Genomic DNA, 113,689 nt, shown 5'->3' with positions numbered 1-113,689 from the left:
ACTACTACTAATAGTGTCTTGTAAATGAATTAGGAATAAATTAGCACACAGGTAATCCCACATACAAAAACATATCATTTGACAGGGATAAAACATTGTCGAATCATAAGTCCTTCATGGCTTCAATGAATATTACATTGAATAGCAAATCTGAGGACTTACCTTGTTTGTATTGGATGCCTAAGCTTCACAAATTTCCGTACACACAACGGCACATTAGAAAAACATATAAAAACACTAATGATTCTAAGCAAAGGTAAACCATAGGAATATATAGCACTAACAGTTTTTCGCAAAGGTAAACCATTGTTGTATATAATAACTAACAATTTTAAGCAAAGGCAACCCATTGGAATATTGTATGTTATTGTGGATCTTCTAAGGGAATATGGGTTCATATTCCCTGTCAGAGTTTCATATCTCTAGAGCCGCCAGCAAAGGGGATATAGGGCACTGACAGGGAATATAACCCCATATCCCCCGTGGAGTCCGAATAACAATCAAATTTTACTAGAGTGCCCTGATTTCAACACTAATTACTATGTTATCTTTATTTTCCTTTACATGGGATATGGGTTCTTTGTTTTCCTTTACATGGGATATGGGTTCATATCCCCTGTCTAAGTAACCAATCAAATTACAGGTTTAACCGGGATATTTCACTTCAGTACAATATATAATAAAACTAAGGCTTTTGAGCATAGGTAAACAATGGGCGTATATATAATAACACCAACAATTTTAAGCAAAAGTAAACTATGTTTATTGTAACTATTTACATGCATCTCCTGTCCGCCAATACATAGAATCACTTGACGTAGAAAGTGTCTTTGCATTTTTCTATAATATTCTATTCAATTTCCATAGATGTAAAAATATATTTATCCAAATATGTGTGCTTCACATTTGATGGTATGATCTCTGGCAGATACAAACTCAAAAGCACATTTTTCTCCTTTTAAAATCGCACATCCATCTGGCGGAACAATCACTCCTGCGTATATACCAATCCTAAATAAGATCATATTTTTTACATTTAGTTTTATCTAAATATCTTATCGTGTTGTTAAAAAACAATATGGTCAATACTATGATAAAAACCAATTAAACATGAAGCAACAGTACATTCGTGTTTTGTATGTAAAATACGAATTCTGTAGATAATTAGAAGTGTGTACGGATTTAGCCAGGCCTATAAGGAACATTTCTTTAATGTTTTATTGGTACAATAATGTATACGCATTGTTATTTTTGTAAGTTTCGTTTGCTAGTTGAGTATTAGATTAAGTCATTTATCAAACTAAGTTGTCTTTAAGATAAACTATTCAGGTTATAAAAAGACGTAGTCCTTATTGTAACTTTGAGATGAAATTACAGCAATAATTTTTTTTTTTTCAAATGTGCGAATCTTCTTTTTTTCGTTTATCAAAAAAGAAGATGATTATATATATAACACATGTACCAAGATGCTTAGCTCACAATGTTGTCCATTGACAACAGGACACTATGTCGGTGTCGATATGAATGCAACAAAAAAAAAAATATAATAACTTAGCTTTCTCGTGCACCTATTTAAAGAGTGTTCGCACGATATCACGATATCATAATTATCTAAAATTTCTTGAAAGACTCTTTTTTTTATAAAGAAAAATACATAACAACCATATATTTTTGGAAACATGTTGACCCAAGCTTTTAATATATGGAACAATTGGATTTCATTGGTTGTGATTTAAATGTTGTTTAATTTTCGTGAAGTCTGTCAGAACAATAATTTGGGAAAGCACTTAGCAACCATAATTTGTTTGAAATAATTGAATTTCAAAAGAGTTTGATTCGAATATTCTCTGGAAGTCTCTCATAATGGTTTGGAAAAGTATCTAGAAACCATATGCATTTTCAGAATCGTTGTAGTCTCATTAAAAAAAATAATATGCACCTGAATCCCTATATTTTCTCATTTCATACTTATAACAAGACGGATTGATCGGTGACTGTTTGGGATATACATATTTTCAGCAGAATTTTTGGACTGAGGCTCCCCAGATCAGCTGCTTGTTCGGGAAACACTTAAAAAAGATTTTCAGAGGGGATATAATGGGACTCCAAAGAATGATGTATACCCTTATGTATGTTTGTCAACTTTCAACAATATTATTGAGCACATGCCCCGTGAACTGTTGGTAAAGTGTCCTTCAAATAGTAAATATATATGCTAATTAAATAAACGGATTATAGGGGTCTAATAGAACTTCGTTTGGGAGACTTTGTACCAGCCTCCTGTTACAATTAATACTTGTAATCATTACAAGTAGCATTAGTTCTATTAATGTGGCGGTCGTAGCTATGATTAAAACATATACTTGCAACATACCCACAAACAGACATACTTCCATCCGAACCACAGCTGTGCTCTACACAATGGGTATAATCGATGTATGAGTGACCTAAAGGTAAGGTGACATTTTTATATACGCACTGCATTGTGCCTGAAAGAATAAGACATTGCATTTATAAAGCTAATTCAAAATAAAGATGCTTCAAATTAGACAATGATTATATCTAAAGAATTTCAACCATCACGTATGTAAGTTTATTCTGAATGCTTGTCTTAACAATTTCTAAATCATAATCTTATGTCCAGTTCGTCTACCGACGTCACTTTGAATTTGTTTCAATGAAAATTGCATAATTATTATTTTTCCAGTTTTGTCCTCTTTTTATCGGTTTAAAATATTTTTGTTGGTGTGTTTTATTTCCTTTTTCCAACACACTTACCTTGCTCTTTGTCTGATAGTAATGTTTTTGGTATAGTTTCAAATAAAAGATTTGAAAAGCATATAGTGAAAATATGAAATACATTTAAAAAAAATTTACCCGGTTTCGGCATTGTCATCATGCAAGACGAATTTGAGAACTGAATTAAGTTACACAGAAACAACAAAGTCCAAACTATTCGTTCTGCCATTTTCATTGTCACTATTATACTGTGACGGGAATAAGAAAGATAAGATTACAATTTGAAAGTGGAAATTCTAGTACTAACATATATCAGTATATACTGCAAAATTGAAAGATATCAATTAAAACTTAGAAAATAGGGAACTTCGTTTGTCTTTATTTGGAAACCACAGCATATTATAAAAGAATCAAGAATTTGAGAAATCACAAGAAATTCTACAAACGTGCATTTTAATATTTGTTTGATCGTTTGTATGTTTTGTGTTTTGTGGTGTGTTGTTTTTTTTTTTTTATTTTTCTCATATATTTTTTTTTATAGATAAAAGGGATATGTGGAATAAGTATATGAGACAGCAAACCTATGACGCAAAACAAAAACACAAAAGACATTTATTATCCTCAAAATTAGTGAGGTGCCTATACAATATATATCAAGATCTATAGATGTATATCGAAATGAATCTAAAATGACTTCCTATTAAAAACTGGATTACTACAGTCGGGGTCAATAGTAATGTAATAATTGACTGTATTTTCGCATCCTTTAGTTTTTAAAACAACTGAACATCTTCAAAGTATATCAATGACGTGAAATTATTCCATTTAAAAATTTACAATTTCTCTAAAATGAAATAAGAATATGAATAGAACGAAGTGTAGTGTAAACAACAATGGATCCATGAGACTACAACCCAAGGACAAAAAAAATTTAAAAAAGCAGTATCGAAATACATCAAGCTCTCAATCGTCAATGGTCTGAATACATTTAACAGTCTATCAAACTAGTTCTAACCAGGGACTTTCTATACTAACTTGAACATATAGTTATGAAGAACACTTCGTAAATGTGAAATGATTTGCTATGAAGTCACGTGATATCAGCGACAGCACAGTTCTGTCTGCAAATTTGTATAGCCATTGTTTTAAGTGACCAGCCCCGTTAGTATAAACTGTCCCCGTTCTAACGTCATATTAAAACATTTGCCAATATATAGTTCTGATTTTTTTTCTTGCGTAGAAAATTAAAAATAAATATACAAGACATGCATCTAAAAAATGATGTGAAGAATTAATATAACTGTCTAAAACAAAACTGAAAACCCAAATAATGAAGAAAAAAAAAACAAATACTTAATCATACTTACCATGCCTGTGTTTTTGATCTCCAAATCTTTTATCATAATCTTAACTTCTGCAGTGTAGAAGTCTCAGTTAATATATAGTTATAAAATCTATATAGATATTCGAAATTGGATATTTAAACAACTACTGTGAGTCTTAAATGATTAGTCATTCTTGTCATAAAAGAAGACTGACTTTATCTTTTCTAATGTCTGTTCATTTCTATTGTTCACATTTTTTGGATATGACCATTTACATACTATACGGATGCAGATGTGATTGAATACTACTTTTAACCAAGTACCAAGTCAGGAAAATGGCCATTGTTATATTATAGTTCGTTTCTGTGTGTGTTACATTTTAATGTTGTGTTTCTGTTGTGTCGTAGTTCTCCTCTTATATTTGATGTGTTTCACTCAGTTTTAGTTTGTAACCCGGATTTGTTTTTTCTCAATCGATTTATGAATGTCGAACAGCGGTATACTACTGTTGCCTTTATTTAACAACTGGGGATACAGAAAAAAATATAATGTAACTATTTGACAACGGTGGACCAAAATAGACGCCTCCGGGTGCGGGAATTTCTCGCTGCATTGAAGACCTGTTGGTGGCCTTCTGCTGTTGTCTGTTCTGTGGTCGGGTTGTTGTCTCTTTGACACATTCCCCATTTCCATTCTCAATTTTATTAATAATCTTATAATATAAACATTTATTTTCGAAAGATTTTAATGTTATAGAATTCTCATATTTTTGTAATTGGCCATTAAATAAGAAAAATTGTTATTATTGCTGGACCATCGGCTAGCGCTTCGGGCTCATATGGGAGTCTTAGGATGATAACCTGACCGTGGCAATATGGAAAAGGTCATATCAGTTTGTATATCTCTTTTTAACAACACATAGTTTCATTTAAGTAGTATGAGAATGTATCCAGAAGAGTCCTTAAGCCAATTTCTCATGAAAAGTATATTATACCAGAACTGATATCCACTTCTTTCACTTCGGAGTTGAGTTCTCAGACCTAATAGTAACCTACCGTTATTAAGTCGTCTTCATCTTCTTCTTCTTCCGACGCCTTTTCAAATGAACTTGTCCGCATCAGTTCTCCAAATTTACCTAAGGCTCCAAAATAAGTTTGACTAACATGTCTAGTGGTGCAATCAGGGTTTTTTTGTGCATTGGGGTCTATAAAGAGGTACTTTGAGGGGCCAAAAGAAGTGAGGGGTTTACTATAGAACCCTAGCTATGGGATTTTTATTTTTTTAATTTTCTAATGATTACAACTTAACAGTTAGTGTTAGACACCTATGGCCTACCTAAGGTCAAAAGGTCAATGGTCAGTTTGACCTTTGACCTTGAACATTTTTTTTTTCAATTACTGAAAATTATTTTAAAAAATTGGAAATTCTATTGAATTGAATGAATGATAGGGACAGTCCTTATGGGTTTATACTTATGGGGACTTTTTTTGGGAGACTTCGTCACAGCATCCTGTTACAATCATGTCTTGTAAAACTTGGCATACAAATTTCCACATTACTGATGACCTTCATTTTAACTGTTTCATATGGAATTATCTATCATTTACTTGGTCCAGTGCTTTCGAAACAAATCGACTTTTAAATTTTTTTTCGTATGCGGCAGACTCCGAAAAGGCGTTTCTTGCGAATAATAGAACAAAAGCAGCGAAAGAGATTACTTCAATTGGCACATTTCAAAGTATCAATATTTCAGCAGTACCTCCATTCAATATACAGTAACACCTAGTCAGTGATGCGACATACAAATGCTTTCTTTTCCTATCTAGATTCCTTTGATAGAGGTCGAATCTATTGAGTCAACTGCGTACTTGTTGATGGGTTAGGTTGAAACTATTTCTTTGAATGTTTTGCGGGCGCTAATATGATTTGATTGACAGCTATGGCATATCTTTGTCATTTGGATATGTTTCATCTGTCTTAGTTAAAAATCTGATATCGCTTCATCTTTGATGATATCCGTGAATGCGGAATAGAATCAAGCCGTGGTCTTAACTTCTTGGAGTTGTTATAATCAAACAACTTAAACATGTTATGTATCAAGTGATAACAAGTGTTGTTACATCTTTAGACGGTTTTTATGTTTGGTGTTTAGTTAATTGTTGTCATAATTACAATTACAGCTCGATGATTTTTTACCTTATATATGCCCAAGGCTCGATGCATTATTAACTTTAACTTCCATTCCAGCAATTTGAATACTGATTGAATTGATAATAAAATTGCATATAAACGGGGGCTCCTCTTTCATATTCTATTCCAAATTCTAAAGTAATTGCAACATAAACTTAATGATATCTTTGGATATGCAATTGTACATTTTGAGGTTTAGGGAATATCAATTTCAGAATTTTGGACCGAAACGATTCTTATTTAGGAAATAGAGTCTTAAATATCAGATTTACATAGCAGCTCAATTGTTTCACACAGTTTTATCATTTATTTTTAATGGCTTTATTTTATTTGAAAAAAGGCTTGTAACATTAAGTTCTCTATTATGTTAAGTTTTCATTCAGTCAGAGACCTACAAACACGTTTTGCATTGGTATGACTTTAAATTACTTTGTGATTTTGATATCTATTATTATACTACACTTTAAAAGTTACTCTTTGAAAATACAAGCAAATAGTATGTTTCACAATGCCCAAATTGAATATCACGGTACTCCACTTTCCTTTTTGAAATTCTTGTAACGCAATCTTTTGTAAAAGTATTATTTTTTATCATCGGACGATTTTTATACTTTCGCATTATTAAAAGTTTCGATACAAGATGCTCCTATAAGAACGTTATCTCTATTGGATAAGGGTTTTAACTTCAGTTTGCGGCTTATTTTTGGACAGCTGCATCAGCTTGTTTATTTGTTAACTAGGTTAATAAGTAGAGCAAAATTAAAAACAAGAAAAGAATCTCGATCTAGATATATTTATTAAATAATATCTTTAATTTAAACAATTTCAAAATTTTCTCCTTCTTTCTCATGTCAGTTGACTTATCATTGTTTGAAGAACATAATATTCTTCAGATGGAAAAAAAATCATAAATTAATAAATAAATAAACTTGTTTAATCCCGTTTCTTGAGAAGTAAATTAAATTAAGATAATCATTTGTTTGTTATCACCCGATTAACGATATTTCACCTGTAATACCGCTGCCTGTACATGATTACCTATAATTTGTACGATCAGTAATCACATGACTTGCATGTTACTTCGGGTCACCAGGCATGCGTATTATTCTGTTGCGAGAGCCTTGAACGAAAAGCGTCGAAAATGGCGGAGTCTCTGAGACGGTTGGTTAACATCGGTACATTTACTGTACTACAGGATAAGTTAGAAAGATGGCTCGGCAATTATCACGTAAGTGAATAAAATGCAGTTTCTTATTTTGCAAATGCACAAGTCATAACCCCCTGTTATTTCCTAAAATCAGCACAAGTTCCATTTTTATACGGTGTGATTTATGAAAAAACGGTTGCTAAGATAAAACCAGGTGTGTTTTGTGGAACGTGAATGTACTAGTAGTGCATATTACAGCTTTCGGATCAAATATCTATAGTATGTCAGCATTTTGCATTAATTTGGGGTTAATAAGATTATTTTTGTCGATTTTTAACCTTGCCGCCATGCAGACGAACTAGTTTGGACTCGGTAGGGTACGGAATTTGATACCGGATATGTTACAAAATTTACAAACATACTGTTTGTCATTTTCTAAACAATTAAAACATGCGACAATTAAAATGGAAAACGTTTAACACTTATTCGATAATTAGTATTTAAGAGGTATCTATGTTATACTGTGTTAAAAAACTTATAACCTGTCAGAAATTATTCTTTCCTTAGTTTCACTTTCTGATCACACTCTTACAGATACAATGACTCAATGAGTTGCATGCTCTAGCTGGTTCAAAAGTACAGTAACTCAGAAATTTCTGTGACCTATATGCTATTGATTAATTATCAGTTTGATGTAGCAATCAGAGATTTAGAATAATGACTGTCATTTTTGGGTTAGAAGTAGAGTAGTTGTCAACATGAAGGCCAATGCAAAGTGAATTTTTTATTAACCACATGCTCTATGAAATGATTTTTAAGAACTCAGATGAATAATTACATCTGGTTCAAGGGATTATTATTGTAAAATTAATGGAAAAGTTAACAGTCGCAAATTATCAAAAATAAAAAATCGTACACACATTTTATTGTAGGTCAGGCATATTTTCTTACCGTCTGTTTATAGATGTTATTTGTCAAAATGTAAGGTGCAATCACTGTGTACTAATTAAAAGAATTGAACATTATCTGTACCTTTCTTGTTTTCTACATGTCTAAAGAAAATTAAGATATGTGAGGAGTATTCAAAAATAAAAATGGTGTGCATTTTTTAGTTGTTCTGGGTTTCGATTAATAAATAGGGGATCTTTTAAAAACATTTTTTTTTATTTCAGTCAAAACATTGTTTTTATACTACACAAAAGTTAAATCATGGTCAAAATTAAAGCAAATAATTAAGTCCATTTTTTATTTAAAGTCTGCTTTGAGAAATGAACATGTTGTAGTCTGTAACACTTTTTCTCAAAATGTTGACTACATGTATGTTTGTGGATTTTTAACCAAAGTCTAAGAGGCCTATGAAATTTCAAGAATCTGACAGCAGTTCGAATATGTCCACTGCTAAGGGAGTCCAAATATAAATGATACCGACCCATACTGTTACCAAGCATACAGAAACTGCTGGATAATTTAAAGCCATTTCTGCAAAACACAGTCTAACTTCATGAACTTGGCACATGTATAATGTGACGAGGGGAGGTAGATAGAAATGCTATTTAGAAAATATTGCCAGTAAAAATGTTATGCTGTACCCTGTATTAAACTGACAGCTAATATTTGTTCTAGAAACAATAAATCATGAGAAGAAGCATATTACACCACTGTGTTATAAACTTCAAAGTTTTTATTGGTTTTACCTATGTACTGGAGTACACTTTTAAGTCATAAACTCTGTCAATACCAATTTATTACAATATATTTGTAGAGAATTTAAATTCATTCACGTGTGAAATGAACAATAAATTAAACCATTTACATCTACTTTGATCTTATGACCTTTATTTATGGAGTGAGGTTTAAAAACATGCACTTCGATCTTGTAACATTTAGTTATGGAGTCAAATCTAAATTTAAGGTAGTTTTGCAGTAAGTAGTTTTAAAAACTTCATTTTTTAAGGCACAGGACTTGTTAAAGATAATCGAAAAACAATATAAAGGATATACATATACATTATATATATATATATGCATACAATTTAAATACTTTTTTACAGCTATGTTTTTTTATGAATGTGAATTATACCAGTTTGTGTGGCCTTATCGTTGTGTATATAATACTTTCATTTGCATCATTTCGACCCCCTCCCAACAGTAATGTATAATGTTATATTTTGTGCATACATGAAAATATTTTCTGCACAGTTGATATCTTTTTATAAATTCATTTCATTTATGCGGTATTCAAATGACCCAATAAAGATATATTTTGCTTACATCAGTAAAATTTGTAGGGATTAACTATTAGAGCATTGAACTGTTTGTAATGGATGTTTATTGAATGTCCTCTTTTGTACTGAAGTTAAATAGCTTAGGTTGCCCAGGTTGTTTAGAATTTGTGATTTATTTTGAGACAGGGTGCACATTAAGATGTAAGATTTTCATAACTTAAGATGGCTCTCTAAAGCAAGCCTTCTGTTGCTTTCATTAAAGATTGGTTTCAATTGAGACAACTCTAGCATAATTTAAGTGAGAGAAATATAAAAACTTTTTTTAGTTTTGTTTTGGAAAAAAAGATGCAGTATGCCTATTGCCTGCTGATACATACTGAGTAAATCATTAATTAGTTTTAATATTTATTTGAATCAATTGTGAAATGGTTAGAGGGGATTGTAAATATATATATATATCAAATAAATGAGATGTTTTCTATTTACTACCTGATCCAAGACTCTCTAGAATGGAGAAAAACATCTTAGAATTAATTTTCAGTTTATAACAATTTTGATCAAGAATATCTGTATTGATTATTTCATGACAAATATTAAATTGACAAGTCATTTTTATGTACAATACATTTAATTGATTATTATCTTGCTCCTGAAGGTTAACTAGGTTTAAATTAGTAAAATAGTCATTCATAAAGTTATAGAAAAAAATAATGATTCAGTTTGATCAATTCTTTGGGGATTATCAAAAAGACTATTGTTCATTTTTTTTTAAACACCCAACAAACAAAATCAAGCAAATGTTAGAAAGAAAGTACACAATGCATCATTGATACAAAAGTCATTGTGTTTGTACATGAATTATTAGTAATATTTCACTTGATAAGACTTGAAGGGGAAATGATCTACATTGTGTATATGTACTTATTAAGAATAATAGATGTATAATATGACATTGCATGTTAGGCAATGGTTTGGGAGATCCCAAAGTTATATACTTTTTTATCAAAGTTTTTTTTATTTGTTTCATGAACTATGCTACATACTACATAGGTCCTTTCTCCCTGTTTGATTTGAATAAGATGATTTGAATTTTTGGGATGTCAGGGTTATGGATAATTTGTCCCATCATTTTGCAAGCATACATTGTAAACTAATGAAGGAAAGTGTGTAATAAAAATGTGTTAGTGTACATGTATGTACCTCTGGCATTCCTTAACAATGCTGTCCTATTTTCTATAATTTCTCAACTAGTTTCTTAATGCTCTTGTTTTTTTCCAAATTCAGTTGCATACCTTAAGCTTGTGCATTGAAAAGATTAATTAAGCTAGAGCACTGTTACATTATATTTATTGTAATTCATTCAATTTTAATGTTATAGAATTTTAAAATGTTACAAAGTTGATCCTTTTACATTATATAAATTGCAGAAGTAGTGAAACTCTGTATGTTGATTTAGAGAACATGCTGAAACAAGCAAGATTTTTGTTGCATGATATATCACTCAGTTTAGTACATACACTTGACATTTTATCTCTGAAATTCCAATAGTTCTGTTGAAATTCCATTGACCTGTATATCTGGGTATATACAAACTATTATTAATTTACCAAATTTGTTTACCTGAGAATTTAAAAATAGGTGTTTAAACCTATCATTACACTGATTACAACCTTAAAAGGATAGGTTCAGAAAACGAAAAGTTGGATTTCGTAAATTGTGTAAGAAGCATTGAAAGACCCGATTGTGAATTTGAATCCATGTAGAATTCTCTGACGTGATTGTGGTTAATCTTAAAGGTCATAATCTATAGTATAGTCACATTTACTATATACATATTTCTGTTTAAACAGTTCAAGAAATCTATTGAAGTTTATATTGACAAAATTAAATAGGTAGATATAAAGCTGTAAAATATATTTTCTTTTCTTCGGTAGCAAATATTTGCATAGATTTTGATTTATTGAAAACATTTAACACTTTAAATGTTTTAGATTAATTTGAATGGTTTTGTATATATCATCAAATCTAATATGAATGGTTTTTCTTTACTTTGAATCAGCAATTTATATAAGAATATTAAAAAGCGCTTCAGATGCACAAAGTTTATAAAGAGTTACTTTCATATAAAACTAAGGACTGATAAACACTTCTTTTTTAAATAGATTTTTTTTATTACTGTGTTAGAAAATTTTAGTGATATTAAATATATTTGATATACAGGTATGAATATATGTGCTTGTTTATGCCTTTTTTTTTAGAATAATGATACCATATTATTTTTTAAGCAAAAGATAAAAAATAAAAAAATATTTTGCAGTTTTCTATTAGACAGGCATATTCTGTTCTAACCGCCTGTAAGAAACACTATGTTATTCTTTGAAAACTATTTTTTTTGATAAATCTTTTGCATGTATAGAACAGTGGATTCAGTATTATTTGGGAACTATTAATTATTATTGGATTCAGGCGGTGTGTGCATCCCCTTAAAACAGGTACAATAACAGCCAATTTGATTACCCAAATTTAAATGGCCATATCTCAAAAAGTAGTTTAGTTGCATACATCATTTTTATATACAGATCTAAGTGTCCTAGTTGCCAGCAAAAAATCCATGATATTGCCCATTTATGTATCTATTATCTAGATATATAAAGATATAACTAACCAATATAAAATCAATATAGTTGCAGGTATTAACAGTGACCCTGGTTGTTGACCGATTAATTGATTATGACCTTTAATTTTGTGGACAGATTAATATTTGCTGACTTTCAACATTTAATCACACACTATTGATTGATATTTTAATTAATTTTGGTTTCATGCCATTCTCTTAATTTTTTTCGTCAATGTGAAAATGTAAATAATTAATATGTCAAACAATAATTTGATATGAAACATCTCATGTTGATGTCACCGATAATTGTTTATATTGATTACCTTTACATTACACATTATGAATTCATGAATGATTTAAGTATGTGTTTGGATAATCATAACCTTAAACATCTAATTGATTCTATGGGTTCATGTTTTAAGATGTCATATATAAATTTCTTACTATAAAAATACCTGCTCCAAATTAAAAAGATCATTTAAAATATATAAGCTTTGCTTTTTGCTAAGTGAATCTGAATGATTTGTGTACCTTTAGTAAAGTTGCATAAATTTTGTAAATGGTTTTATGTTAATTGGGCAGTAACCCAACTTCAAAGGTAAAAAAATAAAGCATTGCAACCATAGGTTAACTTTCTTTATCAGCAGTATCTTGTACATGTATCACCACTTCAGTCATAATGCTACACTTATAACATTAAGTAGTGGGTCACATTTAAATGCTTATTACACATTATATAAGAATGCTGGATTTTGATTGGTTGTTATCCAGTTTATTTTTTCGCATATTCTAACATTTTTTCCTCATTTCAAACGGGTTTGCCTGTTTTTTCACCACTGCCGGTGAATTTGCCTCAAATTCCCCTCTCTGCCGTGGTATTTGCCATTTTGGATATTCCTTTTTTACCCTCGCGAGCCTGTTCCCGCAAAAATTATTCAGAACCTTTCTCACTTTATCCTGACAACATGGTTAAGCACTATTGGTTGAGTTAAACCGAAAACTGTCAGAAATATACATATAAAGAGGGGACAAAATGTCTATACAAATGAACGATTTAATGATGGAATAACAATGACGTTACAAAAAACAGCACTAACGCAATAAGTACATGTATAATTCCCGCGGTACAACGATTTCCCTTCACATGTACAGACAGTTTCAATCAAAATCTATTCGGTGTAATTAAACAGATATATCATGTTATGGAGGGGTATTTGCGAAAAATACCAGTCTTGGGAACAAATTTCCCTCGCCTAGCGGCTTGGGAAATTTCACCATCCCTTGACTGGTATTTTTTGCAAATACCCCTCCATAACATGATATATCTGTTAAAAACTTCCATTAATGATATCGATTGTTCAGTTTATTATTTATTTGAAACAGTTGCAGCTATTTCTTTGGCTTTTGTTATCAAATTTAAGAGCTTCGACCACCAATAAAAACTTTCCACCATCATTGCCAAGAGTTCTGAAAGTGGCATTAAACGCCAGCAAACAATCAATCAAACTTTAGAATAGTCTCTGTGGTTCATGTTTTGGTTTCCTTCAGACTTTACTTTTAAACAAGGATGCAAAGCATCGGACATTGCTCATGTACAATTAATGAAGCTTTTTTGTATTGTATGAAACTAACATGTCATTGTCCAAAATACGCATGTAATATTTGCCACTAAAAATCAATCAATTTAATTTATTTAAGATAATAGTAGCCCAGCCAAGCTAAATAGAAATTAATAATTGACAAACTTATGTTTATTTCTTGTTTTTCCAGATCAACACATGTGACCAGAATGTTGCTCGGTGCTGTGAAATTATTGAACTCAATGCCAAAGTTCAAGGGCAGCTATTTAAATTACTCAGTGTTACTGCCGAATCAGGTAAGTACTACACAGACCTTTGTTATTGTCCCTGATTTTCTTGAGCTGGTCAAATTATTTGATCTTCTTGTGAACAATAATGGCAAGATCAAGCTGACGTCTTTCAAGTCTTTACTGTGAATATGAGGTTAAGATGATGGCAGATTTACTTTTAATTTTGATAAAAATTATAAATGGCAGACTAATATATGGACCTTATTTGACCTTTTTTTTTAGCCATAATTTGAACTAAGATACCACCAGTAGTTTACATACTTTTTTGTCGAGCCTGCGACTTTTGTCGCAAAAGCGAGACATGGCGATCCTACATTCTGTCAGGCGGCGTCGGCGTCCACAAATATTTTTCTGTGGTTAAAGTTTTTGAAATTTTAACTTTCTTAAACTATCCTGGATTTGTACCAAACTTGGACAGAAGCTTGTTTATGATCATAAGATAGTATCAAGAAGTAAATTTTGTAAAAACAAAAATCTTGTTTATCCGTATATTACTCATAAATGGACTTAGTTTTTCTGCCAGTTAACATTACATTCACTCTGTGGTTAAAAGTTTTTCAAATTTTAATAACTTTCTTAAACTATCCTGGATTTGTACCAACTTGGACAGAAGCTTGTTTGTGATAATAAGATAGTATTCAAAAGTAAATTTTGTTAAAAAAAAATCCTGTTTATCCGTATTTTACTTATAAATGGACTTAGTTTTTCTGCCAGTTAACATTACATTCACTCTGTGGTTAAAAGTTTTTCAAATTTAATAACTTTCTTAAACTATCCTGGATTTGTACCACACTTGGACAGAAGCTTGTTTATGATCAAAAGCTAGTATCTAGAAGGAAATTTTGTAAAAATTTATTTCCTGTTTTTCCGTATATTACTTTTTTAGTTTTATTCCAGTTAACATTACGTTACAGTCTGCAGTTAAAGTTTTTAAAACATTTATTAGACTCATAAACCTTCTTGGATTTTTACCAAACTTGAACAGAACTTCTTATAATCAAAAGATAGTATCTAGAGGAAAATTTTTAATAATTTTTTCCCCATTTTTGTTGAGCCTGCGACTAACACATTTTGTAACAGCAAAAGTAGGTGAGACACTGGGTTCTGTGGAACCCTTACAAATTTTTTTTAATGTTGTATTACAAAATGAAAAACAAGTAGATTAGTATTCATCATGTTACAATAATGCATTCATAGTTTTCATGAATAAGCCACTTCTACACCTTTTTTTATGAACAATACATTGTTTTTGGACAATCTCAAATGTTTTTTGGACTTGCAAATAAAGATTGTATGTGAGTTCAAATTAAATGATGTACCATGTGAATATTTTTCTCCATATTCATTTGGTACTTGCATGAGATTGATATTTTCCATTCATAAATTTGTTTCAAAATTATCCATTTTTGTTATTTTTTGTAGAAAAAAAAATTATAATATCTTTCAATCGTAAATTCTCGTAATACATGGAAGACCTTACATTTTTAACTCCGTACATAACTATCAATTATTTTTACACAAAAACAGCATGATTTTGAAATACTTTACAATTTTTCAGACCAAAAAGGGCCTTTAGGGCACCTGCAGCTTCTTGAAGTGTTTTTCCCTAACTACTAAGAATACTGTTCAGCACTATTTATTTAAATACACCTGTGTATCAGTAAGCTTAGATTTAAATGTCTTAAATTTTTTGCATTCATTACTTAAGTAAGTTGAAATTTTGATACTTTTAAAATGTCTACGACTGTAATAGTAACATAGTTGTAATAGTACTCTACAGGAATTTGATATTTAAACAAAAGCCAATACACAAAATACAGGTGCTCTATTAACAGGGAGTTTAATTTCAAAGACATTTACCAGAGTGTGAAAAAATTTGTACATTTAAAATCGGCCATTTGGCACAAATAAACTTAAGATATTTCCTGTTGATAAGAAGATTTACTAAATGTGCTTGCTTAAGCATTTTATTGATTGGTTATGGCTTTAAAAGGACAATTATGATGAAATATTATCTAATAAACTGCATTGTTGAATTGCTATATACATACATGAATGTAATACTATTAAACATTGAGTGTTTATGACACGATAAAAAACAGTTCATTTAGTTATTTGTTCTGACATAAAGAAAGTTTCAAATATTGATTGAGCCTTTGAAATGTAATTTATAAAAATTAAATTTGAAAATTAATATGGCAGTAAATTAATATTATAAATAAGAATACGCTGTTATATTATCCTTTCCTTAGTTTGTTGAAATATAGTACTGTTGTAAAAGCGGGCCACTGGTTTTGTATATAAAAAAAAGCTTTATGAACTTAAAATACCAGATTATTATTTATTTAGAAATGAATACAGTCTTATTACATGTACATTTTGGTTTTGTTGAAAGTTTCTAAGTTAAAAAATAGGATTAAAATGTTTTTCATTTCCTGATATTTATCTACTTTGATAGAACAAAACTTTCAGTATTCTTTTGCAAACAGGTTTTTTGTTGTTGTGTATAAATGAATACAGGATATTAATCAGTGCAAACTTAGACGACCTCACCACATATGTTAATATGCATCAAAATTCACCTTGTAATTAATTGGTAGACAGTCATTAAAAGAACGGTTGTCAAATAAATCACTATCACTATATAAAATATTGAAAATTCAGACATTTTTGTGTGCATTTATTATTGGGATTCGTAAACAATGGACAAATATGTGAGATTAAATTCATTAATATTACGATTTCCAGGAAATGCTAAATAAATATATTGCTACCTTTAATTTTGCAAAACCTATCAGATAGCAATTTTTCGCAATAATGAAAACATCACAAATAATCTTGAATTTATTGTAAGAGGCCATAAAAAGGTTAACAGGAATTACAGGAAATATTGGACAATACAACAGACCACACAAACACCCAACAAAATAGACATACAAACAACAACGAATAAAACATGGTTCATTGTGCAGTTTACTTCTGGACAAAATATATTTTCTATTTATTTTTTGTCATTTGCAAGTTTATATACATGTAACTTATTATGTTTGTTTATATTTTCAGGTGGAATGTATGGAGGTGCCAGTATTATCAAATCTCGTTTACTTCCATTTTTGGGACAGAATTTCTTTACCTCAGGGGGATCTGTTACTGCAGACACTAGCCTTAGTATCTTAGCAGAATCTGCAGCAAAAAATAGGGAACTAGATGACTTACAAGACCAGTATGAAGTCAGTTTACAAGACCTAGAAGCTGATCTTAAAGCTAGAGAAAATGAAGTACAAGACCTTCGTGATGAGTAAGCATTCTCTTAAATTAACTAACTTCTCATATACCATGTATACCGTTAGGTGCCTGGCTTGCCGAGTTATCTAAATAGATCATGTTCTGTATTACTAGCCTGTTGGCTGTTAACACTGAGATTGTGAGTTTGAACCTTGCACATTGCAGTTGCATTTGACTCCAATCTAAATTGACAAGGATTGTTAGTTTACGCTGGAGATCAGTGGTTCTCTTAGGGCACTCTGGCTTCCTATTCCAATAAAATTTGGGCAGCCACGAAAAAGCTAATAGTGCTGAAAGTGGAGTTACAAAATGTATACACCAAAAATCAACCTTTCAAGTTTAAATTTGACTTTTCATGTTGTTATAAAAATAAAAAGATGTAGTATGATTGCCAATGAGACAACTCTCAACAAGAGACCAAATGAAACAGAAATTAACAACTATAGGTCACCGTACACCTTCAACAATGAGTAAAACCCATTACTGCATAGTCATCTATGAAAGGCCCCGAAATGACAAATGTTAAACAATTCAAACGAGAAAACTAAAGGCCTGATTTATGTACAAAATAATGAAAAACAATAAGATATACAGCAACAAACGACAACCACTGAATTACAAGCTCCTGACTTAGTTTTTTTTTTTGGCATTCACTGGGAAACTACAAAAAAGACTGATTCCAAAAAAAAATTAATTCGAAATCTTGCAAAATCATCAAATGATCAAGTTACTTTCTTTAATTTTGACTAAAGAATGACCTTATTTATACATTAAAACTTTGGAAATTAACCCCAGCACTTAAGGTAAAAGTTTCACAAAATTAGAGCAATGCAGCACTGTATAATGGAACAACTTAACTTATTTTTCAAAGAAAAGTATTTGTAGTTTGACACTGCCTGGTGTTGGATTAAAATTAGACACACTACAATGCTTTCTAGATTCCTATTCATTTAAGTCAAAGCAGCAGTACATAGGCCTACATATTTTGAAAAAGGTGAAATATTCGAAAAATTGATACAGAAATGACACAACAATAGACCACTTTCGAGTTCGTTGCATTTCCATCAAAAGCTTTGGTTTTAATGAACATCATTCATGCGTTAAGGGGCATTGTCATTTCCTACCCAGGTTGAGTGAGCGGTTGAAAAAATATAATGCTGTATTGCACAAATTATTCGGCAAATTAAGTTCTTATAATTGATAATCAGCACTGCTGTCATTAGGGAATTGTGATTAAGTACCTACAGAACAAACATTATTTTTAGTTTATCGTGCATAATGACAATCACGAAGATGATTGATGAACTTTAATAATGCAGGGATACAGGTGATCCCCTCTATCTGGTAAATTACGTTATAAAGGTGTGCATAATAGACAAGTTTTCCTTTGAAGGACATAACTCGAAAGTGGTCTATAAGGCTTAAATGAAAAAGGATCAGAAAGCTGTGAGTTCAGAATGTCATTGTACAATATTTGATGATATATATAACTTTATATATTTGCTTGATCAGACTGTTGGACACCAAGGATGAACTATCAAGGAATTTAAGAAATTCAACAACGGACAAAATGTTCTTGGATTCAGAAAATAGAGAGCTGAGAAGAAAGTAAGCTATATTTTCTATTTTTTCATTGTTGTTATAAATTCTTTAATCATGACATGTTTTGCTTTCCATAGACTGATTGAAACAAAAGAGGAGCTTAACAGAAGTTTAAGAACAACAACTAGTGATAAAATGTTAAACGATGTTGAAATACGTGAACTACGACGAAAGTAAGATTGCATTATCTCCCTTGCTTCTGCTGTATTATCTCCCCTGCTGAGTTAGTGTTGTATCTAATTACAGAATGTTTTACTAATTTCATTAGGATTCAGTGTCAAACAGAAAATGAACTGGTTCTGCTTAAAAGTTGATTTCAAGTTTTCCGGAATTCAGTTTCATTTGAAAGAATAGGCCATTTTGTGTTTATGTATCAGCATCTTTTAGAGCTGAGAAGTAAACAGTTTAAATCAAGTTATATGAACTTTAGACATTAATTCACTTTTTCAAGAAATAAAGAAAAAAATATAATTATCATTTGGAATATGAGATCACCAAATCAAAGTTGGTTCATTTGTCGAATGAATAAGGTTTTTTTTAGTTAAAAAGTGTATGTGTTTAAATCAAAAGATTATGTATTCTAACCATTCTCAATTTTAACCTAATACAACTATACTGTTGGGAGATGGTCTGACACTGTTAACTTAGACACTACTTATAGATTCTTATAGTTTTATTTCACTCTGTAGATGGAAGGACAGCACTGCATACATTACATAGTTATATATAGACAGACACACAGTTATTTACTTCACTTTAATATTAAGAATATAGGAAATGTGTAAAGATACTTTTACTTATATTAATTGTATACTTCACAATTCCAAGAAATACTCTTTTTGATGGAATTCAATTTTTTTAATTCAAATTGCTAGATTTTAAATTATTTAATTTTTTTTCTTTTCTTTTACTCATTTAAATTTTTTTTTCTAGATCGGAAAAAAAAATATTTTGAGGAAAAATTACTTCTAAAATGAATTTTTGATAATAAAATAACACTTATTCCATCAGAAATGTTTAGAAATAGATTTTCATTTAGATAAATTTTAGAATTTCTTAGAAATTAGTATGATAGGACATCTTATAAATACTTGGATTATGTCTGTACTTGTTTAGATGTAAAACTTGAAAAAACTGCAACTCAATAGGACAATTTAAAAAAAATTATGTTAAAATTAGTATGTTACAGCTGTCATACTTTCAAAAACATGCAGTGCATTTTGGGCAATAGGTGTTTAAGCAAATGTTTTCTGATTTTGGATTGGTTAACACCTATCTTATAGTTGGTTTGGAGTATTATTATCATAGTTTGAAGTGTAAATATATAATTAAAATGGTGATTGTGTATCATTATAATAAATCTTCATACACACCATACAAGTATATTGTCATCTCATTATAATTTCTACTTAATGCTACAAAGCTGGACAGTTTTTTGACATGTTCATTATCCAGTCAGTCTGTCAGTTAAATTGGTCTCAAATACTTTATATTGGATTGCAACCATACTTGAATATATGGTCACTAATAATGACAGGAAGTACCCAATAGATTTTTAGCAGTTTTCATGCTTGGCCATAGGCCCACAATCCCAGGCTGGTAAAATTTCTATAGGCCCTGTAAGAATTTCTTCTACATTCTAATAGAATCTATACAAAACTTTTCAACAAAAATTGTCTTCAGTCCTGTGGTTACAAAAGTTTTTTGTGTAGACCAGTTAGCCTAAGGTCATGGTCATGGTTACTAAAAATAAACCAAAATAAGTGCAGGAAACTGTTTTCAAGATGCTAAATCAAATGCTGTAAATGGGATTGCAACCTTACTTTGATGTATTACCACATATAATGAGAAGAAGATTCATGTTGATTTCTCTTGATATTGAGATCACCATGTTTAAGGTCAAGGTCAAAGTTACTTATGATAGACGGAAATTTGTGTAGGAATGTTGTTTCTGGATGATAAATCAGATATTTTTTTTAAGTTGTATGGTAACCTCACATGTGGTCATCCAATTGGTTTTGAATGCACAATGCATAAGGTCAAGGTCAAATGTACTAAAAATAGTTTTGTTAGACAATATTATTGTTTGAAATCAGCAGCTCTCCCCATTTATATAGGGTATGTGAGCTTGCTTACATAAGGTTTTTTAATTTCTATAGCAGAAAGCTTACAATTTGGAACAAAATGCAGTTTTTCAAAATAAACAATTTGAAAAAAGAGCTAAAAAATCTCAAATGTTTTTTATATTTTGATAATATGGCAAATTACAGATGACCATATTAGGAATAAGAACTCTTTTATCATTCAGCTTTGTATATTGCACTAAAACTATCATTATTGTGGGTACTGCAGGTTTTTGTAAAAGTTTATACTAATATTAAAATACATGTTTTCTTTCAGGACTCAATATGATATAAATTTGTCAGATTACACAAATAATTGTTATTTACACCATAAACCATACAAGTGTTAACCAATCTTTCTTGCAACTGGTTGGTTCAGTTTGAATTTTATCACATGCTATTAGATCAATTGTTACAGTTATAGGTATTGAAATCAAATATTCTTTAATTTGAATAGATAGATTCAAATGATTTTACCTAAGATTCTGCTGAATTCCACCTGTCAAGTTTTTGTTTCAGTCTCTTGACATTTTTTGTAAGCAGCTGTTGATAATTACAATTTACTAGTAAAACGAGAAAAAATTGGTTAAGACATGTAAGTTTTATGTTGCAATATGTATTTACAGAATCTGCTCAAGTAGACATATGATAAACATTGGATATTGTAATGTAGTTTATTTGTGCTATTGCATTGTTTTGGATGGCATAATTTTTTTTACAGGACTGATGAGTTGTTATATACATATGATGTTTTAAACAAACAATGCTTGGAACATGGAATTAGATTTTCATGTTGAATGGTCATAGACATTGGTGATAGCCATTTTGTGTTTTAATTTCAAGCAGGCTATATGCTGATAGAGATAGCTTCATTTGAACTTTCTGCTCACTTTTTGTCATATCATGATCATTTAAAGAAAAAAAAAAAATTACAAACAATTTGGAAATAGAACATAGTCTGACACTTGTAATACATACACGTAAAAAGAAAAAGATAATAGGAATCCACTGGTTGAGAGAAAAAAAAAAAAAACAGTTTTAAGCCTTTTGCAAAGGTTTTACATTTAAATTCAACCTTTAATGGAAGAAAGCCACTGTTCTTTGCTGCATAAACATTTTGCAGTTTGTCACCTTAGAAATAGAGTAACTTTTCGTCATTTGTTTTGTTCAGACTAGCTTTAGCAGAAGATGAAGTTAGAACTTTAAGATCAAAAGCAGGGCTGTTAACAGATTATGATACTCAAGTTCGCCGTTTACGTGATGACATTGCTCTCCTAACAGCTAGGCGTGACTCACTTTTAAGAACGTCAACAATTAAAGATAAAGATGATTCATTCTTATCTTCAAAAGATGAGTCTAAACGCAATGGTCCAGGGTAAGGCAGTTGTCATGGAGACTAACAATGTCATTGCTTTTGCCAGCTTCCTGCCTTACACCTTATTCTCGCACTTACATTTTTGCTATTAATAGTAACATGTTTTATTGTCATAATCAGAATTAATTCTTTCATCCCTATTTTTGGTGTTGGTGTTATATGCTTTGATGTTGTAATTTTTCATATATCAATTTAGTTTCTCACAAATTCAAGAAATTTATAAAATTTGATTCTTAGGGATGATTGGATTTAAATATTGAAATTTTTAGTGGTATTAATAACATTATGTATGGATGTGGATATTATTTAATTTTAGAATTATATGTAAAGGGAATTTAATCTTTTGTTTGTGAAAGGTAGAAACTTTAATTTATGGTGGCTAATATGAAATGAATTAATTTATCTTTTTTTATAGAACGTACTTACTATTAACATTTTTTTGTTTTTCTTTCTTAATGTTGTCTGAAATTACCCTGTCTTGCTAAGCTATGTGTTTGTTAATTTTTTGTGAAATCATAAGTTTCCTAAAAATTTCATGCTGTATGTAAAACTTTTTGTTTATACACAATAAAGTAAATTTCAACTTTTTTGTCCGTTACAGCGAGAATGATCACTATTTTACAACAACAAAAATGGGGATAATGTTTTTTATTTGCATGCATGAAAATCCATTCAAGTTTTTATTATAAAAATTATTTTGGACTCAAAAATAACTTTCTACAATTCAAATTGGGCATAATTGGAGGTAGAAAAAATAAGTGGAATATCAAAAGATTTCATGAATACAAGTTATTATGAACTTAAGTTTCTGAGAAGGGAATATAAAATCAGAGTTTTGATAGAGAATTCCCTTTTTAAATATCTCTTTATCAGAAGCAAAAAAAATTTTTTTTTTATCATAAAATGGTGGTTGGTTTTGTAACTATCATTTTAATTTATTTTTTATTATAATTTCTAATGTAAAGTTAATGGATTTTTTCTATATTTTCAAATTTCTAATTGCATCTGTGTTTATAAGTTCTTTCAATTTTTGTGAACGCAAGAGACTTTTCTCATAAAAAAAGTATAATCACAAACAAAACATTTCATTCCCTCTGCATGAAGAAGCTCTTGGCCAGAAAATTTCAAAATGTAACTGACCTTGTAAAACATGTGAAATTTGGGCAGAATTACAATAAAATTGAAGTATGCAATTTTCTCCTCTGACAGTATTTTGAAATTGTTTGGCCATAGATTAATCTTAAGCTTGTAAATAAAAAAAAAAAAACTGCTGTTTGACCTGAAGTTATTTTCTTCCTATCGTCCATTTTTATAGGCTCGCTGACGCACAAGACGAGATTGTCAAATTACGTGCAAGATCAGGTCTTATTGATACGTACGAAAGACAAGTAAGGAATCTCAAAGATGAACTCTCATTGTCTTCCACTAAAAAGAGCTATTTGGATGGGTAAGATTATAGCCATCAGCACCTTCATTTCATACTTTAATTGTTTATTCATCATTTTATTCTCTTTTTTTCTTAAAAACCAAATACCAAAACTTAAGGTTGAAGTAATTATTTTTTTCTCGTAATTTGTTTTTTGAAATGCACATTCTGTTTGAATCATGAGTTAGCTCCCTTTATAGCAATGTGTGACGCTGTGCCACTTGTTGACTTGAATTTCAACACTTGTCAGACTTTTATATAGATATCTAACTTCAACCTCACTGCATGGGTATGAAAACATCTAACATTAGTGATATTATATTCTAGAAAAGTAAGAAAAAACGAAGAGTGGAAAAGATAAACTTCAAAAACATTACTTGATTTTAAGTTTTAATTTGACTAATTAGAAAATAATGCTAAATCTGCATATTCTCTCTCTCTCATTTTAATATAGATTTTCTGCTAGAACATAGATCTATTCTTGTAAAAATTATTTGTTATTTTCAATATTTATTATACTGTGTTCACACTTTATAGCATGTTTTCATTTTGGAACTTACTGTGTATCATCACCACCGGATATAAGTACCCTTGGCCTGATTCTCTGTTCATTGTCTAAAAAAAACTACATTACTGTACATATACCAACACATAGGTACTGAGGTAGATATACGCTGGTATTTGTACAGTAATGTTGTTTTTCTTAAGACAATGAACAGAGAACCAGGCCAAGGGTACCTATATCCGGTGGTGAACATACACAGTTTTACTAATTGCATGATGAATGTGCATTGACTTTTCACACCAGTATTTTATTACATACATGTATTTCTAGATTGCAGACATGTTAAGATCTCAATGAGAAAAAATCCTTTTCTGAATTTCATATACATTTTTATGCCCCACCTACGATAGTAGAGGGGCATTATGTTTTTCGGTCTGTCCATTTGTTCATTTGTTCGTCCGTCTGTTCGTCCATCTGTCCCGCTTCAGGTTAAGTTTTTGGTCAAGGTAGTTTTTGATGAAGTTGAAGTCCAATCAACTTTAAACTTAGTACACATGTTCCCTATGATATGATCTTTTTTAATTTTAATGCCAAATTAGAGTTTTTACCCCAATTTCACGGTCCACTGAACATAGAAAATGATAGTGCGAGTGGGGCATCCGTGTACTATGGACATATTCTTGTTTTTCTCTTAATTCTAACCCGATTTATACTTCCATGGTTGATTATTTTTTTTATAATAAACATGGTTTGCTTAATCTCTGAGTTATTCATTGGTCAAAATTCAATTATGACTTCATATTTTCTTGCTTTGCTCTGAATTTGCTATTGTGACCACATGCAAAAAAGCTACCATGTCTGATGATGTCGCATAGAAAGACATAACGTCTTTTTGTAGATCATTGAAAAAGAAAAATGAAGTTTGCCTACACATTGTCAAAAGATCATTAGAGAAACAAATTTCACCACCAAATCTCAGGCAATACAATATTTTTCCACTCTTGACAATTACATTATAGATATTGACTGGAGTGTAGAGATATCATATATATCACACTGGGTGCAGTGGCCTTTTATAAAAAATATTTGTTGTTAATAAGTTTAATATATCTGTTTTTTTTAAAAGGAGGGAGAATGCATGATAAATCTTAAATTATTCTTAATTCTAAATTTCAAAATGTATGTGAACAGTTAATCTAGAATAAATACATGTATGCAATAATAACAGGATGAGAATGTAAGGTGAACACTGTATCATATTTCATTGTTGATGAAAAAAAAAGAGGGTGGATAATATATGATGATATAAAAAGTTTACCTGAGCTTTAGGGTTAAAAAAAAACCCAAAATTTTTGAAATTAAAAAGAATTAATCGCGAAAATTGAATCTTTCAATTAGAAGACAATATATGCAAACTTTAACTTTCTATTAAAGTGTTCAAAAAAATTTGATCCTGATAGCATTATTGTCCTTTTTAAATTATGAATGTGAGCATCACTATTTGCATAATAAAATTATAATCATGACATGCAATATTTGACTATTTTTAAGTAGAGATGTGTACAGCAGTTTGAACTCCTACCGTTATACACCAAGAGTAGGATCACCACTGTCCATCGACGATCCCGTACAGCGTGTCAGACAACAGAATCTCATCTCACGATGGAATGATATGTTCTCACAGGATCGTCTGGATGCCATGGATACTCTCCGTCGCTATTCAGATGATTATGAAAACAATCAAAGAATCATCTTCCTTGCATTACAGGTATGGGATCAAATACTATGCAGTATAAATACTTGTGTCAATCAAAATACATGATCATTTAAATATATAATTATATGTACCGTATGTACTTTTTTTGTGTGTATCATTTTTTTTGTGTGATGATAAATGTTATGCCCAGCATGGGTTCTGTGATCATAATTAAGATTTTTTTTTTTAAATTAGGGTCAAGTAAAATATTGTTTTGTTCAATTAATAAGAATCACTGTGACTTGCTTATAATAAAGACATTATAGTCCTAAAAGAAAGAGAAATCATATAAAATTTTTGATTTCCTGTTTTATGTTTTTTTGTCAGGAAGCATTTAGTGTTGCCAAGTGTGCCTTCCGTCAGTTTAAGATGAAAGTCCGAGCAAACCTGGCAGCTACACACATTGGTCCAGAGACTCTGGAGGAGGCAGTCCAAGACTATGTCAATAGAAATACAGACCTCTATGATCTTCCTGGAATGGTTGCTGTAAGTTTTCTGCACAAAGGGAAATAACTCAAATTTTGCCAAATGTTAAAAAAAGACAATGATAGAAAGAAAAGAAAGAAGCATTGAGAGACAGAAATGCTGATATCTTTTATGATTATGAAACTCGCATATTTAAGATTAAGTATATCACATCATCCTGAGAATTGGCTTTAGAGATCATAATTTGAGATGACATTTTCATACCTCCCTCCGAAGTTGGGGGCATACTGTTTTATCTGTGTCTGTCCATTCCATGAAATCTCTGTCACATTTTTCTCAGGAATTACAAATCATAGTTTTCTGAAATTTATTACCAGGCTTCATGTGGATATGTTTTACAATTTGATGCATTTTCACATACATTGCTCAGTAGCTTCCTGTTTACCATTAACTTGTATATTTTTACACAAAATTACCATTTAAGAAATGTTTGTCACATTTCTCTCAGAATCTACCAATCTATTAACACCTTAAAATTTGGTTAAACATTTATGTTAGTATACCATACCATATGATGGGTTTTCACACCCATTGCTCTTCAACATACTGTTTACTAAAAAACAATAGATCACAGTTCCATTTGTTTAGTACTGCAATATTTACTACTCTTTTGTATCATAATACACTCTAAATATATGAAATTTCTTTAGGATGTATTAAGAGGGTTAAACAGAAGTCCAAAGATCTATCTTCCACCAGACTCTACCTTTGCAGTCGTTCAGCCATTCATCAGAGAAGCCTGTAAACTTGCCTGGCAAATGAGTGCTCTGGCCCACCCACTTGATATTGCAGTGGCCACTGATGCTGAACTCTTTGACAACAACAGGTAACTACATGTTATATCTGGCCTATTTGATATAGTTATTTCTGCACTTATTTTGTTAAAAGATGTAGAAACAGACATCCATTTGAACAGTGTTTTTTTTTTTCTGAAACAAAACTATGCTTAATTGCTTACATCCACTTCATTTGAACTTTGGTGGATAGTTGTCTCATTGGCAATCATAACACATCTCCTTATTTTTATATGGACTTGGGTCAAATTCATATAAAAAACCTATTTCTTAAATTTAATTGAGAACCAAATCTAGCTTTTGAAGTCCTTTTAAATAACTGCTTTTGGTGTGACTTTGTTTTTACAGTATTTCAAATAGAGTTAGCTCTGTAAATACTTTACACAATTAGGTAAACTTTATCAATTCTAATGTATGCAAAACTTCCTACAAACAACTCCTTTTAAGACGAGTAAAACACCTCAAGATATGTTTGCTGATAACTTGACTGATACAAATTTCTTCAGGAAATGTATTTAACACTTCCTCCATTGGTCTTTTACATTTGTAAGCCAGAGATAATTAAATACTTATACAAACTGATTACAGGTATCGTAGAAGTTATGATTCTGAGTACACAGCTCCTTTAGTAAACCATCACATCTGGCCTGCCCTGATGCAGGGATCTAAAGTCCTAATGAAGGGAGAAGCTTGCACTCGTAGAGGAGCATCCCTGGTAAGTCAGATTAAGTTCTTAAAGTAAAGTACATGTTTATTTTTATAGTGAGAGCAAGGAGGGAATATTGAATAAAAAATTAACATTAAACAACTGTTGACATCAAATAAAGGGTGGATCAATTTTCTTGTCGTTGCAGCTGTATTTATTAGGGGGCAGTGGGTCTGAAGTGGGTACAATCTACAGTGCACATATAGTAGAAACTTAATTATTTAAAGTGTTGATGTTTATTAAACAACTATTTATTAAATCAGTGAGACTTAAATTTGATTTGAAATTTGGCCAAAATTTTGGAAGTTATCTGGTATAGAAGTATATTTTTATCTACAAGGGGAAAATCTAAAGATATTACTAACTGTGTAAAAACACTTGCACTTCATATAATCATTGTGGTTGCAGTTTTCATCCCTATGTTTGAAATTGTCTACATTCCTTTAAATATTTTAGGCCAAATAAAAAAATGTGTGTTTCCTGACCATTCTCTTTTGTAACTTTGAAATAAATTGTGATAAATTGCAGAACCAGTAAAGTAAAAGTCCTTGCCTTTATATGTTTATTTTTAAAAATCTGAAAAATGTTGAAAATTTTGTTGACCTAACTTTGATCCAAATGGAAACACGCATATTTTTTAAAGCCTTAATTGTCTTCTCTTCATCACTTCATACATCATCTAAGTATATAGGATAGTCACATGATATTGTCTTTTAGAAAATAAAAGATAGCATATTATATTGTCTAACGTACAACGTAAATATGACAAAAACTAGTTACACTGTAAACACATTTTACAGGAATCTTTTGATGAAATATTCAATTGTTGTTGTTTTTTTTTTGTGTTTTATGACAGCCAGTAGAGTATTACCGTATTGAGGTAAACATTTTTTAAATAAATTTTATTTTTTGTACACTTTTTTGGTGAAAGAATATTAAAAATGTGTCAATATAGTTGAACCTCATTTTCCCTATAATAATGTTATAAAATTGGTTTAACTTGGAGTTTCACTAATGATAAGCATCTATGATTCTTGCATTTAATGAATTATTTTATAATTTCAACTAGTCATCCTTTATTTTTACTATTATTATGTAGATAGCTTATCAGCAGGCATAATAATAGATTTATTTTATAAATATTCTAAATTGTTTTCTTGCTTTTTAACAAGGCTATGAAAAAATGTTTTGATGTAAATAATTGTTCTTTTGACTATTTTTTAAACTCTATATAATCAAAATGTTTACACTTATTGAAATAAACTAGTAAAATTAGTCTAAACCCTATTAAATTTCAATCTTAGACTACTAAGTGCACAAACTTTAAGCTTCCCTTTAAAGGATTTATTGAAAAAATTTGATATGTAGGCAAATGAGATTCATCAGAACTCACATACTGTAATATGGTCATAAAGTAGAGGAAAAGGCTTGTGCTTGCTTTTTGATAGCTTTGTAAACCAAACATTCTAACCTAAATAAGCTTATAGTTCTGAAATACATTTAAAAAAATGTTCATTTAATTCTTGGATTCCGTAAGAAATGAGGTTCAACACTTTACTAATAGTAGATATTTAGCTTTAATTTAATGTTTTTAAACTTTTTTATCACAATTTTTACATATTTGAAGCTTGTCAAGACTTATTCATTTTAATCATTTTATCAATGCTGTTCTTTTTATAAAAAAAATGTTTATGGTAAATCATACTGCTGGTATTCTAAACATAAGGCGGAATTGAGGAGACTTATGCAGTTGAAAATTCCCTTAATTTGGTAGATTGTGAGATTCAATTGATTTGTCAACTTTGAAAAAAACAATATTAATTTCATGCCTTGTTTTTGTTTTCAGGGAGCTAGTAGGAGAAGCAGAAGCAGATCTCGCTCTGTTAGCCCAAGTATACGTACACGATCCCGTTCTCGTTCAATGAGCCCATCTCGTATGGCTCGTAGTCGTTCCCCAAGTCCACGACGAATTGCAAGTCCGTATAGTTCAGGTCGGTTGTAGAAGAGACTTCTTACTTCGTAGACTGTGGCTATCTGTTTAGAATTTCTCCATAGTTGCACTGCAAACTTCATTATCCATCTTGTCTTTGTATATGTAATCCTTTGTATCTTATGCACTTTTGTGTGACGTCCAATTATTTTTTTTAAATTCTTCACTTTGCCTTAACATGTTTCATTTGAGCTGCACAAACTGCACCTTTAATGTCATTTAAAGTTCTTTTATCAGTGAACACCAAAGGAATTTTAAATGATTTTTAAGAATTAGGCAAATTTTGAAAATATGAAGACCCTGGGATTTGAGAATGTCATTTTCTAGCAATTTGTATATAACCTATTTATCTAAATTGCACAGCATTTTTATTGTCTATTTGTAACCTACTTTTTTATGCATGTGTTTATTTCTTTTTCTTTGATATACTTTTATGAATGGATTTAACACTTATTATAATGTCAAATAGTTTGTGAGCATGGTCAGAAAAAATGTTGGTTTTGAAATTTAAATGTGCATTAAAAGATCATCTGCAAATTTACACACAAACTTAGACACAGTCTTTTTGTTTAAAATAATGCAAGCCATTAGTCAGTTTTTAGTAAAAGTTAAAATTCTTTTGATTGTGTGCTTCATACTAGTTTGCACTCTTTACTAATTTCATAACATATAGTTTATTGAAATTCAAATAATATTTGATAAAATTAATGGTAAAGGTTTAACATTTTAAATTTTTGTTGTGAATTTTCATAAGCCATCCTAACACTTAACATTTGTTACAGAGTCACATATGCTCATGTGGTGTGATCTAACATTTGACCTTGACATTTCAGATCCACTATTCTAGATGGAAGTAAACAGATAATCCATGTTATTTAGTTGACAATATACAGATATGTTGATACCATTTGTTAATGTTGTTATTGACATTTATTTATTTGTTTGGTAATGTCATGTGACCTGTTGCAGACATACATGTCTATATTTGGTATTGTCATGTGACTTGTTGCAGACGGTCAAATTTTATCTTGGTACTGTAGCAGGGGATGTTGGTTTTGTGTCTGTTAAATGTGAAAAACTGTATTGTAGCAAGGGTTCTGAAGTAAAGCAAATATAAAAGAAAGATTTTTGTATGTGTGTTTTGATTAAAATCTAAAGTGAATACAATATCAACCAGGAAACAATTAAAAAGTATATAAAAGTATTAATTCTGAAACTATTCTTTCCCATCAAATACAAGCAAGGATTTTAAAAATTATGCATCTACATAGTTTGCAGAGTGTAGAAAATGCTGAAAAACTTTTCTTCTTAAATTTGAATATTTCATATAAGACCAATTTGAATAACAAGAATTTGATATTTAACAACATACACCTAACCATTTGCTGCTTCTTAACATGCGCATCATGAAAATTTCAGACAGCATTAACAAAAAGTCCTTCTAACATTTAGTAATGACATTCACACAACAATGTAACAGTTCACACATATTCAGTTATAAAAATATATTTTAATTTATTTATATTTACTTGTTAGTGCTTTAATATTGTTACCATGGTTACTGAGAAGTAAGATTTTTTGTTGACATTCCTAAAATATTATTACTTTTTAAATGTAGTTTGTTGATTTTTTATTAGGATAATCAAAAATTTGATAAGGGGTAAAATCATGCAAGACATTATAAAACATTCTTAGTCAATCAGTTCAAATAGGGAAATTTAAGAGGACAACCCCTATAGCATTCTGTGAAGGTGCTCTTGGACCAAACTTATACAACTGTGATACTTATTTTATTTTTATACAATTTAAGTAAGATATTATTAGATTTTTACACTTTTTGTGAATTTAGAAGAGGGTTCCGTCCAAAACTCTAGCCATTTCAGTATAATCTTTTTTGTTGAACATTGTTTTCTTGTGATATTTTAATAATTGTTTTTATATTAATCATGTTCTCATTATCGTAGAATATTTTTGTTAGTGTGTAGTTTATACCTCAAGTTTGAGATAGATCTGTTTTGGAATTTTTACAAAAATAACAAAAATATTAATAGGGTTTTTAGATTTATGTTTATGTGTGCATACGAAAGTGAATATATTTTAGAGAACCATGATTTGTTTGTTAATTTCATTGATTTTTCTCACAAAATTTGGAAAATGATGTAAAATTTCATATTCTGTTTAAGCAAGGGGAGGTAAATGCAATCATTTTCTGCACTTCTGATTTCAGGTTTATTTTTTTTCAAACTTTGTTTATTTAAAAACACTAAGAGTATTATAATAAAAAAGGAAGAAACTTTTGATAAATTTTTTTTTTTATAATTTTTTTTATAGTTGAAACAGAATATGATATTTTATTGACCAGGTTCACCAGGGTTGGAAACAGATTGTAGATATATTTTGCAAGATTTTTTTTTCCTATGCAGTTATATTTATATTATTACATTTATTTATGTAGAGTTTTATAGTAATAAAAATAAACAAAACGTGTTTACTTGATATTTTTAATGATGTTATATCAAATTGAAAGGAGAACCAACATGCATGTTTGTCTCATTATGGTTAAAGGCTGTTCTAGAATTGATGGTATGTGGAGTTGGAATGCTCTTCTATTAAATTTGATGGCTGGTGATTATTTAAGAAAGATTCCGTGAACAAAAGGAAAAAATCCTTTAAAATTGTATGCATGGCAAGTTAAAGTAAATAAAAGAAGAATGTGTCTGAGGACACAAATGCCCAAACTCAAGCTTAGCATTTTTGTAAGTTAAAAAGGGGCATAACTCTAGAATGGTGAATGACTCCCAAATTCTAACTCTGTCTACGTTTTGTGGTTCTAAGCATTGTTTATAAGTTTCATAAAATCACTTACATCATTTTACACATGACATCCAAGTTGAAAATTTTCGTCACTTTTTTCTAGGGAACTACATTACAAGGATTTCTGAAATTTGATTTCAGGGATTATATACAATTCAGCTATACTGTGTGATGCGTTTTCAGATTCATCACTCAACAATTTCCTGTTTACCGTCAAGTATTTGGGCGGGGGTATCATCAGTGAGCAGTAGCTCGCAGTGTCACTTGTTTTGTGGGTGTTAATTTTTTTCGTAGATTGAGGAAAAACTATTTTCATGGTTTTTGAAAATAACTTAAAACAAGCCTACAGAAAATTTTACTTAATTTAACATTTAATTCATTGTTTATCTATACCCATGAAATCTAGGAAAATTTGTATCCCACGAATAATAATGAATCCACAGTACTCAACCTATAAATCCCTAACTGCTGCAAAAAATTACAACAAAACTAGAGACAATCACTGACAAAGTTCCTGACTTGGGACCGGCTTAAAAATATGGATTGGTTATATAAGTTGAGCTTAAATTGAACTTGCATAGGACTCAATCTTTCCCGTATAGATTTGAATCAGTGGTTCTTAAGAAGAATAAAACATAAAAAAGATAAGACCATAGTGGACGAAATTCCAAATAATGGTAAAAGCGCATATGGTCTTCAAGGTAGGACAAACAATGGTATATCTATATGCTCCAGCAGGTTTTATGAAAGGAAAGAATAAATAAACTTGTAAGACGTGTCTTGCCTTTATGTAATCTGAGTAGAATGCAGATTTTGATATTAAAATTGTGTTTTTGTTGGATGTTTTTCTGTTTTGTATAGATCTTATGAGTTAAGCCCTTTTCAACTGATTTTTATATTTTGTTCTTATGTTGTGGGTTTTTCTTTTGTTGAAGGCTGTACGGTTGCCTATAATTGCTTACATCCACTTCATTTGAACTCAGTTGTCTCATTGGTAATCATACCACATCTCCTTAGTTTTATAAGGTAATGAACCATAACTGAAGGTACATGGCCAAATTACATCTGTTGAAATAAGAATGGCAATGGTCATATAACTGCATACCAAATATCGTTGACTTATCTTTTGTAGTTCCCTTGAACTTACCTACACAACCTACACAACTTTTAACATGTAAACTATGCAAAAGTCAATGAACCATGATGAAGGGGTGGTACCGCATGATCTCCATGGAAATGAGATGTGCATATTCTAATACAACTCTGATACTTGCAAGTAGTTGTTTATCTTTAATACACTGACTTTATCACAAACTTGAACATGTAAACTATGCAAAAATTTCAAGACCATGACTGAGGGGGCGTGGCTGAATAATCTCCACAGCAATAAGATTTGTCCGCTCTTATACAACTATATACCAAATATTATTGACCTTCAACAAGTGGTTCCCTTTAAACTGACCTTATCACTTCTGGAGGCAAAGTTGACCACATACATATTTGACTTTCCTGTTTAGTTCCCTTCTAGTTTAATGGTCAACAATTTGATTTGGCTTCCTTAACTATTGGTCGCAAGCATAATAAAATGCTCCGCAGGGCGCAGCTTGATACGACCGCAGAGGTCGAACCCTGAACAGTTGGGGCAAGTATGGACACAACATTCAAGCTTGATACAGCTCTGAATTTGGATTGTGATTAAATATTTGACACAGCATAGGTTTCTGACACAGAATGAATGTGGTCTAAGAACTTAAAAATTTTAAATTGGACATTCACCTATTATGGTCCAATATCCAAAATCTAAATACATGGTTAGATTCAGCATATCAAAGAACCCCAAGAATTCAATTTTTGATGAAATCAAACAAAGTTTAATTTTGGACCCTTTTGACCTCAATGTGGACAAAGTTGATAACGGGGCCCAAAAATCAAAAATCTAAATACATGGTTAGATTCAGCATATCAAAGAACCCCATATAATCAATTTTTGTTGAAATCAAACAAAGTTTAATTTTGGACCCCGATTTGGACCAACTTGAAAACTGGGCCCATAATCAAAAATCTAAATACATGTTTAGATTCAGCATATCAAAGAACCCTAAAAATTCAATTTTTGTTAAAATCAAACTAAGTTTAATTTTGGACCCTTTGGACCTTAATGTAGACCAATTTGAAAACGGAACCAAAAATTAAGAATCTAAATACACTGTTAGATTCGGCATATCAAAGAACCCCAATAATTCAATTTTTGATGAAATCAAACAAAGTTAAATTTTGGACCCTTTGGACCTCAATGTGGACCAATTTAAAAACGGGGCCCAAAATCCAAAAACTAAATACACGGTTAGATTCAGCATATTAAAGACCCCAAGAATTCAAGAATAAAACCCCATTGAAATTGATCAAGAAATAAGCAATTTATACGAAGTATCTTCTTTTGCACAATACTGTGCAATTGAATATTTCTTGCTATTGCGCAATACTGTACAATTGACAATTTCTTGCTATTGCGCAATATTGTGCTTTTGAATATTTCTTGCTATTGCGCAATACTGTGCAATTGAAGATTTCTTGCTATTGCGCAATACTGTGCAATTGAAGATTTCTTGCTATTGTGCAATACTGTGCAATTGAAAATTTCTTGCTATTGCACAATACTTATTATATAATAATTTACACATCCTGTTTGGTGTGTATCTCCTACCATATCATTATAATTTGCTTTTAAATATAAATCAGAAATAACCAACTTAAAATGGAAAATTTTAAAAGAAAAAAAAAAGGAAAAAAAGAAAAAAAAAGAAAAAAAAAAAATCCCCCCCTCCAAATTCTTTGAACCCCCTTATGATTCATCACCCTCAAACTCAATCCCAGCCTTCCCTTTGTGGTATGGTACCTTGCAGTACAATTTCAGAGAGATCCATACACTTGAACACAAGTTATTGTCAGGAAACTAGAAAAATGCTTATTTTTGGCCCCTTTTTGGCCCCCAATTCCTAAACGTTTCAGGCAATTACCCCCAAACTCAATTCCAGCTTTCCCTTTGTGATATGGAACCTTGTAGTACAATTTCAGAAATATCCAAACACTTACACACAAGTTATTGTCATGAAACTAGAAAAATGCTTGTTTTTTGCCCCTTTTTTGGCCCCTAATTCCTACAATTTTGAGGCAATTACCCCCAAAATCAATTACAGCCTTCCCTTTGTGATATGGAACCTTGTGGTACAATGTCAGAGAGATCCATACACTTACACACAAGTTATTGTCTGGAAGTTACAAAAATGCTTATTTTTGGCCCCTTTTTGGCCCCTTATTCCTTAACTGTTGGTACCATAACCCCCAAAATCAATCCCAACCTTCCTTTCGTGGTATTGAACCTTATGGTAAAATCTCATTGAGATCCATTCACTTAAACTAAAGTTAGAGTGCGAAAACCAATGTGTCTTCGGACGACGCCGGACGACGCCAGACGACGACGACATCGACGACGACGCCAACGTCATACCAATATACGACCAAAAAAATTTTAATTTTTGCGGTCGTATAAAAATTACTGGTGTTCATGCAGTATGCATAATACAGTAGATATCATCTTGTATGTTTATGTTTCAATCTTATCAAAATAACATCTATGCTGCCCCTCCTACCCTTCTGCAACGTGCTGGTAGAGTAGTGGATAACAAAATTAAATGCCTCTTTCAAAAAGGTTGGTTTATAATTCAAATGTTCTGTTTTAAACTGAATCTTCTGTTATGTGTTAGTTTGTAAGTAACTTGTGAAGGGTTGCATCAGGTTCCCTTCACACTGACCTAATCACAAACTTTCACATGTTAACTATGGTAAAATTTCATGACCATGTCTGAGGGGACGAGGCCAAATTATCTTCATGGAAATGAGATGTGCCAGTTCTTATACAACTGCATACCAAATATCATTGAATTCATGTTATAGTATGAGACCTATTGTCAGCTTCCCAGCCAAATTACTTGGTTTTAAAGTTTATTTTGACTTGTCATGTGACTGGCCTTATCGACCTTCACTTTGTCTTTATCTTCCTACTCAGTCACTCTAGTTCTCACATCACAGCTTTAGAAGGTGCGCAGGCATTATCAGCAAGGTCACAATGTCAGAGTAGAATTGATCAGCAATGTTATAATGTGTGAGGAGATGTTAATAAGCTTGCTTTCGTCAAGTGTAAAACTGTCTGAGAGAGGGGAAAAACACAGTAATAGAACAATAAACAGATTATTGGGTTTTCTATAGATAGTGTAAAATATGTAGGATACCCGAAATTCGGTGAAGAAATCAATGATAAAGTGACCTTGGAAACTAATCCGGACATCTAGAGGTCATCATACAGTTACTGTTAATGTCTCTTTTTCATAATTAAGTACATGTTATGATGATTGAACCATGTTCAGATAAAATAAAGTGGAATAATTAATGCCAGTGCACCTGTATCTCATCCTTCATAAAAGATTGTGCTTCTAGATTATCATATACAATAATATGCAGTAGGAGGTAAAATTTACTGGAAAATTTTATTCTTTGTTGACATACAATTGTTTCTTCCCAATGTTAACAAATAAATACATTTTACCATATATCTAGGAATTTTGGTGGTTCTAATTTTTGCTTGGCAGTAGATCTTTTACTTTGACATTTACCCCACACAAACATTTAACTGTTCATCAAATGCTTTGCAGATTAAGGCCTCTAATAAAGAACATGGCAAAAAGATTTAACTGCCCTATTTAAGACCCAAGTTGCACACAAAACATACAAGAACACAGAGTTCCAATTTCGCCTCAACGTTGCACATATTTTATCTATCCAAGGTACAAGGATAATAACTAAAACTAGACAGTGATGCCCGAACTCTCCACTCTGAAGTAACTGTATTATAACAAAGTCAATGTAGGACTTTCTTTGAGATATTATTGTGTCTGGGAGACACAAATTATGCCCCCCCCCCCCCCCCCCCCCCCCAGATGCAAAGTGTTATTTTAAAATACACAATGTTGAGCATGGGAGCACATAGGTCTATGGTTCACTGTAGGAGGAGTTATCCGGAAATGCTATGCACCTCTTATGCAAGTATATACTCCAAAAATGACAAAGTTCAACTTTTTCCCAAAAGAGCAAATATCGATAAAAATCAAAACCCTAGCCACATTCAAACCTTCAATATATGTACAAACAGCCAGCAAAGTAAAAACTTCCTAGCATTCAAACTGTAGGAGGATTTATCTGTAAACATTATGCACCTCTTATGCAAGTATTTATTTATCTGGAATAACTATATACCCATAATGGGACAGACGGACAGATGGACGGACAGGGGTAAAACAATATGCCCCAACTTTCAGTTGCGGGGAAATAAAAACACATTTTTTGTTCTTTAAAACTTTTCAAAAATATCTTAGAGATATGAAGGCTTCAGAGCAAATGCAATGCGATTTCTGTTATAATTAATATTTCCAAGGGGCATAAATCATTAAAAATATTTGATCAGCACTGATTTTTAAAATTTGACATTGATGATATAAACTAAAAACATTAATTTCATAAAAATCGGGCAAGAATTGTACACATGAGAGCACTAACAATGCAATTTTTCATATAATCAATATTTCCAAGGGGCATAACTCTTTTATAAAAAAAATGATCAACACTGATTTTGGAACTCGTCAAAGACATTGATGATATAAACCTATAATATAAATTTCATAAAGATCTGTAATGAATTGTACACGTTAGAGCACTCACAAGGCAATTTTCGATATAATCAATATTTCCAAGGAACATTACTCTTTTAAAAATAATTGATCAGCACTGATTTTTGAACTCGTCAAAGACATTGCTGATATAAACCTATGATAAAGTTTCATAAAATTCTGGCAAGAATTCTACACATGAGAGCGCTTATAATGTAATTTTCCATATAATTAATGTTTCCAAGGGGCATAACTCTTTTATAAAAAAAATGATCAACACTGATTTTGGAACTCGTCAAAGACATTGATGATATAAACCTATAATATAAATTTCATAAAGATCTGGCATGAATTGTACACATTAGAGCACTCACAAGGTAATTTTCCATATAATCAATATTTCCAAGGAACATTACTCTTTTAAAAATAATTGATCGGCACTGATTTTTGAACTCTTCAAAGACATTGCTGATATAAACCTATGATAAAGTTTCATAAAATTCTGGCAAGAATTCTACACATGAGAGCGCTTATAATGTAATTTTCCATATAATTAATGTTTCCAAGGGGCATAACTCTTTTATAAAAAGAATGATCAACACTGATTTTGGAACTCGTCAAAGACATTGATGATATAAACCTGTAATATAAATTTCATAAAGATCTGGCATGAATTGTACACATTAGAGCACTCACAAGGCAATTTTCCATATAATCAATATTTCCAAGGAACATTACTCTTTTAAAAATAATTGATCGGCACTGATTTTTGAACTCGTCCAAGACATTGCTAATATAAACCTATGATACAAGTTTAATAAAAATCTGGCAAGAATTGTACACATGAGAGCGCTAACGATGCAATTTTCCATATAATTAATGTTTCCAAGGGGCCTAACTCTTTTAATAAACTGCTTCGCCGAGTGCAGCTAGATACAACCGCAGAGGTCCAACCCTGAACAGTTGGGGCAAAAATGGACACAATATTGAAGGTTGATACAGGTTTGAATTTGGATTGTAATTAAATATTTGACACATTATAGGTTTCTGACACAGAATAAATGTAGTCTTTTTTTTCTTTAGAAAATTGACAATTTCTTAAAACTTGAGATAAAAAAATAAACCCCCCCAAAAAAATTTCAATTACCCCCCCCCCCCCCCCCCCCCCCCGCTTTCCTCCAAAAAAAAATATTTGAAGAGAATTTTCTTTTGAGGAAAAAAAAATTGCCCCCTCCCCCAAAATTTTTGTTTACCCCCCCCCCCCCCCCCCTTTTCCAAAAAAAAATAATTTTGAAGAAATTTTCTTTTTGTAAAATGTGGTACAAATTAAGAGACATCCATACACTTAAACACAAGTTATTGTCTGAAAACTAGAAAAATGCTTGTTTTGGACCCTTTTTGGCCCCTAATTCCTGAACGGTTTGGGCAATTGACCCCAAAATGAATCACAACCTTCTACTTGTGGTATTGAACCTTGTGCTCAAATTTCATAGAGATCCATACACTTAAACTTAAGTTATTGTCCGGAAACCAAATGTCTTTGGACCACGCCGACGTGATACCAATATACGATCGCGCGGTCGTATAAAAATAATTGATCAGCACTGATTTTGGAACTCGTCCAAGATATTGCTAATATAAACCTACTGACAAATGGACGGACGCCTGGTATTTCTATGTCCCCTGCAACACGTTGCACAATGGAAAATAACACAAAAATAACCCAATAGTTGGTAGATTATAAAGACCTATTTATGGGAAAGATCTAATAACAATTTCTCAACTCAATTGATATTAAATGAAACAACTCTCTTTTATGTTTAACAAATTTTATTTGTTAAATACCAGTACAAACTGTAGAACAATGTCAACTTTCCCATTCTAATATTTATTAACAGAAAAATCAAGGCAACAACAGCCATTATAGAGCCAAAGAAAAAAACATGCATACAATTCAATAAAATGATTTCAGCAAAAGCTGGGACCATTAGTAAAATACTTTTTGTTTAATGTGACTAACTGATATTTTAGTGTACATTCAGTTACAAGAAAACTACTATTTTTCTTTTTATATGATACCTAGGAAATTTTTCATATATATATAACAGTCAAGGGATCAGCTTGTGTAAGTCTGAATATTTCTTACTTGTTAAAAAAAAGGTTTAAATTACTTATCAAAGTCAGATTTAACCTTTACAAGTAAGATCCAACACACTCATATACATGTATGTAATAATGCTGTTTACATTTATTTTATTTACAGCTATAATACTTTATTGATCACAAATGTACCACATGAAATAACAAAAAAGTGCCATTAAATATGACAAAAAATATCTTGAGATGGTACATCATAAATAAAAAATTGTCTTTTCCAGACTTAAATGCACTGCTTTTGGTGACTTCTGAAACCCTGTTTTTTTATACTAAAGGGTAATTGATGAACAAAATTTCCCTGGTTGGGTTGCTGTTCTCTTTAAAAAAAAAAATGTGGTTTCAGTCTGACAAATGAAAGATGCACACTACAGTTTCAACACTTACTTTTATAAGTTAGACTACTACAGATAATGGTAACATTTAAAAAGGGGGGGGAACTCTAATTAAAAGTGTAGTCTGCATATTTTTACTTGGAGAAGCAAAAAAATGTATCTCAAGTTAATTTTACTCTCATTTGAACAAGTAAGATTCTGACTGACACCAGTGGATCCTCTGACTATATAAATCAAATGCTAAATCTTACTTTAGTAAAACATGTGACCAGAATTAATAGCCGATAGTGAAAATGGGAAGATATCAGCAGAACACATTTGTTAGAACTAAAATTCTATTTCTGGATGATTGAAAGCCCTTCAAAAGAGCAAGGGGAAAAGGTTAATATTGCAAAATTTGTATATTAAACGATATTACAAAAAGTACTTGCATGCATGAAATTTCATTGCATGAGTGTAAATCATATGCATAAAAACATTGAAGACCATGTTTTTACATTTTGTAAAATGGAAACAATTGTTCAGAATTTATTGGTACTTGTTTCAACTGAATGTTCCACACTGCTTTACAATACATACATGAAAAAAAACAAATGAATCAATGACAGAATTGTCAGTTCTTTTCAATACTATTAACAAAGCACAATAAAACAAATGCTGAAAGCTTTATAAGACTATTACATAGAATAAATAAAATGATCCATTTGTTTCAGATCTAAATTAAAAGTATTTTATAGATTCTACCACTGCACTACATGTGATACGATATTTATCCACTCTAGACAGTTAAATTTTCAAATTTAAAACGTGAGGCTTGCCAAGTGTTTTTAAATATTTAAATTTTAACTGTCGAGTGTATAAATATCGTTTTGCACAAGATTTGGTGGTGGAATCTGTTTCTATAATGACTTTTGGGAGATATATAGACAACCTTATTCCTTCTTTTCGAAAGATTTGCAAAAAGATGTGTTCTTTCTATGTGACGTTATCAGGCATGGTCGCCTTTTTTCATGATGTCACAATAGGAAATTCAGAGGAAAGCAAGAAAACTTGGTGTCATAATCCAATTTTGACCAATGAAGAACTGAGATCAAACGAACCACACGTTGATTAAATAAAAATAATCAACAGGTCAGGAAAAGGATAAATCGGGTAAGAATTAGAGAAACTTTTTTCTTAGTAGTAGCACTGTTTTCAAGTAAAAGCACTGACTGTTTTCATTTTCACATCTCAGGCCATGGCTAATCCTTTTTCTGCACCAGTTTTTGACTCTATTTACAGTTTTTCCCCCAAAAAAACAGCATTATAAATGAGAGGCTGATTCCCCTTTCAAAGTTTTGCTTTTTTTAATAATTGAAATAACGATGTGCCAATTTTTTTTACAATAAAACAAAATGTCTATCTTTTGAGTTTTTGTGTTGTTTGGTTGCTTCATTGGCTTTTTCCAAATCTTCTCTATTCATAAAAATTTAAAGGATTTTTCAACATAGAATCAAACAATTATTTTTATATATATCTTGCTTCTAACTAAGGAAAGATAATTCAAAGAAAAAATCTCTTGCTTGTGAAAAAATACTATAGGGTAGATGTTTTGCTTAATTTTGTCCTGTAATTTTCTGTCTTTGGTGGATAGTTGTCTCATTGACAATTCCACATCTCAATATTTTTATAAAGTAAAAGAATTGTGGCCTCAAAAAGGGGCATGAATCAGTACTTGATGCTAAATGAAAACAGTTAAATAAAATGAGTTACTAATCTTCAGCACAGTTTGGTTGAAATAAATAATAATAAAAAGCACCACTTTGCAAAAAAATAACATATTCTAAACATAATAATTAATTTTTAAATGCTATTTTACATTGTAATGTATAACTCAGAAATATCATAAGCTGCATAGAATAACCATAACAATACAATTGCTTTTTAAACAAAATGTAAACAAATCGTAACAAGTCAAAAAGTAACCAGAAAATCGGCTCAACAAAGTGTAAATTATATATACATAAAATATTACATTGCATAATAATGTTCAATAAATATATATCAACTTTCAATAGATTATTGTGTAGAAATTCCAAAAGGGAAATACTTTACAGTTTTGTAGTAAAAATCTGTGGTTGAATATTTGAAACCCTTATATGTAATAAATAGATCATCAATCGTTAAATAGATAAAAACATACATCTACTTACCTTTAAATAAGGGAGATAACTTGTTGAGATTCTGTGTACTGTAAATTCAGAAATTATTGTGAGGTTTTTAGTAATGCGAATAATGCGAGTGGATGAAAATCGCAATAATAAGAACCCGCATTTTGATATCTAATACTTATATCTGTATGCAGATTTTCCTGAAATCGCAATAATTAATCTTGCATTTTAGTCCATTCTTCAAAAATCGCAATAATAAATGCACACAATAATTTCTGAATTTACAGTATCTCATTCAATTCTTAAGTAATTTTTCAAAAGAGTGACAGAGACTACATTTCTAAATTATATAACTTGTGTCCAATCTTTTTGTCATGTATTATTTCAACAATAAAATATGTTATAACTAAGAAAAGATATGTGTGCAGTTGCATTTTAGTTCATAAATTGTAAATACATGTATAACATAAAGGGAGCACAAACTTTCAAAAAAAATAAGCAACAATTTGCATTCGTGTGGTAATGTCATGAACATTTCTTGATGTCATGAACATGTATTTCAAAAAAACAGAAAGCACAAAACAAAATTCACATGCTGGGAAGGAAAAATTATATAATAGTTGGAGTTTGGGTTTACATTGTTAAAAGTACTGTAAAATCTTAACAATACAAACCCACAAAATGCAATAGCTGTTCGCTATGTGAGTGTGCGTTGGTCTAAAACCAAATTTTTCAATCCTGACTTCCGTAGAATTTTACTGATTTTTTTTAGATTTAGAATACATAGAGATTTATCTCTTGAGACTTTTAGACATACAATTAAATAGATTCATTTATTGGTTGAAATGTACTATTGAAGGTACAAATATAATTAATATTGACTCCTTAAGCTCTCTAAGGAAATCAAAAAATTGGCTTGTAGTACATTGATAAATTAATTACTAAAAGAAAAGTTGAAATTTCACTATTTTGTTTTCAATTTTTACTGCAATTATCATTCATGGTTGCCATTTAGTTGTGGTCATATAACCAAAACAATGAATGATTCAGGAATGTCAAAAATGATTATCTATAGTTTTGAAGAAAAAGAAATTAATAGTTTTATTCCGTCTCTACATAATCCAAAAATTTGTAAGGGTTCCGCGGAACCCAGTGTCTCGCCTACTTTTGCTGTTAATCACAGGCTCAACAAAAATGAGGAAAAAAATTAATAAAAATATTCCTCTCTATACTATCTTTTGATTGTAAGTAGCTTCTGTCCAAATTTGGGAAAAATCCAGGATAGTTTATGAATCTAATAAATGTTTTAAAATAAAAACTTAAACTGCCGACTGTTATGTAATGTTAACTGGAAGAAAAACTAAGTCCATTTATAAGTAAAATACGGAAAAATGGAACAAAATTTTAACAAAATTTCCTTTTAGATACTAGCTTTTAATCATAAACAAGCTTCTGTCCAAGTTTGGTACAAATCCAGGATAGTTTAAGAAAGTTGTTAAAATTTTAAAAACTTTAACCACAGAGTGAATGTAATGTTAACTGGCAGAAAAACTAAGTCCATTTATAAGTAAAATACGGAAAAAATGGATTTTTTTTTTTACAAAATTTACTTCTGGAAACTATCTTATGATCACAAACAAGCTTCTTTCCAAGTTTGGTACAAATCCAGGATAGTTTAAGAAAGTTATTAAAATTTCAAAAACTTTAACCACAGAGTAAATGTAATGTTTCCTGGCAGAAAAACTAAGTCCATTTATAAGTAAAATACGGAAAAAATGGAATTTTTTTTTTACAAAATTTACTTTTGAATAATATCTTATGATCATAAACAAGCTTCTGTCCAAGTTTGGTAGAAATCCAGGGTAGTTTAAGAAAGTTATTAAAATTTCAAAAACTTTAACCACAGAGTGAATATTTGTGGACGCCGCCGACGACGACGCCACCGACGGAATGTAGGATCGCTATGTCTCGCTTTTTCGACAAAAGTCGAAGGCTCGACAAAAATAGAAAATGTTCCATTTGTACCAACCATGGCCATTGATTGGTATACAGCTTCTAGATAACATACAATATCTAAATAGAAAAGTTTTTTTAAACTTTAAAAATTCTTCAGACCAGTTTGGAAATGTTTAAAGACAGAAAGGCTGTGTTCCATTTCACTGATGATTATTAGATAAGAGACATACATTATATAGTTTTTCACTAGTATAGCACCTAAGTACTTTACAATTGCAGCAACTCTAAAAACAGATTCTGATAAAAGAAAAAAAAGGACTCTGAAGACCTGATATCAATTAATATAAATTATACAAATTTCGGCTCGTAATAATGATTTTACCCTGCAGTTCTAAGTTTTAGCGGAATGTTGTTACTGTACATGCTGTAACTTACCAACAAATAATAAATATAGTGTTAAAGTTCAACAGTTCTAAAAACAGAAATATCCTAAACAGCTATATCCTAGTATACTTTGAAAATCACAGGTCACTTAATTTTATGTGTTGACAAACAATGCTGAAATTTTTAACGTGGATTTTTGTCTCCAGGAACAAAAATTTTCTCTCCTTTATGGAAAACAATACAGCATAACTGATATATATCATATAATAGCAGAAGAGATCTATGTGGATAACTTAACTGATATATATCATATAATAGCAGATGAGATCTATGTGGATAACTTAACTGATATATATCATATAATAACAGAAGAGATCTATGTGGATAACTTAACTGATATATATCATATAATAGCAGATGAGATCTATGTGGATAACTTAACTGATATATATCATATAATAGCAGAAGAGATCTATGTAGATAACTTAACTGATATATATCATATAATAGCAGAAGAGATCTATGTGGATAACTTAACTGATATATATCATATAATAGCAGAAGAGATCTATATGGAAATATTTTTTTGGGGTTCAGAACTTTGCTCACTGACTAGTTAGCCTCTTCTCAGAATGGAATTACTGATTGATTATTAATTTCATAATGTCCAGTGGCAAATATTTCATGCATATTCAAATAAGAGAACTTACTGAAATTAAATATCAATACAGCAAGCAGTAGACTTATCAAAATGTTTTGGCACAAGAACTAAATATGTAGACCATGAAATGAATATGTTGCAAAAAAGCCCATAATTACACTCACATATTTATATCTAAATATTGCATGCAATCAAAATCTTATCATAATCACAGAACTATTTCAAAATACAATTTCATCTAGATATTTTCTTCTTTGGTCTAACTGTCCTTCTAGGTCCAGAATTTGGAGAAATAGATCTATTCTGTGTTGTTGGAGAAAAATCTCTAGCTGATATAGTTGGCAGATTTGCTGTTCTAAAATTACAATTTGACTGTGTCGGAACATTGGCATTTCCTGTACTGAATCTCCTATCCACACGAACATTTACATTGCTAGAAGGGGGGAAGTTATTGGTATTAGATGGTATGTTAGAATCATCTCGGACACCTCGACAGACTGTTTCCATTGACTTTATAATAGTATCAACTCCTATATCTCCCTCGTCGGACACCATTGCCATGAGTGTCGCAGTATTTACAACAGAATTATTGTTCTTATTACCATATTCTGTCTTAGGTTTCCTAGGAAGACCTCGGTTGGGTAGCACAGTATTTGTCCCTGTGGCAACAGATGATGTCTGAGGGATAAAATCTGCAGTACTTGGGACAGGAAAAGCTTTAGATACATTATCATAAGTCTCTAGCCCTGGAGGCGAGTACCCTGCAGCTTCGGCACCTGACGTTATTTTAGGAACAACAAAACCAACATTAGGTTTTGGTATGTTTATGGAGGTGGTAGTTGTCCTTGGCTGACTATTAGAAAATTTACTATGTGATGCTGGAATAAGCCTTTGAGAAGCTTCCGATGAACAAGGAGGTGCAGTTATCATATTCTGTTCACCATTTGGAGTTGATGGTATGACTGTAGATGAAAACCAAGATGTTGTGGTTGTCATAGGATTTGGTGTAATGACATTTTGTTTATAACTTGAAACCACATTTCCAGGGACAACAGGCTCTGATGCAGCACGAACACCTCTCGGTATAGGCACAAAATTTGAGGCTGAATTTATACTAACAGGAGTAGGAGCTATTCTAAATGAAGCGGATGAAACATTTGAAAATGATGGTTGAGTATATGTGGCTGATGTTGGTTTTGTTGATGTATTGGTTGATACTGGAGGAATATTAGGAACTACAATATTTGGTTGAATATTGTCCTGTTCTGAAACTCTTCTTAGACTGGGATCTAAATTCCTTGGTTTTTGTTTTTTAGTCATAGTTGACCTGGTGACTGTTCCTTCATTATATGTCATAGAACTAGGTGATTGTGCAAAAGATATTGGCGGAGTTTTAGGAAGATCTTCTCTGGATGACTGTCTAGATGACTGTGTCGTATTAGAAAAGCATTCATTTTCTCTGGATGACTGTCTAGATGACTGTGTTGTATTAGAAAAGCATTCATTTTCTCTGGATGACTGTCTAGATGACTGTGTCGTATTAGAAAGGCATTCATTTTCTCTGGATGATTGTCTAGATGACTGCGTCATTTTAGGAAGGCAATCATCTTCTCTAGATGACTGTCTAGATGACTGTGTCGTTTTAGGAAGGCAATCATCTTCTCTAGATGACTGTCTAGATGACTGTGTAGAGGAAGGTCCTGACGAAATTTCATCTGGCATAGTACCTTTAACAGAAATTAGTAATCTCAAATCTGTTACAACATTTAGCCCGGAATATCAAAAATATTATTTTGCACAAAGTTTTCCTTTTTAATTGAGTTTGAAAATAAAGTTACAATATAATTTTTATGCTTTAAGAGCTGCGCCATGAGTGCATATGTCTGTCTTATTTTGAAAACAATAAAATCAAATAATCATATGATATATCCAGAACAACAAATCTGATAAAATTAAGACAGAGGTTGTATTTACAGTTGGCAAGATCGTTATAATATCTCACAGGCTTGGTGAAAAACTGAATTTGCACAGATAAAGAAAAAATTGTTTACATTTTGACAAATAAGTCCCATATTTAACTTTTATGTGATATATCTGAAATTAATTGAAAATGCAGAATAAATTAAATTTCTAATTTATATCAAATATCCTAAAAAGAATAGTTTTTACACAATGTTTGGTTTCATAAAGACAAGCTCCCTTTCCATTTTACAATTTTCAAATTTTTCATTCCAGAGATATTGACACATTGAAGTATGACTAGTGAAAAATCTTCTTCCTTAGAAATTCTTGAAGTTTTTTGACAATGTGATATTAAATAATGACAAGCTGTCTTTTCATTTCAATGAATTTCAGATTAGTTGCTCGAGAGTAATTGTACTTTAATCTGAAACTTGAACATTTTTGGCACACCTTATTTAAAGGTAACTCCACTATACTTAAATGGATATTTGCAAACTTTTAACAAGCTTTTCTCCCATTTTGACAAGCTCCATTTTGATTTTGACAGTATAAGATTTATTTATAGAGTTATGGGACTTGAATCATTAAACCAAATTCATCTCGTGTTAACTCAAATTTGCTTTACTGGATCGTAACCCCTTTTAATTTCTGAAGCAAACTTAATTTCATTGTTCCTTACACATGCTCAAGTATATATTGTATCTTTATCCTTTAGTCTTTGGATGATAGTAGTCTTATTGGCAATCATACCACATCTTCTAATATTCATTTGCTGTCAAAAGTGATATCAGTCAATTACCACCAGACTTTTTCCACTGTAGTTGCTGTATACTTTGTAACACCCCTTCTTTGTCTATCTCCCAAACAGGCATATCAACTGTTGGCATATCCTTTGTACTGAACATTACCATATCGAAACATAATAAACTGTTTAGTTGTCTCTCAGATTCCTTCATTAACTGAAATATGTATTTCAAAGTTAGTTAATGATAGAAAACATCTAAACACTACCATGCATACCAAAAAATAACTGGAGAATAGTGATGGGTATGGGAGCCATCACAGCCAGCCCTGCTGGAGTAATCATAGGAAAGCATCCAAACAAGTAAATTGTGTTGGATTATTCAACACAAGGAAGGCAGAATTAAATTTTCCAATGCATGACTAATTCATCCCCAAACTGCAAGAGGTTTAAAAGTTAGAGACCTGAAACATTTTTTTTACATATTCAAGGGATGTCGAAGTTGAATTAAGTTTTTGATCATGACCTACACTGCGTTTTTTTTTTTTATTCCTTTTAACCATCACACACATTTTAGTATTGGGGAATAATCATGCCATGTTTCAATACCAAACTCCAAGGGACTTGAAACTTAGAGAGCAGAAACAATTTTTGTACATAAGCACAGGGGTGCCTAAGTTAAACTAAGTTTTTGATTATGACCTTCACTGTAGGGTTTTTCCTTGTATCCAAGGCACTTTCTAGAAGTGGCAAAACAATATGGTCAAATTTCAATACCCAACTTCAAGTTGTTTGAAAGTTAGAGAATGGAATTTTTTTTTGTACATATGCAGAAATGGTGACTTGAAGGCTATGTTCACACTGAGGCTTAAACAAGTTTGAAACAAGTTTAATTGAATTTTTGAACATAAATTATAAAGTAATACTGCATTAATTTGTAAACACTTCCAGCTATCATGTGATGATTGAATATTAATCAAACGCATGTCAAACAACTTGATTAGTTTTTAAATTGTGGGCGCAAAGCATGGTTCACATGGGCAGTGTATAAGGGGTCTAGGTGAACTAAATTTTTTACCGTGACCTTCATTGTAGGATTTTCTTCCTTTAAGGTGACACATCTTTTAGTATTGGTGAATAATCTTGTTAAGTTTCATAACCTAAATCTAAGGTGTATATAAGTTATAGCCAAAATTATTTGTGCTGGACAGACATACGGAAACATGGAGGGATGCATTGACAGACAAGCTAATTATTATAGGCCAAATTAATCATCGAGGTACTAATTAACTGTTAAACTGTTTCTTTGATTCCATCATTACATGTAGCTTAAAAATGCATTAGAGAATTACAGGAAAGCATCTAAACATTAACGTACCATTTCTGTTTATCATTTTTATTCATTTGTTATATTTTAGGGTTAAAGAAGAGACTATAAATACTAACAATTGTAGGAACAAGATGTAACAAAATTACAGGGACAAATATTTCGCTCAACAAACGACCTTCAGTGTCGATGTTTTTATCAAATGTAATATTAATGCATTAAGTGTTTAAGTTTATTAATACATCTTGTTTGTACAATGTACATTACTATCTTATAATTACATTAGTATCATTGCACAGATCTTAAGACTTTTATAATTTTTTCTTATCTGTGCGCGTTAAAAATCCGGCTCAGCGTGTCGGTCTATATCTAGTACAATGCAGGGATAATATTCATATTGCGTTATCATGCTTGCTTCCTGAATGTGCAGATTAATTTGCCGCTGGACATTAAGCAGCCATCCATCATCATCATCATCATCATCTTATTTGTGCAGTATTGCCCATCCTATAGAATTGTCAGACATGTTCAGTCAAACCTTGTTATGTCAGACTTAATAGATAAGTCAAGGTATTTTGTCAGTCACAGTAAAATTCCTGTTTGTTAAAAGCATTTCTAATTCTGATGAGTGGATGATTTGAAATCTTGGTTAACTAAAGTATATTGAGAAGTATCTTCGAAGAAAAATGCATCTAACTTAACCCTGATGTGTTGAAGATTGAAGTACAAAAAAATTTACAAGAAAATTTTAAAGCCAATAAAGGAAAATAAAACTTTTTTAAGTTTAAATACTGATTGAAAATATTGAATCTGTCTGTTCTTAGTGTGCACCGAAATGAGATTCTATAATTATTTCTAGGTTTTATTTGTATAACAATCAGAATGACATATAAAACTTATTGTGTATCAACACCTATGTTGTTTGACCAAGCCCAATATTATGTTTGTGACTTTGTGGAACACGTTTTAACTGAGATAATTGCAGAACAAATTAAAAGACCTAAGTCGAGAAATTCAATTAAAGAAGAAAGAATCATTAAAATTATAATTAAACTTATAAAAGTCATGTAAAAAGATAATGCCTCTACCTTTACATATAGTAGCAAGGAAGTGAGTGTTAAAGTTAAACATACTATTTGTTTCCTTCCCCAAGTACTTCCTTATTTTATATTTCCCTATCTTTGTAAACATTCGACCTGTACTGTAAATTCTGTTTCATTTTTTATGAAATAACTATTTGTTTTAATTACTTCATCTACTGTCAATGCATTGATTGAGATATAAAAATTGTCTTCCACCTACATGTATACCAAGTTGACTACACATTACAACATTGAAATGAGGTACACATGATGTAGCTCGCAAACATGAAGTGTCAAATAGTATTGTTGTGTCTCTTTGTCTTCAACTTATCAAGGTTGGACTGTTATATCTATGTATATATTCTTATCAACAAATTTGACTTATTTCTAGGTAGTGTCATTAGTTGATCAGAATTTGATTGCCATTCTTGACCACCTGAGTTCATCTACTTATAGGTGGATGAATATTGTATACACCTGTCTACTGTTAAAGACTGAAAAGACTGTATTTTACCTCTAAATATCTTTCTTTTTTTCGCCTCATTGTGTTGTTGGGTTGTTGTATCATTGTCAGTCATTGATATTTGCTCCATATATTTATAGATTATTGATGGTTTTTCAAATGAGAGGGTGTTTCTCAGCTACAAATTCATCGAAGTGGGAAAGTCCTGAGATGAGATGTGGCCAATAAACATCCTTGAATTTGAAAGACCAGTGATAATCTGTTAATTGCTATTTTGCCTATGACGTCGGTGATGTTTACATTGCACGTGAACCCTTAGTTTATAGCAATAATTTTCTATCTCAAGCGAGTAGCATGATATGAAAATTATCATAAAAAGATCAAGGAAAAATACACAAAATAGCGATAAATACATATATACTGCAGCTGTGCTATTTGTGCAGTCAAATTGACCTTATATTCATTTGTGATATACAGTCACTGACCGTATATCGGCTTGTTTATGATGTTGACAATGCGTTTCCATAGAGTTTTATTTATGACGTCAATAAACAATACAGGTTTCGCGGAAATTTTACATCGTCCGCTTCAAATAACTAGAGGCTCTCAAGAGCCTGTGTCGCTCACCTGACTCTACTTTGGTTTTAGAAATAATGTAAAGATAGATAAAAATCATAACAGATACCCAAATAATGATTGAGGCCAAATTTGGATTAAAATTGGTCCCGTTATTTAATAAAATATCCTGGTGGCCATCTTGAACAGTAAATCGGCAACAAAGTAGCAACACTTGGTCAGCACCTCATAAGGAACATTCATGCCATGTTTGGTTTCATTCCATTCAGTGGTACTCTAAAAGAAGACATTTGTATGTATTTCCCATAGGATCCTATGTTAAACTAAGCCCCCCCCCCCCACCCCCCCCTAGTGGCCATCTTGGATGATGGATCGACTGCAAAGTAACAACACTTGGTCAGCACCTCATAAGGAACATTCATGCCATGTTTGGTTCCATTCCATTCAGTGGTTCTCTAAAAGAAGACATTTGTATGTATTTCCCATAGGGTCCTATGTTAAACTAAGTCCCCCCGGCCATCTTGGATAATGGACCGACTGCAAAGTAACAACACTTGGTCAGCACCTCATAAGGAACATTCATGCCATGTTTGGTTCCATTCCATCCAGTGGTTCTCTAAAAGAAGACATTTTGAATGTATTTCCCGTAGGGTCCTATGTTAAACTGAGTCACCCACTGGCGGCCATCTTGGATGATGGATCGGCTGCAAAGTAACAACACTTGGTCAGCACCTTATAAGGAACATTCATGCCATGTTTGGTTTCATTCCATTCACTGGTTCTCTAAGAGAAGACATTTGTATGTATTTCCCATAGGGTTCTATGTTAAACTAAGTCCCCCGCTGTCAACCATCCTGGATGATGGACTGACTGCAAAGTTACAACACTTGGTCAGCACCTTATAAGGAACATTCATGCCATGTTTTGTTTCATTCCATTCAGTGGTTCTCTAAAAGAAGACATTTGTATGTATTTCCCATAGGGTCCTATGTTAAACTAAGTCCCCCGCTGGCGGCCATCTTGGATGATAGACCGACTGCAAAGTAACAACACTTGTTCAACATCTCATAAGGAACATTCATGCCATGTGTTGTAAATGTGTGTATTGTTATAAGCATTTTGAGTCGAGGACTTGTATATTTTATGTCAGCGTTTGACGTTATGTTTTTCTTCCTACTTAGAATATTTACTTCCGGGAATTTCAAATAAATACCAGTGCAACGTCACGTTCGTCAGTCTTTGCTGTGTTTACATTTGGCTTGCAGCAAGGCTCAGCCCGGGGGTTTCTAGAGGTGAGAAGCAGCGCATTTAGCTGTATGCCTCGCAGTTTATATTACAAGTAAGGGTCGTAGTCTAGAGGTAAGAAGCAGCGCAGATAGCTGTATGCCTTGCATTTATTTACGTTGTCATTGTAGAATTTATTAAGATGATCCCGTTTGGTCCGTACAAAAATACAAGAGAAAGAATGTTATTTTAGTAGCTCCGCCCCGTATGTAAATTATATTATTGTTGCTCGAATATTGTACATGTATGGAAACATATCGGCTGTTCTAGAAGTTTAATAAAAGTATCATTTTCTACTATTGATTATTTATTCACGCTACCAATGATGAGAGAGGACAGACAACAGATTTGACGGCCGTATTTATTTATCCCTTAGTTTAGTCACAAGTTTTGTGAGTTTATTCGTATTTGCTGGCTTTAAAACTATACAAAAACATAGCAAGAAGCAGAAATTACGACAATGGTGGCAGCGGTTTAGTTCTCACGTTTCAAGGAATTTGGCACGTGTATTTTTAGAAATATTAATTTCTATGGAAAAACTAAGTGACAAATATTGTGTATGGAGTGCATTTAGCTCTATACATTATACTGTAATAAATAGAATATTTTGGAAAATACAGGAGTGCATTTAGCTTCTAAAAAATTTTAAAAAAATTATAAAGGAGGTGCATTTTAGCTTCCTAGCAAGAAAAAAAAATATAAAAGGAGGTGCATTTAGCTTCCTAGCAATTATTTAATAGAGAAATAGAGGTGCATTTAGCTTCTACTATCTTTAAATAAGGGAATAAGTATTTCCATTGCCATATTTTGGGGAAATAACTAGGAGGGTACCATGGATCTTAGAAATAGAAAAATCCCAGCTCCAAATTTTGGAAGGGGGGAAAGTATGAAGAATATAATTATTTCACAGAGCGGAACTGTTGAGCCCTGTAATTTAATAGATTTGGGTATACGGAAGATGGTGTTAATTTATCTACCTCCAGTCCCACAGTAAGTCCTATAAACTCACCTGTGCAGAATACAAGGACGATTGAGGAAAGTACATGTTACTCATGCCACCAAGAGGGACATTACAGCAGAGATTGTCCTTTCTCAAGAGGAAAAAGAGGGAAACCAGAAAATATGAATCCTTTCGGAGGGAACCCGCAGTTTGGATTTACAAGTCAGGATAATCAGAAATAGTTGGGCCTATATAGCAGATAAGCCTACTGGCCAAATATCAGAATATTTTTGTGTAGATTCGGATTTTTTATAATGTATATATGAAACTTGTGTGATTTTTTTGTTATTGATAAAATGTAAAAAGTGATTTAATGGTTTATTGAGAAGACTTGTAATATTTGTTTATCCACTGAGTATACAGTACACTAAGCACAAATATGTATAGATTGTTGCACTTTAAGAAATATATTGTGGTATTGAAATTGTTTTTAAGATTTTAGAAAAGAGGTGATTTTTTATCAGAATCTAGAATTTGATGGTCCTATTGGCGTTGTTGTCCTTAATGCAGTAAAGATTGTTTAATACTATTTTGGTGGGAAGCTGCTTTCGGTGGGTGTATATTGACAGTTTGGATACTTATAAGGAGCCAATTTTTGTTTTGGCGGAGATTAAGTTAAGGCTAATCATTAGTCTAGATTGCAATATACATTTTGATTACACCATGGGTATGCTGAGCTATAGTCTACACCATTTTAGATATTTCTCGGGGAATACTGATGACTATTTTTTATTAGTTGTACTTTTGTACCTATTTTTATACTTATGTTTGTATGGTACATCAGTATCGAAGATAGTGTATATATTTATACGCGGGGTACCCTTGTGGTATAGAACTTGATAGGACATTTGTTGGCTTATGGTTAGCCTGGTGTTTAGAAGAAGTTGAGCTTCATGATGTTTATAATTCCAGCGTCTGATAGAATGGAGAATCTTTGATTGAACTTTAAATGGAGTATACGGTATTAGTGCTGTAACTGGATGCAAAAATAGACTTTTATTTTATATTTTCGATAATGACACAATGAAGAAAAATGTATATTTTGCCTTTTAAGTATTAATAGGCGCATTAGTTTGTTAACACAGACATTAGTTTTTATGACATAAACAGGCGCAGTAGTTTGTTGATGTATGGTTAAGTTTAAGTTTTAAGATAGCTTTAATATTTCCTTTTTTTGGCAAATTAGAGATTTTTTATTTGTATAATAGAGTATTACGTACATAGCAATATTGTGAAAAGAATTTTTGAAATGTAATGTCAGAATTGACAAGACCATATTTCGAGGACGAAATGTAATCTGGGGGAGGGGCAGTGTTGTAAATGTGTGTATTGTTATAAGCATTTTGAGTCGAGGACTTGTATATTTTATGTCAGCGTTTGACGTTATGTTTTTCTTCCTACTTAGAATATTTACTTCCGGGAATTTCAAATAAATACCAGTGCAACGTCACGTTCGTCAGTCTTTGCTGTGTTTACATTTGGCTTGCAGCAAGGCTCAGCCCGGGGGTTTCTAGAGGTGAGAAGCAGCGCATTTAGCTGTATGCCTCGCAGTTTATATTACAAGTAAGGGTCGTAGTCTAGAGGTAAGAAGCAGCGCAGATAGCTGTATGCCTTGCATTTATTTACGTTGTCATTGTAGAATTTATTAAGATGATCCCGTTTGGTCCGTACAAAAAAACAAGAGAAAGAATGTTATTTTAGTAGCTCCGCCCCGTATGTAAATTATATTATTGTTGCTCGAATATTGTACATGTATGGAAACATATCGGCTGTTCTAGAAGTTTAATAAAAGTATCATTTTCTACTATTGATTATTTATTCACGCTACCAATGATGAGAGAGAACAGACAACAGATTTGACGGCCGTATTTATTTATCCCTTAGTTTAGTCACAAGTTTTGTGAGTTTATTCGTATTTGCTGGCTTTAAAACTATACAAAAACATAGCAAGAAGCAGAAATTACGACACCATGTTTGGTTCCATTCCATTTATTGGTTCTCTAAAAGAAGACATTTTTATGTATTTCCCATAGGGTCCTATGTTAAACTAAGTCCCCCGCTGGCGGCCATCTTGGATGATTGATCGGCTACAAAGTAACAACACTTGGTCAGCACCTCATAAGGAATATTCATGCCATGTTTGGTTTCATTCCATTCAGTGGTTCTCTACAAGTAGACATTTGTATGTATTTCCCATAGGGTCCTATGTTAAACTAAGCCCCCCGCTGGCGGCCATCTTGGATGATGGATCGGCTACAAAGTAACAACACTTGATCAGCACCTCATAAGGAACATTCATGCCATGTTTGGTTTCATTCCATTCAGTGGTTCTCTAAAAGAAGACACTTGTATGTATTTCCCATAAGGTCCTATGTTAAACTAAGTCCCCCGCTGGCGGCCATCTTGGTTGATGGACTGACTGCAAAGTAACAACACTTGATCAGCATCTCATAAGGAACATTCATGCCATGTTTGGTTCCATTCCATTTATTGGTTCTCTAAAAAGAAGACATTTTTATGTATTTCCCATAGGGTTCTATGTTAAACCAAGTCCCCCATTGGCAGCCATCTTGGATGATGGATCGGCTACAAAGTAACAACACATGGTCAGCACCTCATAAGGAACATTCATGCCATGTTTGGTTTCATTCCATTCAGTTGTTCTCTAAAAGAAGTCATTTGTATGCATTTCCCATAGGGTCCTATGTTAAACTAAGTCCCCGCTGGCGGCCATCTTGGATGATGGATCGGCTACAAAGTAACAACACTTGGTCAGCACCTCATAAGGAACATTCATGCCATGTTTGGTTTCATTCCATTCAGTGGTTCTCTAGAAGAAGTTCAAAATGTAATAAAATGCTCCGCAGGGCGCAGCTTGATACAACAGCAGAGGTCGAACCCTGAACAGTTGGGGCAAGTATGGACACAATATTCAAGCTTGATACAGCTCTGAATTTGGATTGTGATTAAATATTTGACACAGCATAGGTTTCTGACACAGAATGAATGTGGTCTAAGAACTTAAAAATTTTAAATTGGACATTCACCTATTATGGTCCAATATCCAAAATCTAAATACATGGTTAGATTCAGCATATCAAAGAACCCCAAGAATTCAATTTTTGATGAAATCAAACAAAGTTTAATTTTGGACCCTTATGACCTCAATGTGGACAAAGTTGATAACGGGGACCAAAAATCAAAAATCTAAATGCATGGTTAGATTCAGCATATCAAAGAACCCCATATATTCAATTTTTGTTGAAATCAAACAAAGTTTAATTTTGGACCCCGATTTGGACCAACTTGAAAACTGGGCCCATAATCAAAAATCTAAATACATGTTTAGATTCAGCATATCAAAGAACCCTAAAAATTAAATTTTTGTTAAAATCAAACTAAGTTTAATTTTGGACCCTTTGGACCTTAATGTAGACCAATTTGAAAACGGAACCAAAAATTAAGAATCTAAATACACGGTTAGATTCGGCATATCAAAGAACCCCAATAATTCAATTTTTGATGAAATCAAACAAAGTTAAATTTTGGACCCTTTGGACCTCAATGTGGACCAATTTAAAAACGGGGCCCAAAATCCAAAAACTTAATACACGATTAGATTCAGCATATTAAAGAACCCCAAGAATTCAAGAATAACACCCCATTGAAATTGATCAAGAAATAAGCAATTTATACAAAGTATCTTCTTTTGCACAATACTGTGCAATTGAATATTTCTTGCTATTGCGCAATACTGTACAATTGACAATTTCTTGCTATTGCGCAATATTGTGCTATTGGATAATTCTTGCTATTGCACAATACTGTGCAATTGAAGATTTCTTGTTATTGTGCAATACTGTGCAATTGAAGATTTCTTGCTATTGTGCAATACTGTGCAATTGAAAATTTCTTGCTATTGCACAATACTTATTATATAATAATTTACACATCCTGTTTGGTGTGTATCTCCTACCATATCATTATTATTTGCTTTTAAATATTAATCAGAAATAACCAACTTAAAATGGAAAATTTTAAAAGAAAAAAAAAAGGAAAAAAAGAAAAAAAAAGAAAAAAAAAAAATCCCCCTCCCCAAATTTTTTGAACCCCCTTATGATTCATCACCCCAAACTCAATCCCAGCCTTCCCTTTGTGGTATGGTACCTTGCAGTACAATTTCAGAGAGATCCATACACTTGAACACAAGTTATTGTCTGGAAACTAGAAAAATGCTTATTTCTGGCCCCTTTTTGGCCCCCAATTCCTAAACGTTTCGGGCAATTACACCCAAACTCAATTCCAGCTTTCCCTTTGTGATATGGAACCTTGTAGTACAATTTCAGAAATATCCAAACACTTACACACAAGTTATTGTCATGAAACTAGAAAAATGCTTGTTTTTTGCCCCTTTTTTGGCCCCTTATTCCTAAAATTTTGAGGCAATTACCCCCAAAATCAATTACAGCCTTCCCTTTGTGATAAGGAACCTTGTGGTACAATGTCAGAGAGATCCATACACTTACACACAAGTTATTGTCTGGAAGTTACAACAAGAGTGCACACGCTGAAATGTCTCGCCTTCTTTACTAATCATTGATATTATGTTGATAGTCCTAAATATAAAGCTTTATTACAACTGTCACATAAACTTAACATTAACCAAGTAAAATAAACATTGACCAATGAACCTTGAAAATGAGGTCAAGGTCAGATGAACCATGCTAGGCAGGCATGTACAGCTAACAATTCTTCCATACAACAAATATAGTTGACCTATTGCTTATAGTTTAAGAAAAACAGACGAAAACACAAAAACTTAACACTGAGCAATGAACCTTGAAAATGAGGTCAAGGTCAAATAAAACCTGCGTGACTGACATATAGATCATAAAATATTTCCATACACCAAATATAGTTGAACTATTGCATATAGTATTAGAAAAAAAGACCAAAACTCAAAAACTTAACTTTGACCACTGAACCATGAAAATGAGGTCAAGGTAAGATGACACCTGCCATCTAGACATGTACACCTTACAATCATTCCATACACCAAATATAGCTGACCTATTGCATGCAGTATTAGAAAGAAAGACCAAAACTCAAAAACTTAACTATAACCACTGAACCATGAAAATGAGGTCAAGGTCAGATGACACCTGCCAGTTGGACATGTACACCTTACAGTCCTTCCATACACCGAATATACTAGACCTATTGCTTATAGTATCTGAGATATGGACTTGACCACGAAAACTTAACCTTGTTCACTGATCCATGAAATGAGGTCGAGGTCAAGTGAAAACTGTCTGACGGGCATGAGGACCTTGCAAGGTACGCATATACCAAATATAGTTATCCTATTACTTATACCGTTAAATTCGTTAAATAAGCCGCAGGTTTTTTTCTCTGTCATTGTCCCTGCGTGTTATACTCATGTGCGCTTTGTGTATGTATTTTTTTCAGTTTCAGGGCAAGCGTGAAAAAAAAATATGTATCTGGATTTTTTTTTATGGAGACCGTCAGATTGTCAAGTGCTTGCAGTGACTTGATAAATTGTTCATGTGGCATATTTTGTTATGAATAAAAATATATATACTTTATCATTTGTTCTTTATTTCATTGTTGGCTTACGAAGTTGATAACCATGTGTTTATTACATAAACAAAGAAAGATAACCGTGTTTGAAAGAGGTACCATACAGGATATTAATTGTGTATTTACAATAAATATGTAATTGTTTGTTGTTGTAATGTGTTTTTAAATAAAATCTTCTTTAGAAATAATAAAGGTAGTGATTGTGTTTCTTTCCAATATTTCAAGTCTCTTTTAATGACGATGGTGATAACCATGTACTGAAATGAACCCTTTAAAGTGTTTCATAAACAAAGAAAGATAAGCGTGTTTGAAAAGAGGTACCATACAGGATATACTATTGAGGAGTAACTGCTTATTGTTTTATTGTTTCAAAATGAAATATCTTTATGAAATATTGTAGTCACATATTGGTGTAAGAAATAAAAAAAATGAATATTAATTTTCATAATTCAATATGCTAAGACATTTATATATTGCCGTCTTATTTGAATTCCCCTTTCCGTGGCCCATCTCACTTTCAGTTAAAAATAGACAATGACTTGCAGAAACTGAATGGTTTTGTTGTAGTTTTCAACCAAGTTTAAATTGAAAAATGTTTGTTACTTAAAAAACTTAAACTTTTATTTTATAAACAACAATAAAATTCTTTAGATTTAATTTAATAATTTTTTTTCCTGACTTATGGGTGAACAGTTTTCACACGTGGGTACAGGTAATTAAGTAGGTCATAATCAAGGTAAACAACGGCAGTTTTATGGCTTGGGTAACTTTTAATGAATACCTTTTCAAGATTAACAAGAAATGATTGTAACAGGATGCTGTTACGAAGTCTCCCAAACGAAGCTCCCATAATTCGTAATTCCCAGGGTCGCCTGACATTGGGCAAAGTCCAGTGAAAATTGGTTTGGTCCAGTAAAGTTATATGCATAAGTGATGCCTAAGGACTAACCCTGTATATCATTCATATCATCTTGGCATGACAAACCAGAATATGTATGGTTTAGGGGTGGGGATCTCGACCATTTACAAGATATTAGAACTTTCTCAAATGGCAGGGGGTCGGGATGACCCCTGGGGACTAACCCTGTATATCATTCAAACCATCTCAGCATGACAAACCAGAATATATATGGTTTAGGGGTGGGGATCTTGACCACTTACAAGATATTAGAACTTTCTTTAATGGCATGGGGTGGGGTGACCCCTGGGGACTAACCCTGTATTTCATTTCATGTGCTTTATCATGACAAACCAGAATATATATGGTTTAGGGGTGGGGATCTCGACCATTTACAAGATATTAGAACTTTCTCAAATGGCAGGGGTCGGGATGACCCCTGGGGACTAACCCTGTATATCATTCAAACCATCTTAGCATGACAAACCAGAATATATATGGTTTAGGGGTGGGGATCTTGACCACTTACAAGATATTATAACTTTCTTAAATGGCATAGGGTGGGGTGACCCCTGGGGACTAACCCTGTATTTCATTTGATTTGCTTTATCATGACAAACCATAATATATATGGTTTAGGGGTGGGGATCTCGACCATTTATAAGATATTAGAACTTTCTCAAATGGCAGGGTATCAGGATGACCCCTGGGGACTAACCCTGTATATCATTCAAACCATCTTAGCATGACAAACCAGAATATATATGGTTTAGGGGTGGGGATCTTGACCACTTACAAGATATTAGAACTTTCTTAAATGGCATGGGGTGGGGGTGATCCCTGGGGACTAACCCTGTATTTCATTTCATGTGCTTTATCATGACAAACCAGAATATATATGGTTTAGGGGTGGGGATCTCAACCATTTACAAGATATTAGAACTTTCTCAAACCACAGGGGGTCGGGATGACCCCCTGGGGTCTAACTCTGTATATCATTCAAACCATCTTAGCATGACAAACCAGAATATATATGGTTTAGGGGTGGGGATCTCGACCATTTACAAGATATTAGAACTTTCTCAAATGGCAGGGGGTCAGGATGACCCCTGGGGACTAACCCTGTATATCATTCAAACCATCTTAGCATGACAAACCATAATATATATGGTTAAGGGGTGGGGATCTTGACCACTTACAAGGTATTAGAACTTTCTTAAATGGCAGGGGGTGGGGATGACCCCTGGGGACTAACCCTGTATTTCATTTAATGGGTTTTGTCATTTAGAACATTTTCAATTAAAAAGATTGTGTCTATCACAAACGGTTTTCAATTTATAATCATTTGAAAATTTTAAAAAATAAAATCCCATAGGGTTCTATAGTAAAACCCTCTTTTCTTTTTGCCCCTCAAAGTACCCCTTTATAAACCCCATTGCACAAACAAAACACTGATTGCACCACTAGACATGTTAGTCTAACATATTGTGAAACCCTAAGTTAATCTGACAAGCGGTTTTGGAGAACGGGTGCGGACAAGTTCAAATTTAAAAGCGGCGGAAGAGGAAGAGGAAGAAGAATAATAATAATAATAAGAACTGAGCAAAAACAATAAGTCTTCCCAAACTTCGTTTGGGAGACTTAATTAAAATCCTTGATTCCAATTCAAACAATAAATGAGCAATCAACACCGAACTAATTTTAATCAAAACAACAAGGTTCAATGGACACCCAAGCTGTCAACACATGGCCATTGTTGACAAAAAACAACTAATGAATCTGGCATGATTAAAACAATAAGAAAATTATAATAATTTTATTAACATTTATTTATTTTAATATGAAACAAATAAATATATACAATATGTCTTTCAACTTTCTCAACAATCTGAAAATAAAAATGAAACATGTTACGGAGTGAGTTACAAGAAGGAGTGAACATTCATTACGCTAAGGTCAGTAGAATGCATGTACGTTTTCTTCAGGGTGCGCTTTATATGCAGGTGCGTTTTATGTAAGGAAAAAAACAATCCTCACCCCCAAAAACGGCCGTGCGCCTTATTTAGGGGTGCGCTTTTTAATCCGGAAAATACGGTAATAAGAGAGAATTTAACATTACAAAAAATCTGAACTTTTTTTTCAAGTAGTCACTGAACCATGAAAATGAGGTCAAGGACATTGGACATGTGACTGACGGAAACTTCGTAACATGAGGCATCCATATACAAAGTATGAAGCATCCAGGTCTTCCATCTTCTAAAATATAAAGCTTTTAAGAAGTTAGCTAACGCCGCTGCCGCCGCCGCCGCCGCCGGATCGCTATCCCTATGTCGAGCTTTCTGCGACAAAAGTCGCAGGCTCGACAAAAATACTTATTTTTGGCCCCTTTTTGGCCCCTAATTCCTTAACTGTTGGTACCATAACCCCCAAAATCAATCCCAACCTTCCTTTCGTGGTATTGAACCTTATGGTAAAATTTCATGGAGATCCATTCACTTAAACTAAAGTTAGAGTGCGAAAACCAATGTGTCTTCGGATGACGCCGGACGACGCCAGACGACGACGACGACGCCAACGTCATACCAATATACGACCAAAAAATTTTTAATTTTTGCGGTCGTATAAAAAGTTAACGACGACGACGGACAACGCTGGACGGACGCCAAGTGATGAGAAAAGAGGTGAGCTAAAAAATGATTGTTTTTACCCTAAATATTTCATTTGAAACAGTTATCATGGTAGGAGTTGCAGTTTGTAAAGAATAACCATACATCGTTTTCTACCTGTTTCTAAGCTTTGTACAAATAAAATTTATATTTGGAGACAATGTATGGTTATTCTATATACATGATATATATATCCATTTAATATATTTGAATTTGTATTTCTTAATCTGTAGTTGTGTAATTTGTGAAATGCTTTGAGGAACTCTCCTTTTTGTCCATTGTATTGCTCATCTTGCATTGGTCATTTTACCAATCTGAATATGCATGTAATACTTGCCACTGGATATTCAGTAAATTATAATTTATCAATCAATCAATGTTTGTTTTATAATTGCTTCCTTTGTCTGTTCTTAACTGACCTCACATTCAATTATAATGTGTTTATATGTTTGAAATACATGTTATCATGGTTATATTACACTATTAGTACATATACCGGGTATATGTTTTTTTGTACATACATGTTACTATGTACCTTAATTCTAAGTCCAGTATCTTTTGCTGTTTTTATACCGTTCAGTCGTTTCAGATGATCTTCCACAGTTTTACTGAGCTGTTTATGTTTTCTTAACTGTTCATCTATTGGTCTTTTAATTGATTTTATATCATTCTGGAGTTGACGTAATAATTCTTGATGTTGACCTTTTAATGACTGGATTAGTCCAGAAATCTGACCTTCAAGTTGACTTTTAATACTTTCTTCATTGGCCTGAAAACATGGTAAATAAAAACTTTAAATGAAAAAAAGTTACTGTAAATTCAGAAATTACTGTGAGGTTTTTATAGATGCAAATAATGCGACTGTGTGAGTATCAAAATAATAATAATTTGCATTCTGAATTTGATTCAAATATCTATATATATGTAGATTTTCCTGAAATCATAATAATTAATCTCACATTTTTGTCCATTCTTAAAAAATCACAAAAATGAATGCAAGCAATAATTTCCGAATTTACAATGTTCTGACATTTCCAAATGATCTTGAAAAAAGATTGTTAAAAATAAAGTAATTATAAGTCATCAAAATTTCTTTACCGACAAATGACCAAAGAGAAAAAAAACTCTTTTATCTGACCTTTAAAAACATGATATTTTGAAATAGAAAAAGGAGGATAAACAAAAGGCAGCTACCATTTGATTTTTATGGTGGGGCTAGGATGAAAAATTTTGTCCTGCATTTTTTTTTAGTTGTAATCTCTGTCCTGCCTTTTTATTTTTCACTCTATTCGGTCCTGCCTTTTTTTTTATTAGTTTATCCTGACTTTTTTTACATAAATTGTCATTCTGCCTTTTTTTTTTTGCCAAGTTGCTCATCCTGCCTTCTATTTTTACTCAAAACTCCTGTCCTGTCTTTTTTTCAAATTTCATCCTAGCCCCCCCATAAAAATCAAATGGTAGCTCCCTAAAGCAACAAAGCATCTGGTTGTGGACTATTTTAGTACAATATGGGAAATTCCTGCTGAAAGAAGAATGGTTGCCTCAGAGATGTTACAGCTGAGAAAGATTTATAAGAAAGTGACAATGATGGATCTCTTGCACCCAAAGGACATCATATCATGCATATAGTTCATAGCATGATGACATAGTATGTTACATGTATTTATGGTTAACAGTCTGTAAACACAAAGCATTACATGAATTTTAGTGTTGTGTATTATCCTTATTGTAATGTATTAATAAATTGTAAAATTTAATTGGTATACAAAACATATTTCTAAATAAATGCCCTAAGGAGACAAGTCACTCCCACCTGAAGGCAACGAAAAGGCTAATTACAGTAAGCTAAACAAATCTACTTGACATCTTATAATTTGAATATTTACTTATTTCAAATATTGATGTACATGTAAATGTACTAATTAATTTGTACACTTTTCAGTAATGAAAACAAAATTAGTTTATAGATTTTAATTAAAAATCATGCAAATTATTCATTTTTGCTGTTAATATCAGTTACATAAATATAGGTGTAATACCACCAAATCATAGTATGTCACATCCGGTATCATCATGATCATACGAAAAAGGTAGAAAAAAATATTCCCTTGAATTTGACAGTTGTAGGAAATTAATCATACATTTCATTGCAGTCATAAACATATATCTTCAATGGGTGTTTCAAAACACCATTCTTTTTTTATTTGGTGTTTCTATATATAAAATATTTTGGAAACTTGAGGTGACATGGTTACTAAAGCTTGTAAACAAGAAAAAAAAGGGTAAACATTTGATTGGTTAACTTCCAATGATGGTTAATATCTTTTATGCAATGAAATGTTATGTGAAATTTTGTCTGTAGTACTGGACAGGATAAAACTTTACTCATCCAAGTATTTCATTATTTGAAACAAAGATAAATTCTGCACAATTATTGAAAAGTGCCAATTTAACAAAGACTAATAGGGTAAAACAATTGTGGAATTACTCCTATTTAAGGAAGCTGCATATGCACCTTTGACCTTGTATGTACTCTCATTTGTTAAAATTTCATGTTAGTTCAGTAAAATATTGCAAAAATGAAATATTCTGAGTGGATTGAGTCTCGAAAATACATTTAAAGAGAAATTTGCCTTGAAATGTAGGGCTCTACTTACTATGAATATTAGTAGGCAGAGTAAGCCATACTCTGTGTTTTGGGGAGATTTTTCTTACTTTTTCTCCTTATTTCCTATATTTTGCTATAAAAGAAAACCTTTTCCTAAGTAATACTTTAAGAAATATACAGTTATAAGTAAATGAAATTATTTTAGAAGCAGTAACACAAATTTTTCACTAAAAGGGAAGCATTTTTTGCCCCTCTCTGGAGCGCGGCATAAACATAAGTTTTACGTAAGGACTTATTGAAACCTCCATGGAGTCATTAAACTTTTATATAGATAGTTCATTCAGCTTGAACACTTCAATTACTCATTTATTATCATATTTCTTACATAATGTGTGACAGTTATCCCAAAATTTTGAGAATGTGAGAGATATAAATGGACCAAAAGGGACCCTATAATGAAGACAAAGAGGTCCATTAGTGGTATTTATCATCTTAAGAGTCATCTTTTATATCATATTCAACTGTTTGTATGCAGATGAGATGAATATGTGATCATTTATTAGTCCACTCTATATTCTGTCATCTGATCATAGTGCAGCGGGATTTGGATTTTTTGTAGAAATTTGCTCAAATTGCTGTAGATGTCATCTTACATTATACTAAATTTCTCTCAAACTATTGAACTGATTATGACAAAACTTGACAGTAATGCTTGAAACAACCAGTATTACAAAGGAAAAACAATCACATTCAGTTTATTCAACTGAAAAGTCTTCTTTAGGTGTAATACCACCAAATCTGGTACATCACATCAGGTTTTACATGAAATAAAATGCTCCGCAGGGCGCAGCTTGATACGACCGCAGAGGTTGAACCCTGAACAGTTGGGGCAAGTATGGACACATTCAAGCTTGATACAGCTTTGCATTTGGATTGTGATTAAATATTTGACACAGCATAGGTTTCTGACACAGAATGAATGTGGTCTAAGAACTTAAAAATTTTAAATTGGACATTCACCTATTATGGTCTAATATCCAAAATCTAAATAAATGGTTAGATTCAGCATATCAAAGAACCCCAAGAATTCAATTTTTGATGAAATCAAACAAAGTTTAATTTTGGACCCTTTTGACCTCAATGTGGACAAAGTTGATAACGGGGCCCAAAAATCAAAAATCTAAATACATGGTTAGATTCAGCATATCAAAGAACCCCATATATTCAATTTTTGTTGAAATCAAACAAAGTTTAATTTTGGACCCCGATTTGGACCAACTTGAAAACTGGGCCCATAATCAAAAATCTAAATACGTGTTTAGATTCAGCATATCAAAGAACCCTAAGAATTCAATTTTTGTTAAAATCAAACTAAGTTTTATTTTGGACCCTTTGGACCTTAATGTAGACCAATTTGAAAACGGAACCAAAAATTAAGAATCTAAATACACAGTTAGATTCGGCATATCAAAGAACCCAAATAATTCAATTTTTGATAAAATCAAACAAAGTTTAATTTTGGACCCTTTGGACCTCAATGTGGACCAATTTAAAAACGGGGCCCAAAATCCAAAATCTAAATACACGGTTAGATTCAGCATATTAAAGAACCCCAAGAATTCAAGAATAAAACCCCATTAAAATTGGTCAAGAAATAAGCAATTTATACGAAGTATCTTCTTTTGCACAATACTGTGCAATTAAATATTTCTTGCTATTGCGCAATACTGTACAATTGACAATTTCTTGCTATTGCGCAATATTGTGCTATTGGATATTTCTTGCTATTGCGCAATACTGTGCATTTGAAGATTTCTTGCTATTGCGCAATACTGTGCAATTGAAGATTTCTTGCTATTGTGCAATACTGTGCAATTGAAAATTTCTTGCTATTGCACAATACTTATTATATAATAATTTACACATCCTGTTTGGTGTGTATCTCCTACCATATCATTATTATTTGCTTTTAAATATAAATCAGAAATAACCAACTTAAAATGGAAAATTTTAAAAGAAAAAAAAAAAGGAAAAAAAAAAATCCCCCCCCCAATTTTTTGAACCCCCTTATGATTCATCACCCCCAAACTTAATCCTCACCTTCCCTTTGTGGTATGGTACCTTGCAGTACAATTTCAGAGAGATCCATACACTTGAACACAAGTTATTGTCTGGAAACTAGAAAAATGTGTTTTTTGGCCCCTTTTTGGCCCCAAATTCCTAAACGTTTAGGGCAATTACCCCCAAACTCAAACCCAGCTTTCCCTTTGTGATATGGAACCTTGTAGTACAATTTCAGAAAGATCCATACACTTACACACAAGTTATTGTCCTGAAACTAGAAAAATGCTTGTTTTTTGCCCCTTTTTGGCCCCTAATTCCTAAAATATTGAGGTAATTACCCCCATCATCAATCCCAGCCTTCCCTTTGTGGTATGGTACCTTGCAGTACAATTTCAGAGAGATCCATACACTTGAACACAAGTTATTGTCTGGAAACTAGAAAAATGCTTATTTTTGGCCCCTTTTTGGCCCCCAATTCCTAAACGTTTCGGCAATTACCCCCAAATTCAATTCCAGCTTTCCCTTTATGATATGGAACCCTGTAGTACAATTTCAGAAAGATCCATACACTTACACACAAGTTATTGTCATGAAACTAGAAAAATGCTTGTTTTTTGCCCCTTTTTTGGCCCCTTATTCCTAAAATTTTGAGGCAATTACCCCCAAAATCAATCCCAGCATTCCTTTTGTGATATGGAACCTTGTGGTACAATGTCAGAGAGATCCATACACTAACACACAAGTTATGTCTGGAAGTTACAAAAATGCTTATTTTTGGCCCCTTTTTGGCCCCTAATTCCTTTACTGTTGGTACCATAACCCCCAAAATCAATCCCAACCTTCCTTTTGTGGTATTGAACCTTGTGGTAAAATTTCATAGAGATCCATTCACTTAAACTAAAGTTAGAGTGCGAAAACCGATGTGTCTTCGGACGACGACGACGCCAACGTCATACCAATATACGACCACAAAATTTTTTTTGCCGTCGTATAAAAAGGTCGAAACAAAATATTCCCTTGAAATTGACAGTTGTAGGAAATTAATCCAACATTTCATTGCAGTAAAGCATTTCTGTGTCATAAACATATAACTTGGGTGTTTCAAAACACTTCTTTTTTTTATTTGGTGTTTCTATAAAATATTTTGGAAACTTGAGGTTACATGGTTACTAAAGCTTGAAAAAAAGGGGGAAAAAAGGTGAAAATTTGATTGGTTAACTTCCAGTGATGGTTATTATCTCATATGTAATGAAATGTTATGTGAAATTTTGTCTGTAGTATTGGACAGGATAAAACTTTACTCATGCCAAGTCATGGAAGTTTTTTATTAGTTGTTATTGGCTTTGAACTAGCTGTCAGTAACTGGGAGTGCTCTCAGATCTGTACTTAAGTGTCTTTTTAGTTGTTAGGATGAGGGATGGATAAATACCCTGCCACTTCCGATCTGTGTTTTTGTTTGATGTTTTTCTGCTTTGTATCGATCTGATGAGTTAAGCCTTTTTCAACTGAATTTTATAGTTTGTTCTTATGTTGTGCTGTTATAGCACTGTCCCAGGTAAGGGGAGGGTTGAGCTCTCACAAACATGTTTAGCCCTGCTGCATTATTTATGTGCCTGTCCCAAGTCAGGAGCCTGTAGTTCAGAGGTTGTCGTTGGTTCATGACTGTCATATTTGTTTTTTGTAAATTGTTTTGTTATAAATTAGGCCGTTAGTTTTCTCAATTGAATTGTTTCATATTTCATGTCAGGGCCTTTCATAGCCGACTATACATGCTATATGGTATGGGTTTTTCTCATTGTTGAAAAAAAAGGCTGTACGGTTGCCTATAATTGGCTACATCCACTTAATCGGAACTTTGGTGGATAGTTGTCTCATTGGTAATCATACCACATCTTCCTTATTTTTATATTGTTAAGATTCATGTCATAATACTAACAGTTTGACCAAACACAACAGATTTGGCCATTAAATTAACGCCAGCTGAAGGACGCCTCCGGGTGTGGGAATTTCTCACTGCATTGAAGACCTGTTGGTGACCTTCTGCTGTTGTCTGTTCTATGGTCGGGTTGTTGTCTCTTTGACACATTCCCCATTTCCATTCTCAATTTTATAATCTATGTATTACTGGTAAATTATTAAGCCAGGGATTTCGTTACTACAAATTACTTAAAACCTTTACTAAATTCATCCACAGATATAAAGATTTGGTTTAGAAGTTTGGTTGACCTGTAGAAAACTTATTTCAAACAGGATTGCACATCCTCATTTTTACGGTAATATTGTTTACTGTGCCCGGAAATTTTAGAAACGATCCTGGTAAACTTATCGATCCTTTAAATAAACTTATTCTAAAAGGTTACCAATTCAACATTGTAATTATATCATTAAATATTGTTTTTATTGATACTAATATTGATTTTGTTATCAGTAAATTAAAAGCAAACTAAATATTACTGATATATACATATACACATTCATGGATCTACAATCTGTCGATACCTGTATCTTGGCATTGCACAAGGTCATGTTTTTCTCTGACTGTGTATGACTTCTTTACACTAAATCCATTGGATGTTGGATGTGTACGGATTGATAATTTAGTCTTCGATGCATGATTTTTTTTATTAGTTGTTAGTGGCTTTGAACTAGCTGTCAGTAACTGCGAGTACTCTCAGATCTGTACTTAGTGTCTTTTTGTTGTTTGGATGTACAAGTACCCGGCCACGTCCACTTGTATTTGTATTATTTGTATTTTTTCCATCTGATGAGTTAAGCTCTTTCAACTGATTTTTATAGTTCGTTCTTATGTTGTACTGTTACACCACTGTCCCAGGTTAGGGGGAGGGTTGGGATCCCGCTAACATGTTTAACCCCGCCACATTCTGTATGTATGTGCCTGTCCCAAGTCAGGAGCCTGTAATTCAGTGGTTGTCTTTTGTTTAATTTATGTGTTACATATTTGTTTTTCGTTCATTTTTTGTACATAAATTAGACCATTAGTTTTTTCGTTTGAATTGTTTCACATTGTCATTTCGGGGCCTTTTATAGCTGACTGTGCGGTATGGGCTTTGCTCATTGTTGAAGGCCGTACGGTGACCTATAGTTGTTAATTTTTGTGTCATTTGGTCTCTTGTGGAGAGTTGTCTCATTGGTAATCATACCACATCTTCTTTTTTATATTTTAAATCAAAATATTAACATTACTTAGAATTCTTTTATAGCTAGTATCAAAGTAATAATGTATCATATGTATTGCAATAGTATTTTGTAATTGATCATTGAATCCTCTAATTTCTGCTTATCGGTATTTTGTGTGTTTATCCTATAATCTTTATTTGTGATCATATTTCATATCATGCTACTCGCTTAAGATAGAAAATTATAGTCAAAAACAAGGGGCATGTGCCGTTGTCAATGTAAACATCAATGATGTCAAAGGCAAAATAGCAATTAACAGATCACAGTAGTCTTTTCAACTCTAGGATGTTTCTTGGTCATATTTCATCTCAGGGCTGTTGCCCTTCAGTGAGATTGTAGCTGAGGAACACCCTCTCGTTTGAAAAACTATTGATAATCTATAATTCTTGGAATATTTAAGATTCAGGCCTGCGTTTCACAAAATATCTTACGACTACAATTAATCGTAAAATAAGTATACGTAATTTTTCATGACTTACAATCAATTGTATAATTCAAATTTTTTTTTGTGAAACAAGGGCCAGGCCAGTATTTCATATTGCCCAGTATTAGTATTACCCTATCATCATGATCATGCCTATTTAACCCAGTAAAACCACTGGGTTGGTCAAAACTTATAAAACCCAGGTTTGCCAACCCTGTTTACCTTGACTGAAAACAAATATTTAAGCAAAATTACTTCAAATGGTACTTTGTCTTTTCAAATTACTGGGAAAAGTTTTCATAAAAAGTAACCAAAAGCAATCACCTCTCACATGTCTCAGGGGATATAACTGCAGGAAATCTTTAAAAAAAAAAACAGGTTTAGTTTTATTCATTGACACTTTTCATCAGCTATTTAATGCTAATTTCTTGTAATGAGTATCTGATCTACATGATCTATAGACATCTGTATGGATATTTTGAAGTTCTCCAAGAAAATGATGCAATAATTAATTAAGCATGATAAATGTGTCTGAACTGTTGAAAGATAACACAAATTTTCTTCGTAACTTACAATGCACATAGAAATGTGTTGGTAATTCAAAGAGTGGAAAGTTCGAATGAAATATTTTTAGTTTATTGACATGATATTGATGAGAAACTTTGTAACAGAGAAAATTTAAATAAAAAATAAGTCATTTAAGAATATTTGTCAATTTATATAACCTAAATTAGTTATTTAAAAAAAAACATGTTAGCCTCTATAAACTAAAACTAACTGAAATCAGCTAAAATGTATTTAAAAATACATTAACTGTTTTCAGTGAGCAATGCCCTTAACAATGATAACTGATTACAGACTCCAGATAACATGTATTAAAAACATATTGGTCTAAAAAAAATTTAAAGAGAGAGAGAGAGCAAAATAAGGTTACAGAGATTAAAAGTCAGCAAGGAATTTCCTCACATTATACAATTGATTGATTGATTGATTTTTGGTGTTTAACTCCTCTTTCAGCACTATTGGCTATTTCGTGGTCAGTGGTGGCTGTTTTTATTGTTGAATGAAACCTGACTGCCCAGAGAGAACCACTGACCTTCAACAGGAAAACTGATAATCAATGTCACTCAAGATTGGGGTCAAACACACCTGCCATGTGCGAGGTTCCAACTAACAACCTCAGTGTAGACAGACTAGTGATAGAGTTGTTGAACTACTTAGATCATTCGGCCACCAAGGCCCCTACTCACATAACATATCTAGAGAAAGTGCTGGATATCATCCTTATTTACGCATCTGTTTAGGTCTTATATTGGACAATTAAATCTTCGCTTTGTTCATTATTTGCATTTCTTGACCTTGTACAATCCATTTTACAGAACAGATTAAAGTTTGCATCTATAGGGTAAATTTGGCTGTTAAATTATTTCTGCAAAAATGTTCAAAATTAGACATGCGCAGAAATTTCCTGATATTATGTATCTGTCTGCATTGTATATCATTTTACCTTGATTTGTTCCATCATGTCCTGAAGCAGTTGTATTTCATCATGGACTGGGACAACCTTTCTTTTAATTTCAGAAATGGCATTAGATATTTTCATCTGAAAAATAGGAATTAGTTATATCAATTAACAATAACATCAAAAAGTAGCAATTAGAATTTGCAAAGAAAAACTCAAGTACAGTACGTACTGCATATACTTGGAAGTAAGTTACTTCCAATATATATTTTGTACATATACATCTGTTACATGTATATCATGTACATATGCAATCATACCATGTATACAATATATAATATATTAACCATTTGCAAATATACATATTAAATGTAGGAAAACAATGAAAATGCATGTACATTTCTGTACATTATTTTATTTGGTGTTCATTATATAAACAGCTTTTAAAATATAAAAAGAGTTAATTTGAACTTTCTATTATGTCTATAGTCAAATGATAGTGTATATGTGTTTCATGACACAAATCAAAGGATTATAATCTGGTTTCTTACATGTATATACATGTATGTTACATAACAGTTCCAATGTTCTCCTTATTTTTTTTTTCAAATAGCACATTGGAATTTGAAATAGCACCGTTTCTCTAGAATTATATTTTATTAAGTACCACATTCATTTTACATGTTAGTATAAAATCTATTCAGACATGTCAGATAGGCTGATATATATAGCATCATGGTACAAATGTATACTTAAGACTCCAATGAGTCTGTATTGCTCACCTGGCATTTGCATAAAATTGATACAATGCAACAAGAATGGAAACTACAATGTACATGTACATGTATGTCTGCCAATGTCTAAATTCTTGTCTTGCTTTATTTTGACTTATTCACATGTTATAATCTAATTTCTGTTCATTATAATTTCCAAAACAATTTACATGAAAGCAAAATATGAAAAAAATTAAGGGGCAACAACTCCTGTAAAAAGTTAAATTGACAATTCATGCATGCATGCATGTATTGACTAAGTGTACATCATTTGTACATGTAGATCTTGTTGTTGCTCATTTTTGCTATTCAAAACATTAGTCCAACTTTTACAGATTTGTGATATAACAATACATATCCATGATACAGACATACATTTACATGTAGGTCAAAATTCTAAAATCAATAGTGATAGTGTAGCGACAATATTACTCCTTAAAGGAGCTAGAATCAACTGGTGATTTTGTCCATGCGACTTATTTAGCTTTTTGGAGTTTCTCTTTATATTATCTACATTGTAACTATTGTATCATGGTTTCCACAAAAAAAGGAGCAAAACATGGGTAAAAATATCATTCAAGAGCAATAATTCCTATAACATCATAAAAGGAGTAAACTGATATTTTCAGATATGTTGAGTTATTTGAAGATCTTACAAATGCATTTTGCTGATCAATTATATTAGCTGTTTTCTAGTAGTTTTTACAAAAAAAACACAAAATTGGGTAAAAAATCTTCATTTGAGACAATTGAGGCAAATAATTTCTCAGACGATGAAGGTCATTTTGACTTAAAATTCATATAATATTTGCAGCTCTTGTCCTGAAGACATGACAGAACATTTTTGCTATCTACAGATCGAGTTTCTCTTTGTCTTTAATATATATAGTTTTTAAGATAGTTATCAAAATTACAAAAAATGTTAAAAATTGTCATTCAAAGGCAACAACTTTATAAGGCGTTGTTGGACAAATTTGGGTCATAATTATGGACAGTACATGTACATGTACATGTAGGTTGATTCTTTACATTCTGTACACATTTTGTAACTACATTGTACATGTACATTTGTAGAAAAATCACAATGATGATGGTGGCTACAAATGGATCTAATTGGCCTAGTAATCTCAGTCTACGATGAACAATGAGTAATGATAATATTAATAGGTCACACAGCCCTTTAAGTCAGGTAAGAGTCAGAGACAAATCTATTATACATGTACTTATAGCAAAAATGTATCATGTTGCTACATTTTGTACATGCATAAGGCCCTTGGGAGGCTTTCAAGACATTTCAGCCACAAAACCAGTTCGACCATAGGTCATTTGGCCACAGTAGTGTACCAGTTCAGTCATAGTCATTTCGGCCACAGTCATTAAAGCCATAGTTGATTCAGCCATACTTTTTTTATATTTTTCTTAACATACATCTATGCATTAAATGTAATTGTGTTGACAGAAGATTGTTTTGAAAAGGATGAGGACTCAACAAAAAATAATTTGTCATAACATGTGCATCTACATGTACTCTGAAACAAAAGGACACAAGACTCTTAAGTCACACGTGATTAAGACATTAATAACGTTTCACCTTTCACAATTGGTGCTTACTTAATTTTTATTTTGGTAATCATGGTAATAGAGAATAGAAAAAAATAAACAATTTGCCATCCATAACAAACATAAGCATGATAAGTATGAGAAACAAGGCACAACAATTTGCAATGACTGCATGATAAGAACAATCTTCTTCACTTTTAAATAACTTCATTGTTTGTTCTGTTTACTACTCAGTTGATTTTTCATCTCCATTTTACAAATATTCTTATAAGATTTACAAATTGATACTCATTCTTATCAATAATATAAATGTATAATCAAAAGTTATTTTGTTATTTGTTTCTTGCGTCTCTTTCTAAGGCCACCATTATTTAACAAATTCTTTGATTGATGTTGCCTACCCATGTCTTGTAAGTTGTACGGATGGGTAGGGTACAGATGGGTAGGTAGGTCCGGATTTTTATTTTTGGCAAACAACATATGTTACATGTTTAGACAAGAAAACAATGCTAGAGCAAGAATAAAACTTAAAAAAAAAAAAAACAGTTAAAAATCTTGCCAAATGACATTAATGGTAATTATGGTGCATGACGATAAAATGTACACTTTGTTTATGAAGATAAAAAAATTGACTGATTTTGACGAATCACGTTAAAGTTTTTACAGTAATAATGGTAAAGGTTAGTTATTCAAGACCTCTGACAAATCACGATAAGGATATTTTGATGACTCACAATAAAATTTTAACCAATTTGACGCTAACAGTACCCGAAAATGACCATTTGACGCCTGACGGAAAAGGGCATTCCTATCCTCCACAAACAATTCTAATTTTATTTTTGGCCTAAAATCAATAATATTTTCCTCCCTTTATACATTGTAACAACAAAAACCATTATACAAAGTATGGTCGAATTGGCAGCATGGCCGAAACAACTATGGCTGAAACTGTGGCCATACTTGCAGTATGGCTGAATTATCTTGCATCGCTTGGGAGAACACAGACTGTTCTATCAATGATAATCTTATTACCTGGTATTGGTCTGCTTGTTCTTTGATTGGGACACATTTATGAATAGTGCCTGATGATTTGTCTGTCACACAGTCACATGACTTACACACAGCCCTGTTACAAGTCAGGCAGTACAATGACATCGGTTCAGAATTATGAAGAAGACAGGGACTGTCAGATACTGAAGAATCAAGTTTCCATGCTGCATCATTAGATGCTAATGGTTCATCTTTTCTGTGAAGAGCAATGATATTTTCCAAAATTCTATTGACTGTCAAAGATTCAACACCACGATCTAATTCAATAGGACGTTGACACAAAGGACAATCCAAATGAAACTTCAGACGATGTCTTGGTAATTGTCCATAAATGTTTGGTCTACTATTCACAGAGAGTATCCCCTCTATACATTTCTTACAGAAATTGTGGGTACATGGCAACATTAGAGGTTTGTCAAAATATTCCAAACATACACCACACATCAATTCTGCTTCCATAGCTGACAAGTATCATGGATAATTACAATTGTCAATATTTCCTATGATTATACCGGTAACAACGAAACTCATGAGGTTAGCAGAAGGAAGAATCAAAATTTTAGGCCATACATGTCGAAACACAATGTTCATTTTGAGTGCACATAAGCATCTTTACTACTGCACTGTTTGGGAAGATTCCAAGTTCGTGAACTTTTTACGTCATCCCATAACGTTACACCAAAGAAAGTAGTTATCAATTAATCAACATTTTCTGTCAGTTTGTCTTCCTAAACTAATTAACATTGATTACAAATTAACACAGAAACGTCTTTCATATAAACGTTTCAATGACTGTGTTGGTATCAAAACCCGAAAAGCTTTACTACGATATCGGAAGACAACGCACTATCAGGCGAATCATGTATGCAAAAGCGATTATGTAATATCAAGGATTTAAAACTAATAACGTCCTTTGTAATATTGTCTATGTATAAAGACTATATTACCAAGGACGTATGTATAAAGTGATTTATGTATGAGCATTGTTTGTGATTTGCATAAACTGTACTTCTTCATTCAGGGATTGGGTAATCGGAAGCTGTAATAGTAGTCGATTATAATTGAATACATTTTTCCAATAATCGACAGTAATCTGTAATCGAAGACATTTTCGATTACAGCAAAAATTATGATGTAATCATCGATTACTTTTCGATTACATTTCGATTTAAAATACCTTTTGTAAAATAGTTTGATGAAATATAACTTAAAAGGAAAATGTGTATGTATTCATCACTTTATAGTGCATATAAAATAGAATGTTTTTATATGACTTAGGAGTTCATCAAATGCATTGAAATTTTTGTTCAGAAATACTGAGATACATGTATCCCATTTTGACAGTAAAATATATATTGTTTTTAATTTTGAATAAAGAATAAAAAATTCTCAACAAACTTCTTGTCTTCACTAATCAGATGATCAAATACTTCTATTTGATCATCTGATTAGTGAAGACAAGAAATACAGAAAAATGACTTGAGTGTTTAGGTAAAGGTAATATCTTTGGCTAGCTTGCTTGCTAGCTGAACCGTGAAATCATTATTAGGCCGTTAGGTATACTATCCTACTTTCGGAGTAGTATAGTCCTACTTACAGATAGATTGGTTATCTGTCGGACTAGTCTACTCTTAAAGGAGGGTAGTTAACCAAATAATGATTTTACGGTTCAGCTAGCAATCAAGCTAGCCAAAGATATCACCTTTACCTACACACTAAAGTAATTTTGCTGTAATAAGATGCAGACTTTGTTTTGATTTCAATTATGTCTTATTAAGAAGGATTAATTCATGAATGTTATTATAATTTTTAAAATTTCTATCTTTAAAATTGGCTGAATAAATTAATCATTCTACTTTTTTTTAAATTTTTTTATATTTTTTTCAGTGGAAACTTCCAACATTGTAATGAACTATATATTCAAATATAACTGTTACTGTGACTTGACTGTAGGTGTTGCTCCTCATGCACCTTTTGCAATTTATTCAAAATTCTGACCAAAATGCAATTTGTTTTATAAAACCAAACTGTTCAACTGGTCAGAAATTTTAACATACAGCTGTAGAAAACACAGTCAAGTGGTGAAAATGCAAGGTGATAAAATAAAGCATACTTACAATCCTATAAGACTTTAATTCCACTCCAATGATATTATGAAAATCAGTCTAACAATTTGTATGAAAAATTTATTGTAATTGTCATACTAAAGGTGATGGTAGTAATTTTTTAATTGCTATAAAAATGTCCAAACTTAGTTTTCATACAATTTTTCTTTCGAAAAGTCTTCTATATTCATAAGAATCAGACATCATTTGAATTAAAACATCTTATATTCAGTAAAATATATGTGAAATTACAATACATTGTTAGTAAGTTTCCATGGGAGATAATATAAAATTACCTCATTACCTCTTGTTACATAACTCGGTACCCAAGAGGGTGACCCAAACGTATCCCTCCGCACTACTTATGAGTATTTTAATACCCTTCAGTAACCTGTACTTCGGCGTTATTGAAACCTTTGAAAAAAAATATTTGGCTCAAATGATAAATCTTAAAAATAAAAATTGGCGCAAAAGGACTACAGCCAACGTACTGGAAGTTTGATGAGAATATCTAAGCTGTAAACTGTCTTCTTGACAACATAATTACCACCGATCGGTGGTCTCGTGTTAGCGTGCTCGTCTTGAGTGCGGGAGGTAGTGGATTCGATCCCCGGCCTGGTCAAACTAAAGACATGAAAAATATGAAACAATTCAATTGAGAAAACTAACGGCCTAATTTATAACAAAACAATTTACGAAAAACAAATATGACAGACATGAACCAACGACATCCACTGAACTACATGCTCCTGATTTGGGACAGGCACTTAAAGAGTGTTAAACATGTTGGAAGGCGCCAACCCTCCCCTAACCTGGGACAATGGTGCAACAGCACAACATAAGAACAACCTATATACAACATAATAAACGACAACCACTCAATTACAGGCTCCTGACTTGGGACAGGCACATATAGAATGTGGTGGGGTTGACCATGTTTGAAGGCGCCAACCCTCTTCTCACCTGGGACAGTTGTATAACAGTACAACATAAGAACAAACTATAAAAAGGGTTAAATACAAAGCAGAAAAACACAGACTTGACGTGGCAGTGTATTTATACATCCCTAAAAAACGAAAAAGACACAAAGTACAGATCTGAGGGTACTCACAGTTTCCGACAGCGTGTTCTTAGCCACCAATTCAGTTATTTAGCACATCTGTGTTGACATGAATTATCTTGATATGATCATATCTATAAATTAACTGTTTACACAACTTTGAATTGTTCAAGATTCTAAGGATTTTCTACCCCCGGAATAGGTTACCTTAGCTGTATTTGAAAAACCTCCTGGAATTTTGGGTATTCAATGCTCTTCAACTTCGTACTTTATTGGGCCTTATACCTTTTTTTCATTCGAACGTCACTGATTAATCTTTTGTAGAATAAACGTCTTTGCTGGCGTACAAAATATAAGCCTGGAATACTTGCTGTGTTTTTTATACAATAAAACCCTTCAAGATCACCTTTATTTTTTAGCACAATCTCAATTCTTAAAGGTAAATGACACATACCTACTATTTAACTACAAATATAGCTCACCCAAAGCAGCATATGACCAGGGGCGGATTCAGGCGGAGGCGTGGCGGGCGTGCCCCCCCTAAAATTTGCAAAGCATGGGTTGTCCTCAGCTTAATAAAGAATATTTCGATAATTTTACCTCAAAAAAATTTTCGAATCGCTCCGCTCGGCGAAAATTTAAGTTTGCGCCCCCCTCCCCCTAAACTAAAATCAGGGATCCGCCCCTGATAACACGTCCAGTTGTTAATGTAGCTAATGTATAATGCTTTTTTCATAACGTAATCATATAAAAAAGTGTTTCTGTAATCTGTAAACGATAATTTGCCAATCAAGGCATATTTCATATCATACGGAGGAAAATAAAAAAAAAAACCTAGGAAATTTGGTATCATTTGCCTGTGACGAATTCATTGAACTCTATTGGTCCCCGTATTTGCAAATATGACAACTATCCAACAGAGACAAAATGACTCTGAATGTTTATCCACAAGAACTGTATATGTAAAACCAGCACCAAAAAGACACATATACATGGATATTTTCAGCACCAGCATAAGGTATTTTGTGAGATTGTAAATATAATCTTAGATATTCTAACATTGTAGATATACCTAGGGTTCGAACATCAACCTACGATAAGAACTCTTTTAAATATACAGCTGCTGTTTTATGGAATGATCTACATGATGATTTTTAGGAAAATTGATAATTTCAGTCAGGTTAAAAATATTTGATTAAAGTCATGGAATGGTAATGAGTGTTTGTGCAGATTATTAATTCATATATTATGTTTAATTTTTTACCATTTAGATCATATTCTATTTTTAATATTTATGCTATATATTTTACCAGCTTTCTAATCATGCTTAGTTAACATTTTTGTGCTTTTAGCTTTAATACCTAGCTTATCATGCTTATAATCTGCTTATTACCACCATGCTTAATTATATTGCTTCAAATTGTGTGATGTAACTTATTGCATGCGTATTATGTATTGTATTGTTATGTCTTGTAGGTCGGTCAAAGGCTCATTAGAGCTTATGTTATGTCCTTGTTTATTATGCCGCCGGACTCTAAATAAAGCTTATTTATTTATTTATTTATTTATTATTATTATTATTATTATTATTATTATTATTATTATTATTATTATTATTATTATTATTATTATTATTATTATTATTATTATTATTATTATTATTATTATTATTATTATTATTATTATTATTATTATTATTATTATTTATGACAGAGTTTATAAAAACGTAATACTATGGAAACACAAATATATCACATGAGACATTCAAATATCTTTTTTTCTCTGAAAAAAAGTTACTAGTGTAGCAGGTTTATAAAGGAAAAAGTTCTCATAACAGAAAGAAAATCAATTTAAAAGCCAATCCTAGTGAATCCAAAACCGTTAAATTTAAATACAACAGTTGTACTTGTGCGCATTGATTCACAGACACGGATTCAGGATTTGATATTATGAAGGCGCTCCTGAAATGAAAAAGAGGACCCTATTTTCACGCAAAATTGGCTTTTTCTGAGGGCGTGCGGTGCGCCCCGCCTGAATCCGCACCTGCATTCATTTTGTCAGAGGTCATAAAAAAAAATGTTGGTCTTAAATGTAGACCGTTGCAATCTAACATTTATTTGAGTATATTTGTAATCTTTAGATTTTTCATTGTAGTTCGGAATCGATTGGAATGATGATAAAAGTCCAAGGAGTATAGAATTTAAATCTTAGCGTCTGCTCGATTAGCAAATAAGTAGATACCTTTGAATTTCATTGTTTGTTTTCAAGGATTGTGAATATTCTTGATGTTTTGTGTTTTAAAATTTTAATTTTTCCAAGATACTTAATTAACGACATCAATTTCATATACATGTTGAAGGTAGAAAGGAAAAAAATCAATGAATACTAAAAATCACGCATTAACAAACAGACCATGAAAAAATCGATGTAAACAAACAGCAGACCACTGAAGATGGATGGTGAACAGAGAAAATTTTTCAATGATTTTGTTTGTAAAGTTAAAGTTTTTGATAAACAGCAATGTGTACGGTGTTTTAATCTTTTTGATAAAAACAGGTAAGCTACATTCATGATTAGCGGTTGTCCGGTTATTTTTTTTTATACACGTCTTTAACAGGTAAACAGGTGAAGAACAGATTGGCTCATTAATTATTGTATTGTCTCACAACACTTTATGCAATTACTTATAACAGGAAATACACACACAAACAGTTAAATTCACATGTTTGTGTTCTATATGAATCTGATGTTATTACATGTTTTGTTTATTAATATCAGTCGGTTAAAGAGCTCTTAAGAGCTCATGTTCTTTGTTATTATGTATATATGCATCCCGACTTTAAATAAAGATTACTTTACTTTACTTTACTTTACTTTACTTTACATGTATATAGCGAATCAGTTATATTAAATTTTATAATTTTATACAGAACCATAAATTATGAACATGTTCATTTCATTCTGATTCAGACATTCTACTATATTCATGATATTGTGTTATTTGGTCTGGTTTTATTGAATTTTTTAATTAGGTAATTTTTAACAGTTTATGCAGTAATGTTTGTAAATGTAAGGCAATTCTTATATAACTTCTGTTTGTACTTCTAATTGGCTATTACTTGAATTTTACTGTAAAATGTTAGAAACATTTTACTGATCGAGGGTCCGGACCAGTTACTGTCAGAAATTCAGATCGAGGGTCCTGACCAGTTACTGTCAGAAATTCACAGTTTTTATCAAATAGATTTTATCAGGAACACTTTAGGGAAATATTATTCTAACATAAAAAGGGTTACCGATAGTCACTGTAAGCACCATAGACCCTGACTTTAAGTTCTTGTTTAAAAAAAAAACTGGTTTACTAGAACAATGGCCAGTTACAGATGTACGGTCACTTTTGAATCTGGGCATTAAATGATAGAATTTACATTTAGTAGGGACATTAATGTTATATTTTCTTTGCATGTTTGTCAATTGAACCAAACATATCGCCATTCTGACCATTAATTTGGAAGGTCTACTTCCTGCTCTGAAAGTTAACTTATTTATGCTATGCGAAATCAACCGCTTACACTGTATTGAAAGACTTATAGACTATAATTTTGATATTTATTCACCTTATTAAATTATTTTTATAGAAAATAAATATTCTAAAGCAAGGTTAGATATTGCTTTGTCTCCAAAAGGTTAGTTTTCTAAAATCATGGACATTATTTGTCCACTCAAGTGTATCTTCCAACAGCATGTTCTATTACAGAAAATTCAGCCTTTCCCAATCTTAATAGGGTTAAACAAAACTGAGCATTTACAAATGAAGTAAAAATATTTGTCTAAAGATACATGTATCAGAAGTCTGTTGTTTTTATGCAACACTTCAGCTATTGAAAAAATGATAGGTTACATTAACTGGTACCAATAGTATTTACAATGTATGATCTTTTTTATATGAACAAATTAATAATTCAAAGAAAAAATGGACAAGCTTTGTTTTTTTTTCTCAAACTTACTTATTAGGTCACAACATGCACAAGCCAGTTGAAAAAACCTTTATCCTTATTCCATTAAGAATGAAAAAGGATTGTTTCCCTTTTATTTTGTTCCATCTTAATTGGATGTACATATTGTATTTTTGAATACAGGTTTGTGACATTTTATAAAAAAGAATCCTAAAAATGTTGTATTAATTAAAAAAGTATATTTTTGCCTCAATATTTAAAAGAGTACATAACAAACAATGCTTACATGTATATGTATCTACAATTAAACGACGAATGAAAATTTTAATTGACATATATATAGATAAGCTGTTCGGTGTGAGCCAATTCAAGGCTCCATGTTGAATATCGTACTTTGACCTATAATGGTTTACTTTTACAAATTGTGACTTGGATGGAGAGTTGTCTCATTGGCACTCATACCACATCTTCTTATATCTACATATTACTGGCTAGTTCAGTTTATCACTATCAGCCTATTTGCTAAGCTTGCCCTCCAAATACTTCCATTGACATTCCATTACCGTTCATAATGAAGCATGAAATGGCATCTGTTCTACAATAAATATCTACAACAAGATAAAGAAAAGGCAATAGTATTTTCATTTGGATGCATGTAAAGATGAACCACCAAAAATACAGACATGGCACTCTTCAAATATTGACCTATTTAATTTTTATTACAAAAAAGGTTGAGTTTTGCTGAGGCCTTTTAGTGACATTTAGGTTTTTTGTACATGTAACATTTGAATTCATTAAAATTTTTTCTAGTTTCATGTGTTTAATTTGTCATACATTTTCTGTTGTAATTTACACACCAAAAACTATAATCATAATAATAATAAGTTAGCTCCAAAAAATCCATCAAATTGGCATGGACATTATACACAAATTTTACATGAGAAATTATTTTTAGCTGAATATTTTTTAATTATGCCCCCGCCATAGCGGAGGGGGCATTAAGTTTTACCCTTGTCCGTCTGTACGTACGTACGTCCCTAAATTGGTTTCTGTTCTCCAATTTTTTTATTTGCCTCAACCAAATGTTATGAAACTTTACACAATGCTAATTACCTCAAAACACAGATCAGGTTCGAATTTTGGTGGTGTCACTTTTACCGTTCTAGAGTTATGCGACTTATGCCCCTTTACAAAATGGAAAAATTGCTGATTTTTTTGTTTCCGTTCTCTAACTTAAGTTTGACTCAACTAAATGTTATGAAACTTATAAATAATGCTTATTAGCACAAAACTCAGATCAAGTTTAAATTTGGGTAGCGTCACTTTTACAGTTCTTGAGTTTTGTCCCTTTATAACGTTATATGCAAGCGGGGGCATCATCTGTGTCCCATGGACACATTCCCCATTTATTAAAGTTCTATTGAAATATCCAATATGTTTTCAGGATTTTTTTATTGTGTTTGTTTATATTTGATTAAAATATTATGATTTCCATCGACTGAGGCTTCAATCAAGCCATTATAAGTACACAATACAATTAACTTTTGACAAAAGAACTGTAAATAGTTGATAAAAGGCCTTAGATGGGTGGAATGACAGGACAACATGGTATTTATATAAATCATTAGTAACTTTTTACATTCACCGACATTTGATAAGAGGGAGACTTTTAAACACTGAATTTAATTTCATGTTCCATTATATACTGCAGGTGATTGCCTCTTACTGAATATCTCAATGTTTTGAAAATACTGTGAATTCATTATTATTTGATGGACACAAATTTTCATGGATTTCATTAGTAAAGGTGCACTACAAATTTAAATGTTCAAGGAGGTACACATTTTCTATAGGCTTAAGATTTTACAGACTAGCAAAACCATGAAATCAAATATCCACAAAAATTGTTACCCAAGAAAATAAATTAATCCACTGTATGATGATCCCACTGAACTTTAAATAAAGAATGCCACAGATGAAGTTTAGTATTTAGGACTGTTTGAAAGCATGTTTTCACCTACATGTAAACCTACAATTTAATATGTTCAGTTGAGAATTTTGAAGACAAAAGGCAAAAAAAAGAGATAATTTTAATTTCCCTATTGTGAAACTTTGAATTTTAATGTACAATGTATCACCACAATAAGTTACATTCCAGCATCACCTGTATAAAAATGTATATCACTTAGAAGATACACTATTCCATGGCCAGGGCTTGTGTTTCAAGTCATATTGTGCCATAGTTTCATGCATTTGCATATGAAAATATCTATTCTATAAATTGTTAAGATGTCTAAGGAGATGAGTCAGCCTGTACTACAACTTCCAATCAGTACCTAACAAAAACTTATATTTCTAAGCTTTTTAAATTAAATGTTATTAATCTTATATATATATGTTAGAAAACATTTCTCTAATCTTTTACATGATTTACGAAAATTAGCATTGATTACTAATCATACTTACATCTTTTATCAATTCATTTAAAACAACAGTCTGCCAACTTTATCAATTCATTTAAAACAACAGACTGCTGAACTACAGCAAACTGGATAAATTGTCAAAATCAAGCTTGAACTAGGTAATCCTTTTGTCCAATATCTTGAATATTGAAATTAAAAAAAAATATGTTTAAGTGGTTCTCGAGTTATTGAACAGAAACAGCTGATACCAAACAATACCCAGGCCGCCCCTCCAGTCTGCTCCTCCAGTCTGCCATACTACCCAAAATTAATGACCAGATTTTCATTAAGAAAACCCTATGAAAATGAACTTCAGCATGGTGATTTCACTTTCTGATAAGGAGTTTTATTATTAATAATATATATAATTATAAAGGTGTTTGACTATCTCCCCCTATTATGTTTCACTCCTTCATAGGATTAAATTGTGAAAGTTGTTGAAACCTAGTCATCTAGTGGAATTTTGCCTCAAGAATTTAGCAAAAATTTCCCAATGTGTACATATATGCATAAAATTTAAATTTCAATGATAGTTATAATTGCTATTGAAGACTTCAAGTATTGTGAAAAAAAATTAAAAAAATTGAACATGTCTGTCTTTTCCAGTCAAATTCATTTGGCTTTATCTATCCGTTTAAACTTTTGCATAGCTTTCATGATAAATTATGTTTTATTAATTAACCTACAATTGTATATATAAAATTCAGATTTGATCTGATAGCCAATTGATCTTAAGTTCTGGTAGTCAGAAACTATAGAGGTACAACTGTATTTTAAAAGCAGTCAGTCCTTAGGACAGTTGAGTACATTGTAGCTCTTCAGCACGTGCCCAAAGCAAGGGGAAGGTTAAATAGGACAAACCCCCCCCCCCCCCCCCCCCTCCTCTACAAACAAAAAAACAAAAATTACAAGTATGGACTATTTAAGTCAAGATTCGGATTGAAGTTTGACTATTAAAATTCATTTCCTTAAATTTAAGTAGATGTGTAATTTATAACTCTAAACATTTTTTCGAAGAAAATTCATTGTCATGTGCAGTTTACATGTTTATATATATGAAGTCATTAGCTGGTGTTAGATTAGATATGGGTCATCATTAATTTTCTAGTCCAAAGTTTGACAACAATCATGTAATTTTCTGGTTAAATCTTTTAACAAAACCTTATAATAACACATATTAGTCATGATAGTAGGATTAACTTCTTATATCAAAGTACAAAAATGTAAAACTAGAAGTATATTAATCCTGTTGTATTAACTACACATGTATTGCAACACATAAAATTTAAAATGGATCTAGTGAAGACACAAAATGATTTCATAAACAGTTTCAAGGCAAAACAGAAAATATTTGATCCACAGCAATGTGCTTGGTGTTTCCACTTATTTGATGAAAACAGGTAGGATCAGTTGTAATATGTTTAAAAACAAGAGCAAATCTGAGATTTCTTACTTGGAAAAGAACAGCTACTTTAAATATTTATATCTTCTGAAAATCTAATTTATTGAAAAAAATTAAACAATTGTAACTGATGGACAGTAACACACTTCCACATTTTACAGAGAAGACAGTTTTTGTCTGGCTGCACAATAATGATTGAACTTTTCGAGTTTTAGCAATTTTTGATGATTTAATGATTTAGTCTGAACATAGATGTATAAACCCCTGGGTTGATACATCTATGGTCTGAATTTCAAGAAATTGATGACTATACATGTATATTAAAGGTGTCGGATACAGGTTCTTGGGTCTTCTTCCTATTTATAACTTTCTTACAAAAATTGACAAAAAGAATGTAAACAGAAAACTTATAGCAGGGTATCATTAGTGAGCAATAGCAACAGTTCAACCTGTTTGTTTCAATTTCTGATATAGCAACTGCTTCATAAAATGAAAATAGAGATGACCACTTGCAAGAAAATTGGTTAACATCTCTATGATTTCACTTGTAACAAGACTTACATCAGCTCAAAATAATACAGTTCAGCTTTTATTTCTTTGGCAACTTGAACCATAACTAATTTCCCTATTAGGTGTTGAAGAAATACAGTGGCATGGATAGATACCCAATATTCTTTCTTTTCTATTATGGTACATTGAAAGAAATACTTTTATTGAGTTTGAGTTTTCTTCATTTTATATCTTTATTTTCAGAGATGGGTATTTAGATGGAAAGGAATTAGATAATCTTTTGTCAGCAGTTTTCTCTGATGGCACAGAATCCTACACCATTAATTCTGACTACAAGGCTGAACTGTTAAAACTACTAGATCAAGATCAGGTATTGTATATTTATAAATTTTGACATAAAGATGATTATTTTCATGTCCATCTGTCTGTCCCGCTTCAGGTTAAAGTATTTGGTCAAGGTAGTTTTTGATGAAGTTGAAGTCCCATCAACTTGAAACTTAGTACACATGTTCCCTATGATATGATCTTTCTAATTTTAATGCCAAATTAAGAGTTTTGACCCCCAATTTCACGGTCCACTGAACATAGAAAATGATAGTGCGAGTGGGGCATCTGTGTACTATGGACACATTCTTGTTGTGGATACTTTGATTTCATGGTTTTGCCAGAGTCTGAATACAAACCAATAGAAAATGTGAACTTCGTCAAACAGTGAAATTTGTGATTAACCTATACCCACAAAATCCACTGACCAGGAAAATTTATATTCCAGGATTAATTATAATGAATCCACAGTATTGAAATATAACACTCTCATTATTTTTCTTATATTCCTTCTCATTGAATTTGACCTCATTTTCATGGTTCATTGGTCAATGTTTAGCTTTTATAATTTTCGTCCATTTATCAGATACTATTTAAGCAATAGGTCATCCATATTTGGTGTATGGAATGATTGCATGGTGTACATGTTTTCTTAACAAAGTTCATCTGACCTTGACCTCATTTTTATGGAACATTGGGCAATGTTTAGTTTTTGTAATTAGGTCTGTTTCTCAGAGTGTAAGCAATAGGTTTACTATATATATTTGGGGTATGTAATGATTATAAAATGTACATGTCTGTGTGCCAGGGTTCATCTGACCTTGAACTCTTTTACATGGATCATTGATTATGTTAAGTTTATGTGATAAAATCTTCATATTACAGACTTTCAATATACATGTATTGTAAATTCAATCATAGCAAGACACTTCAACATGTGCACTCTCGTCTTAATTTTAGATGAAGATATTTAATTTTACTACATCATGTACATGCATACGTTTTTATACGCCCGTTTACGGGACGTATTATGGTATACCTCTGTCCGTCCGTCCGTCTGTCCGTCCGTTGTCAACATGTCCAACATTAACTCAAAAACGCTTTAACCAATTTGCATAAAACTTTGGTGAATTGTTTATATCTATTGACGTGAGCTCCCTTTCGTTTTTTATAAATTTTGAATTTTACGTTTCTGAGTTATGGGGTTTTATTCATTAAAAAAAGGGGGATTTTCCAGTTTTCGGACACTAACTCAAGAATGCTTTCACCAACTTGCAAGAAATTGTGGTGAATTGTTTATATCTATTGACATGAGCTCCCTTTTGATTTTTATAAATTTTAGATTGTACGTTTCCAAGTTACAGGGTTTTATTCATAAAAAAGGGTGATTTACCAGTTTTCTGACAAAAACTCAAAAATGCTTTCAGCAGTTCTTATGAAACTATGGTGAATTGTTTATATCTATTTAAGTAAGCTCCCTTTAGAATTTTATAAATTTAACATTTTATATTTCTGAGTTATGGGGTTTTATTCATTAAAAAAGGGGGGATTTTCCAGTTTTCAGACAATAACTCAAAAATGCTGTCAGCAATTCTCATGAAACTTTGGTGAATTGTTAATATCTATTGATGTAAGCTCCCTTTTGATTTTCATAAATTTCTAATATGACATTGAGAATTAATTGAACTTCATTTGTTTATAGTCTGACAACAGATTTACTAAGTATTGCGCAACAGCACAGTGTATTGCACAACAGCAAGAAATCTATAATTGATTTTAAATTCAATTCATATAACCAATTTCAAGTTCTTTGACTTCATTTATTTAGAAACCTGTAATATGTCAAATATTTAATTACAATCCAAATTCAGACCTGTATCAAGCTTGAATATTGTGTCCATTTTTGCCCCAACTGTTCAGGGTTGGACCTCTGCGGGCGTATCCAGCTGCGCTCAGCGAAGCAGTTTATTAGAAGTTGGCCTGATTTCAGAATTTGGACATTTATTGTCTCTACATATCTTATTGAATAATGATTTTTTCTCTAACTTCCCAATTTCGGCACTTTCTGTACAAATGAACTTTCACCTATGTTTCTATGCTACCCTAACTTTTTGTGATCAACAGAAAACGTTTTCAGAGATAATTTGGCTAAACTGTGTACTGTCAATACTCAAAAGAAAATTTTGATACGAATATCCAGTGAAAAGATAAACTTCTCATTTCATTACACAAAATTCCTGCACACACTTGATGTAACCACCTGCAGCAAAGTAACAATGTTCCTATTATCTTGTTTTCTTTACATTAACTTCATAATTATTTGATAAAGAAAAGCTAATAATATATTGATCGTATAGTTTGGAATGTTTTTCTTGGTCTTTAACAGGCTATATCTCTAGGCATGTTAGGTACAACTATTAAATAGGAATTGATGTGATAAGCTCTAATCAAACTCAATAACTGATCAAACATTTTAAATAGCACAGACATGACAGACATTGGACTATGATCTTAATTGACTAGGATTACCAGTTTTCCTGGCGAATTATCAGTGGTTCTCTCTTAGCACTCTGGCTTCCATCACCACCAAAGACTGGCCTCCATCAGATAACCAATAGTGTTGAAACTGACATAAAACACCAACAATTTATCAATCAATATATGTATATATATACACATTGGGCCCAGCTACAACATTTTTTAAAGGTATTTTAGATATATCAGTAAAGGATAATACAGTAATTGTATAATACTTTAGATATTTGCCCTGTTTGCAAAATTAAACTATTGAAGTTATTAACCAGAGCACAAAATTGATATTTTTGTATAATTTGGTTCATTTGTTTTCATGGGATACTGTAAATTCAGTGGCATTTATTAGGGCCCCGCCGAATGGCGGACGCCCTATAGTGATCAGTCTGTCAGTCCCTCTGTCTGTCCGTCCGTAACAAATTGTGTCCACTCTAGAGAACCGTTATGATTTCAAAGCTTATACTTGACATGTATATTAACCAACACCAGAGGGTCTGTCATAATGTATGTACAAATTCCTAGGTCAAAGGTCAAGGTCAAAAACTTTGGTTTCAGTTGAGAACCCCATGTCCTATGGTAAAGATCATGTCCGCTCTATATCTTGAGAACCGTTATGATTTCAAAGTTTATACCTGACATGTATATTAACCAACACCAGAGGGTGTGTCATAATGTATGTACAACTTCCTAGGTCAAAGGTCAAGGTCAAAAACTTTGGTTTCAGTTGACAACCCCATGTCCTATGGTAAAGATCGTATCTGTCTATATCTTTAGAACCGTTATGATTTCAAAGTTTATACTTGACATCTATATAAACCAACACCAGACGGTGTGTCATAAATCATGAACAACTTCCTAGGTCAAAGTTCAAGGTCAAAAACTTTGGTTTCAGTTGACAACCCCATGTCCTATGGTAAAGATTGTGTCTGCTCTATATCTTGAGAACCATTAAGATTTCAAAGTTTATACTTGACATGTATATTAACCAACACTAAAGAGTGTGTCATAATTTATGTACAACTTCCTATGTCAAAGTTCAAGGTCAAAAACTTTGGTTTCAGTTGACAACCCCATGTCCTATGGTAAAGATACAAATTTTTTAACGCACATTATTCACAGCGGGGCCCACAGAGATGGCTCCCATCTCAATGATATCTAGTTATTGCAATTTATGAGAATAGACAAAAATGTGAAATTATTTATTGCGATTTCAGGAAAATCTGCATACAGATATATGTATCAGTTACCAGAATGCGAGTTCTTATCATGGCGATAATCACCAAGTTGCATAATTCGCCTTAATAATAACCTTGCAATTATTTCTAACTTTACAGTACCAATTTTCGTAAATTTCATGAATATTGGAAAAACACAATTTAGATACTTGATCAAGTGCACGGTTTTTAGTAACTTGGTTGGCATCTAATGATGAAACCCCTAAATTAGGTAGCCTTAAGATATCAAACCACAGAAATTGATACCAACAAAAATAAATGAATCCACTGAATAAGTTGCTTTTAAAAATGTCAGTGGTTCTTAAAGGCTTTGAGAAATGGATACTTGGTCCAGTCAACCATTCTTCTTAACTGGACCAGACTCTTTTTTACAGGACATTTATTGGACATTTGGACAAAATTAAAAATTTTCCTGGTCATTTTGTTCAGTAATGCATATCACTTAACTGGACCAAACCAATTTTTACTGGACTTTGCCTAATGTCCAGCAACCTTTGGAATGACTGATATGTAACTGGCTCAAACCATAGTCTCTAAATAAAAGTTAAGGGACCAGTGATAATGTATTGGTTATTTAGATTCTTTACTTGATGGTTTTATTGTTATTACTATTGGAGTTTCATAATCCATGTGGGGGTTATATTGCATTCACCCTTCCTTTTGTCTGTTAACCACTCTTTTCCAAGGTACTACTAGACAGAATGATTTTATATTTAGTCAGCAGCTCAACAGTAACATGAGTAATGAGTTGTAACGTGGGAGAAATTCCCAGATCTGTCAGAAATCTTTTCGTTTGTCAATACTTTGAATCTTTCACTACATGTATACATATTGAATTAACATTAAAATTTTCATCATACATTTCTCCAATACTACAGAACAAAATGACTTCATATTTGGTCAGAATCATGGAAAGGATAAGTTTTAACATGTGAGCACTTTTGGGATCTTTCAGACAACTTTTTCTTGTTTTCTTATACTTTGAATTATGAGGGGTGATTTATTTTCCTCTGGACCAATCTTCTTGGAGTAAGGAAAATTGTATTTGTAGTGAAACTTGGTTTCCTGCAAACAGGGGTATGAAAAGTTAAATGTTGTTAACACACTTTGATTCATTTTTAACCTTTACCCACAAAATCCATGCAAATTAGTACGGGCATAGGACATTTGAGCGAAAATAAAAAATGTACATAGGGTCATTTGAGCGCTGGAATATCAACCTCACCTGTATTTTCAAAAAGGATGTTTGAGCGAAATATTCTGTGATACTTGTATATGAATTAAGAAAATATTTTTAAAAAGTAAGAAAAAAAGAGTAAGTTTTTAAAATGAATATATTTTATTTGATTTTACACACGAGTAATTCAACCAGTTCTGGCAAGTTAATGGTAGTGTAGTCCTAATTTGATCTCTACCAATCAATTCTACTATAATTCATTTGCTGTGCAAATTTTCTATGTGCTAAATTTCTTGTATTTGTAAAGTGAAATGTCGATTCTTGGCACTTGAGATCTTAATACTAATACAAAAAGTCATGTACATGCTAAAATTGATATAATTTTGATCGAGACTAATAAATGAAAAAAGAGCCTTGTTTGTGACAGTTTCCGATATAGAGTGGTACAAAACACTAAAAGGAGAGGTCAAAATGTACACACAATGGACCAGAATCTCATGGATTTGCATACCTTGTACTGACAGCAGGAAATAACGAGGGATTTTTTTTTATGTCAGAAGCCTAGGATATAAATTTCAAGCCCGAACTGACTTGTAAATAATGCCATTGCTGAGTTTTAAGTTTTTATGATAGTGCTTTGTTTTTTTACACTTAAAAGATGTTTTAAACTTTGTGCAGTATAAACTCCACATTTTATTGACTATATCCTGCTCGAAATCCTACTGCATCCTCCCCTTGGTGAGCAGGGGTAACAGATTATATCTTGCAAATGGAAGAGGTTCTTCACCATTCTTAATTTTTTTTCGCTTAAATGTCCTATGCTTATTTTTATTTTTTCGTCAAATGTCCAAAAATTTCAGCGCTCAAATGTCCTATCCTTTGGCGCCCAACGTCCTTTTTTTTCACTGAAATGTCCTGCCAATTCACTCAAATGTCCAATGCTGAATTAGTACCCCATGAATAATAATGTATCCACATTATAATGGTTAAAGTTTGATAGCTAGTAAACTAAGAAGCAAATATATAGCCTCCAGGGGTTTTGTTGTTCAGTAGATAAAATTAAGACTAAAGAATTTATAATACATGTATGTAAACCCTGTCATACACCAAGTATGGAAAAATATGATACTAGTAATTCAACAAACCAAAAGTACCATGATTGCTTTTACAACAAATCAAAAGTAATGTACCTTGATCATACGCAATGATGACATTTCTTGACAGTTGTATATTACATCTCTATAAAGTCATTATATATTCGAAATAAAAATATCACCAGATATGTTGTGATTAATGATACAGAATATTTCTATGTACATGAACTAGAAGCTGTGCTTACTTAGTAAGAAAATTAGCCTGACAGTGTTTGTTACCTGTGTATTGGAAAAGTCATCAACTTCATTTACAATTTTATCGATTGCAGTGTCAGAACATTAGTTTTATTCCTATTACAGGGGGTATATACAGAGATGTTATAATTGGATAGTGTTATCAGACTGTTAAATACTAGTCCAAGGTCTCCGGACCTAATAATAGTATCATATTGGGCCTTAATATTTAGTATTGATGTCATATCAAAGGAAAGTTGTCTTGTTTGAAAGTAAATATGGTTCTAAGTACCAGCTTTGTAGTAGTGTTGGCATTGATGTTTAAAATGTCAAAGTTTAAATTTTCTGATTAATTTCATATCAATAAACATTGACCAGCAATTAAATATTTAATAAGGGCTTTGACCATCAAATATTGATAAAGATTTACAAATGTCCAGAGAAGTTTATGAAGGAAGAAAAGCACCTTTTTTGTAGTGGTGATGGTGTGATAGATTTGAACCAGTTTAATGCCACTTTGTATACATATTTTCCATTTCATTTTGTTTACTTGGAAAACAATTGGACTTATAAATACGATTGAGTAACTTACTAACTTATTTAATCATGTTAATGATAGGAGATCATAGTCTAGCACACCTTTGCAAGTGACTGACAGTCGTAACCGTAATGACATTCTGAAGTGATCTATATTTGAAGCGTCCACCAACTACCAAAATCATTTGGTCACCAAGGTCCCTCAACATTATTTACACAAACTTGTTGAAGTTTAAGAGGTTGATTTGGATATACATGTATATCTTTTCATATGATATAGTTTGAAATACCTGTTGAAAACATTGAAAATAGACTCAAAGATATTATTATTACATTTTATTTAACTAAACATGTTTCTATACACACACAAAAAAAACAATGTGCAAATAGAAAAATAGAAGGCAATTATTATACATCAGAAAAATAAGGATCTTAAGACTAATTATATCTCATTTCTTCTATACAACGGAAGATGGTGGTTAAATGTAGTGCGTCAGGCAAATTCTTAAAAACAGGCTTCAGCGTGTTGAAGTGTCATCAATTGCTTTTGATATAAATTTAGAATTTGATTGTCTAATGCTAGTTTTATGTAGAATTTGATTATACAATCGATAATGGCCAATCATTTTACACAACATGTTTTATGTACTAACTTGTTATATTCTTTTTCAGAAGAGTAGATTTTATTGATCTATTTCATGTTCATTAAAGCAGATTAATTAAATCAGGTCATTAGCGAATGTTTTCTACCTGTTTTAATTAATGATAAGATGAAAGAATTCTAGATGTGATTTCAACACTGGCAAAAAAATGTTATACAGAATCAAAGAGAAAAGAAAAAAAGAGATTTAATTTTTGAAAATGAAAATTTCATGTTGAAACTGTTACAAAGTATAGCTTTTTAATTCACTATAAAATAAACATTGTTTAATTGATTTATAACATTAAATGTTCTCTGTGCTGTAAAAGGTTGGATATAATTTCAATGGTTCAATATTTAAAATATCTTCATGAAAACAATGTAATCTGTAGTCAAAGATGATTTTTTTATAACCATAAATAGTTCTTTTTGTAACTTATTGATCCATTCTTGCAAACATGCAATTAAGTCTTAAAATTGTTGTAACATAATTTCCTTTAAGTAATCTTTTTTATCATGATATCTGATTAATAAATTCATGTTTAAACTTGCACATTTATGTAAAATGATCAACCCCGATTCTAAACAAATCCATTTTTTGTGGAAAGCATTTCATTTCAGTAATTAACGGCTTAGTACTCAGTGGTCTTTCTGTCCTGATAGATTTTATTAGAAACTTTTTTGTTTTAATGTTTTTTAATGTTTTCTGTATGTTGATTCACCAACTTATGACATTTAGTGTGGATGTGTCATGCATATTGAAATCAGTAGCATACTTATTTATTAGGTGGGGCGGACACTCCCATTTATACATTGATGCTACTGCTAGTTCACTGGCAGTCCTTAAGGTTTCCTAAAGGGAGTGCACCAGCACTTGAATAATTAAGTTGATGATGCATTGTATTTTTCTAAATTTTCAGTTAAAGGAAAAGGTAAATCTATGCATTTTCATGAAAAATGGGTCAATTTTCTGATAGATTTTGGAGCCATATATTATATAAAAATAGGGCATATGCAAAAATGAGAGATATCGAGTGGCCCATAGACACATCCAAAACTCGCCAATATATAAGCGTGAACTCCTCAGGGGGTTCACGTTCACGCAATCAACAAAATAATTTACCACAATGTGTGCATATCTATATTTGTGCTCAATATTTCCCACTCACAAATTTGTGTGAAAATATGCAAATTTTGGTTTTTTTTGTACTAAATTGGAATTATACTATCTTTTTACTGTCAAATCTCTGTGAATATTCATAGTTTGTCAATGATCTTACAATTTAAACTCCGAACATACGTCACCAGATTACTGGATTATGTATTAATAGTAAAAGTAGATGTTTGATAAATATACATCAAGGAGCAACCACTTAATAACACATAAAACAAAACATATTTAAGTTCTATGGGTGATTCTTAATGTGTTTCAGATAAGATGAGCATAATCCGAGATTGCTCTGACATCTGACAGCCATATTTGAGCTACTGAGACACACTCAATCAATCTGGAATTAGACAGCTTTGATCAGTTCAGACTTCAAACTTGGTTTAAAATATAGATAGTGGTTCTTGCTTGTTAATCTGCTTCTTTAAGAAATTACATGTTTATATCACTTTTTTATTACAAGTAATAATGAAGATTTATGATTTTAAGCTGGATAATAATAATGCTTAGAGTATAAATAATGGACTTTATAGGTGTGTTATATGTGTTGATGGTTAACCATACTTTAATCACACTATAATTAATGGTATAACGATGTTCTTCTTTTATTACAGGATGACAGATTAAGTAAAAAAGATTTTCTGGAAACATGCTTTTATTGGTTGAAACAGGTAAAGGCAAAAAATACATGTAAGATCTAGAATATATATTGAAGGTGCAGTCTGCACAGTTAGCCACTTGTTCGATGCCCCATACTAGTAAAATTGTATACGGACTAGCAAGTATTTGCAAAACTTTGTTTAGACACATAAGAAAAATGTCAGAATATTAATCTTTGGACTAATAGTTGGAAAAGATTTTGGTGCAGACTGAAGGTTGCAGGTGGAAATCATAGTTTACAGATAATTCTCCAAATATATATTTATTGAAACAATTCTAGTAAAATATACTTGTGACCCTGCTGTTAGTTGCAAAGCTGAAGATAACAGCATTAATTTTAAAATAAATCAAAGTCACATAAAATAATGTAGGTATATGGGTTTAAATTGTTAACAGAGATTGACCCGGAGTGTTAAAACTGACCCGGCAGGGTTTGGGGAAACCAACAATTATTTTTGCATGGCCTTAAACAAATACACAAATGTGAAAATAAAGAAAAGGCAAAAATAAACCCCTCAAAAGCAATTACACAAGAAAAAAAATCAAAACAACAAATTACCAGTTGCCGCAATGAACATCACAAATAGCTGCAATCATTTAATTTAAAAAGACGATAATATTAAGATAATATATATTTTTTTCTCTACTCAGATATTACAGCCAGTCTCTGCTCTGATAGTGGTGGATGTGCAGAATGATTTTTTAGATGGTAGCCTTGCCCTTCGTAACTGTCCTGCTGGTCAAGATGGCCTTGGTGTCATTCCAGCTATTAATTCCGTCCTTGACACCGTCAACTTTGACCTGGTTGTGTATACAAGAGACTGGCATCCATCAAATCATATATCATTTATAGACAATATAGATAAACGAAAACTACACTCAACTAATAAGGTAAGATATTGAGGAGAAAGCTCCAAAAAATAAGTTGGTACTAGATGTTTTGGTTCGACATGAAATTGATACCAATTACTGTAGCTTAGTTAAAAGTTTGTATTCATCCAGAAGGTCAAATAAAACTTAACAACTGATGTATATATGAATACAGGGACTAAACTTAACTTTTTTTCTCCAGGGGCCAGCTGGGCCCCAAAATATTTTTTTCAGTGGCCCAGTTGAAATTTTAGGGACCAAACCAATTTTTATACTAATAAAATAAAACTTAAATGTACTTTTCATATACTCAAAAAGCCCTTTTAGGTAATCCTCCTATATGTAGCTTTTGAGTCTGATAAAGAATATGTGTGATAACTTTATAATATTTGCGCTAGAAATATATCACAAGCATGACAAGATTTGACAATACTGATTTTAGTACATTTTCCAGCAAAATTATCTCCCTTTAATTTGAACTTCTTGTTGACATTTTGACACTATGGCTGTTTCTATGAATCATTAAATGCTATTTCAAATCCAAGTTATCCTTGATAGTGTTGATCAAAAATATTATTCAATTACTTTTTATAGAAGATTGGATAGCAAACTAGATACTTTTATATTTATTTATGAGATTTTGCATTTCTTATTTTAATTAAAGATTTTGTAAATAGCAATGGGTGGACAAGTTGTCATCAAATACGGACCTGTAATGACTCCCTGGACAACTGGAATGCATCTCTGAAGCAATGCAAATTCAACAGTTTAGACAAAATTCACTAAACAATAATGAAATATTCGTAGAAGCTTTAAAAGAGAGATAAGAACACATGTTTTGAGAAGGGGTATATTTCAAATCGTGACTTCGCATCGAAAACTTAGTTGTCTGATTTTGGTTTTGGATATTAAAATGGTTTCCAAAAATTCTTTCTTTTATTAAACCGCTTTGATTAGACAATCAGGTTTCCATTTGTGGAAAGGGTAGAAATGGGATTCACTGCAAAATATTTTACAGACGCCAGCTGGGTGATCAAGTGATTAAATATGTTCGTCCAGCCGAAATTCTAGTCGGCTTTGCAGACTGTTAAGTTAAGTCCCTGTGAATATTTGAATTTCAGTATAAGTTACATTATATTTGAATTCAATTACTAGTGGTGGGAAACACTTTTATATTGTTTCTTATTTGCAGCTTTACAATCTGAAATAGTTTTGAGTAATATGATACTAATATCTTTATTTTATGTTTAAAAAGTTTATTTTATTTACAGATCTTGTGTTCAGAGGCCAAAGCTATGGATACTGTGATATTTGAAGGTCCACCCCCAACTGTACAGAAGCTCTGGCCATCACATTGTATTCAGGGTTCATGGGGATCAGAGTTACATACAGAATTGAAGGTAAAAATCAATGATGTAAAATACAGATACTTAGACATTTTTATTAAAACGATGCTATTTAATTATATTTTGTGAGGGCTTGTCCATTATAATGGTTGTGGGAGGGTAGGAAGGGACTTCCAAAGTTCCCCTCCCCCACAACCAACATGCCCTCTAGTAATTTTGCATATATCAAATGCACATACAATCATAACTGAGCCACGACCCAAGTCCAAAAATAAAATCTTCACTTCTTACTCTCCATTAGTCATTTTAACAAAATAGTTCTGAATTGCAAACAGAAATTTTGACACTGAATACAAGGAAAATACAAAGTTATTAGTTACTTTCATAAGATCAAAATGGAAAACAAAATTTTGAGTTTTTTTCAAAAAATGAATTTTACCCATCAAGTTACTGACTAAGGTAATAAAAAAAATCAACAAAAAAGTGAGTTTTTGCAATTTTTTTCTCAACCCGAAAATTGGTACCCATGGAATTACCATTCCACTTTTGTCTATTTCAATCTTCAAATGGAATATTTATTTTTGTCTGTAATACACAGTTTAAAAATATCAAACTGCCTATTTCTGACTTGTAAATAGTTAAATGGCACAAAGCCCTCCACTCACCACTGAATCAAAGTTTTGAACCCTGTAGACATTAATTATTGTGTAGCTTGACAAAGATTGTTAAGGAGACAAAAAGTAATTTCTTGCTTTTTGGGGATGGTCAGTGTTTAGGTCACATCTCATTAATCTGCAACTTCTTGAAAACAGCTTACCATAATTCAATCATAAGACAAATCAAGTTTATAAAAGTTAGAAGCAAATTAGGTGCCAGTTATCTGAACTGTACAATTAAATTATAATTAAATGTGCACAGACTCTTCTTTAGGTCATGGAATTGTGCACCTGCTATTTTGATTAGGATCAGAGTAGCATGGACTTCACTAAATGGAGGTGACAGATGACACAGGTCTTCCTGATAGTTTGGCCAAAAAATGTGAATCTCTTATTCCCAGCATTTAAAAATGCTATTATACCCAAAACAAATGTTTTTAGAATTCTTATTTAAATTTAGGGTTAAGAATCATGGACAAGAAAAAGAGAAAATGAAACATTACATACAGATTGGGTCCAAGAAATTGTAAAAATTTAAACTCTAAAACTTAACCTTTTACAGTTCTTATTATCATTGAATTAGCAATGTGATAAAAGGGAGGTACTAATTTTAATATAAAAATGAGGAGATGTGGTATGATTGCCAATGAGACAACTATCCACCAAAGTGTTAGTTTGTTTCTATTTGACATGGTTATAATAAATATTGAGACAAGTATATATGATCATCTGTGGATTAAGTTCTTTTATTGTGCATTTTTAAAATGTTTATTGTTTTTCATCTAGAACACAGATGGTGGTATCATAGTGAACAAAGGAACACATCCCAATGTGGATAGTTACTCAGCATTCTGGGACAACAATAGGCAATCCCAAACAGATCTGGTCAAAATATTGTCAAAACACAAAGTTACAGATGTGTATGTGTGTGGTGTAGCATATGATGTATGTGTAGGTAAGTTGTCAAATGCATTGTTAGCTGGAGCAAATACATTTTAGTCATTGAGGACTCCAAATCAGTATTGTAAAAATTACAATAGTCTCTGGGTTTTTATACGACATTTTACGGTCGTATATTGGTATGACGTTGGCGTCGTCGTCCGAAGACACATTAGTTTTCGCACTATAAATTTAGTTTAAGTGAATGGATCTCTATGAAATTTTACCATAAGGTTCAATACCAAAAAAGGAAGGTTGGGATTGATTTTGGGGGTTATGGTACCAACAATGAAGGAATTAGGGGCCAAAAATAAGCATTTTTGTAACTTCCAGACAATAACTTGTGTGTAAGTGTATGGATCTCTCTGACATTGTACCACAAGGTTCCATATCACAAAGGGAAGGCTGGAATTGATTTTGGGGGTAATTGCCTCAAAATTTTAGGAATAAGGGGCAAAAAAAGGAGCAAAAAACAAGCATTTTTCTAGTTTCATGACAATAACTTGTGTGTAAGTGTTTGGATATTTCTGAAATTGTACTACAAGGTTCCATATCACAAAGGGAAAGCTGGAATTGAGTTTGGGGGTAATTGCCCGAAACGTTTAGGAATTTGGGGCCAAAAAGGGGCCAAAAAACACATTTTTCTAGTTTCCAGACAATAACTTGTGTTCAAGTGTATGGATCTCTCTGAAATTGTACTGCAAGGTACCATACCACAAAGGGAAGGCTGGGATTGATGATGGGGGTAATTGCCTCAATATTTTAGAAATTAGGGGCAAAAAAAGGTGGCAAAAAACAAGCATTTTTCTAGTTTCAGGACAATAACTTGTGTGTAAGTGTATGGATCTTTCTGAAATTGTACTACAAGGTTCCATATCACAAAGAGAAAGCTTGGTTTGAGTTTGGGGGTAATTGCCCTAAACGTTTAGGAATTTGGGGCCAAAAAGGGGCCAAAAAACACATTTTTCTAGTTTCCAGACAATAACTTGTGTTCAAGTGTATGGATCTCTCTGAAATTGTACTGCAAGGTACCATACCACAAAGGGAAGGCTGGGATTGAGTTTGGGGTGATGAATCATAAGGGGGTTCAAAAAATTGGGGGGGGGGGGATTTTTTTCCCTTTTTTTGTTCTTTAATATGCTGAATCTAACCATGTATTAAGTTTTTGGATTTTGGGCCCCATTTTTAAATTGGCCCACATTGAGGTCCAAAGGGTCCAAAATTAAACTTTGTTTGATTTCATCAAAAATTGAATTATTGGGGTTCTTTGATATGCCAAATCTAACCGTGTATTTAGATTTATAATTTTTGACTCCGTTTTCAAATTGGTCTACATTTAGGTCCAAAGGGTCCAAGATTAAACTTAGTTTGATTTTAACAAAAATTGAATTCTTAGGCTTCTTTGATATGCTGAATCTAAACATGTATTTAGATATTTGATTATGGGCCCAGTTTTCAAGTTGGTCCAAATCGGGGTCCAAAATTAAACTTTGTTTGATTTCAACAAAAATTGAATATATGGGGTTCTTTGATATGCTAAATCTAACCATGTATTTATATTTTTTATTTGTGGGCCCCGCTATCAACTTTGTCCACATTGAGGTCAAAAGGGTCCAAAATTAAACTTTGTTTGATTTCATCAAAAATTGAATTCTTGGGGTTCTTTGATATGCTGAATCTAACCATGTATTTATATTTTGGATATTGGACCATAATAGGTGAATGTCCAATTTAAAATTTTTAAGTTCTTAGACCACATTCATTCTGTGTCGGAAACCTATGCTATGTCAAATATTTAATCTCAATCCAAATTCAGAGCTGTATCAAGCTTGAATGTTGTGTCCATACTTGCCCCAACTGTTCAGGGTTCGACCTCTGCGGTAGTATCAAGCTGCGCCCTGCGGATCATTTTATTATATACTGATGGGATTTTTTTTTTTGTCAGACCACAAATTTGATGAAGTTGAAAAATTTTAAGTTTTTTCAGACATACAAACACTGTTCAACCAGTAGTCTTTGCTTTAAGACGTGGTCTACAAACTAACAATTATTGGCTATTCCAGAAATATTCAAGAAATAAAACATCCCAACTATGGAAGACATGTTTGTTTGGTTTTTTGTTGTTGAAAAATTTGAAATACTGTTCCAATTCTTCTTAAGGTCTTATCCACCGGTAGCTCTTTTCACAAAAAATAATACAACTAAAATTGATTGTAAGTTATATTGAAATGTTCGTGACTTGCAATTAATTTTTTAGGGGGAATATTTGTCTGCAGGATGTAGCTTGATTAACCACTAGAAATGTATTTGTTAACAGATTTAATTAATGCTTTACAGGATTTACCTGTTTAGATGCTGTAGAACATGGATTTAGGACAGTACTAATTGAGGATGCATGTCGAGGTGTAGATCTGACAGATATCGATGAAATGAGAAAGAATCTGAAGACCAATGGTGCTGTCATAAGTCATTCATGCAAGGTATATTATTAAAAGTCAAACTTTGTACTTTTGTACTTTACATTTGTCCCAAATAAAGTTAATATCCGATGACATTTGCCCTCTGCCACTGAGTAACTTGGATACCTAGTTATGGTTTTGTCCTGGTTGACCAACATACTGTAAATTCAGATATTATTGCGTGCATTTATTATTGCGATTGTTGAAGAATGGACAAAAATGCGAGTTTAATTATTGCGATTTCAGGAAAATCTGCATACAGATATATGTTTAAGATACCACAATGCAAGTTCTTATTATTGCGATACTCGCTCAGTCGCATTATTCGCATTAATAAAAACCTCACAATGATTTCTGAATTTACAGTATTTAAGAATTGTGACCCTTGGACTAAGAAAAATTCATGAAAATTGTACTTGTCCTGACTTTTTTGTAATGCATGCAGATCTGTACCTGATTTTTTGTACAGCAGTATATAATGATGATATTACAGATCATGTTTGTATTTTGTTTTGATTGAACAAATTTTTGTCAGAATTACTTCCCTTGGACTTAGAAAATTTAGTAAAAATGTAATTAAGATAGAAATTTAGTAAATATATAATTAAGATTTTTTTTTACATGTATTGCCTGCAGATCTGAAACTAGATTGCATCTCTTCCTTATTGAAAATACATTTATGAAGTCCTCAGTTTTGTCATATTAACCACACTATATACCCATGAACACTTTGTAGCCAGTTTATGTCCCTGGTACACCTGACCTTTCATATGAATTCTCAGAAATGTACATTTTTGTCGAGCCTGCGACTTTTGTCGCAGAAAGCTCGACATAGGGATAGTGATCAGGCGGTGGCGGCGTTAGCTAACTTCTTTAAAGCTTTATATTTTAGAAGGTGGAAGATCTGGATGCTTCATACTTTGTATATGAATGCCTCATGTTACGAAGTTTCCGTCAGTCACATGTCCAATGTCCTTGACCTCATTTTCATGGTTCAGTGACTACTTGAAAAAAAGTTAATATTTTTTGTAATGTTAAATTCTCTCTTATTATAAGTAATAGGATAACTATATTTGGTATGTGGGTACCTTGCAAGGTCCTCATGCCCGTCATACAGTTTTCACTTGACCTCGACCTCATTTCATGGATCAGTGAATAAGGTTAAGTTTTGGTGGTCAAGTCCATATCTCAGATACTATAAGCAATAGGTCTAGTATATTCAGTGTATGGAAGGACTGTAAGGTGTACATGTCCAACTGGCAGGTGTCATCTGACCTTGGCCTCATTTTCATGGTTCAGTGGTTATAGTTAATTTTTTGTGTTTTGGTCTATTTTTCTTATACTGTATGCAATAGGCCTACTATATTTGGTGTATGGAATGATTGTAAGATGTACATGTCTAGCTGGCAGGTGTCATTTGACCTTGACCTCATTTTCATGGTTCAGTGGTCAAAGTTAAGATTTTGAGTTTTGGGCTTTTTTTAGCTCACCTGGCCCAAAGGGCCAAGTGAGCTTTTCTCATCACTTGGCGTCCGTCGTCCGTCGTCCGTAAACTTTTACAAAAATCTTCTCCTCTGAAACTACTGTGCCAAATTTAACCAAACTTGGCCAATATCATCATTAGGGTATCTAGTTTAAAAAATGTGTCCGGTGACCCGGCCAACTAACCAAGATGGCCACCATGGCTAAAAATAGAACATAGGGATAAAATGTAGATTTTGGCTTATATCTCTGAAACCAAAGCATTGAGAGCAAATCTGACAAAGGGTAAAAATGTTTATTAGCTCAAGATCAGATGAATCGGACAACCCGTTGTTAGGTTGCTGCCCCTGAATTAGTAATTTTAAGGAAATTTTTCCTTATTTGGTTATTATCTTGAATATTATTATAGATAGAGATAAACTGTAAACAGCAATAATGTTCAGCAAAGTAAGTTCTACAAATAAGTCAACAAGACCAAAATGGTCAGTTGACCGCTTAAGGAGTTATTGCTCTTTTATAGTCAATTTTTAACAATTTTTCGTAAATTTTTGTTATCTTTTACAATCTTCTCCTCTGAAACTTCTAAGATGAATTTAACTAAAGTTGAAAACAATCATCATTAGGGTATGTAGTTTAAAAATTGTGTTTGATGACCCCGCCCTCAAACCAAGATGGCCGACATGGCTAATAATAGTACATAGGGTAAAATGCAGTTTTTGGCTCATATATCTAAACCCAAAGCATTTCTAGCAAATCTTTCAAAAACAAAATTGTTCATTAGGTCAAGATCTATCTGCCCTTAAATTTTCAGACCATTCAGGCAACCCGTTGTTGGGTTGCTGCCCCTGAATTGGTAATTTTTAGAAATTTTTTCAGCTTTTGGTTATTATCTTGAATATTATTATAGATAGAGATAAACTGTAAAGAGCAATAATGTACAGCAAAGTAAGACCTACAAATAAGTCACATGACCAAAATGGTCAATTGACCCCTTAAGGAGTTATTGCCCTTTATAATAAATTTTTAACAATTTTCATAAATTTTGTAAATTTTTACAAAATAATTTCCACTGAAATTACAGGGCCAAGTTCATTATAGATAGAGATAATTGTAAGCATCAAGAATGTTCAGTAAAGTAAGATCTACAAACACATCACCATCACCAAAACACAATTTTGTCATGAATCCACCTGTGTCCTTTGTTTAATATGCACATAGACCAAGGTGAGCGACACAGGCTCTTTAGAGCCTCTAGTTCTAATACTATATGCAATAGTTCAACTATATTTGGTGTATGGAAATATTTTATGATCTTTATGTCAGTCACGCAGGTTTTAATTGACCTTGGCCTCATTTTTAAGGTTCATTGCTCAGTGTTAAGTTTTTGTGTTTTGGTCTGTTTTTCTTAAACTATAAGCAATAGGACAATTATATTTGTTGTATGGAAGAATTGTTAGCTGTACATGCCTGCCTGGCATGGTTCATCTGACCTTGACCTCATTTTCATGGTTCATTGGTCAATGTTTAGTTTACTTGGTTAATGTTAAGTTTATGTGACAGGTGTAATAAAGCTTTATATTTAGGACTATCAACATAATATCAATGATTAGTAAAGAAGGCGAGACATTTCAGCGTGTGCACTCTTGTTAAAACAATAATGTTGTAGACAGGGGCATTATATTGTACTGTTACATCTAGTTTTGAAAAAATGATATAGTTTTGATAGATTAAGGTCCAAATACAAACAAATATCAAATTTACTAAAAAATAAGAAATTTAAAAAAAAGAAAATCTGAAAAAAATTCTTTAAAGAATGAAAAGCTACCAATCTTATGATACAGAATTAATGTAGAATTATGTATGTTTAATTATCCAAGCATACATCTAACAAGTCCTCCATTATTACTGAAAATTAATAATGTGGATGGGGTAAACACAAAAAGTATTCTTTCCATTTACTGAGTGTTCTAAAATCAAACTTATGATAACCCATGGTTACACCTGTAAATAATTTTTCCTTGTTGAGTCAGGATTATCCATATAGGAGCCAAATGAACCATTCATGATCCTTTTAGCATTTAGTTAATTCTTGAAGTGAAAATAATCTTAACATTTAACTTTTACTTTCAACAGATTAAAGATCTTGTTGAAGCTCATGACCGACCACCTCAACTGGGGTTACAGACTGCCAAAAATGTGGCATTAGCCAGGACCCTTGTAGCTGAAGGGAAAGTAACGTGACAAGATCTTCAATGTGAATTCTAGTCAACATAAGTGGAATAAAGTCATACATGTGTCGCATGACTAGTCATGTGACATGCTGTTTGTTGTTAAGTTAAATTATTCATTGTATATGTATTATGAGATGCACAAAGTTTAAAAATATATACATTTCTATTGATAGACTATAACAAGTGTAATTAAATACTGTTTATATGTATTTTCAGTACCTGTCCTATGACAGTTTTGAGTTTGTTTTTTGTTTTAATTAGAAAAATTCGACTATAAATACATTGTACTGCTACTAAAGGTATGAGACAGGGAATAAATTGTTACTATTTGTGATATTATAAAGTGACAATTTCTTTTATGTATACTCTATGACTACTAAGGTTTGTACTTGCGCTGACTAACATTATAAGGTGTATTTATTGTTCTATAAGTATATATATGATGGATTTTGTAAGTTACTTACCAAATGTCAGTGATGTATTCTGGACATAAAATAAAACTGACAACCATGGGATTGTATGTATATATGGAAGGTGGTGTAATACCTTGTCGAACAAAATTAACATTTTTTTGTTATACTTGCTATTTTATTATGAATTTTGAAGAAAAAAAAATCAATGGAGCATCAAGTTTCTATTTTGTCCATATAAAACAAACAATTTCAACATGATAATTATGTTTGCTTTGGGGGACTTTATAACTTGTATATGCTGGTCAAGTTCTAATTTTCACTGTTTCCACATTTGCCATTCAAGAGTTGTGTCTCCAAGGTTGATACATTGATATAGAACGCCTACTCCTATAAGATGTTATTATAAAGAATATTTTTTCCCACCGAAAGTTGGCTGTTCTCTCCGGATACTTCCTCTACCTCCACCAATAAAAACGCTGCCATGATAATGCCAAGTGTGCTAATTGTGGCGTTAAACACCAAAAATCAATCATCAAGAATAAATATGATAGTTATACATAATTGCAAAGTTGTGTTAAGAAGAATTTAAGAAAAAAATAATGAAAACTCTTTATTTCATGCATTTGGAAAAGTACATTGTTGCTGTCCCCACATGATTGGTATTTCCATTGTTCTTTTGATGTGATCTAAATATGTAACCATGTTGGTTGTTTCTAGAAGTCTGTCTGGGTATTTTATTTTGAAAATACACACAATTACTTAGCCTGATTTTTCAGACAATGCTTTGAGATTTCAAACATAGCTACAATTATAATTTTATATAAAATTTCACTTATAAACTATCTAATATTATCAATATACTGAGTTTATGATAAAAAATGTAGAAATATTTTTCTGCAAATTTACATGGTGATGGTAATTTTTACATTGAATTTTAAATGGTAGATGTGGGGGGACAGAAATCCCATAACTTTTTGTTAATTTTACCAGCTTCTGTGATATTATGGTTGTTAATAAAATTCAAGCATGGATTCCAATGATATTTTTCAATATCTTGTTATATATTTGTCTATGATGTAAATTGAGTCATGTTCTGCGTTAAAGTTGACAAACAAGCAGAATTTCAACAGAAAAATATTAAAATTTCCCTATGTATGTCGGTTCATGAACCTGTCCATGATATAGGAAAACAAAATATTACATGCATTATTTCTTTATTTTTATTTTCATATGCTTTCTGTTTTATCAGAAGTACTGTGAAAGGGAGTTTTAACTACTAGATAAAGAACATATTGATGTTATAAACATGTTACAATTTTTTATTTTGAGAGAGAAGTTTGATTGTAATATGAGGAAAGATTTTAAATTTGTAGATAAACCGATAAATATTATAGTTCTAGCAACTAAATCCTTTCTAAATTTACTAAATTTTTAGTATGTTAACACAAACAATCAATCCATTATTAATTAAAAAAGAGTACTGATTTTCATTATTTGTGGAACAATGGTATGTTTGTGGATACTTGATACTGTGGTTTTAATCCAATCTACATATGAAATTTGTATTTTGTTGAAGACTTTATTGGTAGTTCAACTCTACCCATAGAATCTACAAAATTTGTTTTACACAAATAATGATAAATTAAATGTTCTCAATTTAATTTAGAATCTCGATTATATTAAAAGTTCCGTCCATGTTCAAAATAGACAAATTTTTAGCTTTAAAGTCATAATAAAGGACCATTATATTTATCTGTATTGATTCTTTCTATACAGCATTTTGACCTTTTTTTTTACACCATATTGATCTGGAACGATGTTGAAATGACATCCTCAAGTCACGAACAAGCCCAAAGTCACAAAAGATAGTTTATGAAGTTGTAAACGTATGAAAGAGAATGTGTTCAAACATTTTTGATGATACATTTACAAAACTAATTTTCATTTATATTTATATTTCTTAATTTGTACAACATTTTTTTCTGATTTTCCACAAAAATCTAATGCCAATGATGTATACAGTATAGCATATTTCAAACTGTTAGGAAAATAGGGGTTATAGAATTTTCCTGTGATTTTTCCTTGTAATTCATAAATTTATGAATACTGTAACATTGCTAATAGTGCTGAATTGTACTCATCTTTTGTAAGTAAAAATCAGAACAATGACATTGTTTATTTTTATCTGAATATTTGTTTATGTTTGTGGTCACAGTTTCATACCAAGGACTGGTACCTTGGTTCACATAGTGTTGGTATCTGTTGTTTTTAACAATTCACTGCTGAATAACGGTATGTGCATTTACAAACCATGTCGGTATGTACACAGTTTTTCAATAAAAGTACTTTCGATACATTTTTTTGGCGTTCTGTGGATAAAGAATTTAGTCTATTTATCACTTTATCCGTAAAAGTCAATGAAAAGTATATATTTGGGAATTTAAATTCTTGGTCATCTTATAATTTTTCAGATTTCACATTTCCTTCTTGCATTTTTATGTGTAGACTCTCCAATGAGTGGAATAACAAAGGGTACCAATACTAGGAGCTATTATTAGTAACTGAATATATTGTGTTTTTGTTACCACAACAATAAGCTGAATTTAATCATTTGATATATTTGTAATACTATTAAATAATATCTTCATGGGCTCTCTAAAATGGAAAGAAATTGTGTTTAAAAGTTACTTGTACGGTGCTTGTCTAGTTCTGTCAGTAATTGTGTATACTAAAATATTATCCTGCTTATCAAAGAGGTTTTAATCTCTAAACTGCTGAGCCAACTTTTCCTTCCAAGTCTAATGTTCACGGGTTAATATGATTTAATGATTAATTACAAACACCTACGCACATTGGTAACTTGATGGTGAAAGCCTTTTTGAAAAGCACAATAAAAGCGAATGAAATGGCCTGTGTTGCTGTTCTGATTTAAAGTCTAGTCTTAATGTTTTGTATGATTTGTTTGTATATATTCTGTGTTAGCACTGAACACTGCAATATTTTTTAGTATCATACTGTCCACAAGAAATATGGCCATTTTGATTGTATAGGATAATATAGGAAAACAGAGAGAAATAACAAATCACTATTTGCTTCAAACAGAATATTAATTTTGTCATCTCCTATCTGTGTACCTGCATATTTGCAATTTCTGTTCTCTAATATTATTTCAAAATTTAAGTACGTCATTGAATATTGCTTTATAACAGTTTATTTTCTTATTTGTGTCCATGCTGAATGATTAGAATACCAGTATGATAGTCAACTCTTAACAGCAGATAAAAAAGAATCAGCAACTCCAAATTTTGTGTAGTTGCTTTCAAGCCATACAACTGATTTTAAGATTTGATTTTGTACCTTTTGATCTAGTTGGTTAATTCTACAGTAGCACATGATAGAATTACTAGCCTTTAGAAATAACATGACTGTTTTTGCATCTTTCGTGAGTTTGCTTACACCCATTGATAAACAATAATTTGTCTTTAAAAAGGGTTATTTTACAGTTGATAGAGGATAAGCATATTATGCACTCATGGAAAGCTGTTTACTATTTAATACTGTAGAATGGTTATAGTTTGATTTCATCATACAATGTGTAAATTACATTCCTACTAATGTTTGATGGCCAAAAGATGTGCCATATTTTATGCTTTTAAAATGTTTATTTGAAAATAAATGAGGAAACTTGAGAAAAGGTGGCTTAATTTTTCAAGGATGACAAGATAACCTGTATTTTGTTCTCTCTTAATAATAATATGTACAACTGTTTAATTACACTACATATAATAAATGTTCTTGGTACTTAATTTAAAACAAAATTTGTATTGATGTTTCTCACAAATATGTGTATGTTTCACATATTATTTTATAAACATTTCATTTTTGTTTTAAGGTTATACTAATAAAGCAATCATATCTAACAATTGTTCTTTTTTAAATCATTTCCACATAAAGTTTAGAGGGTATGGCTATTTGACAATTTCATTTGTTGTACATTATTTTCTGGTTGCCTAGATGACACCTTATTTCAGTCAATTCCTTTTTTGGAAAATGACGCTATCAGCGGCATGTTTCCGATACCATTGACCAGACCTAACGGAAGTTGATTATGCCTCCGCCTACCGCACTCGGTTTCATATTTACTATTTTACATACTAACTGGAATATGCTTGTATTACGCTACACTCGAACAAAGTCTTTGTTAAAGTGTTGTAGTCGGACGGGAACCAGTTTACATACGTTATTTTATTTACCAAAAAGATATCTTGACCTGTCCATATGTTTTTTGTTATTAAATGGTATTTGGAGCTATCCCTTTGTTATATTTTTCATATTTATTCGAGCTTTCACTTTTATGCACATGTCTTACAATCGTAAACAATCGGTATGTATACATGATAAATAGATCCGTTTTGTTATGGTGTTGGACTTTTTACCCTCCAATGATCAGCAATCGCTAGACAAAATAGTTCTCCTAAAAAATGTCAGCCTTTCATGCCATTTCAACTTTACAATCATTAAAAAAGTAATAATCGGAATCATTTTGATATCCATTGGATAGAAACTGGTCTTTATCAAGATTTACGAAGATTTTAATAATCGGAAATTAGTAATACGGTTATACCCACGCGGTGCGTATGAATCTTTGTTCACAAAGTTATAGCAGCAGAGTCTGTAACTGTATCATTATTAATTAACTACACTGTTATTGTACTTAAAATGATGAAAACTGCATATGCAATATAAGATGTCAACTCGGCCAATACAGATTTTTTTCCCGTATTGGCCGAGTTCTGATCCGGCCAAAACAGGATTTCGGAACGTCTCTAGTTTTTAGATCGGAAGTCACGATAAACTCAAACTGAAAGTAAACAGTTGTTTGTACGACGCAGTTTTTATTTACTCACCATAAACAAGCTGAAACGTTCAGTATGGCATATATTTTAGGTTAAAGACGGTCCCATTCATTTGAAAAGCATTTTGAAAGTAGACGATGGAAATATTTCAGGTTTAGGGAACGAGTAAATTATCACAAAGTTCATTTCTTGACGACCTCATAATTTCATCATGTCGATTTTTACTGTTCACTTTCGCTTCTCATGTTTTGTAAACGGTCTTTTAT

At 31.9% G+C, this 113,689-nt stretch overlaps 3 protein-coding genes and 1 long non-coding RNA gene across 14 annotated transcripts; 2 read left to right on the top strand and 2 right to left on the bottom strand.

Annotated features, from left to right (window-relative positions):
- Nucleotides 1-784: 784 nt before the first annotated feature.
- LOC127716370 (uncharacterized) lies at nt 785-4,156 on the bottom strand. The gene is made up of 3 exons (XR_007988885.1): nt 4,107-4,156; nt 2,375-2,489; nt 785-1,011 (listed from the first exon to the last, which is right to left on the bottom strand). It is a non-coding gene; the product is annotated as an uncharacterized LOC127716370 (long non-coding RNA).
- A 3,179-nt stretch (nt 4,157-7,335) lies between these two features.
- On the top strand, nt 7,336-32,648 carry LOC127716356 (mitochondria-eating protein-like). 11 transcript variants are annotated; one of them, XM_052222526.1, is made up of 13 exons: nt 7,336-7,482; nt 14,014-14,119; nt 17,177-17,411; nt 19,078-19,173; nt 22,295-22,498; nt 23,814-23,945; nt 25,981-26,197; nt 26,513-26,671; nt 27,322-27,497; nt 28,054-28,180; nt 29,028-29,051; nt 30,018-30,162; nt 30,995-32,648. In XM_052222526.1, the coding sequence occupies exons 1-13, from the start codon at nt 7,396-7,398 to the stop codon at nt 31,006-31,008; spliced, it is 1,722 nt and encodes a 573-aa protein (XP_052078486.1). In that variant the 5' UTR covers nt 7,336-7,395; the 3' UTR covers nt 31,009-32,648. The 11 variants fall into 11 exon arrangements, with proteins under 11 accessions (XP_052078486.1, XP_052078488.1, XP_052078487.1 ...); XM_052222528.1 differs by lacking the exon at nt 19,078-19,173 and adding an exon at nt 18,911-19,006 and having other exon boundaries at nt 25,984-26,197; XM_052222527.1 differs by lacking the exon at nt 19,078-19,173 and adding an exon at nt 18,911-19,006.
- Nucleotides 32,649-40,507: 7,859 nt separating this feature from the next.
- Nucleotides 40,508-77,841, bottom strand: LOC127716354 (serine-rich adhesin for platelets-like). The gene is made up of 5 exons (XM_052222525.1): nt 77,058-77,841; nt 73,738-73,833; nt 64,472-64,705; nt 49,097-49,256; nt 40,508-48,062 (listed from the first exon to the last, which is right to left on the bottom strand). Exons 1-5 carry the CDS (start codon nt 77,532-77,534, stop codon nt 46,570-46,572), a joined length of 2,460 nt encoding a protein of 819 aa, XP_052078485.1. The 5' UTR covers nt 77,535-77,841; the 3' UTR covers nt 40,508-46,569.
- A 4,751-nt stretch (nt 77,842-82,592) lies between these two features.
- Nucleotides 82,593-112,982, top strand: LOC127716362 (nicotinamidase-like). The gene is made up of 8 exons (XM_052222545.1): nt 82,593-82,796; nt 88,814-88,940; nt 98,126-98,182; nt 98,823-99,062; nt 100,313-100,441; nt 101,830-101,998; nt 104,320-104,462; nt 108,057-112,982. The coding sequence occupies exons 1-8, from the start codon at nt 82,693-82,695 to the stop codon at nt 108,162-108,164; spliced, it is 1,077 nt and encodes a 358-aa protein (XP_052078505.1). The 5' UTR covers nt 82,593-82,692; the 3' UTR covers nt 108,165-112,982.
- The last annotated feature ends 707 nt before the right edge of the window (nt 112,983-113,689 follow it).

The sequence above is a fragment of the Mytilus californianus genome, unplaced genomic scaffold (genome assembly GCF_021869535.1).
Source record: "Mytilus californianus isolate M0D057914Y unplaced genomic scaffold, xbMytCali1.0.p SCAF_9, whole genome shotgun sequence".
Taxonomy (NCBI): Eukaryota; Metazoa; Mollusca; class Bivalvia; order Mytilida; family Mytilidae; genus Mytilus; species Mytilus californianus.
The sequence above is the reverse complement of the archived record's forward strand: the minus strand, read 5'-3'. Positions and strand labels throughout refer to the sequence as shown.

Excerpts from the sequence above, each read along its gene's own strand:
- LOC127716356 (XM_052222526.1), top strand. The coding sequence starts at position 7,396 with ATGGCGGAGTCTCTGAGACGGTTGGTTAACATCGGTACATTTACTGTA. Across the intron at positions 14,120-17,176 it reads CAGTGTTACTGCCGAATCAG|GTGGAATGTATGGAGGTGCC; the intron begins GTAAGTACTACA and ends TTATATTTTCAG. Across the intron at positions 29,052-30,017 it reads TAGAGTATTACCGTATTGAG|GGAGCTAGTAGGAGAAGCAG; the intron begins GTAAACATTTTT and ends TTTTGTTTTCAG.
- LOC127716354 (XM_052222525.1), bottom strand. The coding sequence starts at position 77,534 with ATGGAAGCAGAATTGATGTGTGGTGTATGTTTGGAATATTTTGACAAA. Across the intron at positions 64,706-73,737 it reads ACATGATGGAACAAATCAAG|GCCAATGAAGAAAGTATTAA; the intron begins GTAAAATGATAT and ends CCATGTTTTCAG. Across the intron at positions 49,257-64,471 it reads ATACTGGACTTAGAATTAAG|TTAATGAAGGAATCTGAGAG; the intron begins GTACATAGTAAC and ends TACATATTTCAG.
- LOC127716362 (XM_052222545.1), top strand. The coding sequence starts at position 82,693 with ATGGATGGTGAACAGAGAAAATTTTTCAATGATTTTGTTTGTAAAGTT. Across the intron at positions 82,797-88,813 it reads AATCTTTTTGATAAAAACAG|AGATGGGTATTTAGATGGAA; the intron begins GTAAGCTACATT and ends CTTTATTTTCAG. Across the intron at positions 100,442-101,829 it reads AGTTACATACAGAATTGAAG|AACACAGATGGTGGTATCAT; the intron begins GTAAAAATCAAT and ends TTTTTCATCTAG.